At 44.0% G+C, this 136,302-nt stretch overlaps 1 protein-coding gene across 2 annotated transcripts; it reads right to left on the bottom strand.

Annotated features, from left to right (window-relative positions):
- Positions 1-19,840: 19,840 nt before the first annotated feature.
- Positions 19,841-100,625, bottom strand: MBD6 (methyl-CpG binding domain protein 6). 2 transcript variants are annotated; one of them, XM_088465901.1, is made up of 13 exons: positions 100,156-100,625; positions 67,668-67,856; positions 66,613-66,749; positions 60,305-60,407; positions 51,532-51,700; positions 46,360-48,045; positions 44,702-45,405; positions 43,596-43,794; positions 41,833-42,011; positions 40,904-41,665; positions 40,033-40,085; positions 36,208-36,283; positions 19,841-28,144 (listed from the first exon to the last, which is right to left on the bottom strand). In XM_088465901.1, exons 3-13 carry the CDS (start codon positions 66,723-66,725, stop codon positions 28,073-28,075), a joined length of 4,116 nt encoding a protein of 1,371 aa, XP_088322027.1. In that variant the 5' UTR covers positions 66,726-66,749; positions 67,668-67,856; positions 100,156-100,625; the 3' UTR covers positions 19,841-28,072. The 2 variants fall into 2 exon arrangements, with proteins under 2 accessions (XP_088322027.1, XP_088322028.1); XM_088465902.1 differs by having other exon boundaries at positions 40,910-41,665.
- Positions 100,626-136,302: the final 35,677 nt, after the last annotated feature.

Raw genomic sequence — 136,302 nt, 5'->3', positions numbered from 1 at the left:
TTTGAAGAAATTCATTCTTACGGTCGCCTATCAAATTTTAAAATAAATCAAGATAAAACGGAAGTGTTACCTACACTCTTGGACCCCATGACTGTCTCCCATCTGCGTAGCTCCTATTCCTTTCGATGGTGTTCCCGATCCATTAAATATCTAGGTGTCCACCTCACCAACATTTACGATAAGTTATTTGCTGCCAACTTTCCACCTCTTTTAGACATGATTCACCGAGATTTGAACACTTGGGGAGCTCATTTTATTTCATGGATAGGGTGTGTTAACGCTGTTAAAATGAATGTGCTCCCGAGATTTCTGTATCTGTTTCAGAAGCTTCCAGTTCGAGTTCCCTCAATTTTCTAGCTACCTTGCAGCGGATGGTCTCCAGGTGTGTCTGGGCAGGCTGTAAACCTAGAGTCCGTTTTCGTATTTTATGTTACCGTGGTAGAGAGGGGGGTTTGGGGTCTACCAAACTTTCATAAATACTATTTGGCTGTCCACTTATCTCAGGCCGTCCTGGCACATGCTGCGTCTCGCACTAGGGGTTGGGTAGACCTAGAAGCTGAGCTACTTTCTTTCCATTCCCCTTACTCTCTTCTGGATGGATCACAAGCTTAGACCGCCCTCCCTTACTATTCCTCCAACTCTCTGCTTCTCTTTGTCTATCTGGGACTACTGTGATAGAACGTTTTCCTTGATTCAGAATCATCCTGCTATGACACCTTTATGGAATAATAGGGACTTTGGGCCTGGACTTGATCCTACATTTTTCACTCCTTGGACGGCCAATAATGTTAAATTTGTGAGAGACATTGCTCCTGTTTGCCCGTTTCCCGAGTTCTACAAACTACAAGACAGATTGGGAATTCTGACAAGATACTTCTACCAATATCTTCAACTGCGTCATCTTTTTACCAGGGTAATTGGTTCAAGGTCACACCCGTCTTATTATCTTTTAGAGTCCCTCTGTTTACTCTGCTCTGGCTCTAAAGGGCTTATCTCCACTTTCTATAACCTACTCTTGGGTCATAATTGGCCCCTAAAGGAGCCACATGAAACGGCCTGGGAGAGAGACATGGGAGTGTCCTTGGATCCTAAAGAATGGATCATGATCTGCGAGCTGATGGCGAAGTCTTCCATATGGGTCAGAATTAAGGAAAACACAAGAGAATGTACAGGTGGTATCTGGTCCCTACACGAATTCAGGCTATTTTCCCTCAGTCCTCAGGTGCTGGAGGGGCTGTGGAGGAGAGGGGACCCTGGCTCACATTTGGCGGCATTGCCCTAAAATTAAAGGCTATTGGGAGAGAGTGCATCGGTTGATTCTACAGGTCACAAATGTCTCCATTACCCCGTGCTTATCCTTTTCCCTCCTCCCACGACCTGTCTGTAGCGGTGACAGACTCACCCAATCCCTTGTTAGGCACATTCTCAATGCCGCTAATTGTGCGATTGCATAGTCTTGGAAAAAACTGGATCCTCTGTCCATGGCTGCCCTGCAGGGCTCGATCTGGCTTACATATAACCTAGAATATATCACTATAGTCAACTTCATGAAAATGTTTCTAAGTTTTCGGAGACTTGGGCTCCGTGGCTAGCCTATCAGGAGAGGCATTCCTAGCCTAATATGACCACTCGGAGGTGAATCCCCATGCCAACTCTTCCCTTCCTGCCCCTTACCCCCCCCTGTTGTTCCTTACTAACACTCCCTCGCGTCCCCCCCTCTTTGTTCCCCTTTGTCTTTATTTCCTCCTTTTCATTTCTGATAGTGATATCTCTTATCACCTATAAAATAAACGGGGATTGATTCATTCTATAATTGCGAAGCCTATCTGTGTTCTTGTTATTTCTGATATGGCTAGGAATATTGTTTATTTTTGTGTCATCCGACTCTTCCATGCCAATATATATGCAGATGTGTTTTACTTGTTGTACCCTGAAAATTCCAATAAAATTATTTAAAAAAAAAAGAAAGTACCAGGTGAGGCAGCCATCTAGGGTGCACTACATAGGTTACAGGGGCTGGAAGAGCAGTTCATAGAAATGTAAAATACAGTGAGAAATCACAGAATAAAGAAAAGGCACAGTATATTGAAGTGGGCGAGATACTGGGGAAGTGGGATTGGGAAGAAGGGGGACGGGAGGGATGGTAGTGTAGGGACTCCATGATGCGGCAGGAGAGAGATACATGCAAAGCAGTCAGTATATTGCACATAAAAGTACAACATAAAATGGATGAAAAGGATATAAAATATACTGTTGAAGATAGAAGTCACATAGGGCGTGCTAAGTGTGGGAACGCTGCAGCCAATAAAGAAGATTGTGCAAATATGAATAAATCAATTGTCTGCGCTTTCAACAGCAGAATCAGTTCCACAGAATTGAATAAAAAACATCTATTTTTATTTCTAAAACAGGCATAATAAATATATGTTTTACAAAGAGACACAGCATAAAATATATTTGATTATATCAAGAACCCAGTTTTGATGTACAGAGGCCTCTATTGCCTATAAAAAAGCCTTTGTAACTAGGAAAATTCACTTTGTAGCAAAGTAAATGTGAGCCAATTCCAGTATCGAAAGAAGAGTTGGGTGTGTTTTAATATTACACCCCGCGTCTCACAGTACTCAGCAAAGCTTTTGTAGAATGCAGCGTAATGATATTATTTGCTGTGTGTGTCCACAAGATGATGATCTGTAGGCAACTCAGTGTTTTATATTGCAGAATAGGTACTTGTGTAATTTACAGACTCATTGCAGAGAGAACCCAATGAATGTTTTAAATGATACTTGTGTACTTTACGTACACAAGTACCGAAAGTTGTCCCCTCGCCACGCTTCGGGCTCGGTGCTATATTCCCCCTCTATGCCCGCTTGGATGGTAGGGAATGACACTGGCTGATGACGTCAGGGTCCTCTCCGTGAAGGGGGTTTAGACGTTACCATGATTGATAATAATAATAATGGAGTGTAGGACACTTGGGTTCCCTCTGCAATGAGTCCGTAATGTACACAAGTACCCCAGAATATTTGGCTAACTAGGATAGCTTCCAGAAGAAAAAGTGTTTGTCCCAAGTTATAGAGTCTGCATAGTGTCTAATTATTGGACCAAAATAATGTGCACAATACTGGTGGTATAGTCTCACTAGCAGTGGCATATATTATCACAGCGGTTTAAAGCTCACCCACTTGGTCGCCAGGTCGCTGCATCGAGGTTAGGGGCGTGGTCTCAGGGAAACAAGTTGGCATGTAGTAAAGACAGGAGGGGACGGGGACTCGGGGGGAGGGGATGGTCTCAGGCATAGTGACAGCCTGGTCAGAGTCCCCTCCTCCAGCCACAGTCAGAATGCCCGAGGCCAGCTGCAGCGCAGAGTAATGTAATAATGAGTCAGTGTGTGGCTCATTATTAGTACTGCCGGCTGCAGGCCCCTTCATTAACGCGGGAACCAGTTCATTGCACCTGCCGCACCGCTAACAGTACTGAGCCGCGGGATGCCCCTTAGGCATTCCAGATGCCCTAGGCATTTGCCTGGAATGCCTATGCCTAGGGCCGGCTCTGCAAATATGGCAAGAAGCAGGAATTGTGGCTGTACTGAACTATTAAAAGCAGCCAAACAAGAAATCTACTAAACTCCTCCAAATAATGCCATCAAACGAATAACTATGGGCCTCATTCAGAGAAGTAAGCAAACCCGATGGTGGGAGGACTGCGCATGTGCAGGCCTCCATCTGCAAGTTAGCTCGCAGGGGCTATAAGCTGCAGCCTGAGTAACACACTGCAATCGCTTGGGGGTGGCGCCTGCCTGCCTTTCTGGAAACGGGCGAGTCACCAGTGTTCTGGGCGTGCTGAGGCCAGGGTCTGGAAGAATCCCACTCACTCCTTTGGTGTATACTACTGTCTATCATGCCTCTCTATACCAAATGACTCAATACGAGTCAATCGATCACATGCTCTGCAGTTCAAGCTTAACAGCAAGCATTATGAGGTCTTTTCGGGATCCTGTATATGCTGTATGTCAGATATTCCAAATCATACATGATTAGACATTTAATACTACTTGAGCTACAGATATACACAATATACGTAGATCATTTAGTATTATCATCATCTCCTAAAGCTTCTTTATTAACAAGGACATGTTTACACGCGCGACCGGAAGTAGGATACGCAGTGACTTCCGTTTTTCAAAATCTTTCAATTTATATGACCTTTTTAGATTTTTAAATTGATAGACCCATGTTATGTTTAAACAGGATGAAAATTATGATTTTTGGGGCTATTTGTATATGTGCAATAATTTGTAATGAAGATGGCTCCTCCCAATGATCAGGTCTTAATTGACAGGGGTATATAGGGAGCTCATGGTCACCACAGCCTCATTACCTTGATAAAGACCTTGAAAGGTAGAACCACGTTGGCTGCAGAGGGTGATCACAGGACCTATCCAGAGCCAGTGTGGGACTGATGAGGATTGATGGCTGAGGTTTGACACGGGTTGGAAACATCTCTTCAGTTATTATATGCATCTTTTTCACCTGATTCTGGTAGGAGGCCAACTTCATCTGTGCTGATGTACCCATATTGACTATAAGGAAAGATCTAGCCCAAAATATATCTCAGGGCTATACTTTTTATCCCTGGATTATTTTGATGTGACTGTTCTTTTTAATTTATGTGAATTATTTAATGTGTTAATGATATTTTTGCTGCATTTAAGCCTATTATTCTTAGAGGTAAGGTCCATGGGACTTCCCTTTGGGCAAACCCTTTACAATTATCATTTATTCTATGCAACAGTTTGAAGTACAACGATCTGCACTAGATTATCTTTTCCATGTTGTGATGTAAAAATATCTTATCTCACTATTATTTGAAGATGATAAATAGAAGAAAAAGAAATATTGTTACATTTAAGATAAGTATTACTATATTCAATTTCTTTTATCATAACGAGGCGCTGGGGTGTCATATCTTACCCAATTTGTGTACATCTTCCAATAATTGCCTATTCTGCCCAGTGTATTACTATGTAGTGCGCCGGAAATGGCTGCCTCATTTGGATCCTTCGTGGGTAGGATGGGTATTACTTGGAACTGATTACCCAAAACAGCTTCTGCACCTTTCTATTATATGCATGGTTCCTGTATTTTATGAAATGTAAACCTGTATTATATTCATACTATCTGTAAAGCACCTTGAGTCCTTTTGGAGAAAAGCGCTATATAGACAAAACTATTATATAGTAGATCTCTGATTTGCAAAATCAACAGAAAATCACAGAAAAATCCAAAATTGTCACTTATTAAATTACCCCCTGGTGTCTGTGAACACTTGTGGGCTCTATTGAGGACACAGATATGTACTATGGGCCTGATAGGGAATAGAGTACAATATTGCAAGTAAATGTGAACCTGGACAAACCATGTTGCAATGCAAGGGGTGCAAATACATAAATTTATTTTGTATGCAGGGTAAATACTGGCTACTTTCGTATGTAGCCCTCAAATACTGCACAGCTTTATTTTTACACTGCAATTTAGATGTCCGTTTGGATACACCCCTCCCAAATCTAATCTTTCTGCACATATTAAAACTGCCCCATCTGCAGTGCAGCCTGGTCTTACTAAGATGCACAGTTACTTGCAGAATCGTACTCTTTTCCCAAAGCTGAATCAGGCCCTGTGTTTTCAGCAACCACCAATCCTACAGTGACTGACACTACAATTGTTTGCTACCTCACAGATGGTATGTGAGTCTCCCTCTCCAAACACTCACACAATATTGGTTGTGCTTTACTGCTCTTTATCTTGCACAAATACTCATAAAAGTTGTTTTACTGTACTAATATCCACAGCAGTGTGCCCCTACAAAGAGTTTCTTTCCATTTACAAAGAAACCCCCTTTTTGTTACTATTGCCTATAAAATCAGGGGAGCACAACCAAAGCAGCTATAGGAGTCCTTATTCTCTTGATTACGAAATAGGTATTGTTGGTTTAAGTATGCTACTGTCATTTTCTGGCTGACCTATTTCTCTAAATCCTGTGCGGAGTTTCAAAAAATAAAAAAAAACTTTTTTCCTGGCAAAATTTGGTAAGGAGCAGTCCTTTGTGTCATTTCGCACATGGAGGTAGATGTATGATAGCGGCACTTAACGTGCCGCTATACCGATTCCTGCTTCGCCTATTTACCGAGGCAAAGCAGGAAGCACTACCGATGAGATGTAAGAACATCTCATCGGCCGGAGAAGGGGAGCGTTAACTCCCCCCTCCGGCGCTACCCGCTAGAGACAGAGTGCTGATGCGCAGTGTCTCTGTCCCGGCAGCAGCCCCAGCAGGGACAGCACTATCCCTACTGTGGAGATAGGCTAGCACCAGGCTGTAGCAGTCGATAACGACAGCTACAGCCGGCCGAACGGTCATGCGGTATGACCGTTCGTACATGGCCCTGCCGCTCGGCGCTGCTATCTTGTAGATAGCAGCGCCGATAATGACAGGGGCGCACCGCCCAGACCCCCGATCATTCATCGGGGAGAAGCGGTATCAGCTCACATAACGTGCGCTGACACCGATTCTGGGCTTCATACATCTACCCCATGAGTTCCTGTGTAGAGTGATGCAAAATGTAGAGGTGGGAAAGCGCTTTGCTGTGTGCATCAGCTCCCAACAATGAGTGGATTTACTGCACTTGGATTAGCACTGGACAGACGAGAGGATGTGTTCACTGTACCTGGAGTCTCAGAGTCTGTTTTGGAATAAAAAATAGGTGGTCAGGATGCACTGAAAATGAGAGACTAGCGACAATGAATGAACTGTGGAGTGTCAGAAACCTTACCATTGAAGGGAAAGCACTGGTGCTTGATCCTCACAGTTCTAGAAAACTGAGAATTGAAGTCCAAATAGCCCTTTAAAAGTGGGAAAGGGATCCTAAATGGGTTCCGGACTATAGGCAGACAGTAATTAGTTAGACAATGTCTAGATAGACACCAGGGGCCAAATGTAATAGGGTGAGAGTTTAGAAAAGTGAGAGTTTCTGACACTTTTTAAACTTTGCTAATGTAATAGAGTCCAAAAACAAAGTAACAGAGCGAACTTGCATGTTTTTTTAGATTTAAAAAATACTCACGATTTAAAATCTCATTCAGATGTTTTCCCATTTTGAAGATAAAACTCAACCACTGTGAGAGTTTACTGCTAAACTCTCACATTTTCTAAACTCTCACCCTATTACATTTGGCCCCAGATGTTAGACAGTTAATAGTTAGACAAGGATAAAAGCTCGACACAGACAAAAGTCAGACACACTAAAGTTAGACATGTAAAAAGTTCGACAGGGTCAAAAGTTCGACATGAAAAAGATCGACACAAAAATGGTCGACACATTTTTATATATTTTTATAGGGTTAGGCACCAAGGGGAGGGTTAGGGTGAAGATTAGGGCTAAACACAAAACAAAAAATTGTCGACCATTTTTGTGTCGAACTTTTGACATGTTTAACTTTAATGTGTCTGACTTTTGTTTGTGTCTAACTTTTTCCCCTGTCTAATTATTGACTGTCTAACATTTGGCATCTATCTAGACATTATCTAACTAATTACTGTCTATCTCTTATACCTCACCCGTCCTTACGTCTCCCTTATGCTCTTTTGGAGAGGGCTCGGTTAGGACAAGTTGGACACTAATTTTATTTGATTGTTGGCAACTTTATGCATTCCACAGATCAGGCTTAAGGCCCTCTAGTTGATGCTACATCACAAACTCATCATATATAAGGACACAATGGAATCTATTACTACCGCTGCCATAGTTAGGATTGTTTGGAAGAATGTAGATTCTAGCATGCTCACCAACAAGCACAAATACATTGCATGGTGGTCTATCCAGAGAGGACTTGCATCTCGGGATCCAAGTGCACGACAGAAACCTATGCAGACATTTCCTATGAGTGCAATAACAATGAATAAACATCTTTGCTCCTTTTTTTTTTTTTTTAGACATTCAGTGCAGGCCTTGTTAAATTCCCCAAAACATAAAGTTAAGGTTCCAAGGACCAGCCTTTTGTACCACTCTGGAATTAAGGACTATTTAAAGATTATTTTTAGATCAAAATATATTTGCACTTTTCCATTTTAGACCGTCCTGAGGACAAATAGGTCTAATTCACCTTCTTCAAAGCTTGGTGTCACGGCACCGCGGAGGGGTTGATGGGGCGGAAGCACAGACGTCCGGAGGACAGTCTGGTGCTGCTAGCCAGTTTGTAAAAAAATAAAAAGTAAATAAAAGCATAAAAGTAAAGCTTGGGCTGCTTAATACAGCCCACTGTTATAATGGTGGTCCAGCTCCTGCTGGACGCCAATGAAACTGAAGTGCCCTCAGGCTGTGGGCAGAGTATAAGGGGAAGGACTGGATAATCCTGGGATTGAAAGCTTTGCTGTTGGGTGTCTGGTGCTCCAGGTCCCACCTACACCCCATTGTCTCCCTGTGGACACTATGGTCTTTGAAGAAAGAGAGTTAACTAAGGTAAGTTTTACCAGAACTCTCCTTTTTTCCCTTTCATGTGAATGTCTTCAATAAAGGGCCGAATTCAATTAGCCAGGAAAAGTGCCATCTGGCAAAAAGCGGACTGAATTTGCCTCATTCGCCTGTTTTGATGCGATGTTTTCTCCATGCACGTCCCCACTTTTCGCCCTACTCAACTGTAAAACACGTGGAAACGCGGATAAGCGTATTACAAAGCGAAACTAGCGAAAAGGACACTTTTTGAGGGGAAATCAGTCTGTACCCCATAAAACGCATCAGTGACCCTTGGAATCAATATAGAATAGTAGTAGTAGCCCTAATAAAGGTACTTAGTAGACTTCTATTGTTGCAAAGGGCTGTTATATGCCTACAGTGCCTTGCAAAAGAATTCACCCCCCCTTTGCATTTTTCATGTTTTGTTGCCTCACAACCTGGAATTAAAATGGATTGTTTGAAGGTGTGCATCATTTCATTCACAGAACATGCCTACAACGTGTTTTTTTTTGATATTGTGAATCAAACAACATTTTGGACAACATAACAGAAAACTTCAGCGTGCATAACTATTCACCTCCCTAAAGTCAGTACTTTGTCAAGCCACCTTTTGCGGCAATTACAGCTGCAATTCGCTTTGAATAAGTCTCTATGAGCTTGCCACATCTTGCCCCTGGGATTTTTGCCCATTCCTCAAGGCAAAACTGCTCCAGCTCCTTCATGTTGCTTGGTTTCCGCTTGTGAACAGCAATCTTCAAGTCTGACCACAGATTCTCAATTGGATTGAGATCTGGGCTTTGACTAGGCCATTCCAACACATTTAAATGTATCCCCTTAAACCACTTGAGTGTTGGTTTAGCAGTATGCTTTGGGTCATCATCCTGCTGGAAGGTGAACCTCCGTCCCAGTCTCAAATCACAGGCAGACAAACAGGTTTTGCTGGAGAATATCTATGTATTTAGCACCATCCATCTTTCCCTCGACTCTAATCAGTTTCCCAGTCCCTTCTGCTGAAAAACATCCCCACAGCATGATGCTGCAACCACCATGTTTCACTGTGGGGATAGTGTTCTTGAGGTGATGGGATGTGTTGGGTTTGCGCCAGACATAGCATTTTCCTTGGTGGCTGAAAAGTTAGATTTTAATGTCATCTGACCAGAGCACCTTCCTCCATACATTTGGGGAGTCATCCACATGCCTTTTGGCAAACTCAAATCGTGTCTTCTTATTTTTATCACTAAGTAATTACTTTTTTTCTGGCCACTCTTCTATAAAGCCCAGCTCTGTGTAGTGTATGGCTTATTGTGGTCACATGCACAGATACCAATCTCTGCTGTGGAACTCTGTGCTGCCTTTCCGATTCATGCCCTCCTTGCCTGGTTTGTGAGTTTTGGTGGGCGGCACTCTCTTGGCAGGTTTGTTGTGGTACCATGTTCTTTCCATTTGACGATGATGGATTTGATGCTGCTCCAGGGGATCATCAAAGATTTGGATATTTTTTATTACCCAACCCAGAATTGTACTCATCAACAACTTTGTCCCTGACTTGTTGAGAGAGCTCCTTGGTCTTCATGGTGTGATGCCTCTTGCTTAGTGGTGTTGCAGTCTCTGGGTCCTTTCAGAAAAGGTGTGTTTATACTGACCGATCATGTGACACTTAGATTTCACACAGGTGGACTTCATTTCACTAATTATGTGACTTCTGAAGGTAATTGGTTGCACCAGAACTTTTGAGAGGTTTCATAGCAAAGGGGGTGATTACATGTGCACATGCCAATTTTCAGAATTTGATTTATATTTTTCTCATTTCATTTCACCAAATTAGACTATTGTGTGCAGATCCATCACATAAAATTCAGATTAAAAAAATAAATAAATTACAGGTTATAATGTAACAAAACAGGTAAAAAGCCAAGGGGGGTGACTACTTTTACAAGGCACTGTATCTCACCAGGTTCAATTAACCCTTCTGCTAGAAAAACTTCATTGCCCTGCTCTAATAACTTGTTACAGCTTTCATCAGACTTCGCTTGCAGCAACTAATTCTGTCTATTTAATTACATGGCAGCTACCATCATTTTCATACTTTGATATAGATGTTACTGAAAACTATAAGACTATTGTGTGGAGATCGATCACATAAAATTCAGATTAAAAAAATAAATAAATTACAGGTTATAATGTAACAAAATAGGTAAAAAGCCAAGGGGGGTGAAATACTTTTGCAAGGCACTGTATGTGTGGAAAAATGATAGAAAGCAATGTTTTTTGGGCAAAATAAGTACCGAAGTCAAATTTGGGGTTCCTGAAAATGGGTACTAGTATATTTTGATGTCTCTAAAACGAAGATTTAAAAAAACTAAAAAAACACACCCGCTGCAGCCTCGTGCATTCCACAAAAACACCTGTGCCAACGATATAGCCCGCCCCCCCCCCACCAGGCCCCCTCACTTTTTTTTTCCATTTTCCAACACTTTTTTCATTTTCGCCCCAAAAATTACATGTCTTTTTTGGGGTGAATTGTTATTTACATTTTTTTTTTGCCCTATTAGTCAGTAAGGGGGTGTCCAAAGGGTTCTGAACCAAGGGCCTGAATCAGAGTTGGGAATAGAGTGAGAAAACAAGAGATATGGTAAGAACTTACCTTTGTTATCTCTGTTTCTACGAAGTCCATAGGGTCCACAGGGTTGACATTGGGGTATAGGTTGGGAACCAAATCCGGGCACCACGCAGTTAAAGCTTTTAGCTCCCAGGATGCACTTGGGTCCACTCTCCCTATAACCCCACCCCCAGCCAGAGGCACCTCAGTTTGTAAGTAGCCAAAGGCCGGAGGAGGAGAGAAAAAGAGAGAGAAAACTGGAACACTCAATAACCATACTCACAGAAATGGGAGACTGAAAACCGGTGACCAGCCACACAGCCCATATGAAGCCAGGTGCGTCAGGGCGGGCGCCCTGTGGACCCTATGGACTTCGTAGAGACAGAGATAATAAAGGTAAGTTCTTACCATCTCTATTGTTTTCTACTTCAGGGTCCATAGGGGGTCCACAGGGTGGACCTTGGGGATGTCCCAAAGCAGTTCAAACAAGGGTGGGGACGCTCCTGTGCTGAGAGGAGAATCCGTCGCCAAAAAGGAAGCATCCTGAGAGGCAAAGGAAACCTATGCCTAGAACCGTAAAAAAAAAAAAAAAGGTGTGGACAGAAGACCACGTGGCCGCCTAGTAAGGCAACACAGCCAAGGCGCCACAGCGAGCCGCCCACGAGGGTTACATGGCCCGAGAAAAAACAAGCATCAACAACAGAAAGGCCTACCCAAGGGAGGCCCCTGAAGAAGACATACGAGGCCATCCAGCCAACATCTGGCTATAGGCCGGCCATCCTTTCCTGTTAAAACCAGAAATCGCAGACCACCAATAAGGAGTCCGATTTCCGTAAGGAACCTGAACGGATCACATAAATCCACAGAGGCCGGACCACAGTCAATGAGGCCACACCAGCCGATAGGACTGGGGACTGAATGGCCGTACCATAAGTTCCAGAATAATATGGAACCTAAAAATCACTAAAAAGAAACACAGGGTGAGAGCAACTCACACCCTGACATTATGCCCTCCAGAAGAGGGAGCCACATGAGAACGCTCCCAATTCCGACACTCACCTGGGTGATATAAACACCCTGAGAGAAAGAGAGAGGCTAAGCAATAGACCATGTAATGGCTATCACAACCAGCGGTTCCATAGACCGTCCCCGGAGGGAACGAAGAACCACTACTAACTCCCAAGGAGTCCCTAGGGAGGACAAATGGAGGAATAATTCAGAAAACACTCCAAAGGATGAACTGGATACCAGAGTGGAGCAATTCCATATCTTAATCATACTGACAGTGTAGAGATCCGCACTGACAGGAAGGCCAGGCCGAGGGTGCAACCCAAGCCAGCCGGAAGGAATGCCAGAATATCAGGAAATCCTGGACACCGGAGGATTGTATCGACAGGTACAATACCATAAAAATTATGGCTGCCACAGTTTGTGGTAGGTCCCAGCAAAAGCTGATCCATGTGCTCTAATCATTCCAACGATTACAAAGCCAGGGAAGCCGTAAGACCACTGTAGGGGACGCAGTAAAGACAAGCGACCCAGGTCCAAGGCAAAACCAAGGACCCTGAGATAACAGGTCCGGGCAGTGAAGCATCAGGAATGGAGTATCGATGGAGAGACTCCGAAAATCCAAGTACCCCTGACATCAGGGGCAATCAAGAGCCACCAGCAGGAAAGCATCTCCGTCTCGATTGAAACACTTCCCACGAGGAAGAAGGGAGACCGGAGAACACAGGTACTCAAATTGGAAGGACCACTTCACCGACAAAGAGTCACTGAAGGTTGCTTCAGAATCCCCAGAGTTGGACTGTAACACCATAGTGTGATAAAGTCAGAAGGCCAGGAGGGTCACCTCAGGGGGGCCCCCCTGCTCACCAGGAGATGAAACCTCTCTTGGGGAAGAGACTAGTCCCCGGGATGCACGTCGTGACGGCTGAGGACTTGAAATGAACGCTGCCGAGATGGTCGGGAGGAGACCCTCGGACTATGTCCGAATGTGTGACATACCTGTCATTGCCACCCAACGAACAGTGTTGCTAAAAAGGAAGCCACTGCCCTGACCCTGCTGGACTGAACTTTTTCAGGTTCACCGGGAAACAAGAGTTATGCCAGAGTGAAGGCCCAAAACAGGCTAAAGTTCCAACAAGTTAATTGACAGGGTGTAATCGACAGACGTCCAACTGCACTGAAATGGATGCGAACCAGACACTGTCCGTAGCCAAGAATACCCTGGACGAGATGACCATAGCCACCCGGAAAGGGACTGACTTGCCTCCGGAGAGAGCATCATCGTGTTCCGACAGAAAAAACTCGCTCCATCTGGAGATAAGCCAATTATGGAAAGGCCTTGAATGGAACTGAGCCCATTCCACCCTTCCAAAGGCAGACACTGAATAGTGGACCATGCATCCCAGAGTGTAAAGACATATGTCAACTGCGTAGACATCCATCTACTCCTAATGGAAGAATGGAGATGCCGTCTTATGCCAGAAGAATTCTCAGATTGTGAGAATCCAGCAGGGCTCCTAAGTGAAGAATACCCAGAGGGGGACGCAGGGAGGACTTTTTCCCCGTTGATTAAACGTCTGCACTCTGAAGAAGCCACGGTCATCCTGACCTGGCTGTAGAGAACCCCGGCGATCCTGCTAAGAGCAGGAGGCCGTCCAGGTACAGAAGCATTGGGATATACTGAACAGGAAAACTGTCAGAAAATCCAAAATGCTGGAAAACCCGTGGGGCTGAGGACAGACCCAACAGGCAGAGCCCGAAAAATTGTAAGTGCTGTGATACAGCAAACCTCAGTCCATGCTGAGGCAAGGTCTCTGTAAGTACCCGTAGGCACGCGTCCTGTATATCTAGTGATACCATAAAGTCCCCCGGTTCCAAACATAGTATGATGGAGCCTAGGGATTGCCTCCTGAGTCCAGGTAGCTTTAGGAACTGGTTCAGGGAAGTGAGACAGAGAATAGGCCAAAGAGGATCCTTCAGCCACCGCACCAGAAAGAAAGCAGAACAACCAGTCCCTCGCTGAGAAAGTGGGGATGGCCTAATGAGCTCCGCTTACCGCAACAACTGTATAGCTTTCTGGATTTGTAAGGCCCTGTTCGGGTCTGAATAAGGGCCTGCGTACCATCACCTGGAAAGAGGCCGCCTGAGCAAAGAGAGGGCGTACCCTCCTACCCACGTGGCTGCGGCAACTTGACACTAGTTCCGGGCGAACTGAGCAATTCGCCATCTCCCAGTGGTAGGCCTGTCTCGTCAGGCTAAAGAGATATCCGTAGGTTCAGAAGCAGGATCGGCTGGCAGTCCAGGCCTGCTCGGTACTGGATATATCGGCCCTCTTAGAGGCCGACAGTCTATGAAGAAACAGACCTTTAGGCTGACCCAGAGGACAAAAAGACTTAATAGACTTAGTCTGAGGCCTTGTAGTGGGCATAGCTGAAGGCGGTAAACTTGTCGTTAGTAATACTGCCAATGTTACTACAATCCTGTCAAGGTCAGGACCAAACAAGATCTACCCTATAGATGGTATCTGCACCTCTGCATTCCCAGGGCGCAGCCATAGGGTATTACGGAGGATACAGTCACAGCCGGAACTCTGAAAGTTAGGAGACTGATATCCAATATAGGCATTTCCACCTATGACAACTGCATATATTACGTGAGCGACCAAATACATTTGAACCCCAGACGTTGGGAGGGGAAAAAAAAAACAAAACAAATGCATCAGCTCAGTATGCAATAGTATTAACCAACCATGCTATAACCATGGTAGGATGGGTAACAAGCCCTGAAAGCGAGTATACTGACTTCAGGCAGAGTTACCCCCTACGGATCCGAAGAATCCGACCACGCAGGAATGGGAGGCGTCAACGTCTGAAATCAGACTAGTAACACGCCCATCCACCCCAGGAGGGACTCGTGATGACCCTCAGGGAAATTGGGACAGGAGGCCAAACACTGTTGCAATACCTCGTATCTGGCAACAGCCAGAGTCCCGCCATGCAATCCACCCGCTAGTCAGCAACAGGGAACCCGAAGGCACGGAAGACTGAGGGTGTATGATACAGGTGCAGGTCAACATTCACTCTAACCAGAATGGACCTGCTACCAGCCCCAAAGCAGGGATAATAAAACCTGAAATAGGCTTCCCCCCGTGTAAGAGGGAAAGAGCCCAAAACAGTATCCAGTTCACGGCAGAGCCAACTGGGAAGTAACCACAGGGCGTCAACCACGCCACTTTGCATTTCGTAGAAAACGACATCCACCCAGGGTGGCTGTGGTAATCCCTGCAAGGGGAATGACAGACTATGGTGGCACCGGGGGGAATTCATATACTGCGAAAAACCCCTGCAGGGAGCGATAGTCTGTGTCACAGGGGAAGAGTGCAAGAAACTGCGAGATACCCTGAGATGAAAAAGGGCAGCATGGTGAAGTAACCCCAAGTGAGGTACAACAATGGGGCCCGCCCGGCGATCCGCAAGTGAGAGGATCCCGAGAAAACAAACTGCCCAAGGGGGTCGTGAAAGGGGCTGGCACCAGATGACGCCACACACAGAACCCTTTATGAAACAAATCCTCCGCACTAACACCTGCAGCACATGACTTGCAGGATAGTAAAAAAATGGGTGCAGTATAACGCTCCATCTCCTGGTCAGACATATCTGACCAATCTTGGCGGAAATATCAAGCAGCACTATACTGGTCCTGACTGATGCCAAAATTAGCCGCAGGGACCCATTTTCAGCGTATGCAACACACAGTTCCAACTAAAACGTGGCAACATGCAGCACGCAACAGTATGTGACAAACCTCACAAATATTAACGAGTATATAAATGTGAGGTCTCAGAACCACCCTAAGTACAGCTGTATTAGGGCAGATAAAGAAAAGGGATAGATATACACTGACAGGTGAGAGAATTAAGTACAGACAGTCAGCACTAGCATAAGTCACATACAATGCAGATATATATATATATATACACACATAAGCATGACATACAATACACTGCACTATGTCACTGCATTCAACTTACCCAGATTCAGTGTCTGGGAAGGCTACAGCGCTGAGTACACTGACCTGATTGTGAGGTACGCAGGGGGACTGGACTCACTGCCATCTCCGGAGATTTCTGCCGCACCACAGAGAAATGGCCACTGGAGACCTCCGAAGAAGCGTGGCCCGCGGAAGAAGCAGCTCAGCGACACCAGACTATAGCTACTGAAAGGCGCGCTGAGCTGAGGGGAGGAGCCGCTGTAACAGGGAAGGCTTGCTCCCCTGGCCGGCTATTAACCCCCGGGACGCCGGCTCCCTGCACCGATCAGTAAGTCCCTGGTGGTCTAGTGGACACACGGGGTATGGGAGGGCCCGCCACCACTGCCGGCGCCTCCGGTCTGTCCCCAGAGACCGGAGGCACAGGACTGCCTATTAAATGCGCGGATCACAGCAAGCGGTGACCCGCGCCTTACCGGCTCCCCGTGGATCCGGCAGCAGTCCTGGGCGCCCGCAGAGTCCGGCTAGTACAGACTATGGGGTCCCGCTGAGATCCCCAGATCTGTACTGGCGTCTCAGCGCCGGCGGGGTGACGGAGCGGCAGCTTAGACATCCTATGGACAGTCCGACGCTGCCGCTCTAAAAGTCCAAAGTAAAAAATAAAAAACTCTGTTCTTTGAAAAAAATATATAGCTTAGGGGCTGCTAATCAGCTCCCCACTGCACTAACGGTGACCCGACTCCGGCCGGGCACCAACTTAAACTGAGGTGCCTCTGGCTGGGGGTGGGGTTATAGGGAGAGTGGACCCAAGTGCATCCTGGGAGCTAAAAGCTTAAACTGCGTGGTGCCCGGATTTGGTTCCCAACCTATACCCCAAGGTCAACCCTGTGGACCCCCTATGGACCCTGAAGTAGAAATAGAATTTAACTGTGTACCTGGACAAACCATGTTGCAATGCAAGGGGTGTAAATACATATATTGTTTTGAATGTAGGGTAAATACTGTCTGCTTTTACATGTAGCCCACAAATCCTGCACAGCTTTATTATTACTCTACAATTTGGATGTCAGTTTGGACACTTCCCTCCCAAATCTAAATCTATCTGCACATTTTAAATCTGCCCCACCTGCAGTGCAGCATGGTTTCACCAAGATGATCAGTTGAGAGCGATATCTCACTCTATTTCCAAAGCTGAATCAGCCCTAAGTCCCCACATTTGCACCCCAAAATATGGATTTTGCACTACTTTTCTCCTGCCTTTTGCCTGTTATTGCTTATGGGAGTTTTCGCCTAGGCGAAAACTCCGGGGAATTGAATATGGAGATACTTTGAAAACAGACGAAAAGTGCAAATCTGAGAAAACTTTTCTCCAAACGTAACTTTTCACAGCTAATTGAATATGGCCCAAGGCGTCAGAATTGTTTCTTATCTCCAATTACACAGATTGAACTTTGTGGAAAATGTTGTGATTAAGAGATGCCTAATAGTGCAGTGCATGATGTATAATGTGATGCTGTGATAGGCAACCTGATACTTTAAAGGTTGCATTTGTATGGGTAAGAATTGACACTATGTTAATAAAAGGTAGAGGGAGAGATTCAATTGTTCTGCCGGCGATTTTTTTTTTTTAGACGCCCGACAGAGCAATTCAATTGTTGCTCTATCGGGGCGCGATAGCCGCCGGCGCCATTTCTGCACGCACTCAGGAGTGTGTGAGCAGAAATGTGACTGAAACACCCTGGTTAGGGCGCGCTAATCGCAGGTAGCGTGCCTTAACCAGGAATTAAGACGGGTTTAGCCGTTTTAGACGGCTAAACCTCGTCTTTTAGGCGGAGAAGAGGGCGATAATTAATGAACGCCCAGAACATTTGATTAGCAAACTGGGCGCTCAATTATCACGCCCAATAAAACAATTGAATCGCCCCCAGAATGTCTAATCATGCACATGCACAAAAGGTACATAAAGCTTCACAGCACTGCAATTGGACTTTTGGCTAGGCAGGAACATTTTTGTAGCAACCTGGTCAGAAAATAAAAACAGAAAAAAACACCTCTGTCAAGTGTTAAAATTAGGGCTTTTCCAGCATCACACAAACTCTTCAAAATTTGGTGCTTCAACATTGGTTCATTTGGCCTAGCGACAAAATATGTAACATTAACTGCCACTATACTACCTAGTCACCTACTGGCTAAACTAAGTGATCTACATATGTAATCTAAAAACAGTTCTGCAACTGAACCGGTTTACTGGGTTCACTTTATTGCTATAGAGTATGCTGTAGGATATTGATTGACATAGTTATTTTAAATTTTTTATGCTTTTCCATCACTGCATTGATACAAACGTTAATCAAATAAATTTTAAAAACACAATGTACTGTACTACACTATACAGTAGAAAGTGGTGACTGTCTTCAGCTGTGGTAAATCTCTCTTGGTACTACAACTAAAATAACCATTTTATCATGAGAATGGTTTACCTCAACTGAGACAAGTGGAACTTAATTTATTGTAATTCAAAGATTAATTTTGATTTTCTCCCTAATTTTTGGATTGTTTCTTCCCTAGTAGCTTTGTACCACTAAATATGGACATTAAAATTAAAAGATAATTATACTACAATGTATACAATGATTTAACAGCTTGTATCCTTAAATAGTGTTTTTTTTCTGCACAATTCTTCATAAAAATAAAAAAAAGTGCTTTATTCACTTAATGGGGTCAGTCCAATTAGGTGTGAGATGGGTCCTACGAGCCGTTCATAGAGGGAGGTCGCACTGCGAATTACACTTGCAATCCAATTCCAAACTATCATTGATTTTCTACATGAAATGAGTAATTAGGCAAGTGGAAGTTTTCAGTTAGCTTAACTGGGTCAATTAATTTATTAATATACATGTCATTATTATGGTTAATTAATGGCCTCAAATTAGCTCAAAATCAACTTTTATGTTAGTTTAAGCACCCCAAATTTGAATACACATTTTTTTTTCTGTAATGAAAAATAATTGCTATCTTTTTTTTTTTTTTAAAGAGTGGCCTGAAATTATCAGGAAAAAAACTTTTTTTGTAACTTTTAATTGCATTTTACATTTAATTCGTAAATGAGAAAAGTTTGCTAATTTTTATTTCTTTTTTTAAAAATGCACAAATCAGCCAAAACTGCTAATGAAGTTGTCACTTTATTGGGGTCCAGCATGGTTTCTTCACTTCTTCATGCACTTCTACCAGGTCGCATTTTATGGAAAAATCGCACACCCTTGTGGTGATTAGCGCGAATAGGCATTTCTAATTGGATCTCAGATTTCTCGCTAGTTGCATTAGTGTGAGGTTTGCAAGTTCAATGATTCAAACTCACTTTTGCAAACTTGCACCAAAATGCATTGACTCAATGTGTCCATACATGACCAACTACCACCAAATGTTCCTGAAAGATACAAGTGGCTGATTGGGCAGGATCATAGTTGATACTTAAGTTTAATAGTTAGAACTTATGGGGCCCATGTAGTGTGACAATCAGCACATATTGTCAGATTGTGGTCATTGGCTGACAGTATTTTCCGATAGCCTCAATGGACACCTGTTTAATGCCAATCTGCTGTTTTTGGGTAATACATGCAACGATTTGAGGTCAGTTGCTGTCTGAACAAGTTAAAATTGCCAAGTTATAGAATAAATAGTGGAATAGAGGTGCATTCATACATCTATATAATGAAATAAAACCGATAACCACAGTATAGAGTTGATTATTTTAAATATAAAAAAATATAAATTATAATATCCAATGTTAAAGCTGTATCATTAAGAACATTACAAGCAGAATTTACTTACAATGAATTAAAATATTAATTAAAAAGAAAAAAAAACTTAAAATACTCAACCTTTACCAGTGTGGAGTGCACATCTGTTATTAGAACTGATGATTTAAAATATTTCCATGTTAATTTACTATACAATATAAAATAACCTTTTGTTCTTAGCTTTTATAAAGAAAAAATTTAATAATATGTCATCATTTTATCACATATTTTAACTTCTCTTCAGTTACAAAAAACTAACAAGAGATTATTATCACGTGATTATGACACCCGGACAAGATTTCACTTTGAAAATTAAAACAAATGTACTCTAAGAGAGCTTTGGAGACCAAAAATGTATGCAAAATAAATGAAAGGGGGGGGGGGAGGGAGATAAAAAAAACACACGGACACACATTAAATTTAAACATATTACCACACTTTTCAATTTAATACTTGATACAAAATAAAACAACCCCTCAATGATCAGAAAACATAAAATCTAAAAATGTTTCAAAATATTTTCATCTGTTAAATTAAAGTCAACTTCCATATAAAAAGCTAAAATTCACAATTGTAAAAGTTTGTCTTGTTTTTCCTTTTTTTATTTTGTACAAAAAATATTAAAAACTTAAAAGGGGAAAATATTTTACATGAAAAGGCTGAAATTGATACAAAATTGTTTTTTGTTGTCATATTGTTTCTTTTCTTGCCTCATAAGTAAACAAGACAAATGGGACTATACAATATTTACAAACACACAAATAACAGGTTATACATTTGCATAATTGAGTGTACACATTAACTCTGTCCCTGCTGAAGAGGTGTGAATTGCGTTAGTAGAGAAGTGCTTTGTAACTTCCATCAGTTAGGAAGGAGAATTCGGACTAGTCTACATTGGACTAGTTGTAGTGTGCAGTAACTGGGTATCAAAGCTACATTCTGTAATTTAGGCTGTAGCACTTATTAGACTTGATAAGACAGTCATTTGCAAGAATGGACTTGTCTATTACAGCAGATGTACTTGATCAGATTGGTAGCAACTCTGTTTAAATGGGTGCACAATGTGGGTTTAACATGTTAACTTATAGTAATTGGACTGCAGAGATCAGGTTCTGGCATTAAAACATTATGTAGCACTTATTAACCGTATGACTAATGCATAAGCCTAGCCTAGTAATGATGTCAGGGTGGTTTGTGTCCGATAAAATGCTGCTCATTCCATCTGAAGATACACTAACATTATAGAGTTGGGAAACACAAGGTTTTTACCTAGCTTTCCATAGGGATAGTCCCTAATCATAAGGGGGTGGACTGTTCTACCAATCTAGACAGTGAGATAAAGTACTCAAAAACATAAAATAAAGTATAACAAACTGGAAATAAATACAGTAGACATAAGAAATGGCTATATTCCTAAATTGTTTCAGAATGGTTGGAAATAATATTTTTGGATTTCATGCAGAGATTGTAATATGGGTGTTGTGTGCAACCCATTATTGTTAGGTAATAAATATTGTACCAGCATGGCTCTTTGAAGTATTAAAATAATTAAATACGTGTCAATAAGTAATCATACAAAAGTGTATTTAGACAGTCCAATGGCATTTTGAATAAGTGATGGTCTGCAGGCGCACATAAGCATTCTGTATCCAGCCCAAGCATTGCTAGAGATGAGGTTATATAATAGGGCTACAAAGAGATGATTCTGTGGCATTTGTTTCATTGCTTTCTATAATGAAGATGTTAGCTGAGTGTTAGTGCACATGAAAAAAGATAGTAGAAACCAGTGGTTCCCAAACCTCATGCAGCAGGACACTTGCAGGGGGCCCACAGTTAGGTGGTCCAGGATCAAATCAAATTAGTTATGGTCAATGTGATAGGCAAAGCCAATGCCCGTGGCTACCAATCATAAACTAATTGGACAAACAGAAGCACAAACCTGTCCACCACCACATAATTCAAATGACAGGTAAACACAATTTATTTAATTTTATCAAATTTGCCAGATTTCTCAATAACAAACTTTTGTCCTAGGAGTGACATGAAAAAAGGCCGATACTCAAGGGCGCCATGATTCTAAAAAGTTTGGGAACCACTGGAAGAAACAGCTCTGGAAATATTACACCATCAATAACCTGGATTACTGCATTGTACTAAATTATTGTTTATATTTTACAGATGTGTCCATATACATTTATCCTCTGTGAGCTACAAGTTTCTCCACACAAAGTGTGAGCGTCGTGTGACTCTGTAGCGCTGAACGTCTTTTCATGCAACCGTTTCCTTTAAAATTAGTCTTATTCTCAAAGCGATGCGAATAAGATGCACAAACGGCTTCTGTTGATTACAATGATATGTGGCATGCTATTATTCTGTGTGCAACCTTATAGGAAAAAAATGCACCAAAAGACACTTGTCACACCTCAGCAAGGTGCGACTAATAGGGCTGGTCAATGCGCAAGGAGGCCAGATGTATGTGGACACATCTCTATTTAGAGATTGGGAGGACCGAGCGATATGGTGTGTCCAGAAGCTCTTATTGCAATCTGAGCCGTTATACACAGTCATGTGAAACGTATTCAATCTGGCCCCGCTTGTGGATGGACTAAGTGGCAAAAAAAACCCCCTGATCAGACAGGCCTGGGCTGCATCTGTCAATCACGATATTGATTGTTCTTGCCGACTATTTTGTCCCCACTTGCAGCAGTTGGGGAAATGTTGTTTTAAAAACCTAATAATATGTTATTATTGTGCTGCTATTTACAGGGATATATTGTTATTTAGACAATACTGAAAACAAGCAGGGACTGCCACGACATTCAAATCTTGCCACTTGTTTCATCAATGACATGAACACAATTCAATTCTTTATTTACAAAGTCCCACAAGGTCATCCTCTTCCCTGGACTTGCAGAAACTCACCTCATTCATGGTATATAGTAGCTACTGGTGCTACAGCTGAGGGGAAGGGGGTGAGTATCTCCTTTTCTGCTAGTAATTCTTGTTGGAAGTACCAAGTGGTCATCTACTTTAATTCTGCTTTTAATAGAACTCATTTAATGTGCCTCTGAACCTGCCTTACGCTGAACAAATTCTGCATGGCAGAAAATACATGATGAAAAATACTATTTCACTCTGCATTCACAATACACTTCTCATGTGTGCACACAGGACAATTAGAATAAAATGTTTGCACCATATCAAATATAAAGATAAAGTTAAAAGACAAGACAACAAGCTAGCAGTGGTGCCTACAAAGTGGTAGGAGTCTTAACAGGCAGGTGAGAAGGATGAAAGGAGGTTTCTGCTGTCCTCTAATGCCTGGTACATACTATACGATATCTTGGACGATATGCCTGATTCCGATGGATCGGATCATATCTTCAAAATCATCTAGTCTGTACCCCACTATGTCGGCTGTTGCGTGCTCCCGTTTGGTCGTCAGCCACATCGTCAGGTCGGCCCTACATGCAGCTCAAATTGACGATGCAACTGAATGATCCCATGCAACGGGATGCAGCAGGAGCCGACATATCAGGCGGCCTGGCTCCGTATCGTCTAATGCACAGGTTCTCCACCTCAGTCCTCTGGACCCCAAACAGTGCAAGTGAAATATTTAGCTAGAGCTGTGGATCTTTTAGAATGTGTCAGTGAGTAATGAATACACCTGTGCACCTACTAGGTGACCTGGAAAACTTGAACTGTGTGGGGTCCTGAGGACCGAGTTATAGAACAACTGGGCTAATGTGTACCGGTTGCCCAATATATCGGCCTGTCTGCACTGAGAGATGTAGCTGGGAAACTGCTTTTTGTTCCAGAGTTTTACACAAATTCTTGTGTGTTTAAAGTCTACCACTTTACAGTATATCATTTGTCATTTTGACAATCTTTTTGCATATTTACAGAACTGTTTTTTTTATTATTATTGACTATTTTTGCTTTATTATTTTATTACTAACTGGTTTGCAGAGCTCTTTATGGAATCTCTGTTTGTAGGATTACAGTGGTTTATTTGTATGTCTTGTTAAGAACCCCCCTATTTTGGTGTGGTGGAGTCTTGCACTCTGTACTAACACTACCAAGGGAAACCCATACTCCTGATGTAAGCTCCCAAAGCAGTCTCGCAGCAGCAATCCAAACGAATGTGGAAGGTTATTCTCTGGATCCAGTGTACAGCATGGAGATAGTACAATAGTACCAAATGACAGGTCGGAGTGGTCCTGTCTGACTAGTCTGACTAGTTTCACCCCTTTGGAGGCTTTATCAAAGTGTTTGGATTTCTGCTGCTGCTGCTGTGGGACTGGTTTGTGAGCTCACATCAGGACTATATGTTTCCCTTGGTGGTGTTCGTACAGAGCGAACTGTACTGTACAGACAGGTTTTATATTGTATACAGACAGATTAAATTACTGATTCTATTAATTTAATTTTAAAATATTCAATATTTAAGTGAGAACTTTATTTGGTATTTTTTGCTTGTATTAAATGTGTTTTTATTTAGTAATTTACGTGTCTTGATGACATCATTCGGCCATACCAATACCTTTGTTTTTCACATTATAAGCGCAGCACCAGTCTATTGCTTGCATTACGTGCACAAATCATGTCAGTCCCAGCCACAATCGTACCCTATCTTGTGAAGCGTAGGAGAGAGGAAGGTGAACAAAGGCAGGGAGTTGGACAGACACACAGACAAAAGGGTTATCGCTTTAGAATAAGTGGGAGCAGCTGAAAAGGAGGGGGTCTGCTTTCTGTGGTTGAAATATCACAAAGGGGATATCATTACTTACACTACAAAATGGCTTTATATGTGTCTATATTTTTTCTCCCAAACTACAAAATGTTATGTTATGTGAAAATGTAAAGAAGGGTTAGGGCACCCCTTTGAACCGTACCAACCGTTGCTATAGTGAGGTCATGTAATGGGGAGGAAAATAAAACTTTAAATCACTTGTTATTTTTCTCATTTTAAACATCCTTCACCTGTTCTAAAAGTTTTTAGGAATTTCTGAGTCTCAATCTAATAGATTTTCAGCATATACAGCAGTGATGATGAGGACGATGATTAAATCCATAGTGTGTGTGGCCTATATAATTACCTTATTATTATTATGTTTTTTAAATGCAATTACTACTTCCTATTTATGTAGTTCTTATTTACTTTATGACATTTGTCAAGAATTAGCTTTTGTACGTTTGTGACAAAAAAAAAAAAGATAAATTTGTTTCCTAATTTTTGTTCAGAAGATATTGAACATGTGTAACCCCTCACAGAAACATCTTCCCTGTCTCCGCAATGACAGCAGTGCTGCAAGATTAGTCCTTTTAATTATTTATTTCTTTTATTAAATGATTAGACAGTTGGGGTAATCCTGTAATAGACACACGTTCCTGTGATAAATTGTCGGTTGGATCTAACTAATGGGGCTTTCACTCCCTATCTGTTTACAAATGGTTTATGCAATAAATACGCTCAGTGATAATAGCGCCTGTTCCTTTGTATGTACATGGCAAGGAACCATTAGATCCACTGTAAGGCGCAGATTCAATTAGACGCGGAAGCTGCCGGGACTTGTTCTGGCGGCTCCCATGCATTACCTACAGAAGGCTGATTCTGCTCGCAGTCTGGAGGTGTGAGCGCAATCAGACTACCGTCAAGTGCAGAAAAATGCGCAAAATCAGCTGCTGACAGCATCTCAAGTGTACCTGAATCTGCCCCAAAAAGACTATTTAGTCAACAATTTGTCACTGTTCTTTTATAGGAGAATTGTCATTGTATAATTAATGTTTTTTTTAACAGTCTAATTTACAGAGTGCAGCACAGCTACAAATTAAATGGTTCAAAGGCCACCCAATCTTTCAGAATAGGAATGAATATGCTGAGATTCTAGCATAATTCATGTGGATAATGGAGTAAATTTTATATATATATATATATATATACTGTATATATATAAAAAAAATGCAACACCTTTTTGCACAACAATTATAAGCTTGCCAGTCATGTCTATTGAATCTTTGATCTCATCTGTAGGAATCAATGCTTGCCATTATGTCAGTGTGGTTTGCAGAACCTCCAGGCTATGTAAAGGATACTATGCATATACACAACAGGTATTGGCTCACCTACAGAGTGTATGTGGCCAGTGTAAATTGAAACGACTATTAATAAACCCAGTATGTCATATTTGAAAAGAAAACTTCAGCTAGAAAAAAATTAGATTTAATCATATTTAAGAACATCTATTCTTTGCAGCAGCCTATCTCTCTGATATGCACAGTTTTAGTCACCGAATACTTGAATATATAGAGCAATAAAGTATCAGGGTGTGACCATTTTGTTTACTTGTACAAGTTGTATAAACTTGTTAGTGTTATATGTAGGGACTATTACCTACATCGTCACAAGCACTCACTACTAAACTGCACACCCCATCCTTCACAGATAAACAGTTTACAAAGTGCTTTTAAACCTTAATATGATAAAATATTGGATAAGAAATGTAAAGTTAATGAAGGCTCCTTATTCTTAGCCCACTTACTATAACATGGGTTACTTTGGGAAATCATTCATAGCGTATCCATCAAGGGTATTCAATTACATATTACACCATCCATAAAACTTTAGTCTGTTGCCTCAACTTTTCTAATCATGTAAAAGTTAAAATTTAGGTTAGGGAGAGGGGCATCAGCCCATACAGTATATTTGCCCGATCATAAATTGTAATTATCAGTTGATTAAACACAATTGTCTGTGTCCTGTATAATTATATTGCCAGTTTTACATAAAAATATTGGGATATTGCAACTGCAAACACTAATGGCACACATCCACAAGGTGATATTAATGAGCGATTGCACGATTACGACATCGTAATCGTCCAATCGCTCATTAATCGCACATTATAATGTCGGAAACGACCAACGATGCACGCTCCCGCTGGTCGTTTCCGACATCAATCATCGCCCGAACATGCCGGTCAATCTGCCGATAACGACAGATTGGCCATGTTCAGGGATGATGGAGGTTGCCTACACTGAACGACTAATCGTTCAGTGTAGGCACTGCAGGGGATGGGGAACGACTGTACGATGTCTTAATCGTATTGACTTTCCCTAGTCAGCATGTGGATGTGCTCCTTAAGAAGGGTCACATGAAACAATCTAGAACACGCATGATCATTTAAGGTGGCAGGTAAGTGATGTGTGGAGAGTGCTGCATACAGGCGGGAGAAGGAAGGAACAACAGGAATGGTGATATGTGCAGGAGAGACCAGGGCTGCTCCAGCCTCCTTGCGTGAAGTTTTCAGATTAAATGTACCAGAATGTAGAAAGGGGGTGAAACAATGGAAGGAACAATACATACCTACAATAGAGAATAAATAAATTAAAATAGTGTAATGGTCAAAAATAGAACATTAGAGAATGTGGAAAATGCAGATTGTGCTTCTGAGAACCTTCTTAAATCACCTTACAGCTCATTCTCTTATAGTGACACCTTTTATAGGAGGTGCAGCCAGCCAGCGGCTCCTCCCGCTGCTTAGAAACCACTACTCCCAGTATGCCTAACTATTTCTGCAACTGAATAAGCATACTGGGAGTTGTAGTATAATACAATCTGAAGAGCCGCTGGCTAACTAAAGCATTTACAGCCCATTTGCATTGTGAAAATCCGTGACCAATTCAGAGATGGATATATACAAAGGTGTGAGACTAGGACAGGGAAAAGTGACTTGTTTCTGCCATGACACTCTAAAACCGTAGTGATATGCGGGGAGCGGGTCTCTTAAATAACCTTAATATGTTAATGGATATAAGCTTCTTCTCCTCCAAAGTATTGTGACCTTAAGCGTCTCTATATTTCATACAAAGATCCAAATAATATAAGATGAGAAACCTTACTGACAGTAACAGAGGCTGTTCGGTGTAGCCCTAACCCAGACATGAGAACAGTGACTGCTTGGTTTCTTGCCAGTGCAGCTTACCAGATGGGTGATCTTGGTGCATTTAAAAAGAGTAAACCAGAAATAAAAGTTCTGCCTGTAGCTATGTGTGTGCAGAATATAATGTGCAGTGGGCCAGGGAAAGCTAGGAAGTGCCCTTGAGGTGAAGATCAGCAGACACGGGTTTGTTGTGTAATGTATTGGAAATAAGAGCAGTTAAAAGTTTTTAAATCATCCTTCGTCTTCTGTTCTTGGCAGGGCGGCCAGGTCTATTTTGCCGGACAACAGGGCGTTCAGCCTGTGAGAGAATAGAGAAATTATACTTTACCAAAACAAGCAATCATTTTAATGGGCTCATAGCATTAGATCCAAGTGACAAACTGATATAACATAGGTACATCATGTGGCAAAAACATGAGTATGGAACAAAATGGATATATGGTAAAATGTGAACACTCCAGAAAGTTAAAGTTAGATAATGTGTGAGTTATCTAGGAAAACTAGAAGAATTAGAAACCAAAGTATTTTGCCTGAAATACCAACAATAACAGATTGCACTTTGTACAGAAGTAAGCGGTGCAGAAATTATGGGTGACAGACTAACATGCACTATCCAGTCACAATAGAATTATACTAAAAATGGATGCACTAGAAAACTTTTGGTTATATTATAATTATTTTCTTCTTCAAGGTCCATAAGGATCCACAGGGATACCATGAGGAATATTATGGTTGGAGACCAGCCACCAACTAGTTAAAGCTTCAGCTCCCAGGATGCCTCGAGGTCCTCCTCCATTAGACCCTGCCTAGCCATAGGACTTAAGTTGTTGGTTTGGTGCGGCAGGATCAAGACGCACCTTTGTAACAGGGGACTCTCTGGCAGTTCTAAGCTTTTATTTTATGTTTTATTTCATGTTTCTGGGATGGCAGTACTAAGCGTTTGAATTAAGATGCATATACTGCGTCTCCATCTACCTCCGCCGGGCAGCAATACCAGTAATTGGGCTGGTGATTTTGGCAGGTCACGGCTACGCTTGTGGGTGGGGTTGGAATGTGCATCTATATACATAAGCTCTCACGAGCAGGGACCTCTTCCCTGATGTGCTTCTCCTTACATTTTCTTCTACTCCTTACTCCTCATAAGGTCACCTAACACATCTCTGCCAACTCCCTGCTGCTTATTGTGAGTGTTTTAATCACTATTGCAGCAATGTATATAATGTACTTCACTGTACTGTAATTTTCTTGTTTGTTTTTTGTTGTTTATTTTGTTCACTTATTAGTTTTATGTACTATGTAAGGCGCTGCGGAACACTTGTGGCGCCATATTAAATAAAGGAGGATAATAATAGTGTACACATATAGCTATATAATTTGGCATGCAGCACCGAGCGACAGTTCTACCCACCCGTGCCAAATTTCAGCTCGGTACCTCCAATAGTTTTTGAGGTGTAGCCCCTTAAAAACCATGCCCCGCCCTCCGGAATTCTCTATGGAGATTTCATTTTTTTTCTATTCAGCATTAATATATATATTGGGAATTTTCTGTTTTCCATTGGTTCCTTAGTATATTCCTCAGTCAGAGAAGAAAAATGTATAGGAGAAAATATAACAAAATAAAATAAAATAAAAAAAAGGTAATACCACATTATAATTTGCCTAATTGTATGGGGCTCAAATAGATTAATCAACCATGAGAATATAACTATAATCTTGGTTTGTTATACTGTATATGTTTAAATGGATTTTATGTTCCATAGATATGCATATTTTCACCATACCGAAGGTAACGAATAAGATGCATCCTCCTAGATTTTTTACACACATGTATGAACACAGGCTTTCCATGTATGTGTTTTTTAGACATATGTTCCACAATATGTTTTCTATTACTACTTATTAATTACCTAATTACTTATTCTCTTATTTATCCATCAATTTTATATACATACACTATTATAGGTTATGTTATTTATATGCAAATGTTCCGCTATATTCTATCTGAAGTATGATTTATTTATTAATTTCATTTTATTTGTATGCAAATGAGCTGCTTTATTATATCTGCAGATAATGATTTTATAATGTTTTTGAGATAAACATTTTATATATCTTGCAAGAGTTGTATTTGAAAATACAAGCTATAGTACAAAGCATGAGACACATCCAGGATTAGGTTACCAAGAATGGTTTACAGGTGGTTTCATTAACCTTAATGAAGTAAGGTATAATGGTCTGGACACACCACTCTGATGAAATCCTATCAAGGAAGAAACGCGTTGGATAACATCATTCTGTGAAACTTTGGAGACCGGTTGCAGCAGCACTGACACTTTCTCCAGCCCAGCTACTACTGTGCTTTTTACATGAGACCCCGCAGGCATCTAAAGCAGGTGCTTCTATTACCGCAGGACAAGCACAGTGTAAGCAGCCTCTATTTCTGCTGAAGGTAGCATCTCACATCCATAGCGGGGGAGCAGCGCGGCACTTTGGAGCGGCTGAGGTCCTGTATCTGCAGTGGTGAGTGCTGATATGATATCACCTGTAAGCACCTGCTGCTAGTGAATTTATCAGGGAGCCTGTTTGAACAACAAATAAGGCATATTCCCCTCCTACACATTATATTGGAGTAGAGATCATTTCTGCTTAGCCGGACGCGGCTGTAGCTACATACTGTATGCTCCATAAAATAACCACTCTCTCTCACCGAAGCGTGTTTAGTGGATAACAAGTGCCACGTCCATCACATTTATATGTTTATTTCATTTTTCTCCTAATTGTCCTGGAAGACATTTCTATTTCTCATTAATATGGACAAATGTTGACAGGAATTATTAACTGAAACATTATTGCGGCTGCAACCAAGGATATATTACAGAACTGCCAGCTGTAACTTTCATACGATACATAATCACCGGCACTCAGTCAGACTGATTTAGTGCTCGGGTTCACAGCTTCTGAAAAATATTCTCTGCATACTGTGCAATGTGTATTGGACCTACATTATGCATGATTATGTATAAATCTTATGATTCTTTATTTTTTTTATCATATTCATTATTTTGTATTTATTGATTTATTAAATTATTAATGGCACATTTGCATTTTTATATTTAGTTACTGATTTTATTTACTTATTAATTTATTGTAGTGATGTGTACATTGGATTAGTTCCACTCCCACTAATAAGGGATTAAGAAATTCTCCCCAGCGATGTGTTTTTTGGATATTGATTTGGGTCTTTTGCTGGCAACTTTTATCACAGCTAGGTGTATCTGTCCCTCTATTTTGTATTTGTAATTTAAACCTTGTTATTGTTACATATTGGTTTCCATAGCACCATAGGTTACTTTCTTTATTTTGAAGCTCGCTAGCCACAATTCTGCGAACTGGGAATCGCGCGTGGCAATCCTTGCTTATGGTGTAAAGGACACACCAGAAGCTGCTGCTGTCAGGGCCCGGGATTGTCCGCGTCCTCACTACACCACTGGGGCCTTATCATCTGACACCAGGAATATTCAGCAGACGCTTCTGCTGCCACGAGGCCAGCATACCCGGCTGGTTAACGCAGCTTAGGGGAGGTAGGCGCTCCCCCATCAGCTCCTCTCCCGACACAGATGCAGTCCCTACAAAGGGTTTTGCGCATCTGGGTTGCTCCGTCTACCCTATACGCTTGCTGGTTTCATGTAAATCATGTATGGCTTATTTGTCCCTTCAGGACATTAAGGATGGCTTGTGTGTTGTCTGTCATGAAGAGCCACCTAACCAGTCCAGTTTACCGGTTCATGGACAAGAGCCTTCTTTGTCCCAGGTAATGAAGCAGTTTGTGGATCGTATGGCTGCTCCCACTATGCCTCCTTGGAGGGGGTATCCACAGCAGGCTATGTTTGCACCTCCTATGCATTTTTCCTGAAAGGATGTTGAAGGCTATTCTAGTCAGAGTATGGCACCATCTAATGTTGATAGACCGGTAGTTACTAAGGCGCCTAAGCGCAAGTTAGCTTTTTAACAGTCTGCTCAACATATGGATTCAGACGCATCATCAAAGGATTCAGATGATGCGCCAAGTTCCTCTCCTGGGTCTAGCTCGGGGGAGGAGGACCATCCGTCCACAGTGGATGGTGGAGGCGTTTAAATCAATCCTAGACAATCAGAATGATGAACCAGCTCATATTAAGAAGGCTCCAGTGTTTATTCACCACTGGAAGGTGTTCAGAAAGGAGTTTCCTGTATCTGAACAGCTCACTGAGCTTATGGACGAGGCATGGGGTAACCCTGACAAACGTTTTTATGTAAATTATAGAGAATAACGTCGTATCCTTTACCGCCTTCTGTATGTACTAAGCGAGAGGTACCTCCTACTGTGGATGCTAATGTGACGCATTTAATCAGAGATGCTACAATGCCTATTACGTCAGCATCTTCCCTGAAGGAATCGATGGATAAAAAGATTGTAGCATGTCTTCAAATGATCTTTTCATCATCTGGAGCTGTTACTCATCCAGCTATGACTGGCGCCTGGGTAGCCAAAGCTGTTGAAGAATGGATGGGAGCATTGGAAAATTCTCTACCAAATGCTACCAGAGAGCAGATGATGTATATCTCTTATATACGGGAAGCAGCTTCCTATCTGGGAGGAGATGCTGTAGATGCTGGAACTTTAGCTTCTAAAGCATCAGCAGCTTCAATAGTGGCACGCAGGGCCCTTTGGTTAAGATCTTGGAAAGATGATACAGCCCTATCGCTGAGAATACGCAAGCTGCTTCGAAAGCGATGGGTATCCATTCTGTTAGCAATGCAGGTCCTGGGATCAATGGTATCCACTATCGACATGGTGGGGTATGCACAGTTCCATTCCAGGCCTCTACAAAGATTGATTATTTCCAGGTGGAACGGACAGCATCATCGAATGAAGTCTTAAAGGATCCTTCTTACACCAGAGGTTCATCACTCCCTCCTGTAGTGAGGATCATCTGAACAAAGGGCGCCCATTCTGGATTCCAAATTGGGTGCTGCTCACCACAGACGCCAGTCTTCGTGGATGGGGAGCAGTAACAGGTCGTCACACCTTGTAGGGAAGATGGACAAATCAGGAAAGTCATCTGCCAATAAACATTCTGGAACTGTGAGCAGTATACAATGCACTTGTCATGGCACAGGATCTGCTCCAGGGCAAGTCGGTCAAGATCCAGTCTGACAACACGACAACTGTGGCCTACCTCAATCATCAGGGAGGCACAAGAAGTTACACAGCCATGAAAGAAGTTGCAAGGGTTCCGATTTGGGCAGACCATCTTCTTCTGGCAATATTCATACCGGGAGTACTCAATTGGGAAGCAGACTTCTTAAGTCACCAGGACATACACGCCGGAGAGTGGTTCAGCTCTTGATAAACAAATGGGGTCTACCAGAGATCGATCTCATGGCGTTACGTCACAACCACAAGGTCCCCAGGTTACGGGTCCAGGTCCAGAGACCCATCAGCAACCTTCATGGATGCACTGGCAGTAAGATGGGACTTCAAGCTGGTGAATCTCCTTCCTCCAATTTCCCTCCTCCCTAGAGTTCTCAGAAAATTCAAACAGGAAGGCGGAACAGTAATACTGGTGGCTCCGGCTTGGCCCAGACATCATTGGTTCACCGACATCCAGAATCTGTCAATTGACAGTCTGTATCCTCTTCCTCCTATGGCAGGATCTGTTAAGGCAGGGTCCCTGCTGGCATCCGTGTACTTACCTCGTCTGGCTTTGACTGGCGTGGCTCTTAAATCTTCCATCCTAAGAGCAAAATTTTTTAACAATTCTGTAATTCAAACAATGCTTAGGGCACGGAAGCCTGCCTCTGTCCGCATGTATTACACAGTTTGGCATTCTTTTGATCAATGGTGTTCCCACAAAAAGTATGATCCTAAGGTGTTTAGGATTTCCAGGAAGACAGGTTTAGACCGTGGTTTCCGTCTGGCTACTTTGAGAGTGCACTGTCAGTCTGGTTCCAGAGAAAGATTACCACATTTTCAGATGTTAGAAAAAAAAAAAATTCCAAGGAGTTCTGCGAGTTCAGCCTCCTTTTGTTCCAACAGTAGCACCATGGGATTTGTCTTTGGTACTTAAGGGGCTACAAGCTCCTCCATTTGAACCTCAAGACTCTGTAGAATTGAAGTGGTTGACGGCGAAGACCCTTTTTCTTCACGCTCTCTCTTCTGCTTGCAGAGTTTGGCAGCGCTTTCTTGTCACTCTCCATTTTTGATTTTTCAACAGGATAAAACTGTTCTTCGTACAAGGGAGGGTTACCTTCCTAAGGAAGTGTCCCATTTTCATGTAAATTAATACATTGTAGTTCCAGCTTTTCAGGCTCCAGATCTTTCTGTAGGTGAAGCCTCCCTGGATGTAGTTGGTGCTCTCCGTATCTATGTGGAGCGCGCAAACTCTGTTAGAAAATCAGATGCTCTTTTGTATTATATGGTTTTCACAAACGAGGTTGGCCAGCTAATAAGCAGACTCTGGCGAGATGGCTACGCATGACTATCTCTCAGATGTACACACAGGCTGATCTCCCTGTCCGAAGCACATTCTACTTGGTCTGTAGAGCCATCTTGGGCATTTAGTCGTGGTGCCTCTGCTGAACAATTGTTCAAGGCAGCCACGTGGTCTTCTCTCCACACTTTTCTTAGGTTCTATGCCTTTGATACTTTTGCCTCTCAGGATGCTTCCTTTGGGCGATGAGTTTCTCCTTTCTGCTCAGGAACGTCCCCCACCCTAGGGGAACTGCTTTAGGAAATACCCATGGTATCCCTGTGGACCCTGAAGAAGAAAATTAGAGTTATGGTAGACTTACCTAGATAACTCCTTTCTTCGAGGTCCATAGGGTCCACAGGGCACCCACCCCTACTCACCTGGATGCACTGGGTATTTTTCCTTACATTCACAGATTCCCTCATTTTGTGTAAGTGTGTTCCTGTTGTACGATTGCTCTTCCTTCTCCTGCCTTGAGGCTTGTTAACCAACTGAAGTCCTATGGCTAAGGGCAGGGTATATATATGGAGGAGGACCTCGAGGCATCCCGGGAGCCGAAGCTTTAACTGTTTGGTGCCTGGTCTAGAATCATAATATTCCCCATGGTATCCCTGTGGACCGCGAAGAAAAGGAGTCATCTAGCTAAGTCTACCATAACTCTAATTTTTTTTCCCCCAATCAGAAACAAGGTTTTATTAACAGAAAGGAGCGTATGCAATATACACCCAACAGAACAGAAACATGTAATCGCTTTAATCAAAAAGCAACATATTTAAATAACAAAAATTCCCCCCCCCGTCCTAAAAAGTCGAGCCATATAATATACATATACAGCAGGTAAAATAAGTATTGAACACATCAACATTTTTCTATAGTTGTAATGGGGCTATTGTAATGGCATTACTTATTGGTTTTCTTTGAAACAATTATACCTGCTAATTCCAGGTCTCTCTGAAGCTCTCCACAAGTGGTCCTTGCCTCTTGGACAACTCTTATGATAATTTTTTTACTCATCTGTCAGAAATCTTGTGAGGAGCACCTGGTCATGGCCAGTTTATGGTGAAACGATGTTCTTTCCACTTCCGGATTATGGCCCCAACAGTGCTCACTGGAACATTCAGAAGTTTAGAAATCCTTCTGTAACCAATGCCATCAGTATGTTTTGCAACAATAAGGTTGCAAAGGTCTTGAGAGAGCTCTTTTCTTTTACCCATCATGAGATGTTTCATGTGTGACACCTTGGTAATGAGACACCTTCTTATAGGCCATCAGTTGGGACTGAACCAGTTTATATTAATTTGCACTGACAAGGGGCAAGGTTGCTTTCTATTTACTGATAGATTTCAGCTGGTGTCTTGGCTTTCCATGCCTTTTTGCACCTCCGTTTCTTCATGTGTTCAATACTTTATACCTGTGTCATATCACATTATTACACATAATTTATGGACATCTATGGTTTGATTTCTTTGCATGTGTGGATTGCATGGGTTGCTGCTGACATTGGTGAAAATGCCATTACAAGAGCCCCATTACAAATATATTTACTGAGAAAAATGTTGATGTGTTCAATACTTATTTTACCCTCTGTAAATTTCCAGGTGGGTCTCTGGAAGCTATATTAACCACATTATTGCACACCACCTAATTAATGATGTGCAGCAGAGACAGGGTAACCAGGAGCCATGTGCAATGGTCTTTGCCAACAAGACTGCAATCCAGCTGGTCTTCTATAATGTGCCACCACAACGGGATGCTAAGTTTGATCACTTGTAGTTGTCTCTTTTGGAGAGTAACAAGCTAACAGCAGTGTTTGGTGAAAAGCACATCATTATTGAGAAAACAATCTTACGTTTAAGCCATTGCCAGGGTCCATACTTGGCCATTTTGCGGGAACAGCTTCCAGACGAGAACTCAACCTCTGTGAACTGAAACCAAAAATGTGCAAGGATATATGAATTTGCAGGATTAATCATGTGGCTAGCTGACAACATGTGCAAGCACCCTAGTGTCTTTGCAGAAAGGCACCATTACACACAGCATTTTGGCAAGCTGGCCTGGAGACACATTAGACCACATGGGAGCGTAATTTACTTATTTTATTCATGTTTATCAAATAATTTCTTGCTTTACTATACTGTACAGTACTTCTGTCATTTTGAAATGGGATGACTGCTATATCTAGGTATTAGTACAGATGTGTCCTCATACACTATTGCTGCAGTCGCGCCAAACAACCATTCTTGGCACACCAGGTCCTTTGCGACTCTGTTTGTGGCGAGCGTCTTTTTCAACCGAAAATACGACTGAGTCACAAACGGATGCGGCAAATAGCTTCACGAGACCGCACTGATTAATTTGATATGTGACATCTGTATATCTGTATACGACGGAGTCTGAATATGTATACAAAGCGCTATGATGCAGCGGTCGCTGCTTTTTTATTATTATTATGCTTTATTTATATGGCGCCACAAGTGTTCTGCAGTGCCTTACATAGTACATAGAACGAATAGGTAAACAAGAAACTAGTAACTTACAGTACATTACATTGCAGGACAAGGACACGACTTATATACATTGCTGAAATTCCGTTCCAATTAATCAGTGCAGTTTGTGAAGTGGTTTGTTGCATCTGTTGCCATATTAAGGCGAAATGTATGAGGACATCTGTAGCTTGTAATTAAATTTAGTATCGCATTTGTCAGTTTCACGTTATGGATAATAAATGTACCTGTGTTTGATGCTATATATTTATTATAAAAGCCTGCCTCTATGATTGCTCAGATCAGGTTGTGCTCGACCATGCACCGACAGCACTCTGCTTAGTGACTATCAGAGCACAGTAACCAGTGATCGCAAATACGCACTACAGCACACATATGAGGACCGGGAACTCATTTTTCAAAATGGGAGGATTCCCGGGGACGCGCTTTGCTGCCGGCCAATTCCCTGGCTTCTCGGTAGATTGATGTCTCCCCTGGCCCAGCAGCAGGGAGGACTATAACAAGTGGTGGAGCCAGCAGCAGCTCATACGTGAGGACTGGTGTGGACTGCGGCCCGGCCCCCCGGAGTGAAGATGACACCCGGCATACAAAAGGCGGGGCGGACCAGGCAAGAAGACACTGCACATGTGGCTGCTCTCCCTGAGACAGGTAAGTGGATAGCAGGTAGCGCCGCGATAGCGGGACAGGAGGGGAGGGCGAGTGAGGTGCGGTGTGGGTTTAGTTATAATGCGCAGCGGTGGCGGTATTGCTATTAATACAAACAGGGTCTGAAGGAAATCATGTGCTGCTGCCCCTCCTGCTGTTTGGAGGCGGAGATCAGGCTCACATGGAGGAGCAGAAGCCAGCAGCAGGCTGGATAGGGGGGGTAAAGTGACAGAATAGCGCTGTAAGAGAGGATGGAGAGTACTGCAGCGCGCCTGGCCCCAATAGTCCCTGGCTTTCTGTCTCTAATCCCCGCCTCATCTCCACATCTAATACCTGGCACCCAGCCCTTCTCCTGTCTCTGCTTACTCCTCCTGTCCCCAGCTCCGCTCCACCTATACTCTGACTCCCTGATTCTTCCTGTACCCTGCACCCCACCTCCTACTCCTGTACCTGCTCCCCACCTTCTACACCTGTCCCCAGCTTCCCGACTTCTACTCTTGCCCCTAGCTCGCCACCACCTATACTCTCTAACTCCCGAATTCTTCCTGTCACCTCCTACTCCTGTTCCTCCTCCTACTCCTGTTCCCGGCTCCCCACCTCCTACTCCTGTTCCCGGCTTCCTGCCTCCTACTCCTGTTCCCCGCCTCCTACTCCTGTCCCCAGCTCCCCTCCACATATACTCACTGACTCCCTTATTCTTCCTGTCCCCGGCTGCCCACCTCCTAATCCTGTCCCTGGCTGCCCACCTCCTAATCCTGTTCCCGGCTCCCCACCTCCTAATCCTGTTCCCGGCTCCCCACCTCCTAATCCTGTTCCCGGCTCCCCACCTCCTAATCCTGTTCCCGGCTCCCCATCTCCTACTCCTGTCCCCAACTCCACCTCCCACACATCAAGAAGACGAGAGCCATAAGGACGTGCAGCATGAGTGCAGCTGCCCCCATCCAGCTCACACAGAAAAAAAAGACAGAACAGTACACAGCTAGAAACAGAGAATTCTTTGAGCATTTTTGATCAAAGGTAACAGTAGAAAATATTTTTGGTATATTTAAAAAAATTTATTTATTGGTTTGTGGATTTCATAAATTTATCCAGAAACTACAGTACCTGCATAATTTTATGTATCACTGCTATATAAGAACAGTCTAATGCAGAAGATTTCACAGAAATCTCCTGCAGAAGCCTAACTACTGCAGCAGACTGCAGTCCCCATTATTGTCAATAGGTACCGAAGTCTGACATCGATGTACAAAACTGATGCTATTGGGGGTATCAGATGGGCATTCTAGGGGTATGTGGGGAAGTGTGTTGGCATGAGAGGCATGTGGGGAGCTCTAAAGCATAAATTACGATGGGACCCAGAAATGGTCAGGTAGGACCTCATTTTTTTTTAAAGTGGCGGGTCCCTGGGACTTACACAGGGTCGGACTGGCCCACAGGGCTACAGGGGAAATCCACGGTGGGCCCCACTACCTGAGGGCCTCACCTCCTCTTCTAATGTCACGTTTCAGACAGTGCACATTAATTATACATTGTTACTCTATTACAGAGTCAGTTACCTGGCAGAGTAGGAACATGGATGAACAGACAATGCAGTGTCCATGTTGTCTGCAGGCTATGTCCTAATGGTAAGCCAAGCCTCTGCGGTGGCAGGACACACCCCTATGGAGGCTGGCCACACCCTTTAAGCATGAGCTCCTACCACTGCCTTCCCCTGGTGGGCCCTTCATGCCCCAGTCCGACATTGGACCTACATATTTGATCACTGGTAACAAATGAAACTATATAATCAGTCAGAAAAAGTCTACAAATGTCATCTAAAAAGTCAATACATGGCACCCCTCCCGGCACCTGAGAAGCCACCATACACTAGTGGAGAGCTCAATGTCAGACGATCAGCTGCTGACTTCGTCTATCTATAGCCTGTCAGCATGCGAATTGCTACATTACAGTATCAGTGGCTGTGACTTGGGGGGGGGGGGTCGGCACTAAATTATAGCTTGCCTCCGGGCGTCTGGAATGAATTTACACCACTGTATCCAACTGCTGTGGAACCACACATCCCAGCATGCCCTAATAGCAAAACTGTGTCAGGGCATGCTGGGATGTGTAGTTCCAAGCAGCTGGAAGACTGCATGTGACTACCTCTGTGTTAGAGCCATAACATTTTTAGACTGCATTGATCTACATTCTAAAGACTACTTTTTAAAATAACATCTTTCAAAATGAAATTGGCTACTGGGACGATGGTGTTTATACCCTGTGCATATGTAAATTTTACAATCTGTACAATTTGTGTCGTGGATGCCACGTCATGGGTAATGTCACATAAAGAACCAGCACACTACTATTCCTCCTTAAATACTCTGTACTGTAGCATCAATGCTGACAATACTATTAAACATGAGTTCTCTAAACTTCTTATTAATGTCTCAATGCAAGTGCTGAGGGTGTGTGCATTCCCTGTCGTACAGAAATCTGTACTGAGAAGACCTCTGTGTAAATAGGTTAAAAGAAAATGTTCTTACTTTTGTCCTCGTCTTCTTCCTCTACGGGAGCGTTTCAGCAGCTGGGGTGGCACCTGATGGGGAAAGAACAGTTAAATAGACAGATAAAATTACAGAAGCGTTAGTTATATCTGAACTCTGAGAATTATAGGTGGGTGAGCAGAAACACAGTGCTCAAGCATCTGAATAATCATTAACCAGGGATTTTGTGCAAACACCTTCAATTACTACAAATTGGTTGCAACATTTCAAAAATTACCATATTATATCCCGTTCATGATGGAATACTTAGGAGCATGGATAGAATATTGGCAGATACCATAACAGGCCAGCATAGATGGTGTAATGGTTAGCATTACTGCCTCACAGCACTGAGGTTGTGGGTTTGATTCCCACTACGGCCCTAACTGTGTGGAGTTTGTATATTCTCCCTGTGCTTGCCTGGGTTTCCACCGGGTACTCCAGTTTCCGCCCACACTATAAAAATATACTGGAAGGTTTATTGGCTTCCAACAAAAATTATCCCATGTGTGTGTGCATGTACATGTGGTAGGGAATAAAGACTGTTAGCTCCACTGGAACAAGCACTGATGTGAATGGACATATTCTCTGTAAAGCACTGCAGAATGTGTGTGCACATTATATAAATAACTGGTAATACATAAAATAAAAAGTTCATTGCCAAAGGTGGGTCTGCAAAATATAGATAGTTTTGAATAAACGTTGTTTCCCCATACTAAGTCTACAGTTTACTTGGAAATCAGCTCTTGAGAACTTTAATCTGTATCGAAGCTCAGAAACAATTTTAAATTAGGGATTTCATGGTAATCACTTGAGTGTGTAAATATGTGTTTACACCATCATAAACATCTGCAAGCCACACAATACATACATCCACCTCCTGCTCCCTGGGCTGTCCTCCCTCTTCTTGCCAATGGTGAGTAAATGGAGGGATTCCCAACACTGGCTGTGTTAGTTCCTGGCTGTGTCCTGCTTCTTCTCCATCATTGTGTAGGACGTCTTCACCATTATATCTCCAGTAAGAGTGCCTGGAGCTGGATAGCCTATCACCACGTGGCCGACGACCATAAGACCTCTCACCTCGGGAGCGACCATTGAACCTATAGCCTCGCTCTTTACCCTTGGAAAGCTCCATTTCGGGAAGGCTTACTGCGTTGGAAGGATGAGCAGTTCCCATCCATGGGAGAAAGTTTGGATAAGCTCCGTTGGGTACTTCAGAGGGAATCACAGAATCAGTCAGCAGTCTGCACCTTTTCAGGGGAGACGCCTCTTGTTCTGTCTCAGACGAGGAGGGATCCAAGGACTGGGGTAATGGGGGTAATGAGTCTGTTCTTGGGGGATCGGAGGGTGTGTCTGGAGGAAGGTCAGTGCGGACTGGTCCCTGAAAAGGAGGGCCTTTGGGGTTGGGGCTGGTTTCAAAGGCACTTGAGGTGTTGGATATAAAAGAACCAGGCCGCATAGGGGGGAGAGACGGGGTGTGAGACTTGTTAGTGAAATCTGTCCTCTGTGAGGGGAAGCAGGAGTCAGGAGGCTGCTGAGAGATTGACGAGGCTTGTGATGTGGGTGTAATGCAACATTCTGGCTGGGATGACGGGTTGACAACTTCTTTCTCAGATGTTGATAAAGAGTGGTTCTGTGTAGACGAAAGTTTTAAAAGTATTAACAGTTAAGGAAAGTCGGGTTGAGGTAGAATGATAATAAATGTATCTATGAATGGTACAGAATATAAAAACAATTAAAAAAAGTTTTGCCAACAATACATATGCAGTGCACCATGAGAAACAAAGAGAAAGGAGTCACCTGGGCATTGCTGCGTTGTCCTTGCAGCAGTGACTGTCCCTGGAAGAGCTGCATTCCCAGAGCTCCAGGAAGAGAGGGCAGGAAAGCTTGTTGGTTTTGTAGCAGGGCCTGAGCCCCCAGAAGAGACTGGAGGCTTCCCATTTGAGCACTGGCATTTGCGTTCAGAGCAGACAGATCTCCTGTAAAGTTGCAAAAAACATTTTTTTTAAATATTTTATTGATGAACTGCATATTACATACAAACACATGTAACTAAATAGAAAAAAATACACATGTATAACAAAATTTAAAATAAGTAAAAAAATATATTTAAATTGTAAAATACAAACATGCAAATAAAGTGAGTGAACCACACGCGACCCAGCACACCATGCAGAAGCATATATTTCAACAGGGGATTATACTTGGAATAAGAAGCGATAACTCAAAATGGGGGACAACCAGAAGAGAGCATTTCTAAATTGTACCACGAGGTTAAAACCACTGCCCTACGGAGAGTCTCCTTCACAGGCAAGGGTGGAGTATATACATATGGTAACCAGATTGTAAAAAACGGTTCGGATTTATTTTCTTTATTTATCGACATTTCCAGCCAGTCCATATGAAATAAATAGGAAATGCGGGGTTAAGGTCAAGGTGTATGAGGAGATCCATTGGGAAACAACGGTTTTTTTTCCCCGCTGCAGCAGTTTTAGCCAATAAAATACGTTGCCCCAAACAAGGTCTAGACTGTCGGGAAGTCAAATAAATGTCCCCATAGGGCCCATTCGGGAGAAATAGTAAAGGATATGCGTAGAGTATCTTTAATAAAGTTGCAAATTTAATCAGTAAAGGCCACAGATCGGCATGAGACGACCATGATCTATACAAATATTCTCTTAGGAGCAAAGAAAACGTTTTGCGATTGAATTACAATTGAATTACCACACGCGACCCAGCACACCATGCAGAAGCATATATTTCAACAGGGGATTATACTTGGAATTAGAAGCGATAACTCAAAATGGAGGACAACCAGAAGAGAGCATTTCTAAATTGTACCACGAGGTTAAAACCACTGCCCTACGGAGAGTCTCCTTCACAGGCAAGGGTAGAGTATATACATGTGGTAACCAGATTGTAAAAAAACGGTTCGGATTTATTTTCTTTATTTATCGACATTTCCAGCCAGTCCATATGAAATAAATAGGAAATGCGGGGTTAAGGTCAAGGTGTCTGAGGAGATCCATTGGGAAACAACGGTTTTTTTTCCCCGCTGCAGCAGTTTTAGCCAATAAAATACATTGCCCCAAAGAAGGTCTAGACTGTCAGGAAGTCAAATAAATGTCCCATAGGGCCCATTCGGGAGAAATAGTAAAGGATATGCGTAGAGTATCTTTAATAAAGTTGCAAATTTAATCAGTAAAAGGCCACAGATCGGCATGAGACGACCATGATCTATACAAATATTCTCTTAGGAGCAAAGAAAACGTTTTGCGATTGAATTACAAATGGAAAGTCTCTGAAGGAAAAAAAAAACTAATAATTATTTTTTTTTTATATATTATATTATATATATATATATATATATATATATATATATATATATATATATATACACATATACATACACACGCATACATACACACACACGGGATGTAGTTTATATCCCGGCTGGCTCGATGCTGGCGCCGACTTTTTAAACATTTTTAAATCATCTCCATTTAAGAATCAGATGAAGTGGAGGTATGTCTTGGCTGGAAAGAAAACATCTGCAATCTTACCTAACAATCCAGCAGTAAGCAGTGGGTTGAGAAATGGGGGCATCAGTGTGTTAAGCCTTCCAGAAGTAGGTGTTTGTGATGGCTGGAGGTGGAATGGGCTGTGTGGCTCGGATGGAGGGAGTTTGCACTCTGATAAGGCAGGTGAATTAGTGGTTGTGGTAACGGAGGCAGAACCGGTGCAGGAGGTATTAATGCAGCTCTAAGACAGAAAGATGAATACAATTTAACATTAGTACCACTGGGTCCATCAACTATATCATTTTAATACCTAAAAACATCTGAAATATGCAGCTTTACAGCTATCAATTTACTTAGAATTTTAGCAATTTCACATCTACCACTTCTGCCAAGAAGCCATTCCATACAGGAGCAAAAGTGTTATTTGTAATATTTAAAAAACAGGACTACAAAATTATAGTTCCATCTATGTTGATCAGTGAAATCTGCAGGTTGTACTAACATACCAATACTAATGCACAAAGGAAATCACTATATAAATCAGGATTACTTTCTAATACAGATGTGTCCTCATACACCTGGTGTGGCTGAGATGCTTTGAGAGGAGGCACGGGGTGCTAAAATTCTGCACCACAGAAACACCACTAGCAGTGTACTAAAGATGCTGGGCTGTGACTTTAACAAAAACATGTACAAAAGTTACAGGTGAAGCTCGTGGAATTTGGCGTGAGAATAGGCTGCGGCTGCTCGCATTGTAGAACTTTGTACACAGATATACAAATGTTGCACATTAAATTGATAAAAGTACAGGCTATCAATGCTGTATTGTCACTCAACCTTGTTTTATTTATGCGAATAAGATGCACATTTTGAGAGAGAAAGACACTCAGCGTGGCCGAGGCGCCCAAGACTGGCGCACTGAGAGGGGCTATTTAGTCCGACTTGAGCAACAGTGTATGATGACGCATCTGTACACAGCAATATAGTTTATAGTACAACACAAAAACTGTTTCAGGGGAATTCAGATACAATTAGACACAATACTAGATATCAGTATTGCTTTGTGTTATGAGGATAAAATAACGTAGCATTTCATAATGTTTACAAACTTAAAGCTGTTTAACAAAAAAATATAAATTATCAATTACCTGTCCAGGACAGGTAGAGGAGTCTACAGCCCCTAGACTGGCAGCCAGTAGTGCGGAATTCAGAGCCATCAGGGCTGGAGAGGCAGAGACAGGAGGGAAGAGCAACGGCTGGAGGGCATTTTCAGGGTAAGTCTCAGGCAAGGTAAGAGATGCCTCGTGTTTCTCAGTTGTGTCAGTCTGTGTAGTGGGCAGAGAGTCCAACAGGGGTGTGAGGGATGAGAGAAGAGTGCTCTGCTGTTGGTTTTGTGCTGGGAGATCAAGTTGTGGGAGCCCAAGCCCTCCCAGTGGTAAAAGAGGATTATGGAGAAAAGATGCCATCAGTAAAGCCTGCAGAACACTACATTCTGGGTCACCAACTGTAGAAGGCAAGGCCAAAGGTGGGTTCTGCAGCCCCAAGAGGCCAATATCTGCACCTCCTAACAAAGAGGAGGAGAGTAAATTGAGTAAGCCTTGATTAAAAAGCTGTTGGTGTTGGTTCAAGCTGAGAGAGAATGGCAAAGATCCCAACATCGCTAGGTTTAATAGGGCAGGGGTGGCAGCAAACGGCAATACTTGCTCCTGGCCCAAAAAGGAGAAGTTATCCCCAGCAGTGGGCAAAGAACATGGCAGCTCACTATTGCCTTCTGTGACATTGCTCTGTGCCAGGCTGGGAGCAGGAGAAGATTTTGGTATTGGAGACTGGTTATGTCGGCCAGAGGAGGAAGCTAAAATAGAAAACAAAAAAAAATACATATAAAATTGGTAATAAATGTTTCAAATGACACATATAAACTAATTTTTCTGCAAAGGAGAATTCTTTCCAAAATGTTTTAGCTGTAAAGCTATACTATGCTTATACTTCAGTAAAGAAAAGATGACTAAAACCCAATATTAAAATGTTTGAATATGCCATGGAGATAAAATATATTGTTTAGTATCATCATATTATCCCACTGCAGTTCAGTTAGCGAGTTGTTCTCTACGACATTACAAAACTATGAAGCTTCTCTCACATGTTTAAGACAGTGTCCTGATGAGAACTCACAGAAGGGAATTAAACTGTTTTTTGGACGAGCGATATTCAATTGTAGATGAGCACAAGTGCCCATTACTTATGGAGCATTTCGCACCCAAATACACTGGGAGATCAGCTGCGTAAAGCAGCTAAAGCTGTGCAAACTACTGGGCGCGATGAGTTTGGGTACCCAAAAGCCTGACTTAGGGCAGGATTCTGTCTGCCACCTCAGGAGGGTGCGAGCAGAAGTAATGGGTGCCCGTGCCCATCAGTGCAATCAATTGAATTGCTCCCGGTCACCAAAGACGGGAGCTGCGACAGCACCAAACAATTGAATCCCCTTCCCCAGTCCCAAAAGTGGAATCTGAAGTCACTTAAATTGGTGACATTACTGGACATATATCTGTCTATAGATAAATGTCAGCCAATCAACAGTGAATTTCTACTCAGAACATTTGTGAAACTGTCTCTGAAGCTCTGTCTGCTTAGTTATAGAAGCACATCCTACCTAACATGGCTATCTGCTACAGAGGGATGAAAGTAACAATGGTGGGCATAGTAAAGTATAAACACTGTAGTTATTCCATATGTATTATTCAGGTATGTTATATACAGTCTCTGCTATTATTTAATAAGGACTTTACTTACTCTTTAAGATACTTACATGGATTTGTCCCAGATGGTAACTTCAGTGGTAAAGAAGTCCCTGAGTTCTGCTCGGTAGCAGTCTGGACTAGTTGCCCTACAAGGCCAAGTAGATGGTTGCTGATATCTTGGGAGGCTGGGGATAAGCTTGGATTTTTGCTTTGGCTTGGGCACTCCTCTACTGATGAACGAGGCAATTGAAGAGAAGAGGGGTTGTGACCAGAAATTGAATGTGAATGAAAAACTTTGGATCTTCCCATGTCTTCTTCAAGCTGCCCTCCAATTCCTGTCAACTTTGAAACACAAGAATTCAATTTGGAGAGTCCACTAGGACTAGTGGGGTCATAGAGATGCCCATTAGCATCCTGTGGACTTGCATCAGGGCCCGGAGAATTTCTTTGTCTTTTGCGCTTCACCATTACATCCCTTCTTTGGGAGTGAGTCCTGCTGGGAAGAGCCCGACCTTCCTGTGTGACAGTTGCAGAAAGCAACGTGTTGGGATTCAGCACTCGGCTGGGTAAAGTGCTAGGGGCTGCAGCTTCAGGTTTGGTTTGATTTGCCATTTGGGCCTTAGCAGCTGCTGTAAGGAGGCTGCTGGCTGGAAAGGAAGCATTACTTTGCTGGCCCAATATGCACCCGAGGGGAAAGCCCAGTAATCCTTGCGCTGTTCCCAAAGACACCGATGGTGCTGTTTTATTGCTTTGGTGGGTTAAGGCATAGCTGGCATTTGAAGAAGATCCCAGTTGGGCCTGCCCAAAGGGAGGGAGGCCTTCAAGTATTGCTTTTGGACTGTGGGGCACAGAGCGCTTAGGGGAGCTGACAGGCCGTGGAGATCTAGAGCTTGACCTTGTGTTAGCAGGAAAGTGCTCAGAGGAGGCAGATGAGTGTCGGGAACGCTGAGGGGAACGCTCCACACTGCCAGCTGGGGAAGAGATAGAGGATATTGAGGACCTTGTGGTAGATGGAGAAGTCAGCGCTCCACTACGGGTGAAAGGAGAGAAAGGTGGGGGCAAGGCAGGGGAGGAAAGGTTGCATGGGTTATTTTCAGAAGTAGGGTGAGGGTTCATTAAGGGAACCTGAGACTGAATTAAAGGAGGAGAGTTCAATACATGATGCTTTGGACTAGGTGGCCTACAACTGTTAGAATCCAAAATGCCCAATGGATCTTTCTCAGGAAAGGCAAAAGGCCTTCTTGGGCCCTGAGAAGACTCATCCAGCGTCCGGGAAAAGGTGCCACCAGGCACAAAATTACAAGTATTAAGAGCTAACGGTTTGGGGGACAGGCCTGAAAGTTCTTGACTACATGAGGGGTAGGAAGGCCGGTTTTGGGAAGACTTAACTTGTGTAAAAGAACTGGAACACAGTTCATGAGATATGGCTTGCGGAGTCCTTGAAAACACCTCATAGCTGCCATTTGATGGCACTGGTGGACAGTTCCTTAAGGCATAGGACTCACCAAGCGGTGCCCCATGCTGCCTAGACAAGGCAGGCCGCTGGCTGGACCGTAAGCCAGAGTACCTTTCTCCGGGACTCGGAGTGAAAGCATCCGATTTGTGATCCAGGGGTTTCTCTGAGTGGTGAGTAGGCAGGTTGTGGGCCTTCTCCATAATAAGTTTGCTGAAGATGTCAGGATCCAGAGAACAAGGGTGTTGCCCCATCTTTGGGCTGGTGGATGTTGCATGAAAGTTTTGACTAGGGCCACATCCTGTATAAAAAGCAAAAAAGAAAATTCAAACAAAAATGTAATGATTAATATGTCAGTGTGTGAATATAAAATTCTATCAAATCATGCTGCAGCTTTGGAGCACTGAGAGCAACATCGCAGAAATAGATCCGAGCAAACATCAGAAACACATGTAAATATTGTATTTACGTACATATCTGAATTAGGCCCTATGGCCAGTACCAGTCCTTGGTTCAATACCTGGACCCTTTATGACAGGAGTAAAGCCGTGGAATGCAGTGCCACGGCAAATCACAATATTCTTTCAGCTGCCACCATACCAGATGGACACACAATGCAGTAAAGAAAACAGACGCAGGTTACCAGGCAATTACCAGGCAAATTTAAATTGTGAAGAGCTTTAATGGAGACTAAATGGGCATATACTAAGCTGCAAATTAGGAGTGAACACCCAGTTATTGCCTCTACTAGAAGGGAGAAAACTGGCACGACAGAGTTACTTTATTAAGCCCCTGCAAAGAAGAGAGGAGAGGGTTTGGTATATATAAGCTTATATACATCAGAATAAGGCTTTCGGAGAGCGCATCAACAATTATTGCTGTGGGGTTGTTTTGGCTGCCCCTTTGCTCCGGTCTCCCTGGTCTCTCATGCAATGTCTTATCTATTAAACCAGTGGTTCTCAAACTCAGTCCTCAGGACCCCACACAGGTCATGTTTTCCAGATCACCCAGCAGGTGCACAGGTGTATTCATTACTCACTGATACATTTTAAAAGATCCACAGGTGGTTATAATTATTTCACTTTTGATTCTGTGAAGAGACCTGGAAAACATGCACTGTGTGGGGTCCTGAGGACAGAGTTTGAGAACCTGTGTATTAAACTAATAACACCCTCATGGTCACAATTTTTGGATTTCTGATTATCACATTATTATGCATTTACGTTCTGTCTCTGAGTGGTATATAAACCTGACAAAGCGTTAAATGCTTGCGAGACCCCCACATCACAAGGAGATGATCTATTGTCTCACCTTCATATCAAGGGCACTGGCAATTCCAAGTCCACTCAAATATATGTAAAACTGTAAAATTTTGAATAACCCTTATACTTTTGTACAGTTAATCCTTAAAATATGTATGTTTTATGCAAGCATGTATATATTCATTTTGTCCCTGCCCATATGATATTAGATGCTAATATGATTAGCTCCAACATGTGAAAGACAAAAGGCATTTTAAACGCTGGGGTCCTACTGGAGCCCTGTCAATCGCTCATGAAGTTGGGTGACACATTGAAATATCATGTACCCCATACATCACAAATTAATTCATTGGCAGTTAATATAACTGATGTATGGATATTGGTCTATATGATCTTCACATATACAGCATAGGTAGATATGAAACCTATGTTTCTATGCATCTAGCCAGTATTAATTATCTACAGTTGTGCTCTAGTAGTCAGTCTTTACTAACCAAGGTCTTCATAAGGAAATGCCTGCAACAGGGCTGGGGTGGGTAATAAACTGGTCATTTGTATAATATACAACATAATATTCTAAACAATTACTGTTATTATAGCAGATAATTAGACATGGTTATGTAGCATTGGTAAAAAGAAGGCAACATTTTAGCTGTGCCAGGCTTTGCAGAAGTTAGAGCAGGGTGGTTGATCAGACAGATAATGTTTTCGCAAACTCCTACACCCTCTCACACCATTCCTTCCCCCACATCAACTGCAAGAAGCAGCTGTACTAAGTAGAGGGGGACACATGATGTAGAGAAAGTGCAGAACTACGAGACCCTAACATTCATTGACCACATGTCTAAGGCACAGCATGCATCAGCTTAGTAAATTGTAGGGATGTAATCTAAAGACATACTCATGCTTATTTCAGCTCACATAATCGATCTCCAGCATTGTATCGGCTGCATACAATGGTAAGCTAGGTCAGGAGATTTGTGAGCGACTCAGCTCTATGACCTGAAGGATGGACGTGTAAATCCCATAAAGCATAATCTGCCGAGTCTGTAAATAGGTGCTCTGCACACAATTATGACACCCTGGGCTGATTTAGAATCAGGAGCAAGAGGGGAAAAAGGATTAGCTCGTGAAATAAACCATGATCAGTGCAAGGGGTGCAACTACATGTATTTTTTTTCAAATACTGAAAAAATACTGATTCGCATGTAGTGAACAAATATCGGGCAGCTTTGTTTTTACAGTGAAATGTAGAACACGCCCCTCCCAAATTCACATTGCTGTGCAAATGGTAAATCTGCCCCACATGTAGTGTAACATGGTTTTATTTTGCTTACTCCTAACTCTGAATAAGGCCTTCTGTAGCTTGCATAGATCCTTATGTCTGTACAAATACACTGCCCAGCAGCTTCAAAGACCAAATACACCAACTCAAGGAAACCAACTATTGAATATTCTAATTGACATGAAAGGCTTTCACATATTTTATTTTTAGAGTTGTTTGAGGAAGGGAAGCACTTTAATACTATTTAACTAAGTTACAGTACAAAATTATTTAAAACTTCTTTAGAGTTAGCTTATCCTTCTCACAAATATTAGGCCACAGTAATCTATATAATAATCTGCTAAATGGGAGTCAACACACGTGCCCACTAACCGCACCCACTGCTCAAGCAACAGGACAGGCCTTAGCAGGGGTGTATCAATGGGGTGGAGCAGCAGGCAGACTGAGGTGACCTGGGTCCCTTTACTAGTCTATATAATAACTTAGAGCATGACAGGGCTGTAAAAAAGATATTTATTATAATATTAAGCAATTTATTTCCCCACAGCCGCCGCTATCCAGGTGTGGAAAGAGTAGTAATGCTCTCAGCACGGTGCTGGGGAGGCTGCAATGTTTTTGGAGGGGGGGGGGTGATCTCCCTAGGTAATACAGCACTGTGCAGACAAGCCTAGGGCTGTTGGGGGAGCCCTATGCTGTGTATCTCTATGATATAGTGCCACCAGAAGTGATTGGTAAAGCCTAGTGCTATTTGTGGCAATGTTTATGGAAATGGTATTGCACAGACCCAAGGGATCTGTTCAGCTCTATAAAAGCGCTGCATTTTGTAGTTGGTTTTGAGGGGATTGACGGTGGGTTCAGTTTACATGGTCAAAATGACCTTTAGTCATTTTCAGGTGAAAGTTGTCAATCTGTGGCATAACCGCAGAGGATAAGACAGAGCCTGGTCATAGAGATGGAGGATACTTATAAAGGCTCGTCTGGCTGCTTGCTGCCCATCACTGTCCTCTAGATACTCCCTCCAAAGTAATTCGCTAATGAGTTTCTTCTCCCAGATGATCAGCCTCATGCAGGCAAAGATCTTGAGCAGTGCCACGGTATTGCTAACATCAGAGACACATGCATTCATGCGATTACTTGTCTTAGAAGATATTCTGTATGCTAGGAAAATGTACCGAAACTATAGCTGCCCAGACATAGCAGGAAAGAAACAATGTGAGGATGGATAGGAAGACTATATTACCAGCAGCTTGACTTTGTAGTGCAAGGGGAGTACTCTCAATGCTCTTGTACAGAGTAGCAAGGGCCACAATTTTCCTACGATGATTGCAGAGTTTGGTCATATCCTCTTCAGCCTTCACATCCTCTGCGCTACGTCGTTTCACCACTGCTCTGGGGTCAAAGTTAAAAACCTGTAGAAACAGATTTGTATTATCTGTAGAGACCTAAGACAATAAACTTGATATGGAAAATACTGAGACCATTTACATCACACAAAAATGAAGCATCAGAGAGCGCCACACATGGTGTGCAAAGGAGGCATGTCTGATTGTGATGTCGCACATCAAGGTCTATTTTAATATGCTGCATAACTTTTTAGATAAACAAGGTGTATGAAACGATCACAGATAAGTTTATATGTTTTAATAAACCATCTTGGCTCAGACTGACAATTCTTGAAAATACGAGCATGAAACATCAAATACACATTATGGAGCCGATTCTGAGTTGGGAGAAAAACAGAAAAGCAAGTAACTTTGCATCTGACAAAAACCATGTTGCAATGCAAAGGGTGCAAATACATTTACAGCATACTTGCCGACTTACTGGCTGCCGCCTCCAGGTCGGCTCGGTGGGGGTGTTGCGTCAAGGTGGGAGGTACGGTGAACGGAATGGCAAGATTATGTAATCGTGGCCCCGTCACACAATGTCACAATTAACGTCATTGCAAAGCGGGTGGGAGGGGGGCAAGATGGCGCAACTCAGCATGCACACGTCACTCGGTGAGTGGGCAGCTGCAGGCGGGTGGCAAGTGGCCCTGGGAGACTTCCCTACACTTCCGTGCGGCCTAGAGAACCACATGATTTTCGTGAACCTCCCAGCCTGTCCGCAAGAGCAGGTAAGTATGATCAATGGTATTATTATAAGGTAAGTACTGGCTACATTTGCAAGTAGCTTACAAATGCTGGACAGGTTTATTTTTACACTGCAGTTTAGATTTGTGTTTGGACAATCTAAATCTCTTAACATTATAAATCTGCCCTCCTGCAGGGCTGTTGCAGTGCAAAGATACTTACCGTATATACTAGAGTATAAGCCGAGTTTTTCAGCACATTTTTTGTGCTGAAAAATCCCCCCCTTGGCTTATACTTGAGTGATGCTCCAGGACCAGCGGGCCGCGGTGCAGACTGTCTCTCTGTGACACAGCTGCACCGCGTGTGTAGCGCTGACCGGACGGAGTGCCAGACACACAGCCGCCGGCAACGGCAGCTATGTGTTTGTTGCAATTAGCAGCTGATGAGAGTCTGTCAGACTCTCATCGGCTGCTGCTGCTCCCACTGCGGAAGTCATCTTCCGGCTCCCGCAGTGGGTAGTGGGAGAGACGTCATGATGTCATGACCTCTCCCATAATTCAAAGCGTCGGGACCAGGAGCGGGGTTTTAGGTAAGAGTTTTTTTTTTTTTATTACGTCTCTCTACACTGGGGGGGGGGGGGGGCTACTACTGGGGGCAGTACCAGGGGGGGATTACTACTGGGGGCACTACCAGGGCGGGATATTACTGCTGGGGGCACTACCAGGGCGGGATATTACTACTGGGGGCACTACCAGGGCGGGATATTACTACTGGGGGCACTACCAGGGCGGGATATTACTACTGGGGGCACTACCAGGGCGGGATATTACTACTGGGGGCACTACCAGGGGGGGATATTACTACTGGGGGCACTACCAGGGAGGGATATTACTACTGGGGGCACTACCAGGGGGGATTACTACTGGGGGCACTACCAGGGGGGATTACTACTGGGGGCACTACCAGGGGGGGGGGGGGATTACTACCAGTAGCTGCTGCATTTCCCACCCTAGGCTTATACTCGAGTCAATAAGTTTTCCCTGTTTTTTGTGGTAAAATTAGGTGCCTCGGCTTATATTCGGGTCGACTTATACTCGAATATATACGGTATTTATTTTTTATTAACTCCCAACTCTGATTTTACCCTCTTACATGATGCTATGGTGTTAATACACAACTATTTTCCTTGGAGTGCAAATCATATCTAACGCAATCAAACAATTAGTAAGTGGGTGTTAGTCATATTAAATAATCCAAAAGATCATGCTGAAATATTGGCAACCAAAATTGATCATTTTTTCAGACATTATCGTTGTACATTGTATCAATGTACAGTATGCGGGCAGTGATTAATTTTCCTTTTGAATTTCTGTAATAAAAATAATAAAATGATGAATAAATAAATAAATCCATTCTTGTTATGGAATCTAGTTTGCATGAAGGTGCTGGAGAGTCAATTTGCAAAGTTCAGCACAGTCGCCATTAATGCGCTTTTCATTCTCATAATCCCTTTACTTCTCCAAAACTCTCCCGTCAGTCTTATTGAGCTGGTCAATTCCTTTTACAATACAACAACAGGGAACAAAGCATAGAGCCAAGGTATAGGTGTATATACATTACATGGGTTAGAGTATATGAACACCAGAACTTGTACTTGTTTAACATTTTGTTCCATGGGCATTAATAGTGAGATCCCCCCCATCCTTCACTCTTCTGGGCAGGCTTTTCACTATCATTTGGAACATGACTGTGCTCATCACCAGGGCCGTTACTAAGGGTGTGTGGCCGGTGTCACCGCACAGAGCGCAGGGCTCTGTGGGCTACACGGTTGCTGCCCCATGGCCCTTGTTTCAGGCTAATAAGGTGTCTGGAACAACACCCTGCAGCCAGCAACTCTACAGACAGGCACCCTTCTGTACAGCTGCATGGAGTGTCTTCTAGAGGGTGTAGTAGGCAAATCCCGACAGCGGCAGCCTGGCAAGGGTAAAAATCCTGATTGTCCCTAAGGTAAGTATCGCTAACCTAATTCCCCCCCTAACCCTCCCTTAGGGGTGCCTAACCCTAACCTCCCCCCCCAAGTGCCTAACCCAAATCCCCCCTTCCCCGCCGCCTACACCTAAGTCCCCCGTGGGGGTGCCTAACCCTAACCTCCCCCGGGGGTGCCTAACTAACCCCCCCTTCCCCTAGCCTAACCCTATCCCCCCGGGGTGGTGTTAGTCCTCCCCAGGAGCCCTTAAACTAACCTTTCCCCCCCCCCCGCGGCTGTCCACGCCCAGCATCCCTTCGACCGGTATGCCGGGCGTCGGTCTTCGGGCGTCTGGTTAATGACAGGCGTCTAGATTTAGACGCCTGTCATTAGTATCACGCCGGGATTAGAACGTCTGGAAGCTGGCGGTCGGGATTTAGACCGTCTGCTTCCACACTACATCCCCTTCTAGATGCTCAGTGCACTGCCACTCTTCCAGGTGCTGGTTGGTCCAACCTCCCTGTGCGCAATGTCACGCGCAAAGGGGGCAGGGGCAGCACAGGGTGCATTTAAAGCCCTGTCACGTCACTGTCCTACGCAATATCGTTCACAATACACATCCATTCAGCCACAAGAGAACTAATGAGGTAAGTCACTGATATACCAGCAATAAACCTAGCAGTTGCTGTTCATTGGGGTTGAGGTCAGTTCTCTGTGCAGGACAGTATAGTTCTTCCACACCAATCTTGGCAAAATATTTTTGATGGACCTCTCTAGTGCAGGGGGGCTTGGTCAGCCTGAAAACAGGGAATTACTTCCCCAAACTGTTGCCACAAAATTAGAAGCACAAAATTCTTTAGACTGTCACTGTATGCTGTAGCATTAAGATCTTGCTTCATTACTATTTTGTTTAAAATTGTAAAACCCAACAGAATATGCAGGCAATGTAAGTGTTAATAAATAATACTAATTTTCCTTTACTGGAACTGAGTGGCCCAGGCCAAACCATCAAAACAGCCCAAGATCATTATTCATCCTCCAACAAATTTTAGAGTTAGTAGTACACATTCTGTCAGGAAGCCTTCTCCTGGAATCCACCATCCATCAACACTGCCAGATGGAGAAGGCTGATTTGTGACTCCAGAGAACTACTACATAGTACAATGCTGAAATGCTTTACACCACTCCAGCTGTTGATTGTGATTGCACATGGTACTCTCAGGCTTCAGTGTGGCTGCTTGGCCATGGAAAACCAATCTATGAAGCTCCTGATGACTAGTTCTTCTATGGACTGTGCTTCTAGAGGCAGTTTGGAAGTAGTCAGTGAGTGTTGCAATTGAAGACAGACTATTTTAACACTCAACAGAACTCAGTAGCCTTGTTCCTCGAGCTAGTGTGGCCTATCACTCCACGGCTGAGCTGTTGTTGCTCCTAGATGTTTCCACTTCATAATTACAACACTTACAGATGGCCTGGGCAGCTCTGGCAGGGTAGAAAGTTGATGAGTTGACCCGTTGGAAAGGTGGCATCCTATGACTGTGCCATGTTGATAGTCAAGAAATTCTTCTGCGCAACCAATTATACTGTTATTATTTGACTATGGAGATTGCATGTCTATATGCTTTATCTTATGCATGTCAGAAATTAGCATGGCTGAAAGGGCAAACCACACTAATTAGAAAGGGCATACATGTACTTTCAGCCATGTAGTAAATAACTAAAATACATATAAATAACAGTGTAGTCCCAGTAGCGGATTTACCGCTAGGCTACCGAAGCGGGAGCTTAGGGCCCGGCGGGTCTCAGGGGGCACGCAGCATCGGCAGCTTACACCAGGGCCCGCAGCAAGGAAGGGGTCGGCAGCCAAGCAGTACTGTCACACTGATTCATTATTATAGTATTCGGCGGCTGACAGCTGGCTGTAAGGAAGGAGGAGCAGGTCTGGGTGGAGGAGAGGAGAGGGGCTTCTCCCCTTCTTATCACTCTACCTGTCACTAGTATGCCCGAGACCCAGCCCCCTCTTCTGTCTATTCTATAGTCACCACTCCTATCCCTGAATGCTGCCCGAGACCACGCCCCCTAATGGCAAGACCGCCCCTTCCCCATGTGTCCCCGCCCCTCATATGTCTATTCTATAGTCACTTTCGACCCTCCTATCCATGAACAATGCCCGAGACCACGCCCTCTAACATGAGACCCCGCCCCTTTTCTGTTTAGCCCAGTGTCTCTCTCCTTCAGTTCTTCCTTTCCTGTGCCTTTGAGACCAGCAGGGATCACACAGATCCTGAGGTAAGTAAGTGCTAATGTCATCTAGGGGGAGGTGGTATATGTATATAATGGGGAGGGGGTATTATTATTTTTTTTTGGGGGGGGTTTGGAATGTGTTTTAATTCTATCTGTGGTGGGGGTGTATTAATGTAATGTGTGTGGGGGGGTGTATTGATATTCTGTATGTGTAAGAGGTGTATTTATACACCTGATTTGTTTTATAACTTATATGTGGGTTACCAATGTTCTCTGCGTTATATAGCGCTTACTGGCTACTGCGACACTCTCTGCATTATATGGCGCTCATTGTGACACTCTGCATTATATGGTGCTTACTGTGACGCTCTCTGCATTATATGGCGCTTACTGTGACGCTCTTTGCATTATATGGCGCTGACCGTGACACTCTCTGCATTATATAGCGCTGACCGTGACACTCTCTGCATTATATGGCGCTGACCGTGACGCTCTCTGCATTATATGGCGCTGACCGTGACGCTCTCTGCATTATATGGTGCTCACTGTGACGCCCTCTGCATCATATTGTGCTTACTTGGATACTCTCTGCATTATATGGCGCCGACTGTAACACTCTCTGCATTATATGGAACTCACTGTAACGCTCTGCATTGTATTGCGCTCACTGCAATGCTTTCTGCATTACTAGGCAGTCTTTGTGATGTTCTCTGCATTTATATGGTTGTCACTGGGAAGCTTTCTGCATTATATGAGACTTCACTACAAGACCACACCTCTTTTTTTGGTTGTGCGTCTTTGGCGCACACATTGGGCCTGATTCAGACCCGATCGCAAGCACTGTGCGCTCGCAACCGGGTCAATGGTAGGCCAGTGCGCATGCGCACGACGGAGCCGGCTCCGTCGTGTGCATGCGCAAGACCCGGATACCAACGGGCAATCTGCCGCTCCGGGTCTCGTAGCAAAGGGGGCATGCTGTCGATGTTCAGTGACAGCACGCCCCCTTTGGTGGGCGGGCCGGGGGCGTGGCTGCCCAGACGGAGGCGTTCCCATGTGAACGCCTACCGTCTGGGGCCGGCCCCACTGACATCACAAGTGATGTCAGTGGGAGAGCTTTCGGCTCTGTTTCAGCCGAAAGTTCTCTGGGGCTTGCGGCAACGAGACCCTACCACAAGAGTCTTGTCGCATCTTGACCATCGCGACCATCTTCCTGGCAGCTCGCTATAGCTGTGGGTGGTCAGAGCGTCCGGCTCTGAATCAAGGCCATAGAGCCTGATTCAGAGCCGCTCGTAAGCGGCCACTCGTTCGCTCCGAGTGATGTTCGCACATCTGCACATGCGTATGGGTCGTAATGCGCATGCGCCAACCAGTCATTGCGGTAGGAAATCGAGCGCTCGCAAAATAGCGAGTGCCTGCTAATTTGAGTGACAGGATGAGGCATTTGTGGGTGGTAACAGGGGAAGGTGCTTGAAAACGGAGAGTGGTGATCCGAACGCAGGCGTGCTAAACGGTCAAAACGGGCGTTTTAAGGGTGTGCATAATTAACAAAGCAGCGTCATCGACCACGTCACTTGGTTGTTTCTTAGCCTGAACTGTTCGCATGACTGCGGTAGGATAAACCTACCACAAGCACTGCGAGCAGTTCAGACGCCTTTCGATGTACTCGATGAATCAAATAAATAGCGGAGATGACGTAGGATGCGAGCGGCCAGGGGGTGTCTTTACAAAATAGCGATAGTAGAGTACAAAGTGAGGTGCATCTGCTGCCTTTGATTCTGCTGAGGGGAAGGGGGAGGTGGCGCAGGTGTGGGGTTTGTGGCAGCTGCCAGTTGGGGGGGGAGGCAGGGTGCTTTGGGCCGGCAACACTGGCAGGCACCCTTACTGATTTCCAGCTTTCACCTATATTCACCTGCTACAATTGGGTAGTTGGGGGTGGTGTGTGTGCAGTCCGGGGGTGTGAGGGGGGGGGTTAAACCTGGCACATGAGTTACTGTAGACATAAGTTCCTCTCTGTAATATCCACATATCTGAAAATGTTCCAGTCTTGGGAAGGAGGGAAGGGGATTAGGCATACACTGACTGACTGGTGGGGTGGGGGGATTTGGCATATGCAGACTGACTGGGAGGGGAATTGTTTGAAGAAGGGGGGCCCCAAATTTTTATCTTGCTTAGGGCCCTATGACACCTAAATCCGCCTCTGTGTAGTCCAGTCACTGGTGGAAATATACCATTTTGGACATAGCGATCATCCCCTCCAAATAAAGTTGAATGTATAATTAATTACATTTTATAACGACCATACACAGCTTTGAATGCAGTCACAGATCAGTGAAAAAGTTCCACAATAATACTTCCGTATCACTTTTGCCAATTCATGGCTACCTTTACTCATAGTGACTTCATTTCATGATATCACAGCATAGTAAAGTAAATTACACATTCTTATATTTAATAGAGCCAAAAACAGTGTCAAGAACAAGGACAGGCTACCACTGAGGATCACACATTCTCAGATTATAATGAGCATCCAGGGAGATATCAGGGACCACTTCAAGTGGCCCTGTAACCTTCAACAACGCTGCACATTAACCTTAATCTCAGTAGCAGGTCAAATGACTGCATTCAGCCACAAGAGAACTAATGAGGTAAGTCACCGTTATATGAGCAATAAACCTTGGCTAGCAGTTGCTGTTCATTGGGGTTGAGGTCAGGGCTCTGTGCAGGCCAGTATAGTTCTCTCACACCAAACTTGGCTAAATATTTTTTGATGGACCTCTCTTGTGCAAGGGGGGCTTGGTCAGCCTGAAACAGGGAATTACCTCCCCAAACTGTTGCCACAAAATTAGAAGCACAGAATTCTTTAGACTAATTGATGAATGCATGAATTAATTAATGCATTTTATCAGGCCTTTTAAACAAGCATTACAAGCTATAACAAACAAGTATGAAACAATAGAAGGAAGAAGCTGTGGCTGCCATAGAAGGCTTGGGGGGAAGCATGCGGCCCCAGGGCCACTTGTTGCCCATCACTGTCCAAAGCAATAATGCTAACAGTAACCAAGTACCTCGGTATTACGGTACAGGGTTACTGCAACACAAATGTACAGTATGCATTATGCTACTGAATAAAGACTGTGCTTGCTAAGAAAAAATAACATATTTTTCCTCTATATACCATCAAATAAAGATGGACTTGTGAAAATCAGGAATAAATATAAAAAGACAGGAAAATACCTTTATAAGAACAGTGATAGAGTTAACAAAGTAAAACAATAAATGACATTATACTAATCCTGCTGTACAGTACACTTCAATAGAGACCAATGGAGATGATGTTCTCCTGGACATTAGTAAAGTTTCATGCGTCTACAATGAATATGTCAGGAAACCTAGCAATCATTGCTAAATAACGTCCATTTTTTACCACCCCCTTTCTTGTCTCACCATCCCCACAATTACAACTACAGGTGATGCTGCAATTCATATTTATCTTATTCTTATTTACAGATTAACCAAAAGCCAACAATTTCCAAAAAATTATTTACTCAAATGTAATGGGCCCTTGCCTGGAGCCTTGTCAGGCAAATACTGCTGATTAATTCCACCAAACATACAGTGAGCAAGTTTTACATAATGATGTTATTTCAAACACAAAAATTATGTATACGAAATCTTTGTAATACTTTGCAATACATATCTCCCTAGAACTGTAAGATCTACTGTACACTAACCTTGTAGATGTTAAGTGGACACTCCAGCCCACACTTGCAGGTTCCATCAGTCACTAAGTAGGTCCGTAACTGATCCATAGAGGTAAGAATTGTACCACTCGGACTGAAAGATAGTCAGATAGAGAGGTTACCAAACCATGACTATATGAATGTAGGATTGCATCTTTATTTCAATAACAATCAGATAGTGTTCATTCTAGAACCGTGCACCAATCAAACCCATGCAGTTCCTCTTTCCTGACTGAGTGCTTCTAGCACTCTCAGCTGATGCAACAGACGACTGAGCTAAAGACCAGAGTGTGCTAGAAGTACCAAAGCAGAGAATGACACCCCAGGCAAGAAAGAGCAACTGCAAGGGTTGTGACAGGAGCAGGGTGCTAGAATGAACACTAATCATATGCTGGTAAATTTATAGATTATACAGCGGGTCCAAAAAGTATTGAACACATCAACATTTTTCTCAGAAAATATATTTGGAATGGGGCTATTGTAATGACATTTTCACCAAATGTCAGCATCAACATACGCAATCCACACATGCAAATAAATCAAACCATAGATGTCCATAAGTTATGTGTAATAATGTGAAATGACAGGTAAAAAGTATTGAACACATGAAGAAAGGGAGGTGCAAAAAGGCATGGTAGGCCAAGACACCAGCTGAAATCCATCAGTAATTAGAAAGCAATCCTACCCCTTGTCAGTGCAAATTAATTTAAACTGGTTCAGTCCCAACTGAAGGCCTATAAAAAGGTGTCTCATTACCAAGGTGTAACACATGAAACATCTGATCATGGGTAAAAGCAAAGAGCTCTCTCAAGACCTTTGCAACCTTATTGTTGCAAAACATACTGATAGCATGTTACAGAAGGATTTCTAAACTTCTGAATGTTCCAGTGAGCACTGTTGGGGCTATAATCCAGAATTGGAAAGAACATCACTTCACCATAAACAGGCCACAACCAGGTGCTCATCACAAGATTTCTGACAGAGTAGTGAAAAGAATCAGAAGAGTTGTCCAAGAGCGAAGGACCACTTGTGGAGAGCTTCAGAAAGACCTGGATTAGCAGGTACAATTGTTTCAAAGAAAAAAAATAAGTAATGCACTCAACCGCCATGGCCTGTATGCACGCTCACCACGCAAAACTCCATTGCTGAAGAAAAAGCATGTTGAAACTTGTTTAAAGTTTGCTGCACATCATTTGGACAAGCGTGTGAAATACTGGGGGAATATAGTCTAGTCAGATGAGTCCAACATTGAACTCTTTGGATGCCATAATACACACCATGTTTGGAGGAGAAATGGCACTGCACATCACCCCAAAAACACCATACCAAGAGTGAAGTTTGGAGGTGGGAACATCATGGTGTGGGGTTGTTTTTCAACATACGGTACTGGCCTACTTCATATGGTTGAAGGAAGGATGAATGGAAAAATGTATTGATACCTTCTTGATGAAAATATGCTGCAATCTACCAGGATGCTGAAGATGCAACGAGGGTGAACATTTCAGCCATACAATGATCCTGAACACACAACCAAGGACACTCTCAATTGGCTTCAGAGAAATAAAGCTACTAGCATGGCCCATGCCCAATCACCTGACTTGAATCACTGAAAATCTATGGAAAGAACTAAAGATTACAGTTCACAGAAGAGGACCACGGAACCTTCAAGATTGGAAGACTGTTTGTGTGGGAGAATGGGCCAAAATCACACCTGAGCAATGTAAGCGACTAGTTTCTCCATACAAGAGGCGTCTTGAAGCTGCAATTACAACAAAGGCTTTTGTATGAAGTATTAAATAAATTTCAGTAAGCGTGTTAAATACTTTTTCCCTGTGTCATTTCACTTAACAATTTATGGACATCTATGGTTTGATTTCTTTGCATGTGTGGATTGCATGGGTTCTTGCTGACATTTGGTGAAAATTTCATTATAATAGCCCCACTACAAATATATTTACTGAGAAAAATGTTGATGTGTTCAATACTTATTTTATTAACCCATTTGTGACAAACAAGCATCTTTAGCTAAATAACCAAATCAAATTTCACAATTCTACAATGTGTCAATTTAAAGTATAACAATTACTTTATATACTGAAATGCATTTTCAATTATTATAATATACAGAAATGAGCAGTAATGACATAACTAGACAAGTTTTATTTATAAAAAAAAATGGGGCTGATTTTGAGTTGAGAGCAAGTAACTTTGCACCTTGGCAAAACCATGATGCACTGCAGGTGGGGCAGATATAAAATGTGAAGAGAGTATTGGTGCGTACACAGGTAGCGATTTAAATGATCGATTTGAAATATAACGTTATCGTTACTGCTATCGTTCAAATCGATTATTTAAATTGTTCCTACCAACTTGCCATCAACCAACGATGCTCGGCCACATATGGACGATATCGCCCATCAGCCATGCATGCCGGTCAACTTGCTCGATATCGAGCAGGTTACTATAGGGACCCGCGATCGAGACGTCGGTAAGTATGTGGTGTGCTGGGTGATCAATATAGAACATCCAGCACACCAGGGAGGGTGCATGATAATCAGCCAGCGAAATTATATCGCTGGCTGATCGCTAAGTTTATATGCAGCATAAGGCTACGTAGACACGATGTGCTATATCATTCAATCAGCTGACGAACGTCATATCGCATAGTGCATCTGTACATGTGTACAAAAGATGTGTCTGTGAACGACATAATTCATAGGACATATTGCATCACCCTGCAGCACAGCCAATGTCGATATATCTTGCAGATATATTGGTGCATCTGTGTGTACGGGTGACCCACTGACCGCCCGTACACTTGCTGCAGGGACTGCAGACACTAACATCTCAACTGGGCCGGCGAAATTAAAATGCAGCGCCGAATTGTGATGTCAGGCCAGACATCTTGAGCGGCAGATTGGTAAGTGTGTATTGGTTTATCAATCGGCTGTCAGGTCAGCCAGGTCTACCCTGTACCCAGCATTAGTTTTGGGAACGTTGTGTCCACACTGAAATCTAAATTTTGGTGTAAAAATAAAGCTGCCCAGCATTTCTGGGCTACATGCAAATGCAGCCATTTACCCTGCATCCTGATACAAAGTCATTTGCATTTTATTGCTTATATCCCAATCTTAGAATTAGCCCCAATGAGTGTAGCGCCAAAGAAATGCTCTCATATGTATATTACCACTTGTTCTAGCCATGTGAAAACATGTACACCCCCTTTCAATCCTATGTTTTTACAGATAAGATCAAAATAAGCAAACATCTAGCCCTCACCAAGGTCTATAATGTCAGAAATATAAATCTCATAATACAAACAAACCACAACAGATTTTACTTTGTAATTATAGATTCAGCAAAAATAAACACGAAGAATCTATATGTGACAAAGTAGATGTACTACTACTTCCATATTAGTAAAGGAGGTCATTTGAGCCAGGTGCTGCTAGTCAAGCGATCTTTATTATTTGATCATCAGGAAGAGCTGCCACCTCTATTTAAAAGCAGAACCTTTGGCAATTCAGTCTGGAGCTCAGGTTCTCCAACTCTGTCCTCAGGACCCCAAACAGTGCATGTTTTCCAGGTCTCCTCACAGAATCACAAGTGAAATAATTAGCTAGAGCTGTGGATCTTTTAGAATGTGTCAGTGAGTAATGAATACATCTGTGCACCTGCTAGGTGACCTGTGTGTGGTCCTGAGGACCACACACAGGAGGTCTGGAGCATTCAGGTCTCTGTTATCACCATGACAAGGACAAAACTCTTCTGCAAGCTCTTAGAAAAGGATTTTTGCTGCTCGTCAGTCAGGAGAGGATTATAAATCCAGTGATCTACAAGCTATTAAGAAACGTAGAAAATGAAAGACAGTTATCAGTCTACCAAGCAGGGGCCAAAGATGACCATACTATGCTTTAATTAATCATAAAACCCACCAAACTACAATCAAAGACATACAGTTCACTGTAAACTCTGGAAGTATTAACATTCATGACTCTATGATCAGAAAAAAACCGAACAATTAATGGCTTCCATGAAAGGGTGGCCAGGAGAAAAAAGTCCTCTTCTCTCTGCAAACCTAATCTGTATCGCAAATGTATTTATTTTCTTTTTGTCAAAGTTGCATCTGAATGAAACACAAGACTTCAGGAACAAGTGAGCTCAAAGTGGAATAGTACAGTTGTAGGGGTCTATGTATCAAAGCTTGATGAGAGAGAAAATTGTGAGATATAAATTACCAACCAATCAGCTTCTAACTTATATTTTATAGGCTGTGTTTGAAAAACTACATTTAGCAGCTGATTAGTTAATACTTTTTCTCTCACAATTTTAGCTCTCATCAAGCTTTGATACGTAGGCCCCTCAAGGCACAACAAAAGGTTTGTCGAAAACCTAATCCCAACATATCATCACAATGACCTTATACCAAACCCACTGTGGTGGAGGAGTGATGATTTGATCAGTAAGTGAAGCCTGGCCAAAGTTAGCTCATGTAACAGCATGTTCCAAATCACAGCTGCAAATCTACAACTGAGTGGCTGAAAAAGAGACGAATGGAGGTTGAGTGGGCAAATCAAAGTCCAGCTGTAAACCCCATTGAGAAAGTGGTGTATAATGAATCTCTCCAACATCAATGAACAGAAGCAGCGCTGTAAGGACTAGTGTTCCAAATTTACACAAATATGATGTCAGAGACCTATAAAATCATACAATAAATAAACATTAAAGCGAACGCTGGTAAATGTGGTTCTACAAGCTTCTAAATGATGGGGAGTAAAATCTGTTATGTTAATTGATTAAACTTTAGGACTTGATCAGGAACCAGGGGCTGTCAGTGGCAGCCAAGTTCCAGCGCAACTGATAGGGGGAAGGGGCTGCATCTTTATAATGTATGGGATGCAGGCGATAAATTTCCTTATACACAAAGGGCCTGATACAGATATGTACGCTAATTCTGCCACCGAAGCATCTTTGTATGCAGAGGCTGTGTAAAATGATGCCAAAGCCGCAGGAGGCACCATAAGTAAAACGACGCCCACTGCCGACTTTACTGGAGATGCAGTAGTGGATCAACTGTGTGAATATCAGACATCTGAGTAACCCTCAGGAAGCATCCACTGGCTTCGGCATGCCCAGAAAACGGGGCAGACACAACCCCGCTTTCTGGAACGCTACCAGTCGCCGCCCCCAAATCCAGCAGCATGTCAGTCATGCGCAGGTCATTACACATTGGACATTTCTGAAAATAACGATTGTAAATAAGTATCGGAATCATACCCAAAGACCGGAAGCAGCAAGAGCTAGCTCCTACACAATGCAGGAGGAACAGACCTAAGGGAATAATATAGTAACAGGGGCCTTTCTATAATAGGTGCAGGGTGGGCCCACACCGCACACCCTGCACCCATATTTTTAATACTTACCACTCCACCGCCGGAGTCCCACGTCGGCGACAGTATCAGCGCTGTCAAAATCGCCTGGGAAATGGCCATCGCGGCCATTTTCCCGGCATTTTGAGCATGCGCAGAAGAGAAAACACCGGGAAAATGCCCGTGCGCTGTAGACTCTGGGCATGCTAGTACTAAGAGTCTACAAGTGCGGCGCTGCGCTCAGTGTGCAGCTGGCTGCCGGAGAGAGAGGAGGGGGCCCCGGACAGAGACTGCACTCGGGCCCCCCTCCTCTCTTGAAATAGTAAAGAAATATGAACATTAACTATAAAATATTTACAAGCCCCATAAACATACAAAAATACTGCATGTAATGATGGGTATACACTGTCAGACCACCAGACATTGTATATGACAGCCTGACAGACAGCAGATGATGTGGCCATACACGGGGAGATATGTTGCAGTGTATGGCCACGAAATCTGCGTTCCTCCCCTGGGAAGGAAAAGGGGAAATGCCGACTTGCAGCTCACATATTATCAGATCTGTCGGATAGGTCAGATAATTCAGCATGTCAGACAGACTGATAGTTTGTGGGGCGTAGCGCAAATACACTGTATAATTATCTGGCCGATCGTCCGATATCAGGGGAATTGGCCAAATAACTGTATAAGGTATGCCCAGAATAACTCATTTTAAAATATTGTTTAGATTTAAAAAGTAACAACACCACATTATATAATATCTTATTATAAACAGAATTAGAAGACAACTTTGCTTATGAGTATTTATGTGGCATTGTTACATTTCAACTTATATTACATACATATAAAACACTCTATATAGGCCAAGAAATGATACTTTAATACACTTGAGTATTGACTGATAAATATCAGTATTGATATACTCACCTGATGTATACCACAGTGCCCGGCTCCACCCGCCTCTGCCAGCCAATTGGCACTTGGACCGCTGGCAACCCTCCATAGTTATCTCCTCCTCCACTTTCACTGCCGCCATTCATTTTGTTCTCTCTTCTCTCTTGTACCTATCAGGAAAATACATATCGGTGGTGTTTACAGTGTTAGACTGTTAATACCCTTATGATGGTAAGCTCAAATGAGCAAGGGCCTCTTCCCTCATGTGTTTTCCTTCCGTCACTAATACCATCATCTCCTCCCCACTGCCTACAACGGCACCAAACCTTTTGGGTACTGCCGCCCTACTGCACATTTGGGTGTTATGACGCTGCAGCAAGGTTTATAAACTTTGTCCATGTCCTGCAATGTTCTTTACTGTAATGGTGCGTGTCCATTTGACGATTAAAATGAGCGATAACTGCATCGTTTTCGTTCAATCGTTCATTAATCGTTCATAAATCATTCAGTAAAAGGTCGAAAACAACCAGTGATGCGGGCTCCTGCTGGTCGTTTGACATCTATCATCACCCGAACATGATGGTCAACCAGACGATATCGTCAGGTTGAGCATGTTCGGAGATGAGGAAGGGTGCCTGCACTGACCGACATATCGTTCCGTGTGGGTACTGCACAGTATAATGAACGACTGCACGATAATGATATCTTTATTGTGAAGTCCTTCATTGTCGTCTAGTGGACACGCACCTTTAGTCACTTTTTTCATGTTTTGTTCATACTGTTTCTGTCTATGTACTTTGTAAGGTGCAGCAGACCCCTTGTGGCGCCATATAATAATAATAATAATAATAATAATAATAATAATAAATACAAATATTTAAGCAGAAAGTAGATACAATACTTGCTCACATTCATTACTGTAGAGACAAAGGGAATGCGACCTCAATGACTAGTGGAACAAGTGTATTTAATAATGAATTCTACGCAGAACTCTGCATGTATAATGGATTGCCCACCCCTAGCACTTTGTTCTCATATCCTTGTCATCCCAGCATAAAAGCATGTACATGGGTATGGCTTGGATTTACCTGCTCATCGCGGCACAGTATGGGCGTTAGGTCTGCATGCGATCCTCACGGCCTAGCATTGCGCAGTAACAGCATGTAGTGTTCCCGTTGTGGGAAGAGGCAAGATTGAGCGTTAGCCACTTGCTCCTTGAGAATTCCTTTGGAGCTGCAAGATAACTGTGCACTGAGGTTGCTAGGGATCCATCTTTCCTGCAAAAATAGGAAACACATGGACATTATTGTAAGAAATAGTCAAAGTCAGAATACCTGAAATTCGCTGGCATCAAAGACAGGTTATGTAAGGACTGTAGATAGGGTACTATAGCTTCCAAACTCAACTGTACACTCAGAAGTCACCGTATGGCACTTGGCAATAAATGATCAGTCTAAGTTCAACAGTCCTGCTCCAACTGAGCCCACAAACACATCTCCCCCCAAATGTAAACTGTGCCAATCTGCCAGTACTGAACAGCCATTCATCAGATGCGAGTGTATTATTTTACTTATAATACTCACCCTCTAATGCTGCTCTGAATGCTGTGATTGGTCCCACAGTTACAGTTCAAGACTCATTTAAAACAGAGATATATCTATGGCTTTAAAAGCATTATAAACAGTTATACAGGCGACATTCTCAATATCATAATTATTGCCTGCTTATTGATACAGCCAGGAATAAGAAATAGGGATAATAACCTCACCCTGCCCTCACCAAGCAGATTACTGGCAGGTCTCCATTAGATTCACTTGCAGGACAATATGGACAGGAGCCTGTTTTGCAGACTCAAACCGTCTGTCTCAGCTGCCATATTGGTTTTGGCTTTGATAAGGGAGTAAGGTGTTTATGTCAGCGGTGTGTGTGCCTGCACAGATAGACAGACAGGGCTGGGAGGACAGGGGAAAGGGAAAGATCATCCTCTACACTCTCTCTCCTCCAACCAGAGGAAATAACCAGGACAAAGAGCCTGCCAGCCAGTAAATTGACATTTATTACCCTCAGGAAGAATAGCAGTCATTCCCACAAGACAGAATAGGCATCTGGAGGAGGAGTCATGAAGGAGGGGGGTCAGCCTGCATTAACCCTTCAGCACCCAAATTAATTTATTATCCTACTTAGTGCACTGACAGCCCACCGTCTGCATGATAGTTTAGGTATGCAAAGCGACGGCGCTGCCAATTTATCTCCACCATCATTCTAAAATTACATTTCAAATTGGTTTGTTACAACCTTTAATGGCTGTACATTATGCTACCTGGAATATCCTGACAGACGTGAGATAGGACGAACTACATTTCTGTTGGAGGGCATAAAACAGGAATGACATTATTCTTTAGTAGGGTGTGCAGTAAAAGCATTGACTGCCTATAGCGCAGCGTGAGCGTCCTGTGTCCTGGCATGGAACGGGATGGGTGTTACCGTAACAGGGGTGCGGGTTATCACTGGGATATTTCTGTAATAGAAGTAGCAAATATGACAAAACTGGAAAAAAAAACCCCACACAATATTAACCTTGAGAACTGGTATAGAAGAACAAGTACCTAAGCTGCGCTGCTATTTTATAAGCGGAGGGCATTTTTCTCTATTCATTTCCTGACGTTTTATTTTTTCACAGGTTTCTGTGTAACCAATTTTAGCAGATGCCCCCACGATGTAATATCAGCCATTATATTAGTATCATAATAAGATATACAAGATACTAACTCATCACCCTAGAAAGTATGCTGTCATAGAAATCAGAAATAACTCAGCTGGATAGAGATCAGGGTTACTCAGCTTTTTTCTTGCCAAATTTGTGATGCTTTATCAATCCGATAAAGCACAACATAGCACGTGTTGAGAAGTCCTAGATAAGCGATGAGGCAGAAGCAGGACTTTCACAGAAACCCATAATCAAAATAGGAGCTGTAGGATCACAATGTTTGACAGTCAGAGTGCAGAGAGTGTTGAGTGTTTTGCAGAGTACTTACTGGGTGGGAGATTCAAACCAGCTGTGACTAGAATGAGGAATGAATGTAGCAGCACATGGCTTGACAGGAGATGCAGCCATCCAATCAGGAGCCACGTTCACTAGTCTTCACCTCCCATTCTAGCATATAAATCTCTAGGAAATCATTCAAACATCCCAGTCCATTTTTGCTATCAAAAACTGCAGTCATGTTGTTATCCCAAAGTCCTATGTAGCCCTAATTTCATGATGGACGCCCACCCAAAGTGGGCAAGCCATTTAAGATTTCAGAAACAAAAACAACACTTTTGGTGATATTTCATTTAAGGCATATAAAGCTAAATTCAAGAAAGAAAAACAAGACAGACAAAATACCATGGTAGCCAAACAGAAGTTAAATCAAATAAAAGGTGCTCACAAATTGTCACCAGAGAAATAAATAGTATGTAGCAACTCGGCATTCATTTCCAAGTGAACATACCACTGCACCATGTAGATGCTCTCTGCTAGGTTATTATGGACACCTCTAATATGTCTGGATGGTTAGTTTAAAGTGCAGTCACATAACCACATTATAGCTGGATTCCCTGAGAGAGCTCAGGGGGTCATTCAGACCCGCTCGCGAGCGCAGGACGCTCGCAAGCGGGTCTATGGTGCCGAATTGCGCATGCGCACGATGGAGGGAGCTCAGTCGTGCGCATGCGCGAGACCCGAATAGCGACGGCCAAGCCGTCGTTATGGGTCTCGCACCAAAGGGGGCGTGCTGTCGATGGTGAGTGACAGCACGCCTCCTTTGGTGGGCGTGCCGGGGGCGTGGTTGCCAGACAGAGGCGCTCCCCTGGGAACGCCTACCGTCTGAGTCCGGCCCCACTGACATCACTAGTGATGTCAGTGGGAGTGATTTTGGCTCTGATAGAGCCAAAATCACTCCAGGGCTTGCGGCAACGAGACCCTACCGCAGGGTCTCGTCGCAAGCCCGATGGTCGCGATGGTCTTGACCATCGCGACCATCATCATGGACGCTCGCTATAGCTGTGGGTGGTAACCCACAGCTATGCGAGCGTCCATGAGGCCGCTCCAAGTTGAGGGAGGAGGGCCCTGATTCAGAGCGAGCGCTCTGGTCAGAGCGTTCGGCTCTGAATCAGGCCCTCAGCTCCTACGGAGCTTTTAGATTGGCTAACTAGACCATATAGGTGCAGGCAGGTGCTGCATTATTGATTAAAGTGGCTTTTTCTTATATTCCCAATCTGTTGACCTTTGCCTGCAACGTGATTATTCTGTAGATGGTTGGCTGCATTGACTTTGACCATTTTGTGGATAGTCAAGTGTAAGCCCCCTGCAAAGACCATGACCATATTGTATATAGCTACTTACCATGACCTCTTCTCAGCCCACGACCATATTGCGTCCTTAGGACTTGCCATGCCCTCTGCTCAGTCTATGACTATTCTGTGTATAGTCACCTGCCTGGGCCACTTATCAGTATTATTTTTCACATTTTTGCACAGCCATCAGTGTACATTTTATCTCATACATTCTGACCAGATGTCATTTATATTATTGCATGGCTCCTATTTTCATGCGTCACCACCTCTTATGAAAGAACCCCTACAACAGGAATGGGGAACCTCCTACCCAGTGGCCGTATAAGGCCCTGGGAATCATTTGGTCTGGGCCTCTGAGCTTTTTTCTGCTAGCATCATCTAGCTAGCAGGGTGCCTAAAATGGAACCCTGCAGCCAAAATCTTTAGGACCCTTCATACAGTTTACACCGCTGCCCTTGCAGCTCCCCGGGGCATTGCTGTAATCACCGGCAATTGTGGCCCCGCCCCGTATGACATCACAGGGAGGGGGCGTGGCCTGCACTGGGCCGGCGAATAATGTTATATATATCAAAATTGGTCCTCGGCAGAAAAAAGGTTCCCCACTCCTGATCTACAACAATAACACAATACCAAGTAGTACAAGTGAGAAAGTGGGCTTCTATAAGCAAAGGCTATGGACTAGCTTCTTTCTAACATTCTAGGAATTCATGATTGCCATCACATTACTCACAGGTCAAATATGCAAATACATCCTGTACCAGTTTCAGCCAATCCGTTTGATGCTCATATTCAGTTGGCACAGACAGGGACGTACAGTAGTGCTGGGCCCTGGTACTTTCAGGGGACTTGACCTAATGTAAGGAGGTATGACCCAGCCTGTTAAAAAAAAAAAAAAAAAGTATTGTATTTGCTGCGGCGTGAAGGGGGGCGTTTGTGTGCCCCTCAGCTTCACTAGTCCCACTGCAGCCCAGCACACAGCAGTATTTGCTGGTCTGGGGAGACACAGGCTGCTGCCACTGACAGGTAAGGGCGGACTCAGGCCCCCGACGACACCACCATCATGCCTGGGCCCAGTTAATTAGTACCTGCTCTCACAATCGGTGCCCTTGGGCACAGAACCTACTGTTCCAAGCAACGTTGTAGCCCCGGAAGAGGCATCTGCAGTATTTAGGCCATATAATGCTTCAACAGAGGTTCATTTATAAAATATATACGTATGGATTTTTTTGTCATGTATCTGGACAAGGTCCTCACTTTCTCTGAATATTACCACCATGTAAAGGCAGTGTTAAGAGTAAAACTGAAAGAGAATTTGAAGTGAATAACATTTCTTCTTCGGATCGTCAATATCTCACGTATGATTTAATGTGGATACTTTTAAAAGGTACAGGCGATCATTAATTCTGCTCAACCAAAAAAATCTTATGGCAAATAAAGGTTTTTGGGATTTGCAAATTACAGACCTTTCATAAAATAATTTCCCACCATTGTTGCTTCAATAAGAGCACTGAACAAGAAAGGGTCCAGACCTGCAGAGAATTCTCTCCTGAAGGACATTAACTCTTTTTGAAACATCTTTTATCACTTCTCTGATTTTTCAGCAATACAATACCAATCCGCCCTTGGAAGTAGTCACTGACTTGACGGTCCCACCGTGTGAGCTTTAGTGCGGTCCACTGCTTAGCAGCTGAGTGTTGTGCCAAACATTTCCACTTCTCAGTAACAAGTACAGATAACCGGAGCTGAAAGCTTACAAGCTGCCTTTTTGTAAAGGTGGCATCCTATAACAGTCACTGAGCTCTTCAGTACAACCCAATATCTACTGATAAACTTTGTCTATGAAGAATGCATGACTGTATGCTTGATTTTTTTTAGGTTAGCAATAGTTCTGATTGCAATGGTTAAACACACTAATCCACAAACTGAGCGAAACCTAGCTGTCTATTTTTCTTCTTTCAAAGTTTGATTTTGTTCTCACATTTTGCGGCATATCCAATTGGGTGCGAGGTTTAGCGAAGCAAAAAACCTTGCGCCCAATTTTGGATTACAGTGGGGATGCGCACTCCCGATACCCGCGGTATCCAATTAAAAAGAGTGATCGCCATGTCCGGGGGTTTTCATGGCTCCCTTGCCTCTTTTTACTGGGACGGGGGCTTCTGAGAGAAGTAATTCTCCCAGCACCAGCTAAAGGGTGGGTATACACCTACACAGGATGGGGGGGGTCACACACACAGAGGGTCACTCACACTCACTCACTCATACACACTCACCCTGCTGCAGAAGATCCGGCTCTCGACGCTGGAAGAAGACACCGATTCAGAAGGTGAGTAATTAAGGACTAATTAAGCTAATTGGAAACTTCCAATTGCTTAATTAGTCCTCAGCGGGGGGTGCCGCCATGGGTCCCAGAGCAAGTCCCGTTAATTTTAGGAAAGATCAGATTTGCTCTGGAGGTGCGAGAGAAAAAAAAAAAACCCTGGCTCTCAAAACCTGAAAAACCCTGCACTTAATTGAATAGCAAAAATCCTGCACCTGCACGAAAAACCTTGAGGGCGCAGGATTTTTGCTAGTCTCGCACCTAATTGAATATGCCCCTTAGAGCGGGGTTCAAAAATATAAAGGCTCTTATATTCTTGAGGTCAAATACTACAGTCCATGGTTGAAGCAAACAGAACAGAAGATGTGTCCACCTTTGGAATGTTCAGTTTCTCAGTTTTATCGATTTGCTGATCAATAACATAGGCATTCTATAAAGTTTAATGTTGCATATAGATTAGATAGTAGATGCAGGCATACACGGCTGCAACATGTACGTTCTGCCCACCAACTGCCCAGTTTCTAAGGACTTGTCTAAAATGCTGGGTGGCTACTTTAAATTGCAGAACATTACTCATCTTGTATCCTTACAGAGTAAGCAGTTGTACTATACAGCCATGGCCAAAAGTTTTGAGAATGACACAGGTATTGGTTTTCACAAAGTTTGCTGCTTCAGTGTTTTTAGACCTTTTTGTCAGATGTTACTATGGTATGCTGAAGTAAAATTACAAGCATTTCATAAGCGTCAAAGGCTTTTATTGACAGTTACATTAAGTTTATGCAAAGAGTCAATATTTGCAGTGTTGATCCTTCTTTTTCAAGACCTCTGCAATTTGCCCTGGCAAGCTGTCAATCAAATTCTGGGCCACATACTGACTGATGGCCACGCATTCTTGCTTAATCAATGCTTGGAGTTTGTCAGAATTTGTGGGTTTTTGTTTTTCCACCCACCTCTTGAGGATTGACCACAAGTTTGAGGATAATAGAGTTAAACAGATCTTATTTCAAACACCTGTATAGCCAAGGCCCAATGACACTGTAAACATGCATATGTAATAATATATTTTTAAGACTGCTCAACAAAATTCTATGCATATTTGAATTATGCAGAATGCTTCCTTATGGTCCTTTGGTTCACAGCATCACAGCAATATGATCTGCATTTAATTGTGCGGACTAGTATACAGAAACACTCTTATTTATTATAGGTTATGGTACCAAGACATAGGACAAAGAGAAATGTATATTTCAGTCCACATTACGACAAGTAACTGTAATAGGTTTCTTTTTTTTTTCACATAAAACCGGAATGAAAGCGGGGTCAAAACCAAAAAAAGAGTTCCCACTAAGCACAAAAACATTTTATAGACCTCTGTGTAGTCAATATGTATTCAATTCTCAGGATTACAAATTACACAGATTGCAAACTAAAGACATATATAATAAATAGCTGTGTATTGCTCACATATCACCTCTCAAAATTAAGCATATAATCTATTCCAATTCACATGAATCCATGGAGTGGGATAAAAGCTCCTCCAGGCTGACATTTAGTTTAATTTTAATCCCCATAAAACGTATAATAAAATGAATGCCATTGCAGTTTGCCTGTGCCCAGATTGCAGGACATGAAATTTCAAAGGTCATTTAAGTGACTGTGAAAACGTTCAGTAGGGGAAGATCGAGAAATAATGGGATGTATGAACTTCATTTCATACCTGGACCAATGTCGTCCTCAGTAAAGCAGAGTAACAGACTGACTGGTGGTAAGGGGTGCTTGGGAGGTAACTAAGTTTTAAATTCCAGATGGGGTTGTCTTTTAGCCTCTGTGGCAACATGTGTAAAGGTGCAAATCCGCTACACGACTAATGAATTACTGAACGATAACCACATAGTTATCGTTCAATCATTCATTATGCTGTGCAGTGGATATTGTGCCCACACTGAACGATATGTCGTTCAGTGCAGGCACCCTCCCTCATCCCCGAACATGCACAACCTGACGGTATCGTCAGTTTGGGCAGTATGTTCAGGCGATGACAGATGCCGACAACCACCAGCGGGAGCGGTATATTCACTGCAAGATTAATGAATGATTGAACGACAATGTCGTTACATCATTTATATCATGTAGTGAATATGCGCCTTTAGTTAGCACCATATCATTGTTCAAAGGTGCCTTTAAAACGCCTATAACCAGATTCAAATCTTTGTTCTGCCGAAGTGCAGTGGCTTTTCCTCTATTAAACTCATAGGATCTCATTCACAAAGTGCACAAAGCCTTGTTTGGGGCAGGTGTATGTATATGTTCTGCCCCGGCTCACTTAAGGGGGGTATCCACTAGACCAGCGGTTTTCAACCGGTGTGCCGCGGCACACTAGTGTGCCGTGGCCGGTTGTGAAGTGTGCCACGGGGCTGTCAGAGCCACCGGGCACATTTTACTGTACTTCAGCATCCCGGGCCGCTGAGCTCCTCTGGGAGACTCAGGCGCGACTGGGTAGTGACCTGCAAAGATGCGGCGGCGTGACATCACAGGTCACGCACGCCGCGTTGTCCACTGCCCTCCAGCCTGCTCTGCCAGCCAACGCCCTGCGCCAATCAGCCAGCCCGCGCTCTGTCCAGGCAGGCTCTGCAGCCTGCCTGGAAGCCCGCCCGCACGCACGCGATCCTGCTGCAGTGTGAGTGATAAGGGGTGAAGAAATGTGGGTTTTGTGGGGACCAGACATTTTTTTCTTCTTCGTGGGTACCAGCCATAGTTTATTTTTTCGTGGGAACCAGTCATGTCATTTTTTTTTAGTGAGAACCAGCCATATGTTATCCAGCCATATATTTGCCTATTTAGTGGGGAACAATGTTGTTTTGTTTTTTGTTTCTGTGGGGCCAGCCATAGGTTTCTTTTTCTGTGGGGAGCAATTCTGTGGGGCGCAATGTGGTATGGTTGTTTTTTTTGTGGGGAGCAATGTGGTTTTTTTTTTCTGTTAGGCCAGCCAATGGGATTGTTTTATTCTTGTGGGGGCCAATGTAGTGTGTTTTGTTCCTGTGGGAACTAATGTAGTGTGTTTTTTCATAGTCCGCGCACACCGCATCGCCGGATAGTGTGCCTTGGCAATTTTAAAATCTTGTGTAGTGTGCCGCGAGTTAAAAAAGGTTGAAAATCACTGCACTAGACGATAAAGTTGAACGATAATGATAAAATCGTTCGATAATCGTTCAAACATCGTTTGCAAATCGTGCAGTAATTGTTTCTAACGATGTGCGCTCCCGCTGGTCGTTTGATCGTCTCCTCCATCGACTGAACATGCAGGTCAATTTCACTTGATTGCTTACAAATCGTTTACACATCGTTCACGCTGAACGATCAAACGATGAACCACTGTCTGCCCACTATAGCTGAAAGCTCTCAATCACAGATTAAAACAACATAGTTTATTGTTAGATCTTTTGCAAATTGTTCAGAGTGGAAGATCATATTTCAAGGGAATCTTCAAGGGAAAATCGTTAAGAGGTTGAACAGGGATAAAATCGTCTAGTGGATGCCCCCCATAAGTCTCTCATAAGCTCACCAGACACCACTCTTGAAATACTGTGTGTCCTAGCAAACATTTCAATTATCCAATTTGTCACATGTTGTTCTATCACTTCCCACTTTACACAGACAGGCAATTAAGGGGCCTATTTATCAAATCAAATTTGTGGGTGTTTTTGGGGGGTGTTTTATAGGGGCTGCTTCAATGCCGAATTTACTAAGCATCTTGGCCCTTAAGATGGTGTTAGCCACTGTAGCCTATAAGCTGCTTACTGTAGACTTCTTTGGAAGAGGGATCCGTAGGACGTCTGCTTGCACGTGCGCCGATGGACGCATAGAAAGCAGTGCAGCAGGGGCCGAAGCAGTAAGTAAAGTGTCCTCCCCTGTCCTGGCGACTCTGGTATGATACATTTCCGCCATCAAAACTTCCTTAATGCAGCGAACTGCAACGCAAAGGAATCTTTGCTAATGGGCGCAGGCTGCAATTAATAATAAATATGCCCCTAAGAATGATAACAAAAATTTGCACCATAAAGAGTGGATATTTAAATAATGATGCTACTCAAATCTTTAGATAATTGGAACTGCTTGATTCTCATTCATGGACCCATCAAGAAAGAGGTTACCTGGTTTTAAGCATCCTATCAATGAAATAGCAATAATGTGAACACTAGCTTGGGTATACAGCAATGAGAACAAAGAATGCTGTGAGGATGCATGTCACCGCCAAGGAATGTCATTTGTTACACTTATCAGGTCAAGCTACCACGGTTTGCCAAATGGTCATTAACTGCGCCCCCTTCGCGCCTGATGGAGCTATTAAATTGTTGCTAGATGCTGACTAGCGCTGGTAAGTACCCTAACTCTCCTTTAGTGGTGCCTAACCCCAAGTCCCCCCCAGGGGTGCCTAACCCTAAGTCCTCCTGGGAGTCCCTAACCCTTCCCCCCGCGCGTGGCTAAGTGCTAAGATGCCCGGACTTGCCTCATTTGGTCCGGCATCGGTCTGTCATCCGGCGTCGGGATTAGGATAGGTATTTCTACGCCTATCTTAAGTCCCTCGTCGGGCCTTTAGCAGTCGGGATAGAGACCAACGGCATTTAGACCGCCGGCCTTTTAACTACATCCCCAATTTACAGTAGATCTGTCTCTCTCATTCACACTCAGGGCCTGATTCAGAGCTGAACGCTCTGACCAGAGCAATCGCTCTGAATCTGGGCCCTCCTCCATGAAAATGGAGCGGCCTCCTGGCCGCTCGTATAGCTGTGGGTGACCACCCACAGCATATGCGAGCGGCCAAAAAGATGGTCGCGATGGTCTGGACCATCGCGACCATCGGACTTGCGACGGAGACCCTGCGGTAGGGTCTCCCTGCCACAAGCCCTGGAGTGATTTTGGCTCTATCAGAGCCAAAATCACTCCCACTGACATCACTAGTGATGTCAGTGGGACCGGCTTCAGACGGTAGGCGTTCCCATGGGAACGCCTCCGTCTGGCAGGCACGCCCACCAAAGGGGGCGTGCTGTCAATCAACATCGACAGCACGCCCCCTTTGGTGCGAGACCCGGAGCGATGGAAAGCCCGTCGCTCCCCGGGTCTCGCGCATGCGCAGTGGGGAACATCGACCCGCTTGCGAGCGTCCTGACGCTCACGAGCGGGTCTGAATGACCCCCTCAGTACCAGCTTCCAGGCACGGTTACAAGACTTTTTCAAGCTGCACCCACTCTGTGGAATGCTCTCATTCACAGAACAAGACTTTCTTTTTCAGTGTCCATAGGGATCCACAGGGGTACCATGGGGTAATGTGGTTAGAGAGATCCAGGCACCAAACAGTTAAACACTTTCAGCTCCCAGGATGCCTCGGGTCCTCCCCGATATATACCCCGCCCCCAGCCACAGGCCTTCAGTTGTTCGTTTGAAGCGGCAGGATTCAGATGCACCTTTGTAACATGGGACTGCTCAGGAAGTCCTAAGCTTTTATTTTAGGTTTTATTTTATTTTATATGTTTTTGGGTTGGCAGTACTGAGCGACTGAATTAAGACGCATGTACTGTGAATCCGTCTACCTCCGCCAGGCCGCAACACCAGTAACAGGGCTGGTGATTTCGTCGGGTCATGGCTGAGCTTGCTAGCAGCGAGGCTGGAACCCGGACTTCAACCGGACGGAGGGGTCAGGTAAGGCGGTTCCTCTCTTACATCTGACTCCAGGGATCGGCAGCAGAGGCTTCTGCTGCTACGAGGCCAGCGTACTTGGCTGGTTGATGCAGCTTAGGGGAGGTATGCACTCCCCAGACAGCTCCTCCTCCGACCCAGATCCATCGAAGATATTTGCTTATCTGGGTCGCTCTGCCTTCCCTCCTTGTGTATATGAGATGATCACAGTCCACTATCGGTGCCCTGCTATAGCTGTTGGTCTCAGGAGGGTTTGGGTCAGTCTCCCTGTATACCTCTCTCTTGGATCAGGTATATAGTGCTCAATATCCTACCATTCCTCGTGTTCGGGTAGTTGATTCAGAGTCTATTGCAGTGCATCCGTAATATAGTTGCATGTGACTGTTTGCTAGCTGCTGTATTAATACTGTCTTTTATTTCTGACTGTCAATTATAACCATCACTGTTTTTTCTCTCCATCCCTTTGGGGTGGGGGTGTTTTCTGGGTACTTCACATCTACTAGTATTTGTGAAGGCTGTCACATAGTATTGCATTTGTTGCCTTTAATTTTGAATATGTCAAACGGTAAAGGGAAACAGGAGGTGGAGGCCCCTGTCCTGGTTTCATGTAAATCCTGTCTGGCCAGTTTGTCCCCCTCAGGATATTACAAAGGATGGTTTCTGTGTTGTCTGTTGTAAAGAGCCACCTCACTAGTCCAGTTGACCTGCCTCTGAACAAGAGCCATCTTGGATTTCCTCCTTGTCTCAGGTAATGAAGCAGTTTGTGGATCGTATGACTACTTCCGTGCTGCCTCCTTGTATGGGGTGTCCACAGCATGCCATGCTTGCACCTCCTATACATCCTTCCTGGAGGGAAGTTTATGGCCCTTCTAGTCAGAGCATGGCACAGTCGACTGTTGAAAGCAGAACGATAATTACCAAGGTGCCTAAATGCAAGTTATCTTTTTATCAGTCTGCTCAGCATATGGATCCAGACGCATCATCAGAGGAATCAGATGATGTGCAGGGTTCTTCTCAAGGGTCAGCTCGGGAGAGGAGGACCAGCCGTCCACGGTGGATGTTCCTTTTTTGGTGAGGGCGGTTAAATCAATCCAAGATATTCAGGATGATGAACCAGTCCCTAGTAAAAAAGCTCCAGTGTTTAAACACCGATAGGTGGCCAAAACGGAGTTTCCTAAAGCCGAGCAGCTCACTGTGCTTATGGAAGAGGCATGGGGTAACCCAGATAAATGGTTTTATGTGAATAAAATATTAACATCGTTGTATCCTTTCCCAGCTCCTGAATGTACTAAGTGGGAAGTACCTCCTATAGTGATAGCTCATCACAGCAAAGTCATTTGCCAATAAACATTCTGGAGCTGCGAGCAGTATACAAAGCACTTATCATGGCACAGGACCTGCTCCACGGCAGGCCGGTCCAGTCCGACAACGCGACTACAGTGGCCTATCTCAATCATCAGGGAGGCACATGAAGTCATGCAGCCATGAAGGAAGTGACAAAGGTTCAGATTTGGGCAGAACGTCATCTTCCAGCCAGGAATATTCATACCGGGAGTCCTCAATTGGGAAGCAGACTTCCTAAGTCATCAGGACATACACGCTGGAGAGTGGTCTCTCCACCTGCGAGTGTTTCAGCTCTTGGTGAACAAATGGGGTCTACCAGACATAGACCTCATGGCATCACGTCACAACTACAAGGTCCCCAGGTACAAGTCCAGGTCCAGAAACCCATCAGCAGCATTCATGGATGCACTGGCAGTAAGCTGGGACTTCAAGCTGGTGTATCTCTTTGCTCCAATTTCCTCCTCCCAAGAGTCCTCAGGTAATTCAAGCAGGAAGGCGGAACAGTAATACTATATGAAGCACTTCCCCTTATGTATCAAATCCCTATTTCCCTGTAGAATGTAAGTTTACGAGTAGGGCCCTCTTACCTCTATGTCTGTCTGTTATTACACAGTCTTGTTTTATTACGGATGTGTTCCCAAAAACCACAAAAGAATATGCGGTTCCTACATAAATAAATGTTAATAATAATAATAATACACTTACATGAAAATAGTAAATTCTCTTTTCAATCATATTTTTACATATCTGGACATAATTACCAATAACACACTTGGACGACGTCATTATGATTCGGCCAATTTGGCCAAATCGTAACGACATATCGTGCATATTGTGTAGTGTTTATGCACGAAATGCGCTCCTGCAGTCGCATGTAAATGTCGTTAGGTTTGATGTGCAGCACATCAAACCTGAAGATATCGTTTGCAGCTCCATGCATGTCAATGAAGGACGGAACAAGGTAGCATTCCCGCTAGGCTGTTTAGCGGGGCGCTGCGCCCTGCCCTCACCGCCCCGCTAAGACAGCCTACGGGTGCCATCTTCACCCGCGTGTCGCAGTGTCCCGCGGGTGGGGAAATGTGCGGTGACCCGGTCACCGCCGGTGAATAGACGCTGGGCGCATGCGCCCGGCATGTATTCTACCTGTCAGCAGCGCTTGGGGGATGCCCGGCGTGTCCGTAAGTGCCGGGCATGCCCCCAAGAGTGACGAAAAGGGGACGCGTCTTATAGACAGGTCCCCTTTTCAATGACCACGTCCCCTTTTCGGGTGCGAACGCGGAAGTGCCCTCTCTAGCTCCGGCGCCCTGCCTGCCGCAGGAGCTAGAGTGAACACAACAAGGGATTGTTCCGTAGTTCATTACATATTCTAATATGTACACAGGGTCTGATAGGTCGGCCCAACATATCGGCTGGGTACACAACGCTCAGTGTGTACCCAGCTGAAGATTGTATAAATTATTCTAACGTGATAAATAACACACAGCAGACTTGACTTTGTATTTATTCAACAAAAAGAAGCCATGTCTGAAATAAAATAATAACACCCCATGATACGGGAATTGTAGTAATAACTACCCAGATGCAGTGATACAGTCTTTCCTGCCCTGTTCTTCTACAATGGTTTCATGTATGAGTTTATCAGTCTCTTACATCACATTGTAATAGTGCTTCAAGTTAATCAATGTTCGAAGACATTGTTAACAGATGGTCATATAATTTCTTTTAGAAAACTGATAGAAAAAGGAGTTCATGGTAGATTAAATGATTGTGAGGCATCCAGATTCTTTGTCTGTAAAATAAATCCAAATAGCCACCCTTCCACCACCATGCATGTCTTTTGGTATGAGGCTTGTTGCAATATCTTGTGCTTAGTTTTTTGCCAAACATTGCGTTTTGCATTAAGAACATATAATTCCACTTTGGCCCTGCTTGTGTTCCAGCTCCACAATGTTATGTAAACTATAGGTTATGTACATTTTATTTTTTTTTACAAAATTTAATAATTCACACCAGTTCATGGACGTGAATTGATTCCCTACTTCACAAATACATTAGGACTTATTTTGCCAGTAGCCAATGAACCTACAAGCATGTTTTTGGACTGTGTGAAGGACCTCGGAACCTGGAGAAAACACACTGAAACTTTGCAAACCTAACCAATGTTTTTGGGAGAGCTTTCTATAGTCATTACTTGTTCAGTTTTTTAGGTTTTTTTTTATGGTGGAGTCATGAGCTTTAACATTTAAAAAGTTGACAGGGGCCTCTAGATCCCTGAACATAGCTTTTGAGTTCTTTGGGATTACTCAGAACATTATATATATATATATATATATATATATATATATATATATATATATATATATATATAGTTTAATTGTTACTTGTGCTTGTTTATAATTTGGCTACTGTATTGTAATGTTCTGTGCGGACCATTTACTGTATGTACGGCGCTGCGGACCACTTGTGACGCCCTATAAATAAAATGTAATAATAATAGTCGGATCTTCTCAGTGAGACTGCATATACTAATTCTTGGGAAGCTTTGTATATTCAATGTTCTCAATTCGCCATATTTCTTACAACAGAAGGATGGGACTTCTTTGAAAATGGCTTTTGATGAGCATCAGCCATTGCTTTGGTAACAGATACAGATGTATTTTATTCTTGGCATGATGATAACACAAACCTGACTGCTCCAGACCGAGATGCTAACTGGTCTACTTTTATACAGAGGTGGCAGCACATCCCAATGATCACATAAAGCAATGTACTGGATGAGAAGCATCTGACTCATATGATCTTATTCTATGAACATGGAAACAGTAAGGAAGTGTTCACTTTTAGCTTGGTAGTCTCTTCATGTTGGCTTATTTTGTGCTGCATTACTAATGGCAAAGTAAAACCGGTTATGAGTTATTTGTCACATTTGATTAGAATCATCAAAAATGTAAGATTTGTTGATGAGTAGATGTATTTCTAATTATGCTCAGATATAAAAAAAAAAAAAAAAAAGACTTAAAAAAAAATGTGTATTTTACTTTTCACATAACTTTATGCCTGGTAAATAAAGGTCTGATAAATGGAGGATTAACTTTGGCATGAGGAGGTTTGCTTGGTGAATTATATGATGGCCAATGGAGAGGAGGCCCTCTCTGCACAATATGTAACAGGGAATCAGGATGCTTTCCTGTGCAACAGGATGGAGTTAGTATGCCGGCGGACGGGACGCCGGCATCGGAATCCCCCCGGGAACTAAAAATAGGCATCAAAATTCCGACACCAGTCTAGATACCCACGCCGGAATGTCGACAACCGCCAACCCAATCGAGGTACGCCAGCGCATCTTGCCTGTTAGTCATGGGGGAAGGGGGTGTGTGTGTTGATTTTAGGCTTTGGGGGGGGGGGGTGAGGTTAGGGTTAGGCACCACTGGGGGGAGGGGGGGTAAGAGACCAAGGGGGGAGGGTTAGGTTTAGGCACTAATAGGGAGGGTTAGGGTGCCAGAAGGGAGGGTTAGTATACTTACCCGACATCGGAATGCTGCTGTTAGCATTTGATAGCAGGCATCCCGACTGCCGGTATTTCATACCCAACTCCAGTGCAACCTATGCCTGGCAACAGTAGAGGTAAAATATAATTTAATGCTTGTCGATAGCAGTAATATGAGAATGCGGACCATGTACTGGTTAGGGAATATTGCTGCCGCCACTGTTGAGACTGTGTTGACATATGAAGCTATATTAGTAAGGGATTCGTTATCTTCTCCACTAGGAGGAAATCTTTCTGGACTTCAGCACCTAAACTCATTTGCAAAAAAGTGAGTATTGAAGGTAGAGATTGGATCATTTACATCCTAACTGTTACTTCTGAATCATTACTTGAATGTAATTGCACTGTTTGTTGTAGCCTTGATCAACAATACTTCCAGATCAGGGATAAGCAAAGCATTCAAGTCGTGGTGCCGACACAAAACAAAAGATATTTTATTATCCTACAAGCAAACATGAAGTATTTTGTCGATGCTCCCACATGGGGATGTGTAGATATGGATCCCTGATTTCCAGAGAGTATTTGTGAAACTTGACTTGGATCACCAAAAGCAAATAATCCACTTTGAAAGACACTAGATAAATTGAAAGAAACTGTTATTTGTTTGGACATATAAAAAGCACGGGCAAAACGTTGGATCTTGGAACTGGTGGGTACTATTATAACAACGTTATCCTACAATACCTTTATGGGATTTAGAGCATGGAGAGGAATTGGATGTAAGCAGCCTGGACTGGGAGAGTCAGCAAGGAAGAATCTGCAGCACAATGTCACCATATTACAGCTTCCATGGTACAGTGTTTCCTGTCGTTCCCACCCAGATTCCTGCCAACTCAGCAGATTCATTAAGAGTTATGTGACCAAATGCTTCTGCTTAACTTTAAAAATGTGGAAACCTGTGTCTATATGTGTTGCATGCCCATGTTTATAAAGAATCCTCTTACATCTATTAGAGGAAAAAAGCTGAATTGATGAGAATTGCATTTGGGACTGGCATGCTTTATGACAAACAAGCGTCAGGCACATACATTAGTGTTCATGATAGCATCCTGCACCTGTCACAACTTCTAGAAAACTATGGTCTGTATCTTAGCAGTTTGTTGCATCAGCTGAGTGTGCTAGAAGCACCAGAGCAGAGAGCGACACCCCTGGCAGGAAAGAGGAACTGCACGGGTTGTGACAAGTGCAGAGTCCTAGAATGAACATGCCCATTTGTCCAGCGTCTCCTGTGAAAATGTGTACAGAAGTTTTCTATTTATCAAAGACGCATGGCAGCTCGAGTGCAGATGAAAGAGTATGCTTCTCTGTGGTGCCCTGTGTGGAGTTCCATAATGTTCTGTGAATCAATGAATGAAGTAGTGCTGCTATGAAGTCTGGGGTCTGCAGTGGTGCTGTTGAAAGCAAAGGTGTTTGGGTGCACACAATTAAAATTGTGAGAAGTGGAGTAATAGGTGTGAATGAAAGAAACTACCAAGGAAGCCACATACTACTAGCAAAACACATTCAGAGTAACAACTACACATAAAACAACAATTTGCTGATAAAAAACACTGTTACATAGTATAAATAAGGATTTTACCGCTTATATTTTTAATGTTCATGTAAATGAAACATATATATATATATTTATTTTCTATCCACCGACTACTGGTGGAATTGCCCAATACACTAATTGAACTCCTAACGCTTAGCCACTGATCTTCATTGAGTATGGTATGTATGCAGTTATAGTACGTATGCAGTACATATGATGATGCAGCTGACGATCCCAATGCGGCAGGGGCCAACAAATCGAATCGTCTAGTGTGTGCGGACCCCTCCCCCCCCCCAATATGTCGGCCTGTCCGCGTGGGGGAGGTCGCCAGTCGCATTACTGGGTACGCACATCATGTAGTGTGTACCCAGCAATAGGATCCAACTCAGCAATAGCACAGAGATTGATTCACAAGACATCAAGGACTCTATAGTCTCTATACAGTGTGTGCCCCGAAGAACCCTTACCCTTGACGGCATTTAGTCATGTCAGTTGTCCAAATGTCAACATGAACGATGTGTCGACAAGTAACGTCGACATGTTCAGTACGATGTGGACAGTACATTTTAGTGCTGCATTTACGTTTAGGCTAAAATATTGAAAAAATGCTATGTTGACATAACATAATGATCGTATCGAAATACTGACTGTCCGCATTGTAAATGTTGATTTAACTTACCACACCCACCCATGACAACTAAACTCTAGATCATATGACGCCTACACACTAGATGATTTTTGAAACTATATGCCAGATTCCGACGCATGAACGACATATCGCTCAAAGTTGTGCAGTGTGTACGCAGTATATCGTGCGTTATGCGCTCCCGTGGGGTTGTCAGGCATATTGTCAGGTTTTTACAGTGAATGTGTGCATGCAATATGCGCAATAGTATGTATAAAGTACATATGCCGTATGTACAAATGTACGTATGCAGTATGTGTATTGGTATGTAAGCAGTTAAGGAACGTACGCAGTATGTGTATTGATACTATGCAGTTATAGCATGTATGCAATATGGTTTGATACGTATTTAGTAGGTGTTATGGTATGTGTGCAGTTATAGTACGTATGCAGTACGTATGATGATGCGGTTGACGACCCCAATGCGGCAGGGGCCAACATATCGGGCAGTCGGGCACCGCATCGTCTAGTGTGTACGGATCCCCCGATATGTTGGCCTGTCCGCACCGGAGGGGGGAGGGTCACCGGTCGCATCACTGGGTACAGACATCATGTAGTGTATACCCAGCAATAGGATCCAACTCAACAATAGCACAGACATTGATTCACAAGACATCATGGACTCTATAGTCTCTATACAGTGCTCCAAAGCTATGAAGAAAATTGTTACAAATTCTAGTTTCACTATATGGAGGATACTGGTATTTGTAGAGCAATTACAAACCTCCTCCCACTGCAGCGCATTACACATCTACAACTTCAGGAAGCTTCCCATAGGTGTGCAGAAACCTTTTCTTTCTTTATTTTGAACCACATGCATAGATAGTATTCTTAACAATGGCTTTGATAGTTCAGACTTCCCAGAAAAAATAAATAAATACATTTAATAGTTACTTCATAAGACATACGGAAGCCCTTCCCAATATGGAAGAACCATCCATTATAGAGCATCTAGATTAGGGCCTGATTCAGAGATGGACGCTAATGCGATTTTTACACAGATCGAGCGATTGTTAGCCATTACGCATGCGTATTAGCCACACTGAGCACATGCTGCGATTGTCTTGTGATTCTGTATGCACAGAGGATCCATTCACAAAGTGAGTGACAGGTAGTCAGTGTTTAGGGGAGGTAACGGGGGGGTGGTCAATAAAACACAGGCGTGTCTGTTTACATGCCGTTACATGGGCGTGCATAAATGAGCCCTTGCGATCTCCTATACAGCATGATAGCTCTCTGCGAGTCAGGAGGGCTGCAGTGTTTGTGGCTGATCAGACCTTCCACAAAAGCAAGATGGCCACTCAATGTGCGCCGATGTTACAGATATCTACGCAGGTAAGCGACGTCGTATGCATGTGAGATGGCAGCGCTGGGCGTCCTTATGCCCAGGTAAGCTTTGGAACTATTAGCATATTTTCACAGCTGCGTTCCGTGCAAATCCCAGCTGCAATCACATTAGTGTCAATCAATGAATAAGGCCCTTAGTCTATATATAAAAGTAGGAATAGTATACTCTACAATTTACTTATGTAAGAAAAATAAATACATAAAGAACACTACAGAAGTAAAAGAAAAAGTACTTAATTTTTGTCCAGTACGAAGAACACTAAGATTTGAATGCACAGCCGCAGCGTAAGTAGGCAGTAAAGGGTAAAAGTAGGAGTCCGGTTTGAAGTTAGAGTTCTACAACAGGTGGAATGCCAGGAACCACCTGTCAATGTCACTCATAGGGCTTATATGCTTTGAGAAAAGGTTAAACCTAAATTCTAAGTATTAAACATACAGCAGGGATGATGCGTGCATTCTGGGCACAGGTAAGAAGCTGCCAGATGTTGTCCCCACTTTAGCAGCCGGTAATCAGTGTGGGGTGCACGGAATGAATTATATGTCACACATTCAATGTTTTAGGCAACCTCTAAACTCTGGCAGACTAGGCAACCATCTAGGTTTGCCTATTCACCCTATTGGCATTGCTGGCCCTGGAAAAAGGTGTCCAGTGGATGTATAAATAATGTATTTACAGTGAATGTGTGTGTGCAATATGCGTAATAGTAGGTATGGAGTACATATGTCGTACGGCCAATTGTACGTATGCAGTATGTGTATGGGTCTATATACAGTTATGGCACGTATGCAGTATGTGTATAGGTACGTATGCAGTTATAGCATGTATGCAATATGTTTTGCTACCTATTCAGTAGGTGTAATGGTACACATGCAGTTACAGTACGTGTGCAGCCTGTGTAATGTTGCGCATGCAGTTACAGTACGTGTGCAGCCTGTGTAATGGTGCGCATGCAGTTACAGTACGTATGCAGCCTGTGTAATGTTGCGCATGCAGTTACAGTACGTGTGCAGCCTGTGTAATGGTGCGCATGCAGTTACAGTACGTGTGCAGCTTGTGTAATGGTGCGCATGCAGTTACAGTACGTGTGCAGCCTGTGTAATGGTGCGCATGCAGTTACAGTACGTGTGCAGCCTGTGTAATGGTGCGCATGCAGTTACAGTACGTATGCAGCCTGTGTAATGGTGCGCATGCAGTTACAGTACGTATGCAGTCTGTGTAATGGTACGCATGCAGTTACAGTACGCATGCAGTTACAGTACGCATGCAGTCTGTGTAATGTTGCGCATGCAGTTACAGTACGTGTGCAGCCTGTGTAATGGTATGCATGCAGTTACAGTACGTGTGCAGCCTGTGTAATGGTACGCATGCAGTTACAGTAAGCATGCAGTTACAGTATGCATGCAGTCTGTGTAATGGTACGCATGCAGTTACAGTACATATGCAGCATGTGTAATGGTACGCATGCAGTTACAGTACGCATGCAGTTACAGTACGTATGCAGTTACAGTATGTATGCAGCCTATGTAAGTATACAGTTTGCTGCATCTGAGAGATCCAAGTGCAGCATCTATAAGCGCTGCCTCGGTCACTCGCCACTTGCGAGGGACAGAAAATCTGCATCCACAGACGACATGCCCTTGATCTTCCCCATAAATGCCGCAGCCCGTCAATCAGGCTGCGGCTGGGAGACACTGTGGGAAGAGTCGCAGATAAAGGGCTGCCAATGTCCATGACACATCATGCGCATTCGCAGTTCTCAAACAATCGAAGATGTGCGCCAACCATCAAGTGGTCACTAGCCTTAGCAGGAGCGTGTGAGAGAGGGGAATGTAGTAAGGAAGCCAGCGGTCGGCATTTCGACAGTGATAGCCTGGCATGGGACTAATGAGAGGCATCTAAATATCGAAGCCTATCATTAGCCCCACACCTAAATCCAGACGCCCGGCATACCATAGGTAAGCCGGGTGTCGGAAGCTGGTAGCCGCAGGGGTGGGGGGTGAGGGTTAGGTTTAGGGACTCCCGTGGGGGACCCCCCCTGGAGAGTTAGGCTAGGGGAAGGAGGGATTAGCATCAGGCACCCCCGAGGGGAGGTTAGGGTTAGGCACCCCCTGGGAGGGATGAGTTTAGGGTGCGGGGAGGGGGGGTTAGGTTTAGGCAATCCTGTGGGGAGGTGAGGCTTAGGCACTGGGGGGGAAGGTAAGGGTTAGGCACCACTAAGGGAGGGGTAGGGATAGGGTTAATACTTACCATCAGGATCTCCATCTGCCGGCCATCAGGCATCGGTATTTTATCCGCCGGGCTTAGGTCCGGCGGTATCACATACAGATTATGAGAGAGAAGGGGGCCCCGTGTTAATTTCCCGTCCGGGGCCCCCTTCTCTATCCCCGGCAGCATACTGATGAAGCAGTAGAGTCTGGGCACTAGTCTGTGCCCAGAGTCTACTGTGCATGTGCAGGTCACTGGGAAAATGGCATGGCAGCCATTTTCCCATCGATGTCCCTACTGCGCATATGAAAAATGCCGCAGCGGCCATTTTCCAAGGTTTTGTGTAGTGCTGCTAGTCGAAGCGGGACTTCGGAGAGGTATGGGAGCAGGGTGTGCAGTGCGGGCCCCCCTGGATTTGCACCGCACACCCTGCACCTATTACAGAATACGCCCCTGAGCCCTAGTGCTCATCTAAACAAGTGTTTTCTGACATTTTATAGAGATAATGTATTATGGGCCTGATTAAGAGATGGACGCGATTATGCAGCAGCTGTGCGATCATATGCTAATGCCGCAGGAGGCGACTTGTGTAAATAGACGCCTCCTGCCGGTTTCTCTGATCAGCTGCTCTGTACAATGACACAGCATCGGATCTCTCTGCGTGAACATCGACCACCTGAGTAGCCCTCAGGTTAGTCAGGATAGTTGGTGTTTTCACGATGCCGGGGCTGGTGACGCTACGTAGGAAGACGCAGACATTGGCCTCGGCAGGCCTCCAAAACGGGTCCAACGTCCTCATATTCGATAACGCTGGCCGATGCCTCCCCGGTCCACGCCCCCAGACAGACGCAGCATGTCAATCATGGGGGCATTACATGTGAACGAGATCTGCACATACATTTCTTAACACCAGCGGAGATGTGCCTAAACCATCGGGTTTACGTACATCTTTGAATCAGGCCCTATGTACAGTGAACATCTAGATCCACAAACCAGAGTACAGCGCTGGTTATATACACCGATACTGGCCAACTAGGTGGCGCTAAGAAAGGGTGGCAGTCATTCAAATCAAATATGCCAATTATCAAAAGCTAATACCAGGAAGCCAGAGTAGAAAGGCTAAATGCAGAAAGGATTAGGTGCTGGCTGTCATTTTACTTACATTCAGAACCAGGCAGAATCATATTTTGAAGGGGGCAGCCAGGTCGGCACTGCAGAGCGGTAGGGTATAGGTAAGTGGGTCTGGGGAAGCATGGCGATGCAATCATGTCATTGTAGTGCTGCCTTCCACTATACAATGCTGTGAAGCGTGGGGTCGAGATGCGATGACGCAATTTAATAGTAATTGCGTCATCGGCCACCTGTGAGAGACTTACCACACTACCCAATTTTCAGGAGGGTAGATAAGTAGGGGCGGAATGTGCCGATCTCAGATGGATTCTTATTAGATTTTGTGCATAGACCAGTGGTTCCCAAACTGTGCGCCGTGGCACCCGAGGGTGCCTCGGGACACTTGCAGGGATGCCTCAGGTTGATGCTGGAGCACAAAATCAAATTATTTCTGGTCAATGTAATGTAAATGTGTGGTCAAACAGAAGTGCAAACCTGTCCACCACCCAATAACTGGACCTGAGGATAGCAGGTAAGCATAATTTACTTCACTTTACTACTGCATTACATTTTTTTTCTTTATTTCTCAATAACAAACTTTTGGCTTAGGGGTGCCATAAAAACAATGTTAACACTCTAGGCGCCGTGATTCAAAAAAGTTTGGGAACCACTGGCATAGACAATGTGGATTTCTTGTTTAGTGAAAGACAGTTTGTTATGGCTCCACTGAAGAAAGTTATACTTACCTTACAGCTGCATTGTACAGTGATCACCAGGTCAGTCATGTGTTGTGTGTACTGTGGCACATCAGTACCATTAATGAGGATATGGGTTTACAACACAAGTAATGATATTTGTGCAAATGGCAAGTTCCTATTATCATCTCATTGCTCATTATGATAATGTCTTTAGAAGTCATCAATGAGTTCTGTGACCATGTAGTGTGCTTAGAATATACTGCAGTGGTAAAGTATCGCAAATACTGTACTTATCTCACAGTTGATGTACCTAGCAGTGAAAAGAGTGGAGAAGTGGACCAGGGGAAATGTTGCCCATAGCAACCAATCAAGTTGTACCTATCATTTATGAATGTACTTGATAAATGCTACTTCAAAGTTCAAAACTGAGTTTTAGAATAATATATATATATATATATATATATATAACACACACACACATATATATATATATATATATATATATATATATATATATATATACACACACACATATATATATATGTGTATGTGTGTGTATATATATATATATATACATACACACACATATATATACAAACACACTCCCTACTACACTATCTCTCTGAACACACGCAGGGCCTGATTCACTACGGATCGCAATATAGTGTACGCACGCAGTTCAACTGAGATAGTACAGGTTGAGTCTCCCACATCCAAAATGCTTGGGACCAGGGGTATTTTGGATAACGGAATATTCCGTATTTTGGAATAATTGCATACCATAATTAAATATCTTGGGAATAGGACCCAAATATACACACAGAATGCATTTATGTTTCATATACACCTTATACACACACAGCCTGCAGGTAATTTTATACAAAATATTTTCAATAATTTGTGCCTTAGACAAAGTCTGTGTACATTGAACCATCAAAAATCAAAGGTTTCATTATCTGAGTCATGGCAAAAAAATTCCGTATTTCAGAATATTCCATATTTCGGAATATTTGGATATGGGAGACTCAACCTGTATGCTAATCCATAGCAATCGCAATGCTGAAGCACCACTACATAAGGACGCCCACTTCACCTACACGCAGATACGTAATGGTTAGCAAGACTGCAAAATCATCAGTACAATCAAGTACCATCGGACCCATACACACAGTTAAGGCAGGTCAGACCTCACTCAGGAAGTGGTTACTTCAGTGCACGCTATGAGGCCTCAGGTTGCGTATAGTATCACAGTGAATCATTTATGAACGCCCATGCAATGGCATTGAAACACACTGGCACGCCTGCGTTCGCCCGACCACCCTCCTGTCGCCAGCAACAAACAGCACTGTCTGTCAATCACTGTGTAATGGGTCTGCATGGTCACTGCGATCGCAGTCCCGATCACAATGACAGATTTGCGCATGCGCAATGCATACGTAGAAGGCAACAATCGGCCGATTGCGTGCGTATAAGCAACTGCGATCCAAACTGAATCAGGCCCACAGTCTCTACTACATCCTCTCCGAAATGGTGTTGTGTTTAGTCTATTACGAGGAGATTGCTATAATGTTTTGAATTTTTATCATTTCTTATATTTAACACAACACATTTTAGTTTGGAATAAATAGAATGACTCTACATTGTCCATGTTGCCATGAATTGTGCATTGAGTCAGCATATGTACTTAGCCTTTGAAGACTAGTCTGAGGAATTTGCACAGCATTAAATCCAACAGTGCACAAGTTCATTTATTTGCATTTTTCCAAAACTGTTTAACAGAGCTACAGTAACAATAAGCAATGTATGATCACGGTAAACAACAATTCATTGAAGAAATTTTCTTTTTTCTTTAAATAGCACTTTAAGTACCTTAAAAGCATGCAGGAGGTAAAAAAAGGGATAATTTTATAGTGCAGACATTTCTGCTCACTACATCATGTGCCTGTGGTTGCCATGGTAGCCACATGACACTTTAAACACTGCAAACTATAAAGTTATTAATAGCAGTCTAAACAAAAAAAAAAGAGCAAAATTGGTAATTACCAAGATTACTTTTATATCCTGCCAGAGATTTGTGAATAAAAGAAAGAAAAAAAAAAAAAGCAACTAAAATTTAGGATTTAGTGCAGCATTAAAAGGGTTTTCCGATTAAAAGAACTGTAATATATATATGTACACCAGGGGCATATTTATAATGGGAGCAGGGTATGTGGTGCACACGGGCACACCCTGCATCCATGCTTTGTATTACTTCTCTCTCCGAAGTCCCGCATCGGGTCTCCCAGCGCGGTTCAAATGCCGGAAAATGGCCGCCGCTGCCATTTTTCCCGCGTTTTGTGCATGCGCTATGAGGAGATCGCCGGGAAAATGGCGGACGCACCATTTCCCGGCGATCTGCCGTGTGCAATAGACCTGGGATGCACACGGGCCACCTCCTCTCTAAAGACGCCCCTGATGTACACACACACAAACGCAATCGGTACGATATGTGGACTATCAGGATGCCTTACGTCAGAATACCGACAGCGGCATCCCGATGGTTGGTATCCCGACAGGGGTCGGGTAAGTATACTTACCCTCCCTCCTCAACCCTCCCTTCTGGTAGCCTAACTTACTTCATTCGGGCATCCGTCCGTCTGCTTTCTGGCGTCGGGATTAAGATAGGCATCGGCATGTCGACGACTATCTTAACTCCCTTGTCGGGATATCAGCGTTGGCATCCCCACATAAACTCAGATAGATATATATATATATTTCTCTATATATCTATCTCTCACACACACACACCGTGAACAACTACAATTACAGTATATGTTGAGGTCCACTTCAAAAACTATCAAAGCTTGTAGAGCTGGGTACACACCGATAGATATATTGCCTGTTCTACAACGGGCGAATTGTCTATAGTTCATCGCTGGGTGTGTAGAGCAGATATGTCTGTGAATGACGTTCACAGACATATCCAAATTGCTGTGCAGCACAGCAGATAGCTGGTATATCTTGAAAATATTATCGGTCATCTGCTGGTGTGTATGGGCGACCCACTGATCACCGCCGGAACTCGGCGGTGATTGACAGCTCAACTGTCAAGCCCGGCACATCGGGCAGACAATTGGTAAGTGTGTGTCGGCTGCATGGCCGACTCGTCAACCTACTGTTTATCCAGTTTAACTGTGAAGTGTGACCGTAGTCTCACAGCTGCAAAATGGACAGTGTCAATACTCAGCACTCTCTGACAGCATAACTTTACAGCAAAACAACAAATGAAGCACACAAATAACCTCCGCTATTGAAATCTATAGCCATATGCTGTTGCTATACACACACTCAGTGACCACTTTGCTTGTTTTCTTGGCAAATAACTAATCAGCCAATCATGTGGCAGCAACGCAATACATAAACGAATACAGACATGGTCAAGTTCAGTTGTTGTTTCAAACGAAACACTAGAATAGGGATAAAATGTGATCTATGTGACATTGACCGTGGAATGGTTAGTGTATGATAATGTCCTCCAGCCAATCAGCTCCTGTCATCTGTTTGAAAAATGACAGTTAGGATGATTGGATTGATCACCATTTATCATACGCAACGAGTTTTATGATAAAACACGTTGATAAATAGGCAAACATACCTTCTTAATGAGATAAGTAAAAGGAGATCAGCCAGACTGGTACAAACTGACAGGAAGGTGACAGTTACTCAAACAACCATGCATTACAACAGTGGTATACCAAGAGCATCTCTGAATGCATAGCTTGCAGCGAATGGGCCAAAGCACCAGAAGACCACACAATGGTTCCAAGCTAAGAGAAGGAAAATTAAGCTACAGTGGGCACAGACATATTGTAAAACCGGCAATTGTTCTGATGAATCTTGATTTCTGCTGCGATATTCAAATGGGTCATAAATTGGCATTAAAGAACATGACTCCATGGATCCAACCTGCCTTGTAACACATTACAGGCTGGTGCTGGTGGTGTAAGGGTCTGGGGAATGTGTTCTTGTCACATTTTATACTGTTTATTAAAGAACTGAGAAACACTGAAAAGCCACATTCTACCTACGTATTGTTAGTGACCATGTGTATCCCTTTAAAGCCAAATCCACCCTTCTTATAATGGCTACTTCCAGCAGTATTACATCTATTTTACTTTCTGCAGCATATAACAAGAGAGAAGGCAAAGATGTGACATTACATACAATACTTCTATACTAGACAAAGGAAGACAAATCTGAGGTCAGTGCATGCAAATGTATTCTCTCTCTTCACTCATTTATGCACAACCCCAAAGGCAAAGATCACTCACAGGCACTGTACAATCCTCAGCTATCTTCATAGAGATGGGCTTTGATAGGTCTATAGCAAACTTTTTTGCACTGGATTGTTAAACAAGTAAATATTACGTTCAGTGTGTATGCACCAAACGACCAATGATGCGTACTCCCGCTGGTCGTTAACGATGTTTGCTGTCGTGCAAATATGCAGGCCAATCTGACAATATCCTCAGAAAGTGCTTGTTCAGGATGTGGCAGGATGACGACACTGGGCCTAATTCAGACCCGCTCGCTAAGATGCATACTCTCGCTGCTGCCGATGGTATGCACTGTGCGCATGCGTATGCATCACAATGCGCATACCTTAGCGACAGTTCACAATTCACTCGCTAGCCGCGCATAGACAGCCAAGCAGAGTGAATGACAGGAGAAGCCGTTTGTAGGTGGTAACGGGCTGGCCATTAAAAACGGGGGAGTGGTGGTGCAAACGTAGGCAGTGCCTGAGCATCTCAACGGTGTTTTAGAGGTGTGCATAATTATAAGACAGCATCATAGTACACGTCACCTGGCTTGTTTTTACACTGAAGTGCTCGCAGGGCTTGCGGCAGGGTATGGTCAACCTCAAGCGTTGCGATAGCATCCGATGGTTGCATACACTTCCTGGACATGACGTGCAGAAGTGGGCATCTTAAAACAGGCTGGTGGGTGTCTGCATACACTATGTGATCGCTCCCTAAGAAATACTGGATGTGCTAATGCATTGCTGTGCGACAGCATTGCCTACGCAATTTGCATACACATTGTGCGAGCGATCGCATCTAGCGAGCAGCTCTGAATCAGGCCCACTGAACGATATCTTTCAATGTGTACACCCATTATAGTTTGTCCTGCACTATGGAAAGTTCAAGGGAAATCTTTCACCAATATCTTGCACAACACACACTGGGCACAATTCAATTGTTTTCGCGGTCCCGATCTCCCGTCTAAAGTGACGGGAGTTCGCGGGCCGCTATTCAATTGTTCCCGTTTTTCACGCTAATCGCGCCCAATGTGGTCGGGTTTAGCCGCCTAAATCGGCTGCCCCCGACCAAAGTGCTGGGTGCGATCGCGAAAAGGTCCGTTTGGGCGCTCAAATAGGTAACTTTTCGCCCATTTCAGTTCGCACCCCCCTGGGGCTGCGAGCTGAAATGGAGCGCTGGCAGATGATCGTGCCCGACAGGAGCAACAATTGAATAGCTCCGTCGGGCGCAAAGGGGAATGAAAACAATTGAATTCCGCCCATTGTGTGTATGCCCCTCTAGTTGCCCAAATGTTAGTGCTGACAATTACTAATTATGACGTGCTTTAATAACAATGTGCAGTGGATGTATTTTACATACCCAACACATTTTATTACAAAACTGATGGCTAACATCAATAGCACATAAATCACATCAGTGGGTGTGCTTACTCTGTGGAGGTGAGACAATCTGGATTTTGAAGAATAAGACCACTTTTATCTACTTTTTTATTTTAGTATTAAAAAAGGAGTTGTACAATCTCGCCATGTTCATGTTGGTTTCTTTGGGTGCTCTGGTTTTCCTGCACAGTCCAAAAACTAACTGGTAGGTTAAAAATGGACTTGTGTATACATTGTAGATATTTAGGGCCACAGATTTAGGGTGTTGTAGCAAATCAGCCGCAGATGCGCCAGTGGGAAAAGTGTGTATATTCACCCATATGCAGAGATGTACGTCCGTCTCCATGCTCGGTTTGATGCCGGTCCTCATCATCACGTGCACCAGCACTATACTACAGATGTGTCCTCATACATCTAACCTCATTACGCCAAGCAGCGTGACTTGGCTGGCGTGAGTGAGCCTTCAGATCCCGCTGGGCGTCTTTTTGCTGAAGATGCGACTAGGATGCACCAGCAGACTGTGCTGATTAATTTGATATATGACTCGTATATCTATTTGCACCTGAGTTTGTATATGAACCATAACGGAACTTGGAATGAAAAAAGCAGTTGCTGACATTGTAGCGATTCGTATACAGATTCAGAGACTCAGTCGCACACAGATATACAAGTGTCATATTAAATTGAACCGCACTGTCTGCTGGTGCGTCCTAGTGGCAATGCATTGCGACTTAAGGTGCCCATCCACTAGGCGATTAAATTGAGTGATTGAACGATAATGATATCGTTATCATTCGACAATTGTGTGAAAATCGTTTGCAGATTGTTTAAAACGTTTCTAAAACGACCAGCGATGCGCGCTCCCACTGGTTGCTTAGACATCTATCATCAGGCAAACATGCTGGATAAAACGGACGATAACGTCAGGTTCAGCATGCTTGCAGATGATTGATGTGCCTACACTGAATGACTGTTCGTTCAGTGAAGGCACATCACAGACTGACAAACGCCTGCACGACTACAATGTCGTAATCTTGCAGTCGGTTTGAGGTCTGCTAGTGGATGGGCAGCTTTAGACGCATTTTCGGCAAAAAAGAAACCCGGTGCTAGCAGAGTTTCATGGGACGAGGCGCGCCATGACGGTCTGTTTGGCGAGATTGCAGCAAAGACGAGTGAGGACACATCAGTAGGTAAAAAGATGTGTATTTATACTGGGAAGATGCACCCTCACTGAACGCTGCCTACGGGACAATGCGCAGTTAAGACCCAGTTACTCACTTTGCAAGTGGAGATGTGGCTAAAATGCTGAAAACGCTGCATCAATTGTTACCGGAACATGTGCACAGTGATAAGAGGCAAGATATGCTCCTAAAATAGGTGTATGTTCAACACTGTTTTGATCCCTAGGCTGTAAGATCCAATGGGTCTGTTGTGCACGGTTCAAAGTTATCTGTACAGATATAAGTAATTGGTAATAACAATAATAATTATTGTTCCGATGAATTCTATTTTTGTTTTGATAAAGGAAACTTGTATATAAAATCTATTTTGCACATACCATCAATATGCTGTATCTAACAAATGGTTGGATACACTTTCTAGCAGAAGGCTGATCCTCTGTATGCAAGCCTCTGTCAGTGCCCGTTCCTCACTGCTATATAGTTAGGCTACTTGACGTGAGCAACTGCAGTAAGTGGCATGAAATGATGTGGAATCAGGCTTCTAATGCTCAAGTGAAGACATGGAACTGAAGGAGGACTACATATGCCAGGCTACGAAACATCAAAAAACTGCATGTTAAGTACACTAATAGAGCAGGCCTGGGTACAGTTCAAATGTCAGTACCCAGCCCAACATAAGGAGTCAGCAATTTTGTAATGAACAATTTCTAAGCCTCAAATCTGTTTAGGTGTGTAGTGCTACACATTAACAGGTGAACGATATGTCCTAATGCTTTAGTAATATGCACATGCTAGCGGAACACATTTAGTACTTAAGAGCAGTCTGTGGCCCCTAAATGTCCTCCAACCTGTGTAAGGAGCAGTTACAACTGAATCATATCCTTGCAGCTTGCAGGGGAGGTATTATAACATGCTGTACTAGTACAGAAGTCAGAGCCAGTGTAGTGAAACACCAGTCATGGTAGATTTTATAGAGTGCAAACCCTCCTGGTCTAGTCTGAGGTCTGGGGCAGTGACAGACACCCCAAAGACCACCAGTAACACTCCTGGATACGAGCTTAGGATTGGATCAGTGGTAAACGTTTTGAACTTGGAGAAGAATTCTGTGACACCAATTCATGGACTGACATTCAGACAACCAAATTATATATTTATACAAACTATTTTAACTTTGTTTTGACTCTGTGGCTCGTAGGACATGCTAGGACCTATAGAACACCAGCAGCAAAGCATGGATTAGCTGTCAAAATGAAAGGCAGAATTTTCATACTGATGTAATATGTTGTCCTGGAAAAGACAGACAATTCTACACAACCATCTAGTTTTTGTATTGTTGTTGTTGTTTATATTGAACTTCCACACACATGTACAAAAGAGAACAAAATCAGCCATCATTTTCAAACCCATATGAGCTGGCAATCTAGCAAGCGATACAGGTTTAGACTATTTTGTAAATACACAACAAAAGCTGCACAAAAGGAAACACTATCCAATATTCACTTCACAAACGAAGACATAATTGCTACTTTTGATCCTGATTTTACATTGGAACACAGATTTGACATAAACTGTAGCAAGTAAAAAAAACAAACAGTAAAAAGTGATAAAATTGCCTGGAGGTCTTCTTTGCAGAAATACAGGACCATGAGGATGTTCTATGCAACACATATGTTTATTGAGAGAGATTAATAGCCAGATTGTTCATAGAGGACCTAAGCAGGATATTCCATACCCATCTCAGAGCACAGCAGCACCCTCCCCCCACACCTGGAGATGTGACATTCTCTTGTCATTTTGGTTACAGACAGACACCAGCTGCTATCTTTCACACGCAATGCCATGTGGAAATAAAGGGACTGGTGCAGATAAAATTATACTATTCAGATCCATGCTCTTACCTCCAGCAGATCAACTTTTCCAGCAGCAGCAGCAGCACAGCAAGGGTGACAGGCAGGCTAAACAGACCTGGGATCTCCCCTGGAGCAGCCCCTTCCCTCCAGGCCTTTGTAGCACTGGGGTAAATAAATGAAACAACAAAGAGCAATAAAACCTGCTCCTTTTTTATTGCTTCCCTCTCATTCTTGTTATTGTTTTGTTTGCGTGCTTGATGTTGTTGTGTTCTTGCAGCAGCCCCTCCTTAGGCTCCTCTGGGCTGGCACTGGGGGGTTGCTCTTTTACTAGGGTCTGTGTCTGGATGCATAGGAAAGCCGTTGACCACAGAGTGTCCAGGGAACCTGTTTGCCCCCCCTGGGGGTCCCTTTGCTGAGATGATAGGAGGAGGGGGGGGGCAGGTTATGCAGTTGGATTGCTCAGGCCTGTGCTTGCTGCTGGATTTCCCAGCTACCCCTGCCTCTCTCTTCTCAGTGGCTGTTTTCCTTCCCTGGGCTCCAGAGCCAGATCATGGAGTTTCCTGTTGCGCATGCGCTGTTAGGCTCGGAGGGCAGCCCCGGGGATTCCATGCCCACAATGTACTATGCGCACTACGGGACATGCAACCATCTTGGATGTGGGCAAACAAATACGTAGCAATCTTTGTAACTCTTTTGCTGCCAGAATGCCTTAGTGCGACTCGCTATAGGAAGTGGTTAAGGACCACCTCTGATTCACAGGAATAATTAATTCCCAAGTGCCTATGTAAAAGCAGTTAGCGTCATCAGGCTTGCTAATAGCATACACAAACACCACAAAATGGCTGGTTACACACATGTTATTATACAAGTGTGTACGTTTCGTGGCACAAATAAGAAGTAGTATAGGAGGGGAGTGACAGGCGGGAGAGCTTCTCCGCTCTCTGGCGTTGCCCCAACTAAACATGGCGCTGGTGTAGCGCGGTCAGTGCTGCAGTTTCCGCGTCTTCAGGACTCATTTGTCACCGCTGCAGCAGCTATATATGTGATGTCACTGCCCTTCATCATTTCTAGCAGAAGAAAATAAAATCAGAATAAGTTGACGACAGAACATACCGTCAAAACAACAAATATAGATACATATCTGAATAAAAATCTCATTATGCATTGTGTGCCATGTCTCCTAATCCTTTATGTATTTGGCTGCTATACATATTAGCTTGTGTTATGCAGCAATGTTTATAAACCATGTCCTTGTCCTGCATTATCTTGTACTGCTAATAACTGTTTTTCTTGTCTGCTCATTTCTGTACTGTAAGGCGCTGCAGAACCTTTGTGGCACCATATAAATAAGGGATAATAATAATTAATAATAATAATAAAACTACAGTAAAATCTACACAGCATCGTGTCTATTGTACTGGTCTTAGCATATTTATAATACACATTGCGTATAGGAGATTGGTTTTATAGAATGTAACATCTTGCGTCCCTCACTGCTTTTGTGGTCTCTACATAATTATGTAATCTGGATTATATATAAGCGTATTTGTAAAGTTTTGAATGTGGCTGTTACTGTGACGTATGTCATCATTTTGCTGTATGTTCCTATGTATAACGCTACGAAACCCCTAAGTGAGAATACAAATAGGCCCCGCAGCTAATCACCTGCGCCGGCCAATTCAGTTAGCGAGGAAAAGTCAGTGAGAAATGGGGTTTAAAACGTGGGGAAACCCCATTGAGCCTACATTTTACATGGATTTAATGGGTTGGCGCTGGTATCATAGGGTTTACTGGGCAGGGAAAAGGCAGTTTTATTGAATAGCTCAGAGGCGTGAAACCCAGAGCTTTTTCCAGGGCGTCAAACCCTACGGCTAATTGGATTATCCCCTTATTGTGCCATTATTCTCTTGAGGTAAAGGTCAGATGTGTATTTGGACATATTAAGCCCGATTTCCTTTTTCATCTTTTATTAGCAACGGTTTGTATGTATGTATTTATTAACAGTTTCTTATATAGCGCATCAAATTCCATTGCGCTTTACAATTTGAATCAACATTAACATTTTACTGGGTTGTAAAAGACAGACATACATACATAAAAGACATACATAAAGGTAAGAGGGCCCTGCTCGCAAGCTAACAGTCTATAGGGAAATAGGGGTTGATACACAAGGTTAGGTGCTACATATTGCAAAATGGTCCAGCACGATTGCATATGTTTTTCGTGGGCTGCATAATCCAATCACACTGGAAAGTTGGCCTAGGGTTAGGAGGATGTTCAATTGAAGAAAGAGAAGATGTGATAGGTGTTTACTATAAGAAGAGAGTTAGATAGGGAAGCTATAAAAGGTTATGTGGGCGGTACTGGATTCTGATAAGCTTGTTTGAAGAGGTGAGTTTTAGAGAACGCTTGAATGTGTGGAAACTAGTGGAAAGTCTTATTGTGCGTGGGAGGGCATTCCACAGGGTGGGTGCAGCCCGAAAAAGTCCTCTAACCGTGCATGGGAACAAGTAGCGCGTGGGGATGCGAGACGCAGATCTTGTGCAGAGTGGAGATGTCGGGTTGGAAGATATATTGAGATAAGTGAAGAGATGTATGTTGGTGTGGTTTGGTTTGGTTAATAGCTTTATGTGTGAGTGAAAGTATTTTAAATTGAATCTGGTAGAAGACCGGCAGCCAATGGAGGGACTGACAGAGTGGATCAGCAGACACTGAGCGTTTGGTGAGAAAGATCAACCTCGCAGCTGCATGTATGACCCAGCGGAAAAGCTTTCCTACACATTTTATGTATATTTTCAGGTGTTGCTATTGTAATTGGGTCTGTTAACCTTCATGTTAACATTGCTATAGATTTGAAGTACTCTGGCCTACAACCAATCATTAAGAGGTCTCTTTGTCAAATGCTGTTATCCTGAAAACCATGCGAAACCTGATTTTGCATGATTTTGAGGGTTTTCAGTATCGGCCCCATTTATTAAACCTTAATGTAGGAGATATAGCAGATATCCATTACTTTTCTAAACGATACCCAGAACAGTCCTCTTTCCATAGACCTCTATGGGAATGGTGTTCTGGCGCAATTAATCATGCTACAAGTGGCCCATTTATTAATCGTATTTGCAATGCGATCTGGGCGTGATATTAGCAACCATGATCACATTGAAAGATGTGATCATACTGCCCGGATTTATGAGAAAGCATGTGCAAAGACGTGCTCAGAAAAGAGCACGTCCCTGCGATGTGCTGGGAGTGAAGTGACCGCGTCAGTGGTCTCTTCACTCCTGTGTTTTAGGGATCCTGTGCGTGCGCGGTTTACTGACCACACATGCGCGGAGGACAATGCTGATGGAGGTTCCTATGGAACCATCTCCCGGTTTCACATTTTGGAACTTGGTAAATCTGACAGCATTGCAACCCCCATAGAAACCTAAGGGGGTTGCAACTGTTGGCAGAAATGAAGGGATAGCAGCAATTCCTCCATAATACATTCAGGGGATACTAAATATTTGCAGGTATTCCCCAAAAATGGGTGTTTTAAATTCGGGGAATAAGCTGAAAATATTTAATGATAACCGGGCCCCCAAAAATCTTAATTTCTCAGAGCTTGTACTTTTTAGCTAACACAATCTCAGGGTGGTAATAGTAGCTTCCTTACTATTGTAAACCGCTTCTAGGCATGTAGGAGAGGAGAGTGTACAAGTTTTTTTTCCACTTCAGATAGTCCCCCACTTTTACCTATTGCACAATGTGGATGCCCTGGAGTTTGATCCAAACACATTCTGTAGAAAGAACCAGGTAAAAAGACGTTCATCTCTGCATAAAGCTAGAAGTGAAAGACAACACTTCCCACTATGTGTTCACTGAGACAGCCATTTAACAATTTTGGTATATCAGGATGAAAAAATATTTCTTATTGTCACGATATGCAGCAATAACAAAAGAATTGTAACGGCAGCACCGTAACATGCCAACAGTGCACCCCATTCTGGCCCGGCCCCCTAAACACATGACATCATGATGTCACGCCTAGAGAAAGTCTAGAAAGTAAATCACTGCTGGGTGCCTTCCCTGTGTGTACCCTGGACACTGCGGGCAGCTGTGCAGTAGCTCTACTGGCTGCAGTATGCTGTTCCAGGCACCTGGCAAGCCACATGCAGGTGCTGTGGGGCAGCGATGACGTAGTATAAAAGATAAAGGGCAGCCTCCAATGATGTAGTATAAAAGACATACAATTTTAATAAAAATATATAAATGGACTTGTACAATTTCAGGTATGCTTATCTGCCATAGGAATTGAAGTACAACAGGAACATCCCAACAAGTTTCGTCCCTCATATTACATCTGGGGACTTCTCCTGGGGAGCATAGATGCTCCCATAAAAAAGTTCCCCGATGTAATACAAGGGACGAAACGTGTATGTCTTTTATACTTGGAGGTTGCTCTCTTTCTTTTTTTATACATGAGCCCTAGCAACAGCTACAGAACATTGGAATTACGGGCCTGATTCAGAGCCACTCGTAAGCGGCAGCTCGTTCGCTCCGAGCGATGTTTGGCCAACTGCGCATGCGTACGGATCGTTATACGCATGCGCGAACCAGTCAGTGCGGTCGAAATTCATGTGCTCGCAAAATAGCGAATGCCTGATAATTTGAGTGACAGAAAGAGGCGTATGTGGGTGGTAACAGGGGAAGGTGCTTGAAAACGGGGAGTGGAGATCCGATCGCAGGCGTGCTTAAAGGTGAAAACGGGCGGTTTATGGGTGTGCATAATTAAAACAGCAGCATCATTGACCACGTAACTGTTTTTTTTTTAAGCCAGAACCGCAAAATTGTGGTAGCAAAAACCAACCACAAGAATAGCGAGCAGTTCATACGCTGGTCGATGTACTCGATTAATCTAATAAATAGCGGACATGACGTAGGATGCGAGCGGCCAGGGAGCGTAGTTTCCCAAAAAACGACCGCAAGTATCGTTCGCTCGTTCAGACCTAGAGGCGTGAACAGACCGCAAACAGCGAACGGTTCATTTGAATAGCCACCCCTATTTTCAGGCAGTGCGAGCTCTATTTACGTCCGGCTCTGAATCAGGCCCTATATCCATATGCTGACGAAAGCCTTGTGATGAACATCCTAAACTATTCAAAACAGCAGCCTTTCACTTCAGCATTTAGTGGCTCCTTTCTCTGCTTCCCATACTACAGTTTCTTACGGTCCACTGAATCCGGTAACCCATCCTTCGATAACTGCCATCCTGAGAGACTCTCTGTTGCTGCACCCTCTTCCACATGCCACCTGCTCTGGACTCTCCCCGATATCTTCTCATTAGATGTGCACTGACCCACGTGTTTTGATTTTGGATCTGGATCTCCCCTGGTTTGGGATCTGGATTGGTTTTGCCAAAACCTCACCTCCGTGTTTTGTTTTTCGGTTTTGGTTTTGGATCTGTATTTTTTCTTAAAAAATCATGAAAACAGATAAAATCACATAAAAGTGGGCTTTTTTTGTTCCTACAGTATTATTAACCTCAATAACATTTATTTCCAGTCATTTCCAGTCAATTTTGACCACCTCACAGCTAACAATATTGACTTTTTCATCTAGTTAAGGGCCAAAAGGTTGCATCCAGCTAGCTGGCTCAAAACTGAGTGATAAATAGAGTTGAGGACTGTGCAAAGATGATGGTTGGGGTACCTTTTGAGCATTGAAGAATTGATAGTTGATAATTGATACAATCACTGGCTGAAGTAAGAATTGATAGCGGATAGTTGGCACAGCCACTGGCTGAAGTAAGAATAGTTGATACTTGATAATTGGTGCAGCCCCTGGCTGAAGAATTGATAATTGGGTCAGCCCCTGGCTGCAGTAAGAAGAGTTGATACTTGATATTTTGGCGCAGCCCCTGGCTGAAGAATTGATAATTGGTGCAGCCCCTGGCTGAAGAATTGATAATTGGTGCAGCCCTGGCTGAAGAAGTGATAATTGGTGCAGCCCCTGGCTGAAGAATTGATAGTTGACAGTTAATTGTTGATGCAGCTTCTGGGCTGAGTAGTAGTAGAATAAAGAGCTATGATTAGGAAGGAACCAGTCCTGCAACAGCCTTGAGACCTGGAACTCTTGGCAAGTTGTGGCCATTACAGCCTTGAAGGCTGGAAAGGAGTAACGACAGGTGGCCTTTGGGCCATGAAGCAGGATGCAGCCTTTGGGCCATGTAGCAGCCTTAAGGGCTGAGAACCCTTGGCTGAATGTCACTGTTGTGCGACTTGTGCCATCGGGTTGACACAACAAGCAGCAATTGGTTCAGAATTTTCTTTAAAAAAATATGAAAGGGGCATGCATGAGATGCTGTCTGTGGCCATTACAATTTCTGGACATTCATAAACCGCAACATTAAAAATGTCAGGCAGCAATGTCCCAACCAGAACATAATGGAAAGGAAAAAGGTGCAAGATGGAATTGTCCTTGGGCTCTACAACCCACCCTTATGTTGTATATGAAACAGGACATTCACAGTTTAACAAACCAATCACTTCAGCAACAGGGACTGCCCCTTGTGGCTGAAATGATTGGTTTGTTTGGACCCCCCACAAAACAAGCTGCCAATGCGCAGTGCACGTTGGTGGCAATGATACCATACACAAACTGGCTTTACAATACATTAGATTAGATGTTGTCATCGTCAGTGTGTGCATCCTCCTCTTCTTCACACAATATGAATTCGTCCCCGCCGGAATCCACCATTACAGACGCGTCTGTATTTTTTGGACTTAAGTGCTGGTAAAGGTCTTCCTCGTGGAATTTGTAATTCATTTTGATGAACATTATCTTTTCCATATTTTGGGGGAGTAACCTCCTACGACGATCACTGACAAGGTTCCCGGCTGCGCTGAAAACTCTTTCAGAGTACACACTGGACAGTGGGCAACTTAAGTACAGCAAAGCCAGTTTTTGTACGGGACCCAAATTGCCTCCTTTTCCTGCCAGTAGTGAAACAGACTCTCTGACATGCCTATTTGGATGCTATCCCTAAAATAGTCATCCACCATTCTCTGAGTGGTGACCGTATCAGACAAAGTCACGGTAGACATGTCACTCATTTTAGGCAGTTCTTCCAGACCTAACCAGATGTCATTAGATTTTGCTGACTGATCTGCATCACCACCTGCTGCTGTGTCACTTTCCGCTTGAGCTGACAATTTTTTCACCACCAGCTCTTTGCATCTTTTCAGATTTATGTCCATTGGAAATATGACTTAAACCTAGGATCAAGTATGGTCACCAAAATATAGTGATCTGATTTCAAGAGATTGACGACCCTTGGATCCTGTCGAAGCAAATGAAGGGCTTGATCTACAAGTCCCACATACTTAGCGGAATCACTCCATTTCAGCTCCTACTTCATTTTCTCCAGCTGCTTTTGCAAAAGTCTGATTAGGGGAATGACCTGACTCAAACTGGCAGTGTCTGAACTAACTAACTTCATGTGTGGCAAGTACAAAGGGTTTGAGAACCTTGCACAACATGGAAATTATTCTCCACTGCACTTGACTAAGGTGCATTCCCGCTCCTTTCCCTATGTCATAGACCATAGTGTAGCCTTGGATGGCCTTTTTCTGCTCCTCCATCCGCTGAAGCATGTAGAGGGTAGAATTCCATCTAGTTACTTCCTCTTGCTTCAGCTGATAGCAGGGCAAATTCAACAGTTCTTGCTGGTGCTGCAATCTTTGACACGCCTATTGCTGAAAGTCGAAAATTTCAAGGAATCTTTTGGGCCACCGAGATCATCTCCTGCACGCCACTGTCATTTTAAAAAAAATGTTGCACCACCAAATTCATTGTGTGAGGAAAACATGGGATGTGTTCGAATTCTCCACATGTAATGCTCGCACAATATTGCTGGCATTGTCAGAAATCACAAATCCCGAGGAAAGTTCAAGTGAGGTAAGCCATTTTGCAATGATTTCCCTGAGTTTCTCGAAGAGGTTCTCAGCAGTATGCCTCTTACTGAAACCGGTGATACACAGAGCAGCCTGCCTCTGAATGAGCTGGCATTTGTTAGCTGCTGCCGCTGTTTGCACTGTTGGAGGCAATACACCTACCCAGTGGGCTGTCACAGTCATGTCAATCTTTAGTTTGCCCTGTCCCACTTGTCCACATATCTGTGGTTAAGTGGACAGTGGGCACAACTGCAATTCGGAGGACATTAATAAGTTTTTTTTAATGTCCTTGTACAGATTGGGAATTGCTATTCTAGAGAAGTGGAATATAGAAGGGACATGGTAGCGGGGACGGACACATGACCTCCATTAACTGTGTAAAACCCACTGCATAAATGGCACATACTGGACGCACATCTAATACCAGCATAGCTGCTATGGCGTCAGTAATCCGCTGTGCAACTGTGTGTTTGCCGTCATACTTTTTCATCAAATCAAAGGATTGTGTGACAGTCAATTGTTTGGTTGAACTTCTTAAAATATTAAAGTAGTCTTCTTCATGGTCCCCTTCTGGGATGAAGATCCACTCATACCAACAGCAGCAGCAGTAGCAGGCGTAACACTCAAGGATTCTGCTGAGGAACAACGGATAATAGAGGAGTCAGTCCTTATGATATTGGATGCAGGACTACTTCCAATCACGAATGAGGATGTTGATGATGATGCAGGTGTTGGTGGTGGATATTGCAGGCGTTTGGATCCAGATAGAAGGGAGCAGCTTGGTGACACTGGACTAATTGTTGTTTGTTTTTTGGTCCCCAAAGTTTCAGTACCCTTTCCAATTTTATGAATGTGCTGTAAGTGACGTAACAGGGAAGAGGTTCCAAGATGGTTAAGGTCCTTACCTCTACTCACTGTTACATGACAATGGTTACAAATGGCTTGGCAAAGGTTGTCCCGGATTTGGATGGAAATTATTCAACACATGAGATGTGGATTGTTTTGGTCCTTTGCCCAGGCATGCCAACAATGGGATTTTTTCCCACCATGGGCAACAACTGTTGCAGATTGTGATTTACAGTGTTTGCACAAAAATCCTCGGCATCAAAATCCTCATCATCATCAACATCCTCATCATCCTTGTTGTTGTTATCGCCATCATCATCAACATCCTCCTCATGCAATTCCACAGAAGCATCCTTGATTTCTACGTCAGCATGTTGACTTGTGCTGCTCATCCCCACATCTGCAGAGGACACATAAATGGTGGAAGGAGGATCCTCTTCAAGTACAGTATTAGAAAGGTCATGCTCACACATGGCAACCGCGGACACACTTGGACTCTCCTCGGGGATCTGTGACTTTTTGGAGACAATTTTTTTTTGTACTTCTTCAATAAACAGAAGGGCTTAAATCATCACCAGTCATAAGGCCTTATCCTTTCCTTGCCACTTCGTGTAGTGAATAGTATATTGCCAATTTTTTGTTTCTCTAAAGCTGACTTAGCTTTAGATTTGTTTTGCTTTAACAGGGTAAAAGTTGATTTTTTTAGCCTGACTTTTTGCCTGACTTAAGCCCTGGTACATCGGTCTTCATAGATGATGTTGACAGCCTTGCATCGTCATCATGACTTCTGTCGGCAGCTACAAGACTGGTATGTGGATCCTCCTCTGATCATGTGACTGTCCTCCATACTCACTGCGGTCTTACAGCAGTGTCACCAAGCAATTATAGCGAAGCTAAGTTGGGGCTAACGCACACAACCACACACAGAAAAAAATGTTTTTTGTTTTTTTTTCACACTGGGGGTGAAGAGCACCCCTGAACGAGGCAGCAGCCCCTTGACAGACAGCAGTACAGCACCCCTGCGCACCTACATTGCGGACAAGTGTGGCTAACATGCACAGAAATAATTTTTTTTCATTCTGGGGGTGAAGAGCACCCCTGAAAGAGGCAGCAGCCCATTGATAGACAGCAGCACAGCATCCCTGCGCACCTACATTGCTGACAAGTGTGGGTAACACGCACAGAAAAAATTGTTTTTGTTTCACACTGGGGGTGAAGAATACCCCTGAAAGAGGCAGCAGCCCCTTGACAGACAGCAGCACAGCACCCCTGCGCACCTATGTTGCTGACAAGTGTGGCTAACATGCACAGAATGTTTAATTTTTTTTCATACTGGGGTGAAGAGCACCCCTGAAAGAAGCAGCAGCCCCTTGACAGACAGCAGCACAGCACCCCTACGCACCTACGTTGCTGACAAGTGTGGATAACACGAACAGAAAAAAAATGTTTTTGTTTCACACTGGGGGTGGGTGAAGAGCACCCCTGAAAGAGGCAGCAGCTCCTTGACAGACAGCAGCACAGTACCCCTGCGCACCTATGTTGCTGACAAGTGTTGGTAACACGCAGAGCATTTTTCTTTTTCACACTGGGGGTGAAGAGCACCCCTGAAAGAGGCAGCAGCCCCTTGACAGACAGCAGCACAGCTCCCCTGTGTACCTACGTTGATGACAGGTGTGATTTTTTTTTTCACACTGGGGGTGGGTGAAGAGCACCCCTGAAAGAGGCAGCAGCCCTTTGACAGACAGCAGCACAGCACCCCTGCGCACCTATGTTGATGACAGGTGTGGCTAACAGGCACACACATTTTTTATATTTTTTCCACACTGGGGTGAAGAGCACCCCTTATGAACAGAGCACCCCCTGGACAACACAGCAGAACAGCAAGCCCCTATGGACAACAGCCAGCCAGTCCCTATGTAGTGACTACAGCCAGCCAGTTCCTATGGACAGGACAATAGCCTGCCAGCCCCTATATATGGATAACAGACAGCCAGCCCCTATGGATGGACAGGACAACCTCAGTCACAACAACAGCCAGCCAACCCCTATATGGACAACAGCCAGCCCCTATGGACATTAAGCTACACAACTGTAGCCAGCCCTATGCACAGCACAGCTCCCAGCTCCCTCCCTCTTCACTCTCCACAGCCGGAATGAAAAATGGTGGCGATCGCGGGACCTTTATAGAATCCAAAACCCGCGAGAATCCGACAGCGGGATGATGATGTTTTGCCTCATTTTCAGATCCGGGTCAGGCGGGAAAACCCAAGCCGACTCGGACCCCCAAAGTTCGGGTGGGTTCGGTTCTCAGGGAACCAAACCCACTCATCCCTACTTCTCATTCTGCCACTGCTGAGCTCTCCTGTTCCACTTCCCAGCCTGACAGCTATACCATGATCTAAGTGAAGTATTCTACCTCTGATTTCCCTCACCTGCCTTTTCCCTCTATACCTTGTCCAAAGGGAAGAAATCCTTGGGCGGTGACCCCCCCCCATCTAACGAAGCACAAATCTCCAGGGCCAAATGTAATAGAATGAGAGTTTAGAAAATGTGAGAGTTTAGCAGTAAAACTCTCACAATGGTTGAGTTTTATCTTGAAAATGGCAAAAACATTCTGTACAACTCTGTACAAGCTCTACAGCTGGAATGCAGAGTTGAAGAACTGGGAATTTTCCAGCACTCCTTTGAATCTAATTTCCGATAAACCGTTCAGCTCCAAGAGGGCCAGGAAGTCCAATATAATAGAGCTTGATGGAACAATCTACGAAATAGGGGTATCCCTGAAGACTACAAGCTTACCCACCTTAAACTCTACCTCAAGAGGCTCTTCATGCAGCTCTCTCTAGCAACACCGGAAATCCACCTACACTGATCATGCACGGAAACTGCGCCCACACAACTCCTCTCAACCACAAGATTTTATTCTGTGAATGTACTATTTAAAAGTTAAAGAGGCTATCATGAGAGAGGCCCGCAAGCATCCCTTGGTTACTTTCAATGACAATACTCTACAGATTTTTCAAGATGTTTCCCCTATAACCTTGGCTAAGTGATGAGACTTTAGACCTCTAACCACTCTGCTTTGCTAACACAACATCAGATAGTGTTGGGACTATCTGTCACGATCCAGTGCAAGAATTCCTCTGTGGAGGACGGTGAGCCGAGGGGTTCGGGTGACTAGTGGAGTGACTAGACTAGGTCTCCTAGTTGTGGCCAAACCCAGGTTTAGCTAGACCTGCCCAGAGGCGTGGAGTCTAACTCACTTGGTGGTTTTCTCCAGTGACCCCTCCAATTGGGATTTGGTTTTCAGCTGCACCAAGTGAGCAGGTCGCGGCCCTCTGGACAGGTACCTGGGAATGGCAGAAGACCGGAAACTATAATGAATGCAATGGCACTGGAGGTGAATGGAATGAATGAACTCTGGAAATGGAACTAAATGCTATGACACAGGCATGGACTGGAAACAGTTAAGTATGCAGAAAAACACAGACATATACTGGGGATTGCAAAGGCAAGCGCAGAGTGGACTTAGGGAATATATTGGAATGCTAGAAATGATTGGAGCTGATTACCAGAGACAAGACACTGAGCAAAGAACACAGACATATACTGGAGATTGCACAGACAAGAGCAGAGTGGACTCAGGGAATATATGGAAATGCTGGAAATGATTGGAGCTGATTACCAGAGACAAGACACTGAGCAAAGAACACAGACATATACTGGAGATTGCACTGACAAGAGCAGAGTGGACTCAGGGAATATATAGAAATTCTGGAAATGATTGGAGCTGATTACCAGAGACAAGACACAAAGAGAAGTCAGACATACACTAGGAGAGTGCTAAATGCAAGTGCAGATTTGCACTGACAAGACACAGGGCAGATTGACACAGAAATGTGCTGGGAGGTCCAGCTGTGGGCTAATTAATACCAGCAGGTAATCTGATACCTCAGTGACACAAGGAAGCTGCAATACTAGCAACACATATACAAAGACACACAGACATAGAAAACAAAACAGTCTGGATACTGGGAGAGAACTACTCTCAGACTAAGAATAGCTTGGAAGCTAATACTGAAAACTGGAGAACTGTGAACAGGCTGAAGTAACTCTCTGATAGATTAGCACAGAGCAACGCTGGTATCACTGGAACAGAGAAGAAGTTGAACAGCAACTTCCTGGAGTTCTGGAGGCAGATTTATACCCAGGGGTAGCAGATTACTGGAGCACAGCATCAGCTGACTGAAATCATGCTACCATAGGTTAGGAGTACTGTCACATGAGAGGAACTGTCATGGCGGCGCCCCATGATGGGAACTCTGATCCCCAGCACACACAGCCGACCATGGAAGCTCGCAAAAAGCACCTAAGGCAGAATACTCAGCCCCACATCCATCACTGCACCAGACGTCTGACCGCAAGGAAGTCAGGGGAAGCCGGCAAGGAGGTGAGAGAGGCCGATCCTAGGCTGAACCCTGACACTATCCCTTTTGTATCTTGACATCAGTGTTAGATGCCTGTTGCCCGCTCCCTTCCTGAAGCTCAATCCCTCCTTCCTACATTGTGCCTTCCTGAAGAAAATGATCATGCTCCCATCACTCATCTTCTCTAAAGACCTTGACAGTAGACATCCCGATGCCGCCCTCAAAAGCAATGGTCTACTATTCCTAGATACACCAGATCGTCCACCCCTGCTTCTGAAACCTGAGGACTCATGAAGCATCTATGTTTTTTTTCCTTCCTTTCTAAGGGGTATATTTACTAAAGTGAGAGTTTTTAGAAGTGGAGAAATTGCTCATAGCAACCAATCATATTCTACTTAACATATATCTAGCACCTTCTAGAAGATAATAGCTAGAATCTGACTGATTGCTATGGGCAACATCTCCACTTCTAAAAACTCTCACTTTAGTAAATTTACCCATAAGAGGGTACTACCCCCCAGTATATTATTGTTTCACTAATCACTCCCGAATTCTATATATCCCTCCGTCCACAAGTTATATCTTCTCTCCCCCTACTATTGTCCTGATTAGGGTGGCGTATCTGACATTGATCTAGTGTGCTTATGTTGTGCTTTTTTTATTCTTACGTCTTTTCTTTGACGTTTGTGCTTTACTTATTCTTCCTACTCAATATCCAGTGTCACTTCTTTCTCAACACTCCCTCTTTCTTTCCCTCCTCTACCCTACTTCTACTGTACTCTAACTACATGGACTTCCCTGTCTTGCCTTTGTTCTTGTTTTGCCTGTTCTCTTTTCATATTGTCTTCAGGAGTTTATTTCTGTACCATAATTTTGTTATTTTGTTTATTTAAAAGCTCCCTATTTAGTTAGTCACTTCCCACCACTACACAACCACTTCTTACCTATCCTAGCTTACTTTCTTTGTCTGTCTCCCTGTATTCGCTTCCCTTGCCCATCTGCTTTATTCCTCACCACTTGCCCCATCTCTTCTTTGCTCCACTAACACTGTACTACTTTCATGATTTCCTTATCTACTTAGGATCCATGGGAGGGACCATTGGCGTGTCACCCGGTGTGGGGAGGGACAATATGCACGTGGCAAAAAGTGGGTGTGGCTTGGCAGCCGAACCTCCTTGGTCCCATTATTACTGGGGGGGGCAGGGGGGGTGCCAGAGGTGCGGACTGCCCTGTGTGCAGTGCCGGCTGGCTCCCTCATAGTTGTCAGGAGCCGAGTGCTGCACTTTTTATACAGTCCTCTCCTATCCTTACTACCGTTTCTCCCAATACAAGACATCCCTCCTTCCTCTTTGCAATTCTATTTCCCAGTGCCGTTTCTAGTGGCAGATGAGCCGTGCAATTGCACGAAGCGCTCCGTCCCTTTACCAGTGGCCACCCCGGACATCCAGAAGGAAACCCGGTTAAGCAGGTCCACCTCCTTGCACTTTGCTCGGAGGGTGGAGTCGGAGGGTGAAGTGTCAGTAAGAGACGGTTACATCATGACCCGCACTCATGCCAGGCCACACCACTGTGCATGATTAAATCCACACATCAGTAGGGATGGACATTGGAAGCACGCCATCAAATGATGGCTGGGCTTCCACCATCAAACCTTTTGATGCGATGGTAAGTAACTATCGCATTCAAAGTATTAAATGTAAAAAACTATTCAATTGATATTGGCATGCGCAAAAGATCCTTTTTGCGCATGCGCAATATCCTTATTTCAGGGCTGGCAGGGGATGCACTGGGGACGGGGCGTCACTGGTGGCAGGATGGGTGGGATCAGGGGTGGGGAAGGATGCCCGATTTTGAAAGCTGCAGGAAGGGACAGTGCAGCTCTCAGCATAAAAAAAAAACACATCACAACACCATCGAATCATACCATTAGATGGCGGCAAACATCGGAATGCTGCCATCAAATGGTAAAGACATCAATAGTATATGGAGCCTGATGCATACCATGGTTAAATGGTAATAACAGGGTCTTTCTGTTGTCAGGGCCATTTATAAGGGCGGACAGACTGTGTTGGGGCCAATCTGTGTGAGTGCAGGGTGCAGTGTAGTTTTTTCATTTGAGGCCACACCCCTTGTTGTGAGGCCCTTTTCCCCTGAAGTTCGCAAAGGTACTGTCTTTGTGGAAAATAGCCATGGTGGGGGTCACATTTGGACTGTTCTTACTGGGAGCCATATCGTCTAGAAACTGCCTGCTTTTTCCTCTGGTACCCGTCTCTTACTCTCAACCTGCTGTCTTTTCCGGCCTCTTTCTTGACCATTAAGCATGGGTCGAGCGGTGCGCAGCCAGCGCAGCACTTATAGACTTTGGGCACTAGACTGTGCCTAGAGTTTATAGCGCATGCGCAGGTCACCTGGAAAATGGCCACGGTGGCCATTTTCCCTGTACTGCGCATGCGGAAACAACGGGAAAAGCGGAGACACCGGCGTCGACATGAGATTCCGGAGAGGTAAGTATAATATGGGTTCAGGGTGGACCCAGGGGCCCGCACCGCACACCCTGTACCCATTAAAAATATGCCCCTGGTCTAGGACTTATCCTGCCACCTACCATGCCTGAGACATAAAACAAAAAAAGCAAGGTGTTGCAATCCTCTTTGCTCGACATCTTACTTTCGATCTGAACAACTCAAGATAAAGAAGGTTGTTTATTTGATTCTTGTAGGCAACCTCAACAAAACTTTATGTACTATTGTTAATATTTATGCCCCTAACCAGGGTCAACATGCCTTCTTTACCAGGCTTTATGCTCTACTCTCTCGCAAGTAATAAGGTCCCCTCATCATTTCTGATGATTTTAGTGCAGTGCTGAACACTACACTAGAAAAGTCTACCCTGGGGGGCACTAATTTGGGTACAGTTGACCTTCATAAATCTAAAGTCCTTCTTAATCTCATGAAATTCCAGTTCCTTTACGATTCCTGGTGCGTTCAGGAACCACGCAACTTCTCTCCAGTATGCCGCTCCTACTCCCATACACTGTTGTCACTAGGGGGGTGCGGACCGCACTGGGTGACACCATCTAAGGAGGTGACGACAAAATAGCAGAGCTGCTCTGTTATTTTGGTGTCACCCCGTCGGATGGTGTCACCGTGAAGCCAGTACACGGAGAGAGGCAGGGGAGAGACTGTGGGCTGCCCCAGCAGCTGCAGGAGCGCTGGGGAATCCCACTGTGTGCCGAGAATGGGAGACGGTAACACCCAGGGCCGGTTCTTGCATTATGCATGGTACGCAGCTGCGTAGGGCACCATATAGTGGAGGGCGCCTCAGCTGCGTACCATTCAGGCTGCGGGCAGACTGTGTCTCTGTGACACACCTGCACCGCGTGTGTAGCGATGACCGGACGGAATTCGGTCAGCACTACACAGCACAAACACACAGCCGCTGGTGCCGGCAGCTATGTGTTTGCTTTAGCAGCTGATGAGAGTCAGCCAGACTCTCATCGGCTTCTGCTCCTACTGACGGAGCCAGGCATCTTCCGGCTCCCACAGTGGGTAATGGGAGAGATGTCATGATAATGCGGCCTGGAGGACTGACGGAGGAGGTAATAGCAGCGGCGGGACCAGGAGCAGGAGCGGGGTTTCAGGTCATTTTTTTATTTTTATTTTTATTACGTCTCTACTGCTGGGTGGGGCACAACAAGGGGGGATACTACTGGGAGCACTACAAGGGGGAACTACTACTGGGGGCACTACAATGGGGGATTACTACTGGGGGCAATACAAGAGGGGGCTACTACTGGGAGCACTACAAGGGGGGCTACTACTGGGAGCACTACAAGGGGGGCTACTACTGGGGGCACTACAAGGGGGGGACTACTACTGGGAGCACTACAAGGGGGATTACTACTGGGAGCACTACAAGGGGGGACTACTGGGGGCACTACAAGGGGGGGCTACCACTGGGAGCACTGCATAGGGGGGGAACCTCCACTGGGGGGACTACTACAAGGGGGGACTACTACTAGGGGCACTACAAGAGCGGGGACTACTACTAGGGGCACTACAAGGGGGGGCACTATAAGGGGTGGCACTACTGGGGGCACTATATAAAGGGCAATACTGGGGGTACTGCATGGGGGGACTACTACTGGGGCGCAAGGGGCACTGCACAGGGGGGAACCACTACTGGGGGCACTATATAAGGGGCACTGCATAGGAGGTACCACTACTGGGGGCAATGCATAGGGGGACTACTACTGGGGGCACTATATAAGGGGCTTACTACTGGGGGCACAAAGGGGAACCACTACCGGGGGCACTGTAAAAGGGGCACTGCATAGGGGGGCACCAAAAAATATACTCGCTTACCAAAAAAATTTGGGCTAGGGCCAGCCCTGGTAATGCCCCCAAGATTGGCACGCACAAGGGGGCATGGTGTTGCTGTCGCAGTCACGCCCCCTTCTGTGAAGCCACACCCCCTTTCGAGAGCAGAACTTAGTCCAGCAGCACCGGGTGTCACCCAGGTAAGTGACACGTCTGCTCCCATATAGATATAATCCTGCTCAATCATGGCCCTCCGATTGATGAAAGTTCAGGTCTACCCCTTAATTTAGTCTGACCATGCCCCAATCTCGGATGACTTTTCTGGCATCACTGACCGCCCTCGCTTGGAAACATAGAGATTAAATTATACCCTTCTCCACAACTGCAACACGGTCACCCACTCCCTTCTTATGGACTATTTTAATTAAATTCCCTTTCCAACACCTCTCCTTCCACTCTTTGGGTGGCTCATAAGACTGTCCTGAGGGGACACTTGATCAGCATGGCCTCTAATGGCATCTGCGCATGCGTATGGGTCGTAATGCGCATGCGCCAACCAGTCATTGCTGTCATTGGAAATCGTGTGTTCGCAAAATAGCGAGTGCCTGCTAATTTGAGTGACAGAATGAGGCGTTTGTGGGTGGTAACAGGAGAAGGTTAGGAGCAGGCGCGCCAAACGGTCAAAACGGGCGTTTTAAGGGTGCGCCTAATTAACAAAGCAGCGTCATCGGCCACGTCACTTGGTTGTCTCTTAGCCTGAACTGTTCGCATGATTGCGGTAGGAAAATCCAACCACAAGCACTGCGAGCAGTTCGGACGCCTTTCGATGTACTCGATTGATCTAATAAATAGCGTAGATGACGTATGATGCGAATGGCCAGGGGGCGTCTTTACAAAATAGCGAGCGCATATTTAGTTCGCTTGCTCAGACATAGAGGCGTCAACAGACCGCAAAGAGCGAGCGCTCTATTAAAATATCCAGACCCTTTTTCTGAATGAGTGAGCGCAAATAGCGTCCGGCTCTGAATCAGGCCCTGAATTCCAAAATTCTTACAGTTACTTTTACAATTTTTAGGCCACCTCTTTTTCCTCCTCTACTACCCCTACTGATGCTGTGACTTTCTTATTGCAGCCAGTCTCATCCAATTATCATGTGACACAAAAGACAACTTGAGCAGGGAGATATCAGTTGAATAAATAGAGACCTCCATTAATATGCAGAAATCCGTCAAATCCCCTGGCCCTGATGGCTTTACCGAAACGTACTACAAAAAGTTCTTGTGTTTTCTGGTTTTGAACCTGCACTCTCTCTTCAATGGGACACGGTGGTTCCTTCCCGAGAAAAATGCTGGAAGTGGCCGTTCGCTCATCCGCCGTACGAGCGGAAAAATTTAAATTTAAGCGCTCGCTTGTATGTTTGCTCGTAGCTAACCTTCCGCCCCATATTCTCCCAACCCCTCCTCTAGCTAGCAAGCGTTCAAAATAGCGAGCGTCCGTCTCCTCTTTGGTTGCATTGAGCGCTCGCACAAGTCAATTCCGGAAGTGGCCCTGTCAGTTTTCGATTGCCTGCTATTTCATTCTGCAAACATACTTGAATCAATTACTCGCAATCACTATATTAATTACCTTAATTGTTATTCACATGTTTGCAATCCTGTTTTTTTTTCAATGTCAATAAACTTTATTCTTGTTAGTGTGTGTCATTTCTTCCGCAGAATACGTACGGTTTGACCAAGGGGATGGTTTTTCGAAATTAATAGTTTGTTTGAATGCTACTATTGTTTTGCATTTTTTTTTTATAGGCAGATTTTGATACTTTAATTTTTATATTTAAATTAGCTTACGCATGTCACTGCATCAAGCCTATCATAACTCACATTATATTTGTGAGGGTGTAGGTCACATGACTCATACAATAACCAATAAAATTGTTCCTGTTAATTTACAAAGTACATTAACCAATCAAATTTTTTCTAGGACCTTTATTAAAACTGTTTTGTGTAAAAAAAAACATTGCCATCATGAGAGCCTCCGCTTTTTGTCGGCGTGAGCTACTGGTCCTCACTGAGGTGATGAACCAGCGAATAACTGACCATCCGCCCCCCATCACCAACCTCCGCAAGCGGAGGGCCTACGCGGAGCTGCGCCGCCGCCTGCGTTCCCTCGGCTATCGCCGAAATATCGGCCAGCTGGAACGCAGGTGGTCGGATCTGAGGCGCAGATCCCCACGCCTGCTGGCCCTTTTGCGTCTCCAGATAGTGCAAAGTAAGTGTTTCTGAGTATGTTTATATTGTTTTTTTTATTTATTTATTTTTTTCTCATACCTGCGTGTGCATGTTTAAAGTATAGGCCTGTTTGTTTATTTTGGACATACCTGCGTGTGCATGTTTACAGTATAGGCCTGTTTGTTTATTTTGGACATACCTGCGTGTGCATGTTTACAGTATAGGCCTGTTTGTTTATTTTGGACATACCTGCGTGTGCATGTTTACAGTATAGGCCTGTTTGGGTTTTTTTCGGCATACCTGCGTGTGCATGTTTACAGTGTAGCCCTGTTTTTTTTTTGAATTTTTTGGATAAAATAAAAAAAAAGGAAATTTGTAATTAAAAATATTTTTCTCCATCATTTAGGGGCAGAGCGGAGACTCACACATCACAGACGTGTGTCTCGTCCCCTATCCCCCACTCCCACCCAAACATCCTCTGCCCACTCTTCCCCAAATACCCCCTCCACCCCAGACCTTGCCAACCGTCAGTCCCCGGCCTCGCCTCACATTAACATCCCTCCAACTTCCCCCTCCCCTCAAACCCCTCCTCTCTTTTCCTCACCCTCCACTTCATCCCACATTACCCCTCCTCCTTCCCTGAGCCACTGGCCCACCTCCGATGAGGAGGAATTCAGGGCTCCAGGCCCAGTCAGCAGTGTGCCTGGTATGTTTACAGTTTAAACTATGGGGTTTTTTTAATGTTTTTTTTATTTTGGTTGATGTTGTCCTTTTGCCTGTGCAGTTCAAAATAGTAAAGTAGTTCAAATGTTTTTTCAAAATATCTTTGTGAAACAATGTCAAGGATGTTTTCCCCTTACACATATGACACAAGTCCAAACACTCACACTTGTGTCTTTCTTGTTTATGCTACCAACAAATGTCGTAGTTTTGCTTAGTTTTTTTTATTAGGATTTTTTTATTTCTTTTTGGGCCCTTATTTGTTTTAAATCTTTTATTTTTGCATTCCTTTTGTTTTGGACATGTTTTGGTAACTGATGGTTTTTTTTGGTATAGTCTGAAATTTTTTGTTGGTTTTTAAAATCTAAATGAAGGTGTCATTTTAGTAATCCACACATTTTTTAAACCCACAGAGGACCAGAGGCGTAACGAGGCAATTGCTGCCGGATTACTGGATCTACGGGGCCATGTAATTGCCATGCTGGTGGCATTGGACCATCTTTTGGCGATCCTGCGCCACTAATTTTTTGACATGACTAAAAATAATTTTCAAAAAAATAAAATTTATTTTGAATTATTTAAGTCTCATTCCTTGTCTGTAAATCTTAGATTGTTGAACCTTACATAAGTATACTATTTGTCCCTGAGTTTTAAGTAATGTAAATTTGTTTGTAGAAAGCTCAAGTAAGCATGTAAGCTTGCACATTAAACACATAACAATACCAATAGGTTTGTAGAATTAACCTAAAAAATCTAATAATTTTTTTGGGGAGTAATGTAAAAATTAAAGCTACCTGCTTAGGCCTAGAATTGAAAACATAGTGATTCACCATAATACCTTTGGTGTTTGTTTTTAGCAACAAAGCAGGGTACTAAAGTTTACAAATTAAGAAATTACAGTATTAGGCATTAAGCAACTTTGCATTTTTTTGAACAGGTTACACTTGGTTGTAATTTACAATGGAAATGGTTGGGTAGCGTTAAATTTTTTTTTAAAGCACACAAATAATAAACACCAAGTGAATTGACACAATAAATTCACACATTGAAAACACACACAAAACTCCAAACAACACCAAAACCCCCCCCAAAAAAAATCAGGAACTGTTTGAAGAAGTAGCATGCCAACATGAATCCACAAATGAGGAGAAGAAATCATTGTTCCCAAAGTTATATCCAATGTGTCCACATAAAGTCATTTGTGTTGATCAGGTAGTATGCATGGATTTTTATGGTCATTTTAGGGAATAAAAAAAAAAAGTTAAAAGTGTACATTAAAATATTACATGTCTACATTGTGTCAATTAAATTAATTTGTAGAAATAATTACCTAAAAAAATCTTGCAACAACTTCATCGTGTATGGCCCCCCACATACTGACCTCCGACCAACCTCGGGGGGGGCCGTCCTCAGGCAAGGCATCCTCTGGCTGCATTGGGACACCACTCCTTATGGCGATGTTGTGAAATATCCCACACAGGACCACAATTTTCAAAACCATAGCCAGCAAATACATGAGGTCGCCACCAGAGCGGTGGAGGCATCTGAATCGGCCTTTTAAAAGGCCGATACAGCGCTCCACCACCTGCCTGGTGGCTATAAGTGCGGAATTATACTGACTTTGTGGCCCTGGTGTGGGAACCAAATAAGGAGTGAGCAGCCAGAGCGTGCAAGGGTAACCACTGTCTCCTGTGAAAATATAAAAAGCAACATCAGGACCATTGGGTACCAAGCTTTGCATTGGTTTCAAAAGAAGGTGTCAAACCCAGAAGCCATGCATCACCAGCTTGTAGGTTGTTTAATTTGTGCCAAATCCCTGATTGCCGGATGACGAAGGAATCATGTGCACTGCCAGGGAATTTGGCATTCAGGGACAGGATCTGGGGGAGGCATCACATACCACCATTACATTCATCGAATGAAAGTGCTTGCGGTTCCTAAATATTGCCTCCAGACTTGCTGGAGGCTGAAGTGGTATGTGAGTGCCATCCACAACCCCTATGATGTGTGGGAAGCCAGCAATTTGGTAAAAATTAGCCTTCACCACATTAAGGGAACCCATATCCAATGGCATTGTAATAAAATGATGGAGGTGTTTAAAAAGTGCATCCATCACTGCCCTCAGGATCCTTGAAAAGGAGGATTGGGATATTCCTGCCACTATTTCCACGGTAGTTTGAAAGGATCCTGAGACACAAAAATGTAACACCGACATTAATTGCGTAAGTGGTGGTATTGCTGTAGGACTGTCAATTTGCCATTCAAGATCACTCTCTATTAATGAGAGAGTGTCTATGATGATTTGTGGCAGAAGACGGTATCGCCTTAACACCTCATCATCTGGCATTCCATAAAGGGTGACACGTGTTCTATATATCTGGGGCCTTGCACGCCTACGAGGCCTACGCCTGGGACGAAGTTGAGGTTGGTCGGGTTCTGGAACCATGGCCAATATAATACGACCAACATCAACCTGAAATGTTAAGCCAGGTAGTTATTGTTTTAGACAAGTGTGTTAAGAAAAATATACTTATCTTTTCAAAGAAAACCAAAGATTCTTACAGGCCTGGGTCGTGTCATGTGAAAATCAACCTACATTTCAAAAGTAGAAAATATTTTTATGATTAATTTAATAAACTAGGAATTAAGCCAAATATAGTTGCCGATAATTTAGAGAAGGGAGCACACATTAGTTCGCAAAATAGTACGCTACATTTAGAGTTATGACATGATTTTACACAGAAAAAACACACATTAGTTCGCAAAATAGTACGCTACATTTAGAGTTAAGACATGATTTTACACAGAAAAAACACACATTAGTTCGCAAAATAGTACGCTACATTTAGAGTTAAGACATGATTTTACACAGAAAAAACACCCATTAGTTCGCAAAATAGTACGCTACATTTAGAGTTAAGACATGATTTTACACAGAAAAAACACACATTAGTTCGCAAAATAGTACGCTACATTTAGTGTTATGACATGATTTTACACAGAAAAAACACACATTAGTTCGCAAAATAGTACACTACATTTAGAGTTAAGACATGATTTTACACAGAAAAAAAACACATTAGTTCGCAAAATAGTACGCTACATTTAGAGTTAAGACATGATTTTACACAGAAAAAACACCCATTAGTTCGCAAAATAGTACGCTACATTTAGAGTTAAGACATGATTTTACACAGAAAAAACACACATTAGTTCGCAAAATAGTACGCTACATTTAGAGTTAAGACATGATTATACACAGAAAAAACACACATTACTTAGCAAAACATATGCTAAGACCAACACATCTAATTTGTTAATTAATAATTCAAAAACACTTACCAAAAACAGACAAATATCCCAAAGTTAGAAAAGGTCACTTGGTCACTGCCAAAATAACTGTTAAAAAAAACAAAATTGAAAACAATTTAATAATAAATATTTAGGGGAATTATTGAAATACTTACTCAAAAATATAAATAAAAATAGCAAAAAGAAACTCAAAAATGCTAACGTAAACAAACAAAGTAATAAAAAAATGCTCCTTCTCAAAAATACAAACTACTCCTTCATGAACCAACAAACCACGAACAAACAACTACACCGAAAAACCTCCAACAATCCAAAAATGCCACCTCGAATGGAGTCACACCAAGCCATAAATAGGCTTTATTTTCCAGCTCAAATTAAGGACGGACAATAGGAGCGCACAAGGAATGATGCGGCTGAATAATGCTGACGCATGTATAAAAACGTTACTGAAGGCCAAAATCGGTATGCTACATTGAGAAAAGACAATAAGTACAGAGCAGCAAAGTACAAGCCAAGAGGCGCCATGTAATTATTTTAAAAATTATGTGAAAATGCTTATGTTTAACATTACATTTTGAAACATTTAACTTTAAAAAAAATTCAACCATTTAAAAAAAAGGTGTGGAGGATGCCATGGAAGAGGCTGCTGGGCCTAGTAGGCAAACTAGGGCCAAAAAAAAAAGGCAGCCACAATTCACAAGGAAGGAGATGGAGGTTTTGGTACAAATGTGCAACGACAACCTGGCACAGGCACCAAGGAATATGGGTGCAACCCAGAGATGGAAACTGTGGGATGACATAGCCAGTGCTGTCAATGGGGTGGGTGAGTTTGAACGTTCAACCCGGGAGGTCAAACGCCGGTACGTAAAAACTACATTTGACTAAAAAATGGTTACAGGTCCAAATACTGCAGTAATAATGCCAACTTTTTAACCAACAGATGGAGCGACTTTAAATATCGGCTTAAACAAAAAATGGCTGATAGGGCTAGTCATGCAGGGAGAACAGGTGGGGGTCCCACCCCTGTGTCACTTGAGCTCATGGATTTGGAGGAGCTGGCCCAGGGGTGTGTGCAGGATGAGGAGGTGTTTGGCGTGTCGAACATGGATACCGACATGCCAGACTTTGCGGCTCCTCATGTTGCCCCAGGTAAATGTTGTAATGTTAACAACTCAGAAATGTGTTTTGTAAAATATCTCGATTTGAATTTTAATCTTTTCTCTTTTTTCTCACAGAGACACAGGCGAATGAGTCTGCTCCAGAGGTGAGCTTTGGCCGCAGAATTTCTTCTGTTTCTGCAGGGGAGGAAGCAGTAGATCTGGCTGGGGACCCTGTGGCAGACAGTAAAGGGCATTCCCCCTCGCAGGAAGTGGCCCTCCTCACTGATCTCAATGTTAAAACGGATCAGCACACCGAGATTCTGCTGAGGATGGATGCCAATCTGCTACGGGTGGTGGACGCCCTGGAGGAAAATACTGCGGCCAACGTGAGAATTGCAAATGCCTTGGTGGAAAATACTAGGGCAAACGTAAGAATTGCAAATGCCCTGGAGCAGCTCGTTCGCCAGCACATGTTGGAGCCGGCCTCCCTTCCTGCCAGAACATCAGGACCCTCCACCTCTGGCACAACAACACCCATCCCTCCAAATGTGCCTAGCCCTATGCCTAGTCCAGAGGCAACAACATCTGCCTCTGGCCAGGCCAGCCGAAGGAGCTCCCAGGCCCGTTCCGGCTCCCTCCAACCCCCGGCCAAAAGGCCTAAAAGGGGATGACAGCACTGGCTAATTACCCCACAATCCATCTCTGTGTTTGCCCCATATTCCTTCATGACAACAACCTCCCTCTCCTTTCTTGTGAATTGTTTTTTTTTTTTTTTTTAAAGTTCAAATGCCACTTATTTTGTGTCTGTGTGGCCCAAATCATTTTACATTTTTTTTACCTTATTAAAAATATGTTTATGGCAAAAAAAAAAACAAACAAAAAAAAAAAATGGACACAATCATTTAATAAAATTATGATAAAAATCTGCAAAATTCTATTGTTGATTTATTCCAAAACGGGATAAAAGGTAATCCCTCAAACAAACTTAGAAACAATACAATGGAAATAGAAACATTTAATTTTTTTAAACAAAACAAGGGTTAAAAACAATTTATGAGTTTGAATTAACACTTAGCAAAAAACAAAAAGACGATTGGTTTCTTGTCCTCCAAAAAAATAAGAAAAAAAATAAACATGCGTACAATATTGTTTCCCTAAAAAATAAACACTTACAAATATTTTAAAAGCCCCAAAATAAAAAATATTTGTTAGCTAATTGATTGTATGACCCAGAAATTAGCAGCTGAGTAGTTCACCTGCGTTCGGTTTTTAGCTACTAAAAAAGGTCTATTTGCTAAACACCTTACAAGCAGTTTTGCAATTAAAAGATGATTGTTTTTGTGGCCTCAATTGATAAATCGCTACACCATCGATGAGCCCAGGGAAGTACGAAAAGACCATCGTCATTGTGGTAGACTATACCAGACCACAAGCTGAGCGAGCAGTCTTAATGGAAATTGGATGAGACAGTGACATATCACTTGTTCCGTTCACATTTGGCGCTCGCATAAGATAATTTATGTACGTCCAAAAAACGCCTCGAGACGCCTGCGTTTTTCCATCTCCACCCCCGTCACCACCCCAAAACGGACAATTCTGTCAATCACATTTGACATGTCACTTCCTGTTCGCTGTGTCTACGATCGACTGAAAAATGACCACAATCAGACGTACGCACATGCGCACTGTTACACCGACGCATGCGTGGTTGTACAACATCGACTGACTACGAACGAGCGGCCGCTTACGAGCGGCTCTGAATCAGGCCCTCAGATCATGGTGATACCCAAGGAGGATAAGAACTCGCAAAATTGCTCTAATTACAGGCCTAACTCCCTTCACAATCTGGATGTTAAAATTTACTCTAAAATCCTGGCCAATAAGCTTAATCAGATTCTCCCCTTCTTGGCTCACTACAATCAAGTAGGTCTCATACAGCAGAACAACACCCATCACCCGGCCATTGTTCTCTCACTTGATGCCGAGAAGGTGTTTCACAGGATGTCCTGTAGATTTACTTTATCCTACATATTTTATGGTCAATTGGAATAATGGGGGATTTAATGACTGGCAATATGTCATTTACTCTTGTCCTTACCCTAGGATCTCCAAATGATATCCCATCCGATCTTTTTTTATTTCAAATGGTACCAGGCAGGGTTGTCCCTTATCCCCTCTGATTTTCGCACTGGTGATTGAACCCCTAGCCTCATATTTTAGAATGGAAATGGCACTTTTTAAGCTTTGTGTTCAGACCCTTCTTCTCTGTGATCTTACTCTTTTTAAATACCTTTGTAAATATCGTCCTATGGACCTGATTCAGACCTGGTCGCTAAGAAGCGTTCGCTCGTAGCTGGCCAATTTTTTAATTGTGTGCATGCGTACGCATCGCAGTGCGCATGCGTTAACCAGTGCAAGAGATCGGGAAGCGTTCACTCGTCGTGCATAGACAGCCCAGCAGAGTGAGTGATAGGAGAGGCCATTTGTGGGTGGTAATAGGAGCAGGCCACTAGAAACGGGGGAGTGGAGGTGCGAACGCAGGCGTGCCTGAGTGTCTTAACGCCATTTCAGAGGTGTGCATAATTAAGAGGCAGCATCATAGTACACGTCACCTGGTTGTATTTTACACTGAAGTGCTCACAGTACTTGCGGTAGGGTATACCTCAACCTCAAGTGCTGAGTTCGCTTCCGATGGTACCCGATGTACCCTTGGTTGCATACACTTCCTGGAGATGATGTGCGCAAGTGGGCATCTTAAGACAGGCTGGTGGGCATCTACATACACAAAGCGATCAAACGCCAGGACATAGTGGGCGTGCTTATGCCTTGCCGTGCGATCACCTGCCATGCTGTCACTTAGTCGGATTTGCATACGCTGGGAGCGAGCGTACTCATCTAGCGAGCGGGTCTGAATCAAGCCGTATGCCCAAAGGCAAGATATCCCAAGTATATGGTATCCTCCCAGAGCAAAATCCTCATAAAATGGCCTGGGAAATGGAACTTGGTTCCCCGTCTGACAAGGAAGTTTGGGAACAAATGAGATAGCTATAGATAAATGCTCCATTTCCACATGTCTCAAACAAACATCTGATAAACTATACTACTGCTGGTATATTACACCAGTGAGGCTCTTCCAGATGTTCCCCTCTGCCTCACCTATCTGTTGGAGAAACTGTGGCCACCTGGGTACCCTAGTTCATACCTGATGGAGTTGCCCTATAGTTAACCCTTTCTGGGCAGTAGTGCGTAACCTCCTGTATAGCTTACTCGAGACCCCAAAACCAAGTACCCATTGATCTTTCTCTTATGCTACCTCCTCCCCCCCTCCACCGAGACCTTGGCAAACTTTTAGTCGAATTGGCATCCCACATTTTGGTCGTTGCTAAAAGCCTTGTCACACATAATTGGAGGAACCCTCTTCTTCCTTCCTTCTCTACCCTAAAATTCTGAATATGGCATATTGCGGCTATGGAAAATATTACCTATTACCTATTACCTACATGAATGAGGTCATATGTTTGCTCAGGTCTGGATTCCTCGGCTTTCCCTTGAGGGCACCCCACTCTCCACCTTTGCTTCCCACACCCAGCGTCCCCAATTGACCCATATACAATGGGTTGGTATGCTTCGCCTTCCACTATTGCTCTTCACTATGTTTTTTCTTTTTCCTTCTTTTTTCATCACATGTGGCACCCCCTTCTAGTACCTCTCTGTTGCAGTGTCACTGTTAATTTTCAAATCCTTTTCCCCCATAACCCACCTTGTAATGGTGTAGGTATGCCCGTTATCCATGTATGATTTACTTTTTGTATTAATTCCTGCCGTAAAATGGCACACACATTTTGCCTGTTTTTCCTGCTATGTACTTGTTTTCTCTCATTCTTGTGAGCTATCTAAATTCCATCTGCAGTCTAGCAGGCAGACCGAATGATTTAACTATGATTTGGAAATATTCCTGCAAACTTACATTTCATCTAGAAAAGACAATTGGCTTGAACTTGAGTGGGCTGAGTTCACTCATAATAATCATTTTCATGAGTCCTCCTCTTCTACTAGATTGTCTATGGTATACATATTCAGGTCCCTCTGCTCTATTCTCTCCTTGCTCCTGGTGTACTAACTCCTGGCAATAGGTCAAGTACAACATTAAAGAAACTTAAATCGTTAAACATTTTATGCTGACAGGAAACGGACAACTATCCCCAACTTGAAACCTGGAGATAGAGTGTGGATTTCTATCTCTGTGGCTACAAGTTCCATCCATGAAATTTGTTACTTGCCACATGGGTCTTTTTAGCATCCTTAAAGTCATTAATCCAGTTTCCTACAAGCTTTGGTTGCAGTCTTCTTTATGAATCCCTAATTCCATTCATATTTCCCTCCTCAAGCCATTGGTTATTAACTGGTTCTAAACTACAAACCAAGCTGCTCCAAAAGTCCAAACTCAGCTTGGGGAAGAATTCAAGGTCAAACAAAAACTGGTTTCATGGCGCATCAGAGCCCGGCACTTACTTACCAGGTCAGGCGGCACTGGGCTGTGGGGTCTAAGGAAGGTCTGCCACAGACAGGTGGATGCCAGCAACTGCTGCAATAATGCCGGCTGTCTCCTCTCCCCGGCAGCTGGCTGCTCCTCAGCTGTGTAACAGGTTGCTTCGGCTCCACCTAGGAACGCACATGCCAACTTGTTTGAAATTTCCGGTTATGACCTTGACTCTCCTGTGACCTGATTTTGTCTAATTCCTGGTATCGTGTTGCCCGTTTGGTCCTTACCATTCTGCTGATTACGCCTTCGTACACCCCATCTCAGATCCAGCTCCAGTGTCCACCAGCCCCTGCGTTTCGAGCATAGTGAAGCCCAAACCTCCTTGCGGGGGTTCCTGGTAAAAACCACCAGCACATTAAACTCTGTGCCTCTGTTCCATGTATTATCCAATCCCATTGTACGGGTCTGCATCCACATACCTATCCATTAATTGTGACAACTGGATTTAAGAGTCTTGCAAGGAAAGCTACAATATCTAATTGATTGGAATGATTGTTGTAGTTATGACAGTATACTCTGGCTCAAAAACATGGATTCCACTGGTATTTCCTGTGGAATCACCAAAGGAATTACTGGAACACCTCTTAAATCGAGGTTAGAAGCAAGAGAATGACCAGGGCCAAATAATGCAGTATCTGCAAACACTCATGCAGCAGATTGATGCTATACAGCCTCTTCAGACGCAGCCTACACCGCCTCCAGTTGCACCCACCCAGCTGCAGGAGCCTCGTCATCGCTTTGGATTCCTAATCCACTGAAATTTGATGGGGTCCCTAAAAGTTGTCAGTGCTCATTAGATTTCGAGATCTAGTCCGCTAATTTTCCCACAGAGAGAACAAAGGTGGCTTAAGTAATTTCCTTGCTGTCGGGACAGGGCCTGGCATGGGCTTCATCTCTGTGGGAGAGAAATTACCCATTAGTATACAATTGTAGCAGGAAAGTTTTTGATGAACCTGGATGAGTGACATCAGCTATTTTGCGACTGAAACAAGGGACTCAGGGCTCGATTCAGACCCGCTCGCTAGATGCGTTCGCACGCAGTCAAAGTATGCAAATCCTGCCATCGCGCAGCAATGCATTAGCACGCCCACTGTCATAGTGTGCGATCGCGGTGTGTATTTAGATGCCCACCAGCCTGTCATAAAATGCCCACTGTCGCACGTCATCTCCAGGAAGTATATGCAACAATCAGTTCCATCGTGTACCATCGGAAGCGAACGCAGCACTTGTGGTTGACTATACCCTACCGCAAGCACTGCGAGTGCTTCAGTGTGTAAAACAACCATGTGACATGTACTATGACGCTGCATCTTAATTATGCACGCCTCTGAAATGGAGTTAAGACGCTCAGACACACCTGTGTTCGCACCACCACACCCCCGTTTTCATCGACCATCCCCTGTCCCCAATGGCTTGTCCTGTCACTCATTCTAGTGAGCTGGCTATGGGCAGCAAGCGAACGCTTCCAGATAACATGGACTAGTTCGCTCACGCGCATGGTGATGCATACGCATGCGCATATTGCGAATCATCGGCAGCTACGTGCAAATGCAGCCTTTCAAGCGGGTCTGAATCGGGCCCTCAGTTTGTGGGACAGTACGCTGTGCAGTTTAGAACTCTTGCTTCAGAGCTTGGCTGGAATTATGAAGCTCTGGTTGCCGCCTTCTTGCAGGGATTATATGAGCGAGTTTAAGACGAGTTGGCATTCAGAGACTTGCTGTCATCCCAGGATGAGTTAATCTGTCTGTGCATAAAGGTGGATCTCCATCATGGGGAGAAAGATCAAGAGAAAGAGCAGTCACAACGCTTCAGTTACAAGTTGGCTCCTCAGTTCACAGCTGCTTCTGTTGCATTTTCTGAAGAACCCATGCATGTGAGGAAGACATGTCTTCCTGCTGAGGAGAGAGATAGGAGGTTTAAAGACAAGCTGTGCCTGTATTGCGGGGAACCAGGCCAACTGCTTGCTAGTTATCCTAGTCATCCGGGAAACGAGAGGACCTACTCGATTATAAGGTGATTAGATTAGGTGCAGTAACACACCACATAAGAAAATAATCAGTCTCAGGTCCTGATTCAGAGGCGCTCGCTATTTGCGAGCGCTCGCTCTGAATCAGGGTGGATTTAAAAAAAAAAAATCCGCCTCCAGGCTGCTCACATAGCTGTGGGTGACCACCCACAGTTTGTGCGGGCGACCTGGCGATGGTCGTGATTGTGGTAGGGTCTTGTCCACCGCAAGCCCCAGTGAACTTCCTGCTCTAATAGAGCAGGAAGTTCACTACTGACATCACGTGTGATGTCAGTAGGGCAGCCCACAAACGGCAGGCGTTCCTTCGGGAACGCCTCCTTTTGTGCAGCCACCCCCCCAACCCGCCTACAAAACGGGGTGAGCTGTTGATCAACATCGACAGATGCCCCGTTTTGCTGCGAGCCCTGAGCGAGTGAAGTTCTCACTCGCTCTGGGGCTCACGCACACGCAGTGCGCATGCCGTGCATGCGCACTGCCCTAACCATTGACCCGCTTGCGAGCGCTATGCGCTCGCGAGCGGGTCTGAATCAGGCCCTCAGTCCGCTATCTTGGTGGTATTACTTTTGGAAAAAAATTCTGGTGCAAATGGTAATTTCATTGCTGCCAAGAATACGGGATTCATTGTGAGCCTCTGCAGACCCTTTCTCTGGATAATTGGTGTAGATGGGAACAAAATTCGTATGGCTGCCGTTTGTTACCAAACCCAGTATCTCACCATGCAGGTTGGTGCTCTCCACAAGGAGTTAATCTCCTTCTACGTGTTTCCATAAACTGAGAGTCCCATTATCTTGGGTCTACTCTGGTTATGTCTACACATTACCATCTTTGATTGGAGCAAGCCCCAAATTCTGTCCTGGGGTGTTCAGTGTCATCAGAGGTGCTTGTCGACAATTATTCCTCCACATCGAGTTATTCAGAGAACCACCATCTCTCAGGACGATTTTTTGCCAGCTCCTTATCGTTATTTTGAAGACATGTTCAGCAAAAAAGTCACTGAAACAGTACCAGCTCAACGAAAGTGGGACTGTCCCATTGACCAATTACCAGGGAAGGTGCCACCTCGAGGAGGAGCCTTCCCTTTGTCACTCCTAGAGACCGAGGCAATATCTGAGTATATTAAAGAAAATCTCAAACAGTGGTTCATTAGAGAGTTCCAGTCACTGGGAGGAGCTGGTCACTTTTTTCTTAAAAAAAAGTATGGATGTCTCAGACCTTGTATAGACTATCGGGGTCTAAATGCTATCACTATCAAGGACCATTATCCTTTACCTTTACTCTCCAGACTCTTTCACACTATCAACAGATTTAAATTCCTTACCATGCTCCACTTTACAGGGTTCGGATCTGGTCAGGTGAAAAGTGAAAGACAGCCTTCAACACTCGTGATGGACACAACGAGTATTTGGTTATGCCTTTTGGATCTAGCAATGCACCCACTGTTTTCCAAAAGTACATGAATAACATCTTCTGAGACCTTTCATATAAATACTTTGGGGTCTATTTGGATGACATCCTGATATTCTCCATAGAGTTAAGCAGTCATCGTGAGCATGTATGTGAAGTTTTTTCTCGACTTCCAGCAAACCAGCTTTACTGTAAATGTAAAAAATATACTTTCGATCAAAAATAAATTGCATTTCTGGGATATATCCGGTTCAAGCCTGCAGATGGACTCTGAAAAGTTTGCCACCTTTGCTAACTGGCCCTATCCTACTGATCTAAAGGCAATACAATGTTTTTTGGGGTTCTGCAACTTCTATAGACAATTTATTATGAACTACTTGTCTATAGCAGCTGCCATTACCACACTAACCAGAAAAGGTCAAGATACTAGGATTTGACCCCCTGAAGCTGGAGAAGCATTAATTTGGTTAAAATAGTGTTACACTTCAGCGCCTATCCTCAGGCAACCCAACTGTGATCAGCCATTCTTCCTGGAGGTGGATGCCTCTATGGTCAGTGTTGGTGTAGTACTTTCTCAAAAACATGCAGCAAGAAAGTAGTACTCTTGCGGGTTAATTTTCTTGCAAGTTTTTGGCTCCAGAAAACAATTATGCTGTGGGAGACAAGGAATTGTTAACCACCAATTTGGCCCTGTAGGAATGGCAATATGTACTGGAGGTGGCAAAATTCCCTGTAACAGTCTTCACAGGCCACAATAACTTAATTTACATACCTCCAGGGGCGCCAAGAGGGGGAGGGGAGCGAGGCCTGGGCTTGCTGGAGGGTCCGGCACCGCCACCCCTCCCTATTACCAGGGCCGGCTCCAGGGGTCTGAACACCCTGTGCCAGCCCGGCATGCTGCGCCTTGCAATCGCGCGCAACTGAAATTGGGGGCATGGCCTCATTACCATAGGCCATGCCCCCTAAGTGACGTTATTTGGAGGCGTGCCCGCATGGCACTCCTCCAAATAATGTCAGGCTGGGGATAAAGCCCAGCCCTCCGTCACTGGCTGGGCTTCCCCTAACCCTCTCCCGTCAGTGAATGGATGCGGCGGTGGGGATCCCCAACCTCCCAATTTGACCACCCGCGGGCCACTTCGGGCCACGGGTGGAACAGCGGGACAGTACTGTCCCGCTGAATTCGTGATGTTGGGGGGGGGTGTGCCCTCTATGGGTGGCGCCCCTGTTCGACCGTACTGGTCGAACACCCCTAGAGCCAGCTCTGCCTCTTACATCACAGCAGCCCAGCACACGCTGCTGTGTGCTGGGCTGCACAGGGAGACTGCTTGCGGCTGCTAAAGCAGCAGCCGGAGCAGTCTACTATGCCTAAGGGGGAGCGATCATGCTGATCACGCCCCCATTGGCTGTGTGCTGGGCTGAGGGGCACACAGCGCCCCCATCCCCAGCTTGCGGCGCTTCAAAAATTATTTTTTTCCCCTTTTTTTTTCTAAGGGGATGTGACCACGCCTCCTGCGATTAGGCCACACCCCCTGTCACCTGGGCCCAGCGCGGCTGTTGGAGGCCCTGTCTATAATATCAGTGAGTCACTTGACACAAAGCACGGCGTGTGTCTCACCTCCAGTAGCAGTTTGGAGAGCCGTTCAGGCAAAGAGTTCATATACATATACATGTACAATTATAAACTCCTGTATGTACAATTATATTTTACATACTTTAAAGTTATTGAAATAACTAAGAATCTATAATTAAGTTTGCAGATGTGGTGTTAAAGGCTGCTTTGCAGACACATCTGTACATTTTTCACGCTGCGCTTGTGTCTGAGCCACGCATGGCTGATGTGTGTAACTGGGCGGCAGTTATGAGGGCATGTACGTGGAAATACCAACTATACCAAGTTGAGTGTAAGCAAAGACCCATCTGATTTTTTATGTATTTCTTGCACCATGTATAGGACTGGTGCAAATGTGTACTGGTAGTGATGACGGCTTCACAAGTGGATAGATGGGGGTGGTGCGGCTGCATGATGTGGCCATCTCCTGATATGGGCGAATATCCGCATCTATTTCTGTGCACGCAATGCGGGCTGGTGCTGCAGGGCAGGAGAAATCACTGGGAAAATGGCGATTCGCGCATGCGCAGTACTGCTGTCCCAGGGAAAATGGAGACCCGCAAATGTGCAGTAGATTGTGGTGCTTAGACAGAATCTACTGCACCTGTGGCACCGCCGAAGAAAGCAGGAGGTCCACACTGAGTATGCACACAGGCCCACTCCTCTCTTAAAATGCCCCAGGTATAGGCCCTTGAACCTTTTCAGCCTATGGTCATGTGGCCCTTAAACTGGCCCTGCCTCTCAAGACGGTGGTAGGCCTGTGTTTCAACTAATGGTGGAGATGAATGTCCACTAGAGGAAATTGAAAAGTAGTGTTTTTTACTGGCTTAAAGAACTGACAAAGTGAAGGAAAAGGACACTTTCCAGTCTCCTAGGCAGACTTACCTACTTTCTGGCTGCCCCCACCAAAGCCGATATTACAGGCATTGTACAGCGGTGGGATGGGCTACGATGACGCAATTCAGTGCAAATTGTGTCATTGATCCCCCCCACTCTGCCCACTTCTGACCAGGTAGTGGGCCACCACAGGGGGTGCGGGCATCAATGGGGCTGGTGCAGGACAGTTCTAGGTGACTTACCTACTCTTCTGGGTGTCCGGGAGCGCCACCCAATTTTCGGGAGAATAGGAAAGTATGCACCTAGGTCAGGGCCGGATTAAGGTCTGTGGGTGCCCCTGGGCAACAAATGTGTGGGAGCCCCTATCCATAAAACATTGCTGCTACCAGGGCTGCCATCAGAAATTGTTGGGCCCGGGACTGACAAAATTGGCAGGGCCCCCCTTCCCCCACTACCTTATTCCTACAAAAAAATTGGACAAAAAATATCAAGCATGCCCTCTTATGTGCATCCAGCTAACCCCACATTATGTGCATCCAGCCAGCCCCCCTTATGGTCATTCAGCAAGACCCCCCTTATGTGTGTCCAGCCAGCCCCCCTTATGTGCATCCAGCTATACCCCTTGTGCACATACAGCCAGCCTCCCTTATGTGTGTCCAGCCAGGCCCCCCTTATGTGTCTAACCAGCCCCCTCTTCTGTGTGTGTCCAACCAGGCACCCTTATGTGTCCAACCAGCCAGGTCCCTTTATGTGTCCAACCAGCCAGGCCCCCATTTGTGTCCAACCAGCCGGGTCCCTTTATGTGTCCAACCAGCCAGGCCCCCTTATGTGTCCAACCAGCCAGGTCCCTGGGGGCAGTAACATTTGCAGGACCATATTACCTGGTAAGTAAA

This window comes from Taudactylus pleione, unplaced genomic scaffold (genome assembly GCF_031769625.1).
Source record: "Taudactylus pleione unplaced genomic scaffold, aTauple2 ptg000065l, whole genome shotgun sequence".
In the NCBI taxonomy this organism is placed as follows: Eukaryota; Metazoa; Chordata; class Amphibia; order Anura; family Myobatrachidae; genus Taudactylus; species Taudactylus pleione.
This window is presented reverse-complemented; position numbering and strand designations above follow the sequence as displayed.

What these genes read in the sequence shown, in the direction of transcription:
- MBD6 (XM_088465901.1), bottom strand. Translation starts at nt 66,725, where the DNA reads ATGAATGGCGGCAGTGAAAGTGGAGGAGGAGATAACTATGGAGGGTTG. An exon ending in ACCATCTGGGACAAATCCAT is followed by an intron (nt 45,406 to 46,359) that starts GTAAGTATCTTA and finishes TTTCTATTTTAG; the next exon opens with CTTCCTCCTCTGGCCGACAT. An exon ending in GACAACGCAGCAATGCCCAG is followed by an intron (nt 41,666 to 41,832) that starts GTGACTCCTTTC and finishes TCGTCTACACAG; the next exon opens with AACCACTCTTTATCAACATC.